Source organism: Rhinoderma darwinii, chromosome 9 (genome assembly GCF_050947455.1).
Source record: "Rhinoderma darwinii isolate aRhiDar2 chromosome 9, aRhiDar2.hap1, whole genome shotgun sequence".
NCBI classification, from domain to species: domain Eukaryota; kingdom Metazoa; phylum Chordata; class Amphibia; order Anura; family Rhinodermatidae; genus Rhinoderma; species Rhinoderma darwinii.
This window is the reverse complement of record NC_134695.1, coordinates 60,026,778-60,170,956: the sequence shown is the minus strand read 5'-3', so window position 1 is coordinate 60,170,956 and position 144,179 is coordinate 60,026,778. Positions and strand designations below refer to the sequence as shown.

The 144,179-nt window shown below is 43.9% G+C and overlaps 6 protein-coding genes across 15 annotated transcripts in view; 2 read left to right on the top strand and 4 right to left on the bottom strand.

Moving 5' to 3' along the window:
* RAPSN (receptor associated protein of the synapse) overlaps nt 1–18,926 on the bottom strand; it is a 22,890-nt gene extending 3,964 nt beyond the window's left edge. Inside the window, exons 1-5 of the mRNA XM_075837016.1 lie at nt 18,523–18,926; nt 5,589–5,927; nt 4,841–4,999; nt 3,444–3,542; nt 2,190–2,312 (exon numbers count right to left, since the gene is read on the bottom strand). Of these exons, the coding sequence (XP_075693131.1) occupies nt 2,190–2,312; nt 3,444–3,542; nt 4,841–4,999; nt 5,589–5,927; nt 18,523–18,735 (933 nt within the window). The 5' untranslated portion in view covers nt 18,736–18,926. The remainder of the gene's footprint in view (nt 1–2,189; nt 2,313–3,443; nt 3,543–4,840; nt 5,000–5,588; nt 5,928–18,522) is intronic.
* Nucleotides 18,927–27,612: 8,686 nt separating this feature from the next.
* Nucleotides 27,613–58,114, bottom strand: CELF1 (CUGBP Elav-like family member 1). Of its 8 annotated transcripts, none has more exons than XM_075837811.1 (15): nt 58,030–58,114; nt 54,264–54,337; nt 39,084–39,271; nt 38,827–38,909; nt 38,677–38,725; nt 38,094–38,228; nt 37,914–37,993; nt 36,820–36,981; nt 36,056–36,158; nt 35,723–35,851; nt 32,956–33,057; nt 32,529–32,714; nt 31,662–31,823; nt 31,242–31,408; nt 27,613–28,075 (listed from the first exon to the last, which is right to left on the bottom strand). In XM_075837811.1, exons 3-14 carry the CDS (start codon nt 39,259–39,261, stop codon nt 31,281–31,283), a joined length of 1,497 nt encoding a protein of 498 aa, XP_075693926.1. In that variant the 5' UTR covers nt 39,262–39,271; nt 54,264–54,337; nt 58,030–58,114; the 3' UTR covers nt 27,613–28,075; nt 31,242–31,280. The 8 variants fall into 8 exon arrangements, with proteins under 8 accessions (XP_075693926.1, XP_075693932.1, XP_075693931.1 ...); XM_075837817.1 differs by having other exon boundaries at nt 31,662–31,805; XM_075837816.1 differs by having other exon boundaries at nt 36,056–36,146.
* An 18,490-nt stretch (nt 58,115–76,604) lies between these two features.
* On the top strand, nt 76,605–91,459 carry PTPMT1 (protein tyrosine phosphatase mitochondrial 1). Its single transcript, XM_075837810.1, has 4 exons — nt 76,605–76,842; nt 77,889–77,969; nt 80,308–80,499; nt 91,122–91,459. The coding sequence occupies exons 1-4, from the start codon at nt 76,690–76,692 to the stop codon at nt 91,263–91,265; spliced, it is 570 nt and encodes a 189-aa protein (XP_075693925.1). The 5' UTR covers nt 76,605–76,689; the 3' UTR covers nt 91,266–91,459.
* KBTBD4 (kelch repeat and BTB domain containing 4) lies at nt 82,739–105,946 on the bottom strand. 2 transcript variants are annotated; one of them, XM_075837808.1, is made up of 7 exons: nt 105,853–105,946; nt 104,325–104,957; nt 102,415–102,521; nt 87,590–87,652; nt 87,441–87,500; nt 83,891–84,258; nt 82,739–82,942 (listed from the first exon to the last, which is right to left on the bottom strand). In XM_075837808.1, the coding sequence occupies exons 2-7, from the start codon at nt 104,926–104,928 to the stop codon at nt 82,792–82,794; spliced, it is 1,353 nt and encodes a 450-aa protein (XP_075693923.1). In that variant the 5' UTR covers nt 104,929–104,957; nt 105,853–105,946; the 3' UTR covers nt 82,739–82,791. The 2 variants fall into 2 exon arrangements, with proteins under 2 accessions (XP_075693923.1, XP_075693922.1); XM_075837807.1 differs by lacking the exons at nt 82,739–82,942; nt 83,891–84,258; nt 87,441–87,500; nt 87,590–87,652 and adding an exon at nt 97,005–100,675.
* Nucleotides 105,947–116,635, top strand: NDUFS3 (NADH:ubiquinone oxidoreductase core subunit S3). The gene is made up of 7 exons (XM_075837809.1): nt 105,947–106,076; nt 111,161–111,220; nt 111,863–111,960; nt 114,458–114,607; nt 115,258–115,383; nt 115,904–116,023; nt 116,381–116,635. Exons 1-7 carry the CDS (start codon nt 106,028–106,030, stop codon nt 116,546–116,548), a joined length of 771 nt encoding a protein of 256 aa, XP_075693924.1. The 5' UTR covers nt 105,947–106,027; the 3' UTR covers nt 116,549–116,635.
* Nucleotides 116,636–137,038: 20,403 nt separating this feature from the next.
* MTCH2 (mitochondrial carrier 2) overlaps nt 137,039–144,179 on the bottom strand; it is a 41,032-nt gene continuing 33,891 nt past the window's right edge. For both annotated transcript variants that reach the window (XM_075837802.1, XM_075837801.1), the window contains one exon: nt 137,039–140,065. In XM_075837802.1, coding sequence (XP_075693917.1) covers nt 138,954–140,060 — 1,107 coding nt within the window. In that variant the 5' untranslated portion in view covers nt 140,061–140,065 and the 3' untranslated portion in view covers nt 137,039–138,953. The remainder of the gene's footprint in view (nt 140,066–144,179) is intronic.

Below are 144,179 nucleotides of genomic sequence, written 5' to 3'. Positions count from 1 at the left end.
TTAAGCATAAGTGTGGTTGAAGCTGTACAATTTTGCTATTTTTCCATTAGCTGGATTTTCCTGAACTATTCTCCCTTCCATTGCCACTAATGAATGTGGCATCTGAGGGGATTAAACGACCAGGATCATAGTCATTTCTGATCCCGGCCGTTTCAGCTGTAAGTTATAGTTGACAGCCGCTTTTAGGGTATGTTCACACGGCGGGGGTCCGTAACGGCTGAAATTACGGGGATGTTTCAGCCTGAAAACATCCCCGTAATTTCAGCCGTACCGGCATGTGCAGGCGCTTGAACGCCGCGTCAATTACGGCCGTAATTAGCGCTGCTATTCATTGGAGTCAATGAATAGCGGCTCCAATTACGGCCAAAGAAGTGACAGGTCACTTCTTCTACGCGGGCGTCTATTTACGCGCCGTCATTTGACAGCGGCGCGTAAATATACGCCTCGTGTGAACAGACAAACGTCTGCCCATTGCTTTCAATGGGCAGATGTTTGTCAGCGCTATTGAGGCGCTATTTTCAGACGTAATTCGGGGCAAAAACGCTTGAATTATGTCCGTAAATAGGCCGTGTGAACATACCCTAAATGGCGTGGACACTTCTGAGCCTTCCCAGTGTTGTAATCGTAAGGCGTGGTGCAGCAACTACCCACTCCCCATGCCATACTATAAGGGCACATTCACACGTGGCGGAATTGCTGTGGAATTCTCCAGCAGCCATTTATTACAGATGTTTCTATACATTTTTTGGAAAGTTAGTTCAGACGTTGCGGAAAACTCCGCTGCGGACCATAGGCTGCAGTACAGTATTTTCCCTCCACAGCATGCACTGACTGTTGCGGAGAAGAAGCGGAATTTCACTGCGTATTTCAACCTTTGCAATGCAAAAACTGAAGTCTGTGGCAAGTCCGCTGTGTTTTCTGCAACGTCTGAATTACCTGTCAAATATGCAAAAGTTGGTGCAGATTCGTTGCGTAATTGCCCCAAATCTGCCCCAACATTTGCAGCGGAAAAACTCTGCCACGTCTGAACGTGCCCTTATAGCGATGTGCGAGAAGGGGTTAATAAGGGGTCAATAAGCTAATTAGATCTACAGCCCTTTTAGGGTAAATTCATATGTGGCAGATTTGTTGTATAAATTTCTGCAACTAAAAATCCATCCCGGGGGATATTTGTGAAGCATGTGTATGAATTTCTGCAAGTGCCATTAAGATAAACTGGGACAGTTGCAGAAATTTCTACGACAAATCTGCCGCTTTTGAATTTATCCTTACAAACATAAAGCACTCAAAGTACTAAACAGAAGCACATAATAAAAGATCTGTCAACAGCAGTTTGTTCATAGGTTCTAGGGAGCAACAAGAGATTCCATTTTTAGCGTACATGATAAAAAAAAACCTGAATAAATAAATTAAAAAAGGCAAACCATAAAAAAGATATATTACATACATATATATATATACGGGCCAATTATCGAGCAAATGAGCGTTCATATGATCGTTCCCGATCATTGCCTTGTGTAAACAGAGCAACGAGCAGCCAATGAACAAGCAAACCCTCGTTCATCGGCTGATCGTAAGGTTTATGCAGAATTAAATATTATCGTTGTTGGCAGCGCATCTCCCTATGTAAACAGGAAGACGCGCTGCCGACATGATGGAAATGTACGGGGATGAGCGATCGGAGTAACGACCACTCGTCCCCATCCATAACCAATCATTGCCCCTTGTGAAAGGAGCAAACAAGCTGATCGGCGCTCGTTTACCCTGCCCAGTAACAGGACTCTTATTCAAAAGTGGAACATTATTGAAGACTGGCCATTTAAGACTTTTTCTATTAGGCTAGATTCACACAAACGTGGGGAAACTCGGACGTGAAAAATGTGACTTTTTTTTCACGTCCGAGTTGCCGCCTGTGCGGGTTCTGTTTTCACGGATCCCCATAGACTTGAGCCTACGGAGGGATCCGTGAAAACGGAAGATAATAGGACAGTTTCTATTCTTCAACGGACCCTTTACACGGTCCGTCGAAACAACGGCCGTGTGAACGGCCCCAGCGAAGAAGATGTGTCCGTGTGACAGCCGTTGTTTTAACGACCATCACACGGGCGTATTCAACGTTCGTGTGAATAAGTTGGAACCTAATCCCCCCTTTTCTTCTAATTGAATCCCCTTTGCAAAACACACAGCACCTTGTCCATTTCTTTTTGGTGCAGCCAACACTTGGCAACTCCGAGCAACACTTGAGTTTGACCCAGCCGGTTTCCAATCTCCGTCATGATGCTCATGGATGAGTCGTATCGAGGAATTGCTTTCTAAGGACAAGACGCAAAACAAGAAATAAGTCAGTTCAGGAGAGGAGACCTTCTGGGATAATACAGTGGAGACAACAATATTTAAGGGGCCACAACTCATATAGTTCCTGTCTATTGACTCACAAGTTTTATGGTTTCTCTGTAAACAAGAGGAACGCTCTAAGGGCTCATTCAGACGAGCGTAAAACTCGTCCGTGTGCTGTGTGTGAAAATCACGCGCAGCACACGAACCCATTTATTTTAATGGTTACCTTTCACACATGCAGGAGTTTTCACGCAGCGAGAGTCCGTTGTGTGAAACTCACTGCATGTCCTTTATTGGTGCGTTTTTCACTCACTTACGCGTCCATTGAAGTCAATGGGTGCGTGAAAATCACGCACAGCACACGGATGCACATGTGACTCAGCAACGTCGTCACATGATCCTTTTCAGAGCTGCAGACTGTCTGAAAGCGATCAAGTGATTAACCATGTGACTCCACAGAACCGGGAAGTGTATGTTTTTTTAGCCCCCTTATTAGGCATTTTGGAGGATGAGGGTGATTAGTGGGTGTAATGGTATTGTATCCACTAGTATCTATTGGGGTATCATACTGATGTCCAATATTACAGGGGTTTTCCCATAATTGATTTTTACTTTCTATCCACAGGATAGGTGATAAATATCTAATCAGTGGGACCCCCAATGATCATGAAAACGGGCTTACCTGGCCCTCCCTGTGTGCCCCATATGAATAGAGCGGTACTGCGCATGCTTGGCCACTGCTCCATTCATTTCTATGGGGCTACCAGAGATAGCTCCGGCAGTCTCTTCAAAATGAATGGAGTGGTCACCGAGCATGGAAAAAAACCTTTCATAGGTTCATCATAGAGACAGGGGATATATAGTATTACATGGACAGCTTGAGACCGCTAGAGAGGGAGCTGCTCTTTGTTAGCGGCTCACCTTTATTGCTCATAGAACGCGGTCCTCCATATCCTCCTGTGTCATCCATATGTCCTACTGGACCATATGGACAGGGGTTGTCATGATGAGACAACCCCTCTAAACACCCTGTCCTCAATGGCTTCAGATTAATCTCAGCTCCTCAATGAACGCTTCCAGATTCCACATGTGACAATAACACTCACCTCAATGTCTCCGTGACTCCTGTGGATGTCAGCAAAGCACAGAAGACAAAGTGCTTGAAGTGGTCGGTCCCCGTGCTGCAAAGCTATCTTCATAGACTCCTAGAACCCAAAAAAATAACACCTGTTATCTGGAAAAAAAACTATTGGGGCCTAAAATTTGTTAATCAATATATGAAATAAATGCATCTCTGCGTAAGGATAAAAGGGTTGTCTGAAATTTTTTGATCTGTTTTTTTTCTTCCAGAAACAGCGCCACTCTTATCCATAGGTTGTGTTTGGCATTGCAGCTAATCTTTATTCAAGTGAATCAAGATGAGCTGCATTACCAAACACAACCCGTGAACGAGAGTGGCGCTGTTTCTGGAGAAAGTGAATGGAGAAAAAAGTTTTTCCAAGAACCAAGCAATGGTTATTTACAAAAACAAAGCCCCAATGCAAGAACAGTATATGGCCCCTCCATGTATGTCTAGCAAATTTCTAAGAGATAATCTGTTTTCTCTGGTGAATTGGAAGCTGCCAGTAAGGCCAGATTCACACAAACGAGTGCAAACTCGGACGTGAAAAAAAGCTGTTTTTCACATCCGAGTCGCACCTATGCGGGAACCAGTTTTCACAGATCCCCATAGACTTGAGTCTATCGATGGATCCGTGAAAACGGACGAAAATAGGGCATGTTCTATTTTTCAACGGACCCTTCACACGGTCCATTAAAACAACGGCCGTGTGAACAGCCCCATTAAAATACATGCGTCCGTGTGACGGCCGCCAGACAGACGTGTACTACAGTTGTCTGATTTCGGCCTAATGCTGAACCAACATATGAATTAACTCAGTCCCTTAAATGCAAGAGCGTCCATGTCATAGAAGCACTACCATGAGGCTGTTATGGGGCCCTTGGAGAGAGTGGGTCCAGACCTGGTTGGTCCCATTCCCTTTGCTATTGGGTAGCGAGACCAGTTCAGGACTCCCAGATCTAGAGGAACTGCATTGCTAGCAAAAACAAAGGTTGGAAATTGGCCCAAGGGTTACAGAAAGAGCGTGGAGGGGGAAATAAACAGCAAACCCTTCTGTCCTGGGTGGCAAAATCTTACACCATAATAGGGGGCTTACTATGGCGCCCCCGCTCTTCTATGGATGCCACTGCTTACATGTAGTCTAATAGACAGCAATATTTTCCATTTAAGGCCAGTGGGGCCCCTTACCAAGAGGTTTCACATATGATATGCCCACTCTACAGAATATACGGAAGACTACTTTTAATTGTATTGTAAACTCTACTCTACAATTGCGTATGATTGCACATCATCCAGGATCACCTAAGTTTCATCGGTCCAGTAAAAAACATCCCTACAGCTAAGGCTTCATGGTTGTCATGCACACGTTCCTCTGTCTCTTACCTCACAACACTCCATTGCATCTGTTAAGCGGCCAAGTTTACGGTATGCAACAGCCATGTGGTATTGGCTCATGGCTCGGTATTTGAGACTCCAGCCTTTCCCGTAGTCGTTGACCAGTTCAGCTGCTTTACACGGAAAGAAAAGGGCCTTCTCTAAGTCCTGCAAGAAGGACACGGGTCAACGAGTGAAATATCTTGTACCGCTACAATAATAAGCAATATAATAAGGTTATGTTTTTATAATTTGGGGACTGGGTATTTTAATGCAGCAATAAATGGGAAAAAAATCCAATCGTGGAGACTATAAGAAGTACAAAGGCCATGCCACCGATATTTTTCTGACCTGACTCAGCAGGGGTTTACAAAGCAGAGGGGGCATCAAAGCAAAATTCAAATTGCCCCTCTTTGCCCAGGGTGCTGACTTATACCACCACACCCCCAACTATTTGGAGCCATAGGACCTGATGACTTTTAGGCTACTCGAAAAAAAAAATCTACGTGAGTTGCCATTCAAAAAGACAGTTTTTTCACACCAACTATTAATGACAATAGGTTCACTATCGGGCTGTCCAAAATCACTAGAGTATGGCCATCTCTAGATCATCATCCCCAAGAGAACATATTGAATTGTATATTATTTTAGTCTGAGCCTTGACATGTCTGGCTTTACAAAAGCAAAAAGAGATAGAAAGGGGGTAAGAAGAACTCAAAAACTTTTAAAAATCAAAAAGATATCTCCATTTTCTAACCTTGAGCTGTGTGTAAAGACCTCCAAGGCTGCAGCAGACTCTGCACTCCAACATCTTGTCATCATTGTTATGGGCATATCTTAAAGCTTTCTCAAAGCATTCCAGGGCCTTCTGAAACACGCTGAGGCCGAGGTAGGCATTTCCCAGGCTTAGGGACACCTGTCCATTCAGCTGCAAGCTAACAGATGTTCCCTGCATGTTCAGACAGGTCTTGCAGTATGAAATGGTCTTCTGGAACTCACACAATTTCTCATTGCTGCGAGCCAGGTTAAGGTAGCTCTCAATCAAGAAGTCCGGGTCCTCCAGTTCTCGGGCTGTGTCAATCTGGATCACTGCAAACTAAAGAAAGACATGTATAGTATATGGTATGGTACAACATATACAGGGATACCCCTAGAGGCATATTAACCTGTAGTACTGATATCATTAGGGGTGTGAAACTTGTGCAGTCACACAGGGTGAGTCACATGTCATTACTAAAGAGGGCGCCACTGGCCCTGGTGGTTTGGGCACACAGAGCTTGCGATCCCCATCCAACACTTTGTGCCCAAAGTCATGGAAAGCTACTGGAAATTGTTATTTAGGCAACTATCTGGCACTGTTATTTAGGTGCCTTATGGAAATGTAAGTTAGGCACTGCATAATTGTGTTATTTGGGCACTATATGGTAAACCAAAAGGGGGACGTCAATAAAAAAGTATTTTTTTTATATGATGTAGAATAAGATGTATAAATGTAGCTAAGTAAGAATTTATTGTTTCATTTAAATGAGTTGTCCAGTGATATTCTGTGGGGGAAACAAACAGCAAGTTTTTTTTAGCTCTCCTACAGCGCCACCAGAGGGGAAAAAAAGCATTACACAGTTCCAGTTGAAATCAATGGGGAGTACCAAGAGTGGGCATAGTATATTTGTAACCTGTGCAGTTGCACTGTGGCCCATCGGACAAAGGGGTCGCACTGCTACCTTAAAAAAAAAACACAGCGCTCCCCACTTTTGATTAGATCACATGTAAGGGTCTCACAATTACTTGCTGACATCACTAGTGGGTTTTAGTGAGGTAAGATGCTATCACATCATAACCATGTTTTTGTCTGGCAAGTTGCTGCGACATCACAACTGGGTTTTTGTCAAGTCTGTCACTTTTTGTGAGTTAAAGTAAAGTAAACTGCTGTGACATCACAATTAATGAAGGGCTATTCTATTTCCCATCCATGTCTCACAAATACTGGTGGATTGGTATACCGGCGTGGGATTTTCTGAAGAGCCATGAATGAGCTGGTCTATGGCTAGCCCCCCGCTGTCAAATTAGCTGTTAAAAAATAAACATACATGCCGGCCCTCCTCTGTTTGGTTTCAACTGTATTTTTATTGATAGTTTTCAAAATACACACATCACATAAGGACGCATGGGCAGGCCATACAATCCATTTGACATATTAGAAAATCCAAGCAGACAAAACAAGACACCAGGAGAAAGACAAAAGTGAGGGCGGGGGGGGGGAGAAAACAAAAAAGGGCAGTCAAGGACCAATCAAAATTCTAACTCAGAGATATCGGTAGCCAATCGTATCCCACGGATCCCAGACCACTTTAAACCTGTCCAGCGTATTGTCAAGTGAGGCCGTCATATGTTCCATAGTGCGAATTTCCCTAGTTCTAGTCAGTAAGTCGATGTGAAAAGGAGGGGCAGTCTGTCTCCACTTCCAAGCAATCAGGGTTTTAGCAGCAGTGAGAAAGTGGCGAAAAAGTCGAGCTAGGGGTTTCTCCAAGGACCTAGGAGGGACATTCAGGAGGTAATGAAGAGGATCTAGAGGAATATCCTGCTGCAACACCACCACCAAATTCCTAACCTCCAGCCAAAACTGTTGCACCAGAGAGCAGCTCCAAAAAATATGGAACAGGTCGCCCCTCTGATCTCTGCATCGCCAACAATCCGAAGGAATACCCGGATTGAAGCCATGCAAGAGGGCGGGGGTATGGTAAAAAAAACATAAGAATTTTATATTGATTTTCTTTATATGTAGTACAGAGGGAAGTTTTAGCTGCTTGTGACCAGATGATCTGCCACAACGAGGAAGGGATGGATTTATTCAACAGGGTCTCCCATTTTAACATATATCTATGCCCAGGTGGAGGGGAGTCATCCGGGACAGCAATATTGTGTAAATAGCGGATATAAGCCCTTTAGTAGTGGTAGTATGACGACACAGTTTTTCAAAGCTTGTAGGTTTAGTGACCCGATTGGATCCAAAAATTTGCTGCATGTAATGTCTGACCTGAAGATAGTGGAAAAATTTAGAAGAGGGGATGTTGTGATGCTGTTGGAAATATGAAAACGGGTGAGGCTCTAGCGTATGAGGATCAACCATATCTGGCAGGTGGAATACCTCTGCCCCAGTCCACAATCGGACCACCCGGGAGGTAGTACCCCCTGGAATAGTGGGAGTATATAGTACCGAGGTCAAAGGCGGACAACCCGACGCCAAATTAAAGCGTTGTTTACAAGCTTCCCATACCTCCCGTTGAAAGCGCATGGGACCCAACAGAGACGAAGAAGGCAAGGCCAGCGGGTCGCCCCATAACAAAGTGTTTGGATGAATAGGAGCCATCCACAATTTTTCTATTTCAGTCCACCTGTTGTATGCCCGTAGGGACACCCAACAGGGAATGCGACGAAGATGGGACGCCCAGTAGTACTTCACAACGTCAGGAACAGACAACCCCCCTGCAGATCGACTAGACAATAAAACAGATTTCGGGATTCTATGTCTGCCAGAGTGCCATATGAACCTGAGGATGGAAGATTGCATTGCCCTCAGTTCCTTCATAGGTACGGTCACTGGTAGAGTCTCAAAGAAATACAATCCTGACTCTGTTTGTAGCCGCTTTCCTCTCTGATTAATAGATGGGGATTGTTAACATAGGACCCCCACCCCCTCCATTTACTAAGATTTTCCTAATGGCGTATTTGAAAATGGGTTTTCTAAACCAGGCAGCCCCTTTAAGCATAAAATGGCCCACTTTCCACCTGATACGTAGTACAACCAAACAAATGCATGGGAAGTTGGAGACATTAGAAGAGAATGTACCATACAGTATATACCAATGAATTAGGATGTGGGCAAGATGCCCACCTAAAGTCGAAGTGTGAAGTATCATTCCAGGGTATTTAATCACAAGTAACTGAGGACACTGTGATGTCGAGATATAACGTAGACCAGTGCCGTCTAAAGCATCATGATTCAAAAATCAGGAACACATTGTGACCGGAAGTGCTGGCGGCGCTTAGGAATATGCCAGCCCTTATAATGAGAGTGGGTGACAATGCTGGATCTTGGAAAAGCTTCGATATCCGGCATTGTCTCCCTCTGGTCACGTCTTCTGTGGCCTGAATAATTATTGTCTAAAAATGGTTCATTAGGGAAATATTTGAATGTGATAATAGGCATTAGCCGGCCTTGGTCACGTTTATCCCTGGTCAGAGTCCACGCAAGCACATGACACGGAGATACAACAGTTTTTTTTATTTTAGGGGAAGAGAAGTAAAACAATAAAACTGTCACTTTCTTGATTCATGGAGGAAGAGACTAAAGGCCCTATTACACCCTCCGATCATCAAGACCGCTCGTTGATCGTTACTCTGATCGCAGGTCCCCATACATTAATATCATGTCGGCAGCGCGTCTTCTTGTTTACACAGGGACATGTGCTGCCGACGACGATAATATTTAACTTTTTTAAAACGATACGATCAGCCGATAAACGAACGTTTGCAATTATCGGCAACGAGCGTTCTATGAACGATCGTTTGCCCGAGAATTGCCCAGTGTAAAACCCCCTTAAGGCAACAGCTTCTCCTCAAGAATGTAGGGATCTTCAGCCCAGCAGAAACATGAAAAATTCACACATATCGGGGCACATATGTGAATGCAATTATGTCAGTTGTTTTTGGCGACTTCTGACAATTGTAAGAATTCCAACCATATCAGCGACCATAAATCACCATGGGTCCCTAGCGTTAAATGCTACGTCCACCTTCACCACCATATTTTTTCTTTATTCATGTGTTCAATACATCTAAAATAAAAAATAAAGCAACTTTGCAATTAGTCTTGATTAAAAATTTCCTATGGTTTTATGTATACAGCTTCTATGTGTCTCCATGGTAACAGACTACAAACAAAACTTTTGTAGTCTGATCCTGCAATTATATTCCATTGCATCTGGCCTCTACTCCTTACTAATTTACCGAAAGTACGTTAGCAAGAAATATGGGATAATTGGACGGAAGTATGGCTACAGGATCAGACTACATAGAGTTTGTTTGCGGTCTGTTACTATAGAGACACATAGGTTTGCATAGGAGCTGCAGACACAAAATGATTTTTAATTAAGACTATTTCAAAAGTTTCAGCATTTTTCATTTTAGATGGATTAGAACAATAAAAAAAAATGGTTGCAAAGCTGAACATAGCCTTTAACGCTGTGATACAGCTATAACAGAGTCATCCACTGTGCCAACATCTCAATCCTGGCCTTAGCATCAATATGTGTTGTCCCTCACCTCCAGCCTACTCCTCGCATTCTTGGTCCCTGAGCTTTGATCTTTTGGACCATCGTTGTGGGGCTGATGGCATTATTTGTTTATACATACACTTCCATATAGACAGAGTCCATGCAAAGGTCCCTATGGATGAGTTTACCACTAATACCATCCCCTCAGTAGTAGACACTTGCGTGGTGATCTGTGTGGTTGGATTTGTATTTAGGCCTGCCAGATGGCGGTATCCTGAATGTTTCAAAGTCCAACTCCAGAAAATGATCCTACCTATACCGAAGCCAAAGTATTATCTGTAGGCAAAATATTGTTATCTATGCTGATATTAGGAAGATTATATTGTAGCATATTAGATGCATTGCTGCTATTCCCGTCAGAACAACAGACACAATAACGGACCCTGACGGAACTGATAGACCCAGTGTAAGTCAATAGGGTCTGTCGAGCACGGTGGTATTCTTCGTACGACGGATCCCGCACCGCGTCATGGTTTCCATTATGAACAGATCCACGATGCAAATTTAAACAAATTTTAACAGAGCCTTACATTTGTCTCATCCCCAAAATAGTCAGGGCTCAGATAATCTCCATTTTAGGATGATGGATGTGAAATGTGACATCACGGGACATTTTACACCTCTTTAATTTGGAAGCCTCGGATTAAATTTACTTGAACGGGGTTGAGCTGTAATGCCAGACGCATTCCATAGACAAGAATGACGCTGTTTCCAGAAAAAAAAGTCTAATCTCATACATCCCCTTTAAGACTTTGGCAACTCCTTAATATATTGCATAACCAGCACTATGTATTGCACCATTTGTGGTGCCCATAGGGATTATCACTTTCCTTCCCACTCACAGAAATAAAGGAGAACAGACCAGACCCTTCCAGGCCAGAGAATTTGGATACAGGCTTTACGGAAATGAAAAAACTTTAAAAAAAAAAAAATAGATTTCACCGTTTACCAGCCCTAATGCTATATCATACAGTATTGGTACAAAATTTCAGGCTGGCCGCGGATCTGATGCTGTTAGTTCGGGCCCAGATTTGCAGCCATAATATAGGAGCATAATGTGCATATTACGCTTGTATGAAACCAGCCTTGAGCCACGTTCACACGGCGGTACTTTAAGATTTAAGTATTTATAAGCCAAATACAGGAGTGGGTCTAAAATATGGAAGAGGTGCAAATCTTTCAATTATACTTTATCTAAGTTAATGTTCTTCTCCTGGTTTTTGCCTCCAAATACTGATGCAAAATACCGGACAAAATACTGCCGTGTGAAGGAGGCCAAAGTGGAAGGCCCCGCGGGAAGCGCTGTCGTCAAATAGCTTGTTATTGGCTGCGCTGCAGGGAAAACGGAATAATTGTGTGGCCATCTCCGCATGCACATTCATATAGGAAATGGCACCAGGATCGCAGCTGTGAAACAACCAGAGGCATCACCAGTTGAATACACAGTCGAGAATGGAAGCTGTATACTATATGATCACGCGGTGTGGCTGGGCAGGGAAGAGAAGAAGCTGTATGCTGATTGGACAGCGTCATACAGAAAACATTACACTGCCCAGAGTGAAAAGAACGGGTAACCTCCCATTTGGCAAGTAGAGCCACATTATCATATTTAGAAAATGCTCATAACTTAGCAAATAATAAATGTTTTTGAAAAAAAATCACCCTGTAGTTATCAGCATCACAGCGCCTATTAGATTAGTGAGGAGATAGGGAATTAATAAACTAGTGACAGAGCCTCTTTAAAGGGGTTGTCCCTAAAAATTGAATGCCTATTCTCAGGATAGGCCATAAATATTTGATCGGTTGGGGTCTGACTGCTGAGACCTTCGCCGATCAGCTATTTTCAAGGGGCCTCAGCGCTTCTCCAGCTTCATTCCTGACACAGCAGCAGCGGCAGTTCACATTATTACAGCCTTCTCTCATTGAAGTGAACGGGAGAAGGTTGTAATACTGCCACTACAAGCGTGTCGGCGATTCACAGTGTGAGCAGTAAGGGTATGTTCACACGCAGTGGCGATAAACGACTTAAAATACGGAGCTGTTTTCAAGCGAAAACAGCTCCTGATTTTCAGACGTTTTTGTAGCAACTCGCGTTTTTCACTGCGCATTTTACAGCCGTTATTGGAGCTGTTTTTCAATGGAGTCAATGAGAAACGGCTCCAAAAACGTCCCAAGAAGTGACCTGCACTTCTTTTTCGCGGGCGTCTTTTTACGCACCATATTTTGACAGCGACACATAAAATTAAGGCTCGTGGGAACAAAACACCGTAAAACCCATTGCACGCCCGAATTACGTCTGAAAACACTGCGTGTGAACATACCCTTAGGGAAATTAAGGGGAAGCAGCGCTTGTACGAGCGCTGCGGCTCCTTCAAGATAGCTGATCGGCGGGGTCCCGGCAGTCGGATCCTAACCGATCAAACATTGATGGGACTGGACAACCCCTTTAAAATGAAGCTCCACCTATAAAGCCACCAGAAAGAATATATGATGTATACATAACAATTCCCAGAATCGACAATTATCACCTATCCACAGGAGAATGGTGGGTCCCGAACCCCCTGTTTCTCCTCACTGAACTCCCCCCCCCCCGCTGTGAGGAGGAGCCTAAGTGGAGCGGTGATCAAGTATGTGCCTGTCGCTCCATTTAATGTTGATGGGACTGACACAGATGCTTCCGTTGCCGTCGGTTTCTGTTTTTTTTGCGGAAACAATAGCAAAGTCGACTACGCTATTGTTTGCGCAAAAAAAATGGAAACCAATGGCAACGGAAGTATTAACATTGAAATCAATGGTAATGCAAACGGAAGCTATGGTTTTCGTTTGGCTTTCCGTTCATCGGTTCTTCCGACGGAAACGTCAAATGGAACCGATGAAAGGAAGACCGACGCAGATGTGAACAGGCCCTAAGGCTCGCAAGTCACCGGCTTTATCAAGTTGGAAACATGAGAGTCCAGAGTGAATAGCGATAAAAGACAAAAAGTCACCGTTTAGATTTTTGACTCCAGCTGTGAGCCGGGCCGGGCCGTATATAGGCGCCTGCTGTTTTATGGACTATGGATAGATAATAAAGTGGTCACCAGCAGCTGTAAAAACACAGCTGTGCTTCCCGCCGACAGAGTCCCCATCTGTAAAAGTACGCACGCCCCCCCCCCCGCTCACCTTTCTCCTACAGCAATGTGGATAGTTCTATACATTATTTAATGCACTCTATGATAGTAAACATTACTGTATAATGCCTGATAAAGTATCTCTGTTATAGAATACATATTATAGATAGTTGCAAAAATAATAATTCCACAGATGTGCTGTGGGTTGAAACAACGCACGGCACACGGACTCATTCATTTCAATGGGGCTATTCACACATGCGTGATTTTTTAAGCAGCGAGTGTCCGTTGCGTGAAACTCACTGCATGTCCTATATTGGTGCGTTCTCACGCACCTAGTGGCCCGTTGAAGTCAATGGGTGCGTGAAAACCACGGACAGCACACAAACGCACATCTGTGTTCTACGCATCAATTACTTTGAAAAAAAAAAGTGCTTGCGAATGTGTGATAAACACATGCCACACGCAAAGCACACTAACGCAAAACGCAACGCACAAGGACAGATTTTACGTGCGTTTTTTACACGCCTACATGTCACGCTTGTGTGAATGTAGCCTAACGCTATGTTCACACAGGGCATATACGCTACGCCAAAGTACACAGCGTATCCGCCCTGGTCCTTGTAGGGAATTACGGCCAAAAAAACGCACCAAATTGTGGTGCAGTTTTTTGGGTGCAATGTCCACTGCGGAAGACAGCACTTAAAAAAAAACAAAAAACTTATACTTACCCATAGTCATGGCGACGCGTCCATCTGATGTAATCTAGCCCGGCCTCCTGGGATGATGTTTCATCCCGTGTGACTGCTGCAGCTTGTGATTGGCTGCAGCAGTCACATGGGATGAAACGTCATCCCTGAAGGCCGGGCTGGGCGCAGAGAGATCTGGGCAATTCTACGTTTTTTTTACCCCGAGTTGCAAAGAAAACGCAACATCTGCTATTTTTTGCGGGTTTTTACATTCCCATTGAATTTAATGGGGAAAACCCGCAACAGAAAACAGCGATTCCGCAGCCTTTTTTACGCAGCGTGTGGAGATTTGTTCAAATCTCATCCACTTTGCTGCTACTGTAATACGCTGCGGATTTTCCGTAATGAAATCCCTTGAGGAAAATCTGCATATTAATGCTACGTGTGAACCCGGCCATAAAGAATATTATTATCCTTTAACTGCGGCTCTCTTCTGATAACTGTAGAGGTTAATACAATTATTTGTATTATTATAATTGCTTTTACGTAATGCTCCTGTGTCCTGGAATGTCATTCAGACGTGTCATATGTGTCAAATCGCTGGGGTCTGGCAGTCACAATCCTATATCCAGTGGAATGGAAATCAATGGGAGTCAAGGAAACCTCCAAATGAGAGCAGGCATGTGCAGCCAGCTCTCCAGTGACAGCAGAGACCGAGACCCTGTCATTCTGGAGATTAGAGAGGGTCCCAGCAGCCCTACCCCCACCATACTGAAACTTATCACGTGTGAGGTGTAAAATTTGGGAGAAAAGAACTGCCAGAAAATGGAAAATATTACTAAGGGATGAAGAGTAAACTATACTTTGTTAGGGCGCAGTCGCACGTGACAAATTTGCCTTGTATTTCCGCAGCGTTAAATAAATTTTTCCCATAGGACATTATACCGTTTTCCGGAGCATATTTTCACGCTGCAAAAATACAAGGCAAATACTTCACGTGTGACTGCGCCCTTAGGCTGGGTTCTACTCCGTCATAGGAGCTGAATTATGGATCAATATTCGACATATAAATAATGTGGCGTCCATAAAAATTTCTTGCATCGCAAAACACTTTCCACACGACTTCTCTGTACAGAATTCCTTTGCGGAAATTCGGCAACTTTTACGCTGTGTGGGAACCCAGGCTAAAGTGTTTGAACCAACTTTATTGCCAGCTCACTGTCTTCATTTTTAAATCTCATTCCCACATTGCAAATGAAAATCAGATTTTTAGGTCCTGCTGAGAGTATTTGAAACTACGTCGAGCCCTGTCCATTAAATTAGGGAAATGTAGTAAAATCACAATCAATAAACTAAAACTGGGTAAGAACTCCTCTGGGATCTGCGATAGCGGCCGTTTTGGTTGCTACTCAACCTCACAGAAGATGACGACTCAAGGACTTATATTTAGGGTCAGTTCACACGCTGTGTAAATACTGCGGACTTTCCACAAAATAATTCATTGCGGGAAAATCCCCAGCAAATACAATAGCAGCAGAGTGGATGAGATAAAACAAATCTCTTCCACACGCTGCGTAAATGCTAATCGGAAAAAATACTCAGAAATTGACCTGCGGTGTGGAATTTTATTCCGCAGCATGTCAATTGTATTTGCGTAAACGCTGCTCATTTATTGAATTGAATGGTGATGTAAAACCCGCTGCAAAGAGCAGTTGTTGCGGTTTTTTTCAGCAGGTTCGCTGCATTTCCACCGCAGAAAACGCAACTCTGAAAAAAACATGACTCTTTTACTTACCCAGTAGTCTGTGTTTCTTCCTCCAGGCCGGCCTCCTGGACGTTTCATCCTATGTGACTGCTGCAGCCAATCACAGGCTGTAGCGGCAGTCACATGGGATGAAATATCATCCCAAGAGGCCGGCCTGGATGACGTCAGAGGGCTGGCCTCCTGGCTAAGTGCTGCAATCTTCCACAGCGGACTTTCCGGGCGAGAAAGTGCAACACAGTTTGGTGCGGTTTTTCGCCGAGAATTCCATGCAGCGCACAGGGCGGATACGCTGCGTGCTTTTACGCCGCATATCCACCCCGTGTGAACTCAGCCTAAATGTCCTCCTCACTGGTGCCTGACAAGGGGGGGGGGGGGTATATTAGGCAAGTGAGCAGTCAGTTCTTGGAATCGATGTGTTGGAAGTAGGAAAAAAATAGGCAAGTGTAAGAATCTAAGTGACTTTGGGGCCCAATTGTGGTGGTTAGAGGACTGGGTCAGAGAATCTCCAGAAGGGCAGGTCTTGTGGGGTGTTCCCGGTATGCAGTGGTCAGTACCTACCAAAAGTGGTCCGACAAAGGAAAACCGGTAAACCAGCATCAGGGTCGTGGGCACCCAAGGCTCATTGATGAGCGTGGAAAGTGAAGTCTAGCCCAATCCCACAGAACAACTACTGTAGAACAAATTGCTGAAAAAGTTACTACTGGCAATGATAGAAAGATGTCAGAAGACACAGAGACTGGTCAGAGTGCTCATGCTGACCCCTGACCACCACTGAAAGCTCCTACCGTGGGCAAGTGAGCTCTAGAACTGGACTATAAAGTAATGGACGAGGGCGGCCTGGTCTGATGAATCACATTTTCTTTTACATCATGTGGATGGGTGAGTGCGCGTGCGTTGCTTATCTGGGGAAAATATGACACCAAGATGCATGGAAAGAAGACAAGCCGGCGGGGGCAGTGTGATGCTCTGGGAAATGTTCTGCAGGAAATCTTGGGACCTGGAATTCATGTGGATGTGACACATACCACCTACCTAAACATTGCTGCAGACCAAGTACCCCCTTCATGGCAACGGTATTCCCTAATGGCAGTGCCCTCTTTCAGCAGGATAATGCCCCCGCCACACTGCAAACATTGTTCAGAAAAGGTTTGACGAACGTGACAATGAGATCAAGGTGATGACTTGTCTCCAAATTCCCCAGATCTCAATCCAATTGAGCATCTGTGGGATGTGCTGGAAAAACAAGTCCGATCCATGGAGGCCGCACCTCACAATTTACAGAATTTAAAGGATCTTCTGCTCACGTCTTGGTACCAGATACCACAGGAACCTTCAGAGGTCTTGTGGAGTCCATGCTACGACGAGTCAGAGCTGTTTTGGCGGCGCGAGAGGGATCTACGTATTATTAGGCAGGTGATTTTAATGTTATGGCTTGGTGTATGTTAGATCTATGGTCTCCAACCTGTGGCTCTCCAGCAGCGGTGCAACTATACCTCCCAGCATGTAGCAGTCACGGTATGCTGGGAAATGTCGTTTCGCAATAGCTGGAGAACCACAAGTTCAAGAAGATTGTGTTAGATTATTTGTCAATTTTAATTACTATAAAACAATGTATTATTCATATGCTTTGTAGGATTTAATTGTGATGATGTTATCGCTTTAAGAACTTTCTTGCATAACTTAGATTCAGACTGCATCCCAGAGATGAAATGTGTTCTTTCTCCTGCTCAGAGGGGGAAGTTATTTTGGTTACACTCTAAAAAGTAATGTACTCAACATGTTCAGGAAGTGAGTGGAACAAAAACTGCAAAGATTTCAAGATTTGCATCTGGGGCCAAAATTTTGTTCTAATTTGTAATAAAGCGAAAATTAAGAGCAATATAAAAGAAATCCAACCGTGGCTGAGCTGTAGCTACATGTAGGCAAATCATCTTTCTTTATAGTTGTCTACAACCTATTATGTACTAAAGAAGCAAGTGATCATGGAAGTATTCATTGCTCCCCTACTTGTGGCCAACTTCCAAGGATGTGCATACCATAGAGGCAGACAAGCCGGCTGCTATGGGGCCCATGGAGGAAGGGCGTCACAAATCAGGTTGCCCATACTTCCTTCTCCATGGGTAGTGTGAACCTACACTAAGTTCACTCTCTACCAGGCCCTCCAAATAGGCAAATAAGGGTCCGGGAAAGCAGCTCTAGGGCCACCAGTCTGTTTTATTGTGCAAGAGATGGGTAGGAGAACCTACAAGCCCCTGACTCTTGTTACGAGGATGGACCAGTGCCAGGAAAGGAGCCTCATTTTAGGGCACACTCTTTTCAATGGCTACTCCTGCCAACTTCTTTAAACCAGCGAAGGCTTCATTTGCCAAACTTGATATAATCGGCCACTAACACACTGATAACTTGGCTAGTTTGACCATCTTCGGTGCTTGTGTATCTATAATACAACATTGGTACTGGAAATAAGTCAAAACTTTATTACAGCTATCTAAAGTGGTATTCCAATGATAGGATCTTCTGACATGCCTGATTCTGGCCCCTCACCATTTCCCTGAATGAGTGAGTTGTGCCAAATATCTTATCATTAAAATGCACCTTCAAATTTTAGGGCAAGACAAATATTAAATCTAAGCAATTTTATTTTATTTATTTTTTTGCCACAATCAGGACATTTTTATGGGGCAAAATATATAAACACGCAAGACAAAGGCTTCTTTATCGGAATATCGTGGCCAAATCTTTGAGTCACACTAAAAAGCAAATATTGATTGATAATAGGTAAATCTGTAGTTACCTTCAACATGTCCTTATACCTTCCCATCTCAGAATGAGCCGTTATCAGGCATCCAAGGACCCGAAACCTGCCAGCGGCATCCGTGGTCTTCTCCAATACCTTAGTCCAAACCTGTAAAGCCTTTTCTGTCTGGTTGGATTGGTAGAGCTGAAGTCCTTTTTGGATCTGCTGTTTGGTTTGGTCCTGACCCATATCCACACCCAGAAGGCTCATAAAATCTTATGTACTCAAATACAATGAGCCGGAGCGTGGAATCCAGATGAAAGATCACGGCTGAGGCTACAGAAACCAGCGGTCCATAGTTTCCCAGGAATTTGAGCTTCCGGAGGTATAAAGGTGAATGGACAGGTGTTAAACTCAACCAGGAGATATAAATTTCCCGAAGGGAGCTTGTTATCCTGACTTGCAACTGAACAAGCATAAGAACTGTTATAAGATAACATAGAGGTACCCAGCTTGCCAATGGAAATGCATACGCCTTGGTTGTGCGAGACTCCCAGATTTAGCCCCAGCCCCCACTGCTGGGCACAGCTGTCCCTGCCAATCTCAGACTCGTCTCTTCAAAGGAATGCCAGTACTAGTGACTCAAGGTCAGAGAGGGAGCTTGCACCAGAAGCCCACCCCGCTACCCATTAACAGAAACATGCAGTAAGATCCAAATTTAAAAGGCCTTGTATCCAACCAAGACTGTACCGTATTTAATTTTGCCTCATGCTTCCCCTCCCAAGGAGAGGACAAGCCGTATAAAAATATCCCCAAGACAGACAAATGATCAACTGGAGAGGCAACAAGAATTTCATGGGCTAAGATGACAGAGATCATACTGCCTTCTTCCCAGGCTATTAACTATCCTCCGGAACAGCCTGCTACATATTTCTGCATACAGGACTACTGTAGAGACAATTAGATGGAGTAACGTTACCCTTGTGATGAACGTAACTAAGAGTTTTTAAATACTTTCAATAAGAGTAGCAAAAGATTCCAACATTACAGAGCAGGTCCTGCCACACACTATACCATGATGCCAACTGCATCCCTGCAGAAGTGAACACGGCATTAGGGAATGTAGAGATTCTATTTTTTTTAAATTCCCCCGAAATAAAATTTGCATGATGGAGATGAGGTCTTGATTCAGCTCGGCACTTGCTATGTTGCCATTGTATAATTTCTCATTTATTCCTTTGGGGGGAGGAAAGGAACAGCCCATACAGGTGCCAAAAATAGAATCCATGGCAGCTGTCAATATTTACCACCCAGGACCATGACTTTAGAGAAATCTGGAACTTTGACACTACAAAATTTGCACCTACTCGATGTCAAAAGCAACAACAGGGGATTATCTCATGCAAAAATTTACCTTAAAGGGGTTTTCCTATCTGCGACATTTATGGCATATCCACAGCATATGCCATAAATGTCCGACAGATGCGGGTCCCACCTCTGGGACCCGCACTGATCCCTAGAGGGTGCCTCCTCACCCTATCCTACCTTCTCTTGCTGCTCTTTGGCCACTGACCGATGAGGTGGTCGGGAGTTTAGAAATAGCTGAGCATACTGAGCTACACTGTTTCTGTAACTTATGGAACAGCGTAGCATGGCGGACTACACTGTTTTAGTAGCTTCCGAGTTCTGGAAAAAGCATAGCTCCCCGTTTAATAGTAGTGAATGGGAGTTACTTAGAGTTACGGAAACAGCTCAGTGAGCACTCAGCTGTTTCCGTAACTACCGACCACCTAACCAGGAAATGGCCGGGAGGCAGTGGGAGCCGAGTAAGAACAGGGCTTAGGGGTCCTTGTTCTAGAGATATAGAGGCTCCAGAAGTGGGACCCGCATCTATCGAAGATTTATGTCATATCCTGTGGATATGCCATAAATGTCCAAGATGGGAAAACCCCATTAAGGCCGGGAAAACACACGCACGCACGCACTTTTTTGATCCAGAGAGAGAAGCGGATCCAAATAAAGGAGAGGTATAAAGAAAAAACAGATGTATCTAATTTCTTTTGTGTCCATTTCTGAATTTGGCTAAAAAACAGAAACGGAGTCATAAACGGCATCAAAACTGTGTGTGATCCTGGCCTTAGTCAGCAGATGCTTCTAAAGAGATGGAGTGCTGAAACTCACACTTTGTGTAGGGAGGATTACAGCGACAGCACTCCAGCTTTGTAGGGGTTTAGAAAGGTTTCCAGATTGGCGAAACACATACATGTACCCTGAAGGGCAACACCTGGAGACCCCAATTATGCCTTCATGAAGTGCATGAGCCATGTTCTCCCCTTGAAACACTTCTTCTACGGCAGAATAACTCCATTATATAGCATGGGACAGAACAAGGTATAAAATCTGAGGCAGGTGGCCACAAAGTACAAACCCATAAGCAGGCTATAGGCAATGTATTATGGATCCGTAATATGGCTGTATGCATGAGTCCTAAACTCACAGACCTCCACCGCAGCACTATCTCTGCGAGATGTCAGATCACGCATTAAGGCGGATATCCCATGTAACAGCATTTCAGTACAATTTAGGGCAAACACCATTTATCTAATGTTATTAGACGATAGATGTCAAGCCTTGTTTAAAAAAACAAAAACAACCCCCACACACCATCCTTAGGCTACGTTCCATCGAAACGGAGCCCTGACTGACACAAACCGAAACCAGAGGTTTCCGTTTCCATCACCATTGATTTCAATGGTAACAGATCCGGTGCAAATGGTTTCCGTTTGTCTCCATTGTGCAAGGGTTCCGTCATTTTGACGGAATGAATAGCGCAGACTACGGACATCAAAACGACGGAACCCTTAAACGGTGACAAATGGAAACCATTTGCACCGGATCCGTCACCATTGAAATCAATGGTGACGCAAACGGAAACCTCTGGTTTCCGTTTGTGTCAGTCAGGGCTCTGTTCCGACGGGAAGCTCCCCTGACGCAGAAGTGAACCCAGCCTTATGCATGTATCCAGCCCTGACGTCCAAGGAAGTATTTCAGACCATTCACCTTTTCTTACTAGATGTTCCTGAATGAAGGCGAGACAAGGAGCCTCATACTTTTTGCAAGACGATAACATCATCCACCCGGGTGTAGAAGGGATTCCTGGACTTTGCATCTCTATTTTAACCCCTTGAGAGAGATCTTATGAAAGGAGTGTGCTATGGACACCATTTGTTGTAATGGATTCCTAGAAATATTGCACCAATATACTCGATCGAGCTGTATAGATTGCCATCACTGCTTGTACCCAATGGGTCTCACCATCTTAGACAAGATCCACTACATAGGAAGCCAATGAACCTAGAAGCATGCTTTAGAACGTGAGGAAACCCGCACATCCACATACAAACTCTATGCAGCTGTTGTCCTAGAATGAATTTAACCTAGGACTGCCAGAGCCATAATACAGCACCCACAGACTTTGTGGCTAGAGCAGGGAAATGCATAAAAAAAATCCCCCCCCAGTTTAACCTGCTCTACCATTCACTATCGCGCCGGTCTGTGCCGTGCCACACAGCCCAGAGGGATCTCCTCCACTCGCAGCTGGAACAGGGTTAGGGGAGTATGTAATTATATTTATCAGGTATTATTGGTGGCATTATACTGCGTGAAAATCAGTTATGGGGAGGGGGGGGGCATTATACTGCATGGAAATAAGTTATTGGGGCATTATACGGTGTAGAGGCAGCTATGGGGGCATTATACGGTGTAGAGGCAGCTATGGGGGCATTATACGGTGTAGAGGCAGCTATGGGGGCATTATACTGCGTGGAAATCAGTTATTAAGGCATTATATGGTGTAGAGGCAGCTATGGGGGCATTATACGGTGTAGAGGCAGCTATGGGGGCATTATACGGTGTAGAGGCAGCTATGGGGGCATTATACGGTGTAGAGGCAGCTATGGGGGCATTATACTGCGTGGAAATCAGTTATTAAGGCATTATACGGTATAGAGGCAGCTATGGGGGCATTATACTGTGTAGAGGCAGCTATGGGGGCATTATACTGCGTGGAAATCAGTTATTAAGGCATTATATGGTGTAGACAACATTTATGGGGAGCATTATACTGTGTGGGGGCAGCTATATCTTTACAACGGCTTTGCATACCACAACTATTTTTACAAGACTTGAGGCTTTCATTCTCTAGAATAGTTTAATTAATTGCAGGTTAATTTTCATTATGATCAGATAAATCACTAAAAATGCAAAAAAAAAAACAACCAGCGTGCATACACACTCTACAGCTCTGTAACAATTAGACTTCTTCCCTCTCAGTCACCCTGGATCGCTGTGAGCGGATAAGAGGGCTATAAATACACGAGAAAAAAAAAAAAGGCAGTTACCAACGGATCAACTGTCAGTTTTTGATGGCTGTTTTGCATCAACATAGCTCAAAATTTACCCATTTACCATCCGTTTTTCAGGGACGTTAATGGGTGCATTTTATTCACTAATGTTTTCTTGTCCCAGGCACCAGACAACCAGTGCCCATGTAGCTAGTGACACACCACTGCAAATAGGGCCACAGTGCCCACATAGTTCTCATGTAGATAGTGTAAGTGTCCCCTGTAGGCAGTACCCATATAATAGCAACACACCCACCCTGTAGGTGACACCAGTGTAGCTCCCTGTAGGAGCAGAATCCATCTGGCCGGGAATTCTGCTCCTAGAGAAAGCCCCTGATGTCTCTGTCCATACATGGACAGTGAGGTCAGGGGCAAACAGAGCAGAAACCCCTGCCAGCAGCGCTCTGGCGAGGGATTCCGCTTCAGGCAAATATGTGTAAAGCATAGTTTATCTGTAATATTAGCCTGTGTAACTATCCGTAGAGAAATCACTACTTCTTAGCAAGTTAAAAGGAACAATCCTTTGTCAGGCATCACCAAAAAGAAGCTAAGACCCTCGGAGCAGATTTGTGGAGGAACTTGGCAGCAAATGTTTAATCTTCCTGCAGTGCCACCACAAGGAGAACAAGGAATTACATGTTGCCTATTGAAATCAATAGGCTCTCCAAAGTATGGCCATGACGGGCCCTCCAGATAAAAGAAGCTCTTTGTAACCACTCCTGCTAATTCATGAAGTTCCCCATCATTAACTGAAAATTCCCTAATAGGGTGTTTGGCAATTGCTTTTCTTAAACCATAAGAGGCCTTTATGGCAGAGAAACATGAATGGAGGCCGCAAAACAGAGCCATAATACAATCAGAGTGCATGAGGCCTAATAGGTTCCAATTCATTCCATAAAATTAGTTATGTGAATGACCGACTGAGCATTGTGTCTCAGTAAGGCCTATCCTGTAACCACAGACTTGCATTGTACAGAAAAACAAATCCGCCAGTATCCAGTTGTTCAACAGGAGAGCGAATAGTAGTCTCCATTTGTCCATGTAAAAGAAAAACATGCCGATGGTAATTTGTAAAAAACGGAGATATAAACGACACTTATAATCTGGTGACAGAGCCTCTTTAAATGCCCTATCTCCTACATAATCTGATTGGCGCTGTAATGTAGATAACAGCAGTGGTTTTTATTTTGAAAAACTATCATTTTTGAGCAAGTTATGAGCAATTTTAGATTTATGCTAATACATTTCTTAATAAACTGGGCGTGTTTTTACTTTTGACCAAGTGGGTGTTGTGAAGAGAAGTGTATGAGGCCGACCAATCAGTGATCAATCAGCGTCATACACTTCTCATTGTTCCAGTGTGATTGTGCAGTGAAAGAAGCTGGGCTGGAACAATGAGAAGTGTATGATGCTGATTGGTCAATAATTGGTCAGCGTCATACACTCCTCTTCACAACGCCCACTTGGTCAAAAGTAAAAACACGCCCAGTTGTCTATATAGAAACTAATTAGCATAAATCTGAAACTGCTCATAACTTGCTCAAACATAGTTTTTCAAAATAAAAACCACTGCTGTTATCTACATTACAGCACCGATCAGACTATGTAAGAGATAGAGCACTTATAATCTGGTGACAGAGACTCTTTAAAGAGGTTGTCCAGGTTGGGAGCTGTTTTTTTATACTGTAAACTTATTCACAAGATAGGTCACCAATATATGATCAGTGGTGGTCCAACAACCAGACCCCACAATGATCAGCTTTGCCGGCTACCGCCAGGTGCTGGAGGTTATGCAGGGTCCGTGTCTGAAGCAGATGGCTCTGACCACTGTATAGCGGCCGTGGATAGGTCATCAGTATAAAATAAACAGCCCCCAGCCTGGACAATCATAACCGTAGACCCATTGAAAAAGGTATGGATCCGTTAAAGGAAAAAAAAAAAAAAAGGAAGCGGGAAAACAAACGGACGCTTGAACTGGATGCTGAACCGCGATGTGAAATGGACAGAATGTCCTGCAAATCATGAAATAAAAACAGGCCACACTGTCTTCTCAAACAATTTAATAGCAAACAAACAAAGGAAGGTACCACACTGTTTACAAAATGACTTCTAGTCGGTTTTGTCATTATGTTTGTGTATGTGTGTGCACAATTAAAACATTCTGTAAATACCCGGAAAGAAGAGGGGGGGGGGGGGGAGGGGAGGCAGAAAGAAAAGGTTACAAAAGGGTTAATTATTTAACACAGACACGCTGGCTTCAAACTTGGAGAACTCTTTAATCCACAAACTTAGCGATCAGCTATATAGTAGTGGTTACTTTTTTTTTTTTTCTCCTCTTAAACCATTAAAGAAAATTTATATTTTTCTACATTTTACAAACACAATATCACACAGAAAAAAACACAAAAATCGAAACAAACTAAATTTTTGCTTTGCAAATCAGAAAAACAAAAAATTATAAATTCAAGACAATTAAGAAAAAAAAAAAAAAAAAGAAGCATCTGTGAGGAAGGGAAAGTGGAGATATAATGAGTCCTGTCACGGCAGCACAGAAGGACAACTTGGTCAAATAGTGGCAAATTTTTTTCTCTTTTTGACTTCACATTGTGAAACAAATCACTTTACATTGTATTTTTTTTCCTAGTAGAAAAAGGCAAAAAAAAAACTGTACAAAATCCTAGTGTTTAACTACAATCAGTTTGTACCAATATAAAAGCCCACAGGTTCGTCTGCAAAAGTTTTTTTTTTCTTCATTTTTTTTTTTTTTAAACTTTATATAGAATTATTCACAAAAAAGCAGGCAGATATTAGGAAGGCAGAGGTAACATTATGGCAATGCATAAAATCACCACAGAACTTATATATTTTTTTTTTATTTCCCTCTCTTTGTCGTTTTAAAAAGTAGTCAGAAGAAAGACGGTTTGGCATTCGATCGCTCTCTTGGTTATTGTGTCCATATGAAGAGCTTCTCCCGGTCAAGACGTAAGTTGTGAGGAGATAGAGAAGGAGTCGTTCCCTTCTGAGCGGGCTTTATCGGCCCTGAACATAAGCGGTGTGTTCAGACTGTACTGGGAGATTCCTGCCTCGAAAAGTACAAATAAAAAATAAAATAAAAAAGAGCTTAATGCCAAGCTCTGGGGTGTGCACCTTTACGGATGGAGCGCGGGTTATACCCTGTGGACAAAAGCACCACCATAGGAATCACTAGATTATACAAAATGACCTGCTCCTGGTAAAATCGGGAAAGCTTGAGGCTTTTATTCCCAGAATGCTTTGCACAGGGCCGCTGGTTCAGCCTTTAACCATTATATGGGTATACAAATATGTATGGCCTGTCTACTGAGCGTTTACACCAACATTTAAGAAGCAAAAAAGTCACTTGTAAATTATAAGTCCTTGAAAAAATTGATTAGCATGAGAAGAAAGTGCAACAGTCCATGGGATGAGTCTGGTATTGCAACCCAGCATCATAAAAGTGAACAGGGATACGCTGTAGTACCAGTCAGCCCACGGCATGATGGAGTTTCTGGACACAAAGCACTTGATTTTTGCCAAATACATACCACTCCTTTAAGTGGTCACCTCTCCTGTCAATTTAGAGAAAAATTCTGCTCTGCTATTACTTGAGGAATCAGGGTTACCACTATGGTGAAAGGAGGGGAGATGCATCACCGCAAAACTAGCCCAATCTATAGAAAATTGGCTGCGGACCTCATTTCGGTGATGTAGCTGCAGCAATGGTAACCACATTGGTTGGCTCTCAGACCAATGGGAAAAAAAAGTTGAATAGAATAAGTAAACTCTGGAGCTGTGGACAAGATCTATTAAATGTGAATGTTTGGGAAAAGTGGAAACACGAACATGTCAGAATCTGGCAGCACAGATGTTACAACGGAGCATGAAATCGTTTTTGTAATCCTTGTATCCTAAGGATTGGAGGATCTTGAATTGGTGCATTTTAGTGCTCGCTAAACAGGCAATCCTATGGTAGCCCTCAAAAAAGAAATATTTTTTTTTTTTAGAGTTAGCACAGCCCTGTATTGATGACCAATTATGTCACGTTTACGGTGCCAACCACAAAATGCCACACTGTCTTAGACAGTGCGATTACCCTGCAAGTTAGGGGCGAGAAGCCACAGCACAGCCTGAACACACAGCAGAGATACCTTGTACTGCACATCTAATAGGCATTGAAGAAAACAAATTTAAAAAAAAAGGACACTGCTAAACAGCTTGACTTTAAAAAAAAATTGATGTTTTACACCCCCTGCTTTGCATTTTTACCTCTAAAACACAAACAAAATCACATGAGATTATTGAAATTGCTGAGCAAAGATGAACGGACAAAGGACAAGGCATAAAAAAAAAATTATATATATATATATATATATATATATATATATATAAAGTTTGGCACAATCCATTGAAGGAAAAAAAAAAGAAAAACCAGTCACATTCTGCTGAAGAGATGGCTTCTTCAAAACAAGATACAGCACCCCAACAAGTAAATTGTTACTTAGAAATTGGCTGAGCTGAACCTAAGATTGGGGGGGCTAGAGAAGCGCTACAGAATATAAACAGTTATAACAAACTGGGAAGAAAAGGGGGTTCAATACACAAAAGCCACTTGCAGATCGCAAAATGTGACAGCCTTTTAGCCTCCAATATTATTATGGTAACAAATAAATAGACAAGTAAACCCCCCCCCCCCCCCCCCGCCCCCCATATCTCCAGTAGAGAGGAGATACAGATTGAATTTGGTTGGTAGAAACAAAAAAAAAAAAAAAAAGACAAATATTAAACATAGTGTGCCAGCTAGGCCTGCTCATAAGATTAGGTACAAAGTATCATCCGAAAAATTAAGTGGTTACTTTATGAATTTCTAGAAAAATAGATTTATATAATTTTTTTTCTTTAATAATCAAATGCAAGATTTAAATATTGTGTCCCTCTTTGCAGTCTTTGTAGCAAAGCCGATTTGGCAACACGCAAGAAAACAGAGAAAAAGAATAACAAAACAAAAACAAACATGGTAAAAAAATACAACACATTAGCATCAAAAAACAAAAAAAAGTCAAAAAACACAAGTTCAGAGGTGAGAGTTCAAGCATCAAAGAAGCTGAAGAAACAAGGATTTGGACGATGTACTTGAACGCCACACCGACATGCTTTAGAGGCACAATGATGGACAAATGGCAGGAAGGGATCTAGAAAACAAAAACAAACCAGAGAAAAAAAACAGGGAGAAGCACTGAGTTACACAACGCAATACATCAAATCACAGAGAGAGACACAGCTAGACGCAAGGGCCTAGCTCAGTAGACATGCAGAGGACACCGAGGACCCCGGAAGGTCCTGGGTGTCTAGAAAAAGGAGAACAATGTCACATACGGATGTACACAGAACTGTGAGAGGGTCTGGGAGGGACACAACACCCAACAGACATAAAATTAGAGAGACTAGAATCACCATGCAAAAAAAAACAACAAAAAAAAAAAACCTAATAGAAAAAGAGTCAGCCCAGCACCCCACATGGACACGATGGGACAGGTGTGGCAGTCCGGAGACCGACAGAACCCAAACCGCTCCATGTAAACTATGGGCTTCTGTGGTCACATGGACTAGCACCTCCGAGACTATTGTGACATCTATGCTCTGAATACAAAACATTATTGAAAAGATTGAGATGACCTTAAAAAGACAAAACTAATCCACTATTACCCCTCTTTCGGAAACACACCGCTATTAAAGAGAGGCGGCATTATTATTGTGCCACTCTTATTTATCACCAGTAAATCCCAAAGCTTTCCATTGAGCCCGAGATTCATTTTTAAAACGTATTTGCGTCTTTTTGGCAACAAACGTGTATATTAAAAAAAAAAATAAACAGTTAAAGCAGTCGGCATCTAAACTCTGGTTTTCAATCTCCTCCTACAGAACATCTATGGCTGCACGGCCAGCATGGAACAAGACCCGGCATGCGCGGCAAAGCCTTTATTTGTATTTTGGGTAACTAAATAGGCTTTGTTAAAGCGGTCGTGCGACGTGATCAGAGGGGTCAAGCATTGTGGGCAGATCACGTGGTCTGACCCATGGTGCCACTTATGTGCAATCACTCCTAGAAATCCATTTCATTATTCCTGGCTGTGCAAAACTTACTTTACCATTTACTTCTATTTGTTTGAAACCGTGTCCATCAAAGTTGCAAGTCAACCAGAACTTCGGTGCCTTCCAAATAATGCGTTATGGGAGCGATTTCATGTCTGAAGCTGCTGTTCTTTTAAGAAACACTGGACAGATCTGATTTACGGGGCGGTACATAACACTGGCAATCTCTTTGGTGTTCGTTGAATCACTGCCATGCTCCGCCCCTTCAGGACCTGCAATTTGGCACTAGGAGTGTTCCTCTAAATAGGCTTTCCCACTATAACCAATAAACACAGGGCTCCAGAGGGAAGCTAAAATGGTTACAAAAAAAATTAGACGCAGGAGCCAAAGCCTGGAGCACTAATCGACTAGATATTCCATAAAGTCCTTTGGGTGGGAACGTGGTGCTTAGAGCAAAAGCGCTGCGGCCGATTTAGTTTTATTTCTGAAAAAGTACAAGACCCGGCTGAAACGTGCGTCATGAATTTATTGTGTGTGTGTGTTAAGTTGCAGGGGAAAAAGTTTTTAATGTACGTTCTGCCCGTCCTGTTTCTAGACAAAGGTTCACTTTTTTTTTTATGGTTGTAGGCTACACTAAAAGGCCTTTTAAAACAAGTCATATAAAACAGGAGCCTTGAAGACCAGAGTCAAGAGGCCGTGATGGTAAACCGTAAAACTTTTGGAGCATAACTAGGTTTTAAAAATACTGACAAAATCAGGAAGAGACCCGTGTTCACATTTATAACCCGAACGGACGCCTCGGCCGGGCAACCTTTATATGTCCCCCTCCCCACACGTCGAATGTGGTTTACTAAAATCTCTTCCCAGTGAAATAATTTAGGCAATAAATATTGCTCACTCATCCAAGCTGTATAAAACCTCTATAAAAATAGAAATGACATTCTAACAGGCTTTGTTTTCCTTCAATTGTCTTTTCGGTTTGATTTTTTTTTTATACACTTGTATAAAAGTTTCTATCAGGAGCCTGGAAGCCTCTATATGTTTCACATTATACCAAATCAAAATTTTTTTGAAAACACATTTTTTTTTTTTCTCTGAGTATACATTATTCAAGTGTTAGCAGTTCATCTTCGTCTTGTATGTCACGACACATGTATGTAGGTATGCACCCAAGTACATACACACACAGGCACATGAAATACTCATCTATTCTATTACACAACACCGGACGCCAGTCCGTGAACTTCCGAGAGGAGCTGCCCGTTTAACGCTGTCAACGCTATGCCCCGCTTGCCATGTATGGCAAGAAAACTTACCGGTAAACAAATATAGCCTGGTAAACCCCAAAAATAACCAGCCTTAAAAATAAAAAAAACTTTATTTTTTAAAGTTTATCCCATTGCATTGTGGTAATGGTTGCTAATACAAGTATTCTACAACTCTGCAATGCAGTCATTACAAACACAATGGATCGCTCCACCTAATAAATATGATAAAAATGCAAGTGTATGAGCTGCAACAGGTCTAAAAGAAGACCCGTTACCTTCAATATGCTATAAAATGTCTTTCTATGGGCTGAACCAATATACTTACAAAAAAAAAAAAGTCCTTGATGGCATGCAGTGCCCCTTTAGTTGTGTCCTAGTTGTGCATTGAGTTGTGACACTTCATATGAAGAGCAGCAATAACAAAATAAGGAGGAGGATGACGACTGCAGAGACATTGAAAAAAAATAAAAAAACGTACCCGGTCTATACGTTGTACCGCAAAAGTAAGTGCAAAGGTTACTTTTGATATAAAAACGAATGACACCCTGCAGCTTGGGTGATTTTGGGTAGTTTAGCTGCAGAGAAATGGCAAGTGGAGCAGTGAGCAGACAGATCGTTTTCTGAGGCCATTCAGTGCCAGAAAACCAGCCGCTCGTTCTCTCCTTTTCCAGGGGTTCTGGTGTTGGGACGCACGCACACACATTTGTACAAACACAGCAAAGTCCAAATAATATTAATTATAATAAAAATCACTGATATGGCACCTAAGCTCTAAAATAAACACTTGGAACAAGTAGTACAAGCTGTTCTTCCATATGAAGCAAAAAAATTCACAACAAAAAGTTGTACCCAGAGTCTTTAGGAGGGAAAGAGGCTTCTGGCTTTAAGCACACGTAGATGCTTTGGGGCTGCTGAAAGGACAGCATAGTCTGTGTTCTTACTAAGTGCTCTCCTCCAGTTACACCTCCTGGTCTTGGCCTTTCCATCCCACACTTACCAGAACATCCTTCTCGCTCACTTCCCAGGGCAGTACAGTTCAGTAGGGCTTGCTGTCATTCTTGGAGCGTTTTAGTTGTACTTTCAGACGTTTCATTCCGATCTGAAAGCCGTTCATGGACTGGATAGCAGCCTGAGCGGAAACTGGATTGTCATAGCTTACGAAACCTGCTCGAGACAAGCACAGTGGTTGGGAAGACATGAAAAAAGTGGGGCAAAGATTTACAAAAAAAAAAAAAGTTAAAACTAGGACAAAAGGCCAAAACAAGGCCTCTTAGTTTAGACCACTGGTCTCGGACCTATATCCCTTGCAAAACTACAACCCCCAGTATGCCTCGATAGCCACAGGCTAATTTGCAAACACTGGAGAGTCACAGATTGGAGACCAGTGGTTTAGACAAGGTCACGATGAGACACTTACCAAAACATTTGCTGAGGTTCGTTTGTTTATCAATAAAAACTTTGGCAGACACAACATTTCCAAATGGCATGAACATCTGCAGGATGTCTTGGTCACCGAACTCTTGGGGCAAGTGGTATATAAAGAGGTTTGCGCCCTCTGGGCCTGTGAGCCAAAGATCCACTAGTTAGATAAGAGAGCAAACGAGAGACAAAACTGATGGACAGGATCGATGCAATAGTGATGTATATACATAGTCGTTTGTAATCTGTTCCTGCAAACTTAAGACAATGGCCCACATTTACTAAAACTATCTACACCTCCATTACTTTGGTGTAAAATATGACAAAGATTTGCATTAAATTAAAAAACAAACACCTTCTAATAATTTTGGCATATCTTGACCCTCAAAACAGGCAGAGAATCAAATCTACACCTGCTGCAAGAAATTTGCACTATTTTTACTTAAATAGGAGATTTTTCATTCTGACGGGTCGCACGTTTTGCACAAAATTTGTTGCATATCCCCTTTAGAGTATAAACAGGTGGAATCCAGATTTACTAAGTGTCGAGAAATTCCTGAAGCTAGCAACCCCCCCCCCCCCCCCGTTTCTTTCAACACGCTACTGCCATAGAATGACAAAGGCCTTGCTGTAGCTCGCTATATTAGTCTTTATCTTTGAACCTTCATCTATAGATTGAACATAGAATACAAGTCTGTCAGCAAAAGTTTCTCCGATTTCAGAAAACCAGACATCTCAATCGGGACTCTTATTCTGCTACTGTAGCGGGCGGTTGAATCGCCGAGCAAAACTGAGGAGTCTTCTACCTTTACAATGAAACCTAACAGCCCCCTATATAAAAGGTCACCCCAGCAGGGACACATACCTTCCTTTTGACTGCCCGCAGCTCCCAGGCCCTGCTGTGACAATAGGCTCTGGTTGTAGAGGGAGGGCAATGCCGCGGCTGCATACTGCTGGATTCCAGAGTAAGCTTGGCTCAGGGCTTCCATTGTGCTGCCAGTGCCATTCGACAGACCACTGCTGCCCAGACCACCATTTAAAGCAGCCATACCTATTGGAAAGAAAGGGTTTCCAAAGTGAGTCCCGGAAGACCAAATCTGAAAACTAAATTCCCGGCATTCACGATAAAGGATTTTTTTTTATTTTTCAATGAAAATAAAGCTTAATTGTTGCATAATGAAACTTGCATCTTTTAAAAAGTTGGTTTGCTGAAGATTTCACCTTTGCTTTTGAAAATCTGTTACATGTAAGTGGGGTTCAGGGGGGAAGGAGAATAGTGATGAGTAACATACCTGCTAATGATCCAACATTGAGACCTGAGGCTCCAGCTAAGGTCTGCAGAGCTCCGAGAGATGCCATGGTGTTGATTGAACTATTTGAACTAGGGGATGAACCTGACAAAAAAGGATAAAACAGAAAAATGAAGGAGCATTAAATACAGTCTATCATGGGCTACACAAAGACATTAAAATGTATAATGTTTATTTCTATTCACCACACCCTAAAAATCCCCAAACACAAAACATTAACCACAGGAATAAAACCCATTAAACTAGGAGCACTAGATATGCGGTGGAAACATAAGTGAAGGATCCTGTTAACTTTGTAATTAATCCCATTTTGCCACACACTTGTTATCCACCGCTGTAGCAGTCAGGACGATAATCTGTATATTGCCGGACCAAAACATTAGGACCCAATCAATTTAAAATTATTATAAATGATTCATAGCATCTATTAGACAAAGTTTAAAGGGTTACTAACAGCTGAAACATTTGTCGTAGCTCTGGGACCCGCACCTACCTCCAGAACAGGGGTCATCTGACCTGCATCCCACCTGGTGAGGAGGCCGCCACATCCAGGTGGAGAATGAATGAATGAATGGAGAGGTGGCCGCGCTCTCCATGCAGTCCTATAGGAGTTACGGAAAAAGCAAAGCAAGCAGCCTTAATTCTCCGCCTGAATGTGCCTCCATTTTGTAGATAGAAGCGGGTCCTAGAGCCAACACCTATCAGACATTTATGGGATAAAGGTATAACTTCAGAATATCCCTTTAAATTATGCTCCCACGCTGGAGTACTGCCAATTTACTACGTATAGAATAAGGCACAACCCAGAGACTTGTACCTCGCAGACAGAAGTGCGTCCTATGGGATTTGAGTGAAGCTGCTTAAAGGTTCAAAGCCTAACTCCACTTAAAACCTATAGCATTACACACACACGCACGCGCGCGCACGCGGTCCGGATTAAAAAAAAAAAGCCAAAGAATCACCATTGACCAAGATGTTACACTTCCATATAAATCGGCAGCAGCAAATGTGTGTCTAGTGTGAGAACCCCATCAAACAGCTCCCCATACCTCAGCTTCCTGAACCCCTATATTGGGTTTACTATAGGAACATCTAATTTATCTGGTATTGAGTGGAGTTGGGCGCTAAAATTGTAGTTTTGCCACAGCTGGAGATATACGGGTTGAAGACTATAACTCCAAGCATGCCCTGAGAGCAACATGCTGTTTGAGTATGCTGTGAGTTGTAGTATCCCAACAGCAGGAGAGCCACAGGCTGGAGACCACCGATCTAAACCAAACAATGAACACTTCTACATTACATACAGACCTACAACACTTCAAGAAAAAACAAAAACATTACAGGCCAGGTTTTAAGTTTGTTGCATCCATCCACCCCTGTGTAATGCTGAGGAACAGACTAATGCTGTATACAATTTTAGGTCGAGATGCTTGTTTTTAAAAGATGGAAATGCCCATTCGTTCTACCTTAAAAACTCACCTGCAAAATGGTTTAAAAGTATACAAAAGAGTAATATTAATAAAAATTTAAAACAAAAAACAAAGTACAAAATGAAATGATACCCAAAAATTTGGTTGATTCATTTACCATTTTGTACGCGGTTTCATTTGACATCCTAAAACGACCATCCAGTCTCCTATTTTTTTTTTTTACAATACATTACGTACAAACAACTTACCTACTGCGGTGCCGTGAATGATTTAGCCTTTGTTCTTGTGTTCCGGTCCCCAAGATGGCTGCAGCAGTCGCAGACTTTACTGTGGAGATCTTCTTTGAGACACTACCCCACCCCCCCTCACCCTCCAATGGATGAGTGCTGATGAGGTTGGCCTGTGTGGGGGCCGTGTCTAGAGCCATCATCAGTGCTCCTCCACAGGACAGCGGGGGGGGGGGGGGGGGGGGGGGGGGGGTTTGGGTGTCAGACTGCCAAAGAAGATCTCCACAATGTCGGAGACTGCGGAGGCCATCTTGGAGAGTGGAAAACGGGCAAGTGGAATGCAAGACTGGAGGCCAAGTCATTCAGGAGCAGGGCAGCAGGTAAGTATATTCCCAATGTATAGTCAAAATATTTTTTTGGGACTGGATGGTCACTTTAAAAGGGCTTGTCCAAGTTAGGGGCTGTTTTCTATACGGATTACCTATCCACAGGATAGCTCATCAGTATATGATCAGTGGGGGTAGGACACCCAGACCCTGCACCTATCAAATGTTCTGGGCACCGGAAGCAGAAGGCTCAGACTACTGTATAGGGGGGCTATGCTGCAGCTCTGCCCCTATTCAAGTGAATAGGAGCAAAGCTTTAGTACTGCAGCACGGCCACTATACAGAAGTCAGCCTTCTGCTTCCGACACCTGCATAGCTTCTGGCGCCCGAAGGCAGCTGGAACAGCTAATCAGTGGGGGTCCGGGTGTCGGATCGTCCCCGATTATATACTGATGACCTATTGTGTAGATAGATCATGAATATAAAAAACAGCCCCCCACCCAGGACAACCTCTTTAAGCCACTGCACATATTCATGCGCCCTCCCCTCTACTAGGGTGATAGAACCCTGCATTACGGAATATCGACACTTCAGGTATCATTTTCTATTTAATTTACACTGAAGAGCCCATTTCAATCTCTAAAGAGCAGGTCCGGACTGTAATGGTTTCTGCCCCGGACAAACGGTACCTTCCCCGGTAATTGAAACTTCAGAAGCTCGTCCTGTAATGGACACAGACAGTTCGCAGAAAACATGTGCAGCTCACCAGAACCGGTCAGGACGCTGAGGGGACTGCTGGATGTAGTGAGTGCCGAGCCTGCACTTGTTGGGTTCTGTGTAACGCTGGCAGCTGCTGCTAAAGCTGCCAAGTTCTGTATCTGCATGGCACTGAGTCCTGTAACACGCAACACAGGCATGAGAACGCCACATGCGCATCAGCCAATATGCTTACGGTTTTGTTTTTTTTCTTAATTTAAGAAAAGGAGACGGCACATGTTGATTGTGACTGGTAATGAAATGCCGAAATTCTTAAACAACTTTTTTTAAAGCAATATAAAATATAGAAGTTAGAGAGAAAAAAAAAAATAACAGCACTCACCTGATGTTCTCCCCATGCTGTACTCCCCTCCCATGGGATGGAGGCCACTTAGGGAGTTGAGATTGCTGGAGGAGGCTGTCTGCTGGAGGAGCTGCAAATAAAGCTAGACATTACACCAAAACAAAACAAGAAGGAGAGTGAGGGCTTGTTCCGGTCTGGGGAGAAAACGTATCACACCACAGATATCCACAGGGTGTACAACGGGAGATTGAGTGAGCGGGAAGGGCCAGGTGAGTTAGAACACCATCACAAAAAAAAATTATTTCCACTGCAAAAGGGTTAGGTGATGCCAAGCCACCACACACAAGGACTGGCAATTCCTGACCAAGACTGAGCTGAACAAAGAACTGCAATGTGATAAAAATATTAAAATAAATAAATGAGACTGCCCATTGAAAACAAAAATGGGGGAATTTTAAGACTCGCCTGTCATATGCCAGCCTTAATATAAAGTTAAAGACAAATCTGCCTAAACTGGACATCCTTGCGCGAAAGCGAATTCTATGCCAGCCATGAGTTGGCGTGAACGCCATAACTGATGCCAGTTTCTAGAGTAAATCTTGTTACGAGACATACACAAAAAAAATTGTATGGAAGAGTGGACTGAAGTGCAGCCATTTATGAGGAGTTTAGTTTTAGATGTTCAGCTCAAGTCAAGGCGGAAGAATCTGTGCAGTCCTCACTTGACGAAAAGAAGGTGATTGTGTTTGCCACTGTGGTTTCACAAAACCAGAGTGGAGAAGATCAAACCTGGCGATACTTACTGCTAAGTATTGTGGTGCCAGACTGTTAAGTCCCGCGAGGTTCCCCCACACAGAGGCTGCATTAATTTGCTGCATCTGTTGCTGGAGTTGTTGTGTCATTCGTTTCTGTTCTTTGTCTTTCTGGGTGTCTGCAAACTTGACGACGATTGGAGAGGAACAACCCTGCAAAATAAGGAGGTTCAACTTGAAACATGGAAGCCTGCCAGTGCATAAACCAGGCCAGAACAAAGGTTAGCCAGGTCTATGAGCTTGCATCGATACACTGAGGCCAGGTCTACATTGCTACCAGGGATGTGTAAGCCAGGCTTTACATGTCATTTGAGGTTTTGCCCCTCCAGTAGTCAAAATAGTGCTACCCCCTTAAAAGGGGTTGTCCAGGTCGGGGGCTGTGTTTTTTTTTTACACTGATGACCTACACAAAGGATAAGTCATCAGTATATAAAATCAGTGAGGGTCTGACACCCGGACCCCGCATCCATCAGCTGTTCCAACTGCCTCCAGGAGCTGAAAACAATGCAGGCGCTGTGCCGGAAGCAGAAGTCTTTTACCACTGTATAGTGCAGAGCTGAAGTAACCCAGCACGGACGCTATACAGTGGCCGAAGCCTTCTGCTGCCTGCACGGTTCCCACACCCGGAACAGCTGATCGGTGGGGGCCCAGCAGCTATCATATACTAATGACCTATCCTGTGTATAGGTCATCAGTATTAAAACAAAAAAAACATCCCCCTCAACCTGGAAAACCCCTTTAAATACATGCATTTTTGCTGAGGTAATACCATAATTGCAGGGAGAAAAAAAGTAATGCCCGTGGTCCGTAACGCAGATTCCCCAGTAGTCCTAGTACCCTCTGTGGCAGGAAGCTACATACAAGCGGCCTATCTCGAGCGGCTGTATGTAACCTGCATCAGCCTCTGCCAACCAGAGAGCGATCCTGGAGGAGCAGCGGCTGTGTGATTACTCTGCCCTGCAGGAGAGGCTTTATTGCTTAATGCAGGTAACGACAGAGCTGGATGCTGCATTCGGCACCAGATTTGTCCAACCACAAATTCCACAGAGCTCTTTGCACCCAAAACAGAAGAGGTCAGGACTCACCTCCATGGTTTGTGCTTGGTGCATGGCTTTGATTGCAGTCTGTGCCATAGATCTAGTTGTAAATGTGATGAATGCACAACCTGCAAAGACCAAAAGGAAGAAAAACCAAAAAATACACAAACTGTCCACAGGTAGTTACAAAATGTGCTTGGTAGGTGGTACAGGCCGTTACTCAGATACCTCGGCTCAATCCATCAGGTCCCCGCAGAATTCTGCATTCCTCTATCTGCCCAAACTGAGAGAACATGACCCGGATATCGTTTTCATTACACTTCTTGGATACCATGCCAATAAACAACTTTCTGTCTTCAATAGCTAGAAAGAGAAAATGAACAGCGTTTCAGTTGAGAAAAAAAGTCAATTCTAGAATATGACCTTTTGATCTGGAAGCAGACCACCACTTATACGTATGTCTTCCCGATTTACTATTCAATCTACTCACCGGGCAGTGCAACTAACCACATTAAGAAGGTATGTGTATTCTACAGTCTGCTCCATATTTTACCAGCTGTTGTAAAAGAGTTGATCTAAGAGTGTGTGAGTGAGTGAGTGTTTATATTTAAATCGACTCATTTAGAAGAAAAGATTGCTATCTCCAACTTAATGCCACACTGAAAGGGCTTAAATGACAGGACAGTACAAACAATTGCAACACCGTCTGCTTCACACAGGAAAGAAAAGCGTCCAAAGTGCGACAGACACGTTAATGGCGCTGAAAGTGTGAAAAGCCCAGGCACCACTTCCTCACAACTAGATGACATACCATTATTCTTCTCACTGTCAGCTGGTTTCATCTGTATCGGATGATGCATCTGGACAGAAGAATCGAGAGGACATTAGACCAATTAGATGCCACAATAGAATTGTGATGATTGCAAATGACCTCTGCCAGTAAAACTCCTGGTTGACTCACCCCGGGAAGAATCTTCATGTTGTGCAAAGCATTCTGTGCTTCTAATGCAGCCTTACGCGTAAAGAACGTAATAAAACAGCATCCTTGAGGAAACAAAAAGGAGTCAATAAGACGAATCTTTAAACACGACTTACATAGGTCTTGATAATTTCGCTGCTTGAGAGAAAGCTCATTGAAAGCGCGCCTGTCAACTCGGAAGCTACAATTACACCTGTACTCTAGCATTGACGGATTAAACCATCTAGAGAATGATTCACCTTTACTCTGGGGAGGATTCTGGCTTCTGTCTCGCAGTACATTAATTTCATACACTGCACCGTACTGTTCAAACAGCTCCTTCAACTCTCGCTCCGACCAGCTGCGAGGAACCTGTCCTACGAACATCTTGATGGTATCTGGATCCGGATGGTCTGGATGATCCATGGTGCCATTCATCTTCTTTGATCTAAAATGAGCATGGATAGTTGCAGACATTAATGCAACGTAGCCTCAGAAAAGGGGGGGGGGGGGGGAGAAAACTATGACCAGAGGTTAACAGTACACAAAGAGTTAAAACAAGCTCTAAAATCAGGAGTTAATCCACAGAACACAGGAATAGGAGTATCTGCAGGATTCAAAAAAAGAGAAAAAAATTGAAATAATGTGTGGCTTCTCGGGATTCTCACAACCATGAACCCAGGGCACTGGTGGAGATGATCTTTAGAGGTGACATCACACAATCATTGACAAAAATAGTCAAAAGGAGCACAAAAAGCAGCGATCCCAACTCTACACAACGAGACGGCTCAAAAACACTTACACAGGACTGGAATTCAGAGAGCAATGATCCACCATCATTTCAGGCAGGAAGTCAAGTTTAAATGAAGCCATGGTCTGTCTAATAAGCCCCCCTGGAATAAACACAAGAGGACAACTCCACCCGGACAAGCTCAGAGAACAGATGAAGACACTACAAAGGGCAGGACAGGAGGAACATAGCACAGTATATCCCAGAGAACAGACACTACGAGGGAGAGACGACGAGCCGAGTCCTCGGTGAACCCAGCATTGGACAAGACAGAATGGACTGGGGGAGGCACAGGGGGTGCAATAAAAAGTTTGTGTTCAATTTGAAAGGGGATGTTACCATGTGAAGAGAGGCTCAGCTTGGGGCACAATGAAAATGCTGATGCACGAAGCTTGTTTTGTGTTTTTTTTCCCTGGCGAAGCATTACTGAGTGCAGCATCAGATAAACAGAATGTCAGATCAATAAAGATAGGGGCGAGTGACAGATCGGAATGAAATATAACACCCGCTCAGTTCAGCCAGGGTGTTGGAAGCATCACCCAACTACACACACAATCCAGCCAACTGTTTCACCAAGGCCAGTGAGCCCCATTTCAGGATATCCTGCTGTACTACAAACTAGCGGTGACAGAGGAGTCCGTGTATCACACAAAACACGTGTCCAGGAACCATTTCTATATTGGGTGGAGGACTGGATTATTGACCAACGCAAGGATCCCATAGGTATCTCAGATACACACAACTATAGCCTTAGCAGCTCACATAGATCAATGTCGTATAATCAGATTTATAATATATGTACATATACACCGTTCATCCATAACATTAAAAAAAACAGCCTGCCGCAAACCGACAAAACAGCTCTGACCCTTTGAGGCATGGACTCTACAAAATCCAAAAGGTTCCTGTGGTATTGGTGCACCAAGACGTTACCAGCAGATCCTTTAAGTTGTGAGGTGCGGCCTCCATGGATTGGACTGTTTTTTTCAGCACATCCCACAGGCGCTTGATCGGAGTGAGATCTGGGGAATTTGGAGGCTAAGTCATCTCCGTAAACACCATCATGTTCCTCAAACCATTCCAGAATAATGTTTGTAGAGTGGCGGGGGCATTATACTGCTGAACGAGGGCACTGCCATTCGGGAATAATGTTGCAATGAAGAGGTGTAGGCCTGCAAAATATTTAGTTAGTTGGTACGTGTCAAAGTAAAATCCACATGAATGACAGGACCCAAGTTTCTCAGCAGAACATTGCCCAGAGCACCACACTGCCTCCACCAGCTTGTCGTCTTCCCATAGTGAATCCTGTGCCATCTCTTCTCCAGGTAAGTGACGCACCCGGCCGTGCACATGTTAAAGAAAAAGTGATTAGACCAGGCCGCCTTCTTTCATGCTCCATGAACCAATTCTATTGCTAATGTGCCCATTGCAGACGCTTTCAGTGGTGGTCAGGCATCAGCATGGGCACTGACCGTCTGCGGCTACGCAGCAAGCTGTAAAGCTCTGCGTGTTCTGACACCTTTCTATCATAACCAACATTCACCAGACCGGCTAGTCTCTGCTTCCTACGCCAGTTCACTGGTTTTCCCTTTCTTAGACCACTTTTGGTAGGTACAAACCACTGCAAACTGGGAACACCCCACAGAACCTGCTATTTTGGAGATGCTCTGACCCAGAAGTCTAGACATCAGTTTGGCCCTTGTCAAAGTCAAAAGGCCACACGTAGAAGTTGTCCAAACACTGCACCAACATGCGGTTTTACCATAAGTCAGCGAGGTATCGAGTAAAACGGCTATTTATCTTTTAACCCGGAAGGGCCATTAACAATAAAATTACAGACCTCGCCGATTTCCAGTACAACTGCATTGTGGCAAGGTTTTCGGCCTCCTGACGGCTGCTACATATTGCCTTGACCTTAATACTATGGCTGAACGGTGTACATCTGTGAAGTGGTCGCTCTCAAGACATACAACACTAGCTATGAAGATTGCATGTGAGTGATTTACAACCCAGGTTCCTTGGAAATACTGTTTTGTCTAGAGACCGGGCTTCTTGCGGTTATAAAGCACCCTGCTGACGGGTTGACATCGTCACAAGGACTATCACTATAGTAGCGGCTCTTTGCCACCAGCTTTATTTTCATGCGAGGAGACTGGCATTTGAAAAAAAAAGTGGCCGCTTTATTTCAATATGGGTCCCATAGCGCAGCTTTTTTTTTTTTAAATCAGACAAGTTTTTATTGAGAATACAACAGGTATTATACATCTTTTGCATTTCTGATAAAGTACAAAGGAAGCACTCAACAGGATAAAAACAAAGCAACAGCATAACATCGTGTGTTTAGTACAAAGTTCCTGCAATTACATTACACTTTGCATTTCATCATTTTTTAGTTGTACCTTCATATACCTCCCCCTCCCTAACCCTAACAACCAAACTCCCCCCCTCCTCGCAGTACCTCCTCTGTTCCCTGATTTGCCCTCCCCCTCCCCCCCACCATCCTTCCTGTATTCCAAACTGCGATCCCGCCATACTTTGAACATATAAATGTGTCAGCCCACCTTCAAATCTCATCTAATGTGTCACATTACTATAGGTGTTCACCCATTTACTCCATTGCTTCTCATACTTATGGATTGCCCCTCTTTTCAGATATATTCGGTGTTCCAGTGATACCGTGTGATTAACATATCCAACCAGCTCAGACACCTCCGGGGGATCCGCCTGCAGCCAATATTTTGCAATTTCCTAGCGTGATACATAACCTTTTTGATAGCCAGTAATTCCACTCCATCCCCTCCTTCCTCCCCCATACAACCCAATAAAAAGATCTTAGGTTCCAGTGGGAAATCTCTACCATATACTCTAGATACCATTCCTTGAACTGCTTTCCAATATACATTTAGCACCGGACAGCTCCAAAACATGTTTTATGTCCGCCCCATCAAACATACATCTGGGACACTCTTTTGTTGTTCTAATTCGCATTTGCCATAACACCTTAGGCGTCCTATAACCCTATGCAGCAGAAAGAGTTGTGACCTTCTGTGCGCTACACTAATAGAGTTTATTTTGGGCGATCCAAGTATTTCCTCCCATTCTTCATCCGCTATAGTCCCTACGTCCTCTTCCCATTTACGTCTAATCTCCACCAGCGGATCTCCCAGGAATTTGGCGAGTAGCATACTATATAGCACCGAAATCCCCTTAGTGTCCTGTGCCCCCAGCACCCTTTCCATCCCTCCCATAGTGGAGCAACTCAAGTCCACCAGCCTCTCTTGTGCCTGCGTCGCATGCCTTAGCTGAAGATATTGGTAAAACCGCCAATGTGAGAGTCCATACTCTTCCTGTAATTGTGCAAAAAGCTTGAAAGTACCTCGTATAACTGGTGCACATATCTGATCCCTGCTTGTTCCCACCATAGCACAGCTTTTAACAATAAGTAACACATGTATCAACCACATTGTTAACGGATGTGCTGTTCTGCAGGTAAAATTGCGGGTCATCTAAAAGCATGCGGCCATTATCAATGTAAAAACTGCATGCCGATGCATTTTCGGCCGTGCTGTTGCGGTTAGATCTGAACCCAGCCAAAAAGTGGTTAGTTCATAAATGTAATTGCTGAGGATTTTTGATGTAGTTCTTAGTCGCGCAGCAAGTACAGAAAAGCAATGCGCCTGCCACAATAACAAAAACTGGCAATTTTGCGCCAAACCACATGCGGTTAATGCTGCGCAGTTCTGGCTGCATGGCACAAACTGCCATGTGTATGGGCACCCTTATGCTTTGGGATACACCCTTTCCGCACAAATTTCTTGACGCACAAGATACTGACTGGGCAAGCGGAGGACTAGGGTGGTGATGGACCACCACTCCTTTCTACCAACATTCCCTAGTAGAATATACTTCTCTGCAGCAATATAGCCTACCCAATCCCATAGGTCTTCAGAGAGGGCTGGAGAAATTCCAACATCTATTTGGGCATGGGGGTGGAGGGGGGTTCTATAAAAGTGTCTTTGTAGAATGGGGCATTTCAACTTTTCAGATCTCTTACAAGCAAGGTACTGACAACTGCGCTGAGTAAAGGAGATACAGGTCTTAGTATAATAAGAAAAGTGTTTAATTTCCTCCCAGAAACAGCGCCACACTTGTCCATAGGCTCTGTCTGGTATTGCAGGTATTTACTTTAACTGGGCAGAGGTGAAATACCAGTCACAGGACATGGGCAGACACCATCTTCTCCAATTCTGGAAAATATCCATCTGAGAACTCATCATAAGGCAATGATCGGGGGTCAGAGCTCAGATAGTGCTCGTCCAATATAGCGCTGTTCTCGTGCCGAATCTATATGTCAGATGCATTTATCTTAAAGGAACTGCACAGTGCAGGAAAAAAAAACACTGAAGTAAATGCAAATGCTATTCAGATAGATTGGAGATATGAAAAACTATGAGCTAAAAGCTGCATGGGCACCGTTCCATGGCGTAGTCTTTTCTTATTCTTTAATAACCTGAAATGACCCTTTTATCGAGTCAAACGTTTCAGCATAGTAGTGCACGTGAAAGTATCTCCTTCCATTAACAAACATGTTCTGAAGTGTTATGAACCTGCCCTCCGCATACAACTCTCCAGATAACAATGACCATAATAATAAGAGGCACTCCAAGTAGGACAACACCTAATAAAAGTAATAGAAAGCATAAGATCACTCTTCACATGCAGAGACCTGTAAGGCGAGGTGTTAAATCTCGCAGCTTGGAAAGCATTATTTCCACAGATCAATTGATCGCCACTAATTTTCTTCCAACCAGTTGTACTGGGTTCCCTGGGTGACAAAGTTGTGTCCTCGAGGCTAGAAGATAGTCTTTGGCACGCTGCCACCTCTGAAATCATTACAACACCCGCAACATTCACAAGTGAAATTAGGAAATGAGCAGTAATACACAGAAGCAAAAGTGCTGCCAGCTGTCAACCTGACAGTGCAATAACCGAGTGAGTTTTGGAAACATTAGGCTATGACCACGCTAGTGTTGTGCCCGTCATTTGTGCCTCTATTTTTACAGTGGAACTCCACTTCTGCCCAAATTGTGGAGCACATTTACACACCTACAGATCTTATACAGACAAACATCCTAACAGGTCTTTGTGCCATTAATACCTTTCTAACGACAGACAGAAAGCGGACAATACCGTAGTTCTGGCAAGCCAAAAGTCCGTCGGCTTGGGAAATGCACAGAACATGGTGGTGCTGGGGTCTGTAGTACACATCTATAGCACATTTCAATCTGACCATTGTAGTATATCACCATGTAGTTTAATCCTGATGAAAATTCTGCACACAGCTCCTAAGCGGAGTACAATATAAGATTGTGACAAAAAAAGGATAGATCTCTTTACAGAACGCTCGTTCCCGATCAATGCCCAGTGTAATGAGCTCGTTCATCCACTGATCATATCTGCATCCAACGTGTATCATATCTGCAGCATCTGACATGCTGCCAACATAGTAGAAATGCATGGGGACGAGAACACGTAGTAACGAGCACTCGTCCCCATACATAGATTCTTGTGAAAGGAGCAAACCAGCGCCGATCAACAAGTTATCTCATTGATCGGCGCTCGCTGCTATGGCCAAAATGGCTTGGTGTAAAAGGACCCTTAGAAAATCAATTTTTTCACTTTAACTCATTTTCTTGAAGAAATTCAGTACAACAGAGTATTGCTACAAACATTTCTGCACGTGACAATCATAGCATACAGTGTAAGGCCCCATGCAGACGAACGTGCTTTTGCGGCCGCAATTCCCCCAAAAATCCACGGGAAAATTGCGGCCCCATTCATTCCTATGGGTCCGTGGTTTCCAGGGTCACTTACAGTGTGATCTCGAGAGATCACGCTTGCTTGTGCTGTAAGCCCCACACAAACGTTACCGATGTGTCGGGATTGAGAATAGACATCACGTCCTGGCTGGACACGATGTCTATTAACTCTCAAGACACTTCAGTAACGTTAGTGTGTGTATGTGGCTGCACATAGTGATCTAGCAAGATCACTATATGCAGAGTAAATGAATGGAGAGAAGTGCATGTTTCCGATTGGTCAATAATTGGTCAGCGTCATACACTTGTCTCCACAACGCCCGCTTAGTCAAAAACTAAAAACACGCCCAGTTTCCTATTAAGAAAGTCATTAGCATAAATCTAAAATAGGTCATAACTCCGTCAAAATTGATTGTTTTTCGAAGTAAAAAAACACTGTTGTAATCTACATTACAGCACCGATCACATTATGTAGAAGATAGGCCACTTATAATGTGGTGACAGAGCCTCTTTAAAAAAAAAACTAAAAAAACTAAACACACAAGCCACAATGATAGGATGGGTGAAGCTCATGGTACACTTTGCTGTGATCACCCCCTTTTCCAATCTTTCAAAGAACAATGGGCCAGTGATGACCATAGATGCAACTATCATAAGATCGGAGATAAAAAACGGGAACCATCGCTTTCCTTTGCATTAACATTGATTTCAAATGGTAATGCTTCCTTTGCAACTGGCTTCCGCTTTTTTTTCTTTTCTTGCGGAAACAATAGCGTAGTCGACTACGCTATAGTTTCCATGAATAAAACAAACCTTACCAACTGGAAACCAAGTGCAACGGAAGAATTACCATTGAAATCAATGGTAATGCAAACGGAAGCGATGGTTTCCATTTGGATTTCCATTCAACGGTTCATCCGACGGAAAGGTCTAACAGAACCCATGAACGGAACTCGACGCAGATGTGAACAGGCCCTAACATGTTGTGAACCATTTAAAAGTCATCAGATGAGCAGCTCTAGTGTAAAAATCTATTTTTTTGCCACTCTGCAAATTGTGTCACATGAAAAATATTTTTTTTTATTAACTCTTCAGATTTATGTGTTTACAGGTCCCAAACACATCGGACGTACTGCCCATTGAAGTCTATGGGCCAAACACACAGCATCTCCGCACAGAACCTGCAGCATGGAAATTTACGTGAATTGAAAGTCGCACCACAAAGCACTTTCCGCATGACTTGTCTGCGTTTTTTTTGCAGCGTGTCTGAGATTTGCTAAATCTCACTCACTTTACAGCTACTGTAAATGCTGTGAAATTTCCACACAGAATTCTGTTTCGCTACGTGGTAACCCAGCCTAAATACACAAGCCCCCCCAGAGCATCATCATGGGCAGCTCATGACACTTCACTGGAAATTATTTTTCTTGTATCAATCGTTGACATGGCCATCGATTGCAGAAGACATTTGCCAATACAACATCCGAAATGGAACATCTACTTTTAAAGGGAACTCAGCTGTACCTGTACTATTTCCCAATAAACAAGCGACCCTCTAATCAAATGAGGGCCCAGCAAAAGCAAGGACTATTCAAGCGAGAACTGTAGGATTGCATGACAAGTGAACGTCCCAGGCTCTTCCAGGCACATTGAAGGGGGAAACTCCTACAACAAGCTCATTTGCAAACCTGCAATCCCCACTTTAGTGTGGTGACATCTGGAATGTGACCGGGCCTGTTCAGGTGACCGGTTCACTTACAAAAAAAATTGCTGCAACCCGGCTTTCTATTAGACAGAGTGGAGAGCTAATACAAAGTGTTAAATGTGACACTGACTTCAATGGGTGCTGCATGCTTCATACTCAATGCATGGTTGCCGGAGGGGGGTAATAAATCGTAAGTAGCGGATGTCTCCTGGCCCTGTAGGTACCAGCACAATGACCCCCCACAATCGGCTAAGCACAAGACTGTCCAGCAGCTGTTTGCTCTTGAAGATAAGTGGACAACGCCTTTAACTTAAACTATGTGCAAGACTAAATTAAATCATCAAACCTGAACCAAACTGGTGCAAATATCCAAAAACATCAGTTTTGCACATTGTGTTTTTTGCCATTTGCACATAAACTTAGATTAGAAAATCATAATCTCGTGCCAAGTCTAATAGGAGGACACGTCTTGTTTACCAGGCAATTGGTTGCAGTCTCCAAGGAGATGGGCGTTCCTCAGAAGTGGACAATAAACAGATCCTACATCCGCTGCCGCCAGTGACATTGCTGCCAACAGGGGAAATGTAAACACAGAATTTGCCTGTAGATAAGAATCCATGCACTTACTACTTCCATCTAACAAGCTTAAAGGCCCAGACCATATTGTTTATCATAAATGTCAGAAGTGATATAGCCACCCGACCTGCAGGAGCAAAGCTGCAGAGAATCAAAAGAACAGTTAGCTTAAAAAAAAAAAAAAAAAAAAAAAAAAAAGGTTGTAGGATATTAGAAAAAGGGGTTTTGTTCCCCCATAAACAGTTCCAGGACCGTAAATGGGCTGTGTTATGTACTTAAATTCAAGTAAATAAGACTGAGCTGCAATACCACACACGACCAATTGACAAGAATGGCGCCGTTTCTGGGCCAATTTATTTTTTCTAATATTACACAGCATTTTTTAAAGAGGAATTCCCATCTGGAGCATTAATATCCACATGACGCCATAGATGCCCTAATAAGTGATGGTTGCGATGCAGAATTTTTTAAATTAAGAGTAGGCTACTTTTGCGGTCAGGTCATAAATGCTTTCGATATTTTCTGACATGACCAAATCAAGAGCATTAGGAATTAAAGCTCTGCACGCAGCCATTCTAAAACAATCTGAAAGATAATCTGAGTCTTAATAGTTTAAAAAAAATAAAAAATAAATTAGGATTGTTTAACTTGATCATTTAAGGAGAGTTTGACAGCCTGACACTATGTGGCGGTATCAGTGTCACAACCAATCCCTGTCTAATCTGAAAGGACCTGCGCTTGGAAAAAAAAACAAAAAAACACTAATTTTACACATTCTCCAGTGGCCACTCACATTCTGATACTGATTAAAGTAGCAGATGTAATCTTTGTGGAATTTCTATAGAATTTTATACCTTTGCAGAACTCAGCTTTATCCATATTATAAGCCGCACTGTTCCGCCACCATCATCTGTGTGCTTTTCTAATCATAGGTCTATCGCAGACTTTGAATACAGGACAAATCGCACTCCCAGTCCATTTAACCTTGCAACGCTTGAGGCCAAGTTTCCTTATTCACCCAATTCAAGTGACAACATTTCCCCCAAAAGACAGAACTTAACACTTCCACAACCAGACGGCTTTTACGACTAGGATATATCTAAGCCGGTGGAATTCTGTAGTCTAAAACGTATTTATATATTAGGGGAAAAAAAAAAAAAAAGTCTGGGCATATGAATGTCATAAAAGGGACCTATTCTTGGGACTCCCCTATATATGCTGAAAGCACGGTATTGCTCGAGTAGACCCAGCTTGTCCATGTTTTAAATGGTTGGCATGTAAAACTACCATATGGCTGCAGCTTACCCCGGTGATCACAACTGATCGCTGGGGTCAGGGTCAAGTGATCACGCGGATGTTCTAGCATCAATAGAAAATCAGTTATCAGCTCTCCGTTGCCCTCTCATCTCCCCCTTAGACGAAACTATCTTTATGCTGTGGCTCCAAGGCCCTTAACCCATTAATGACCAAGCTATTTTTTAACGTTTTGCCATCGTCGCTTTCAAAGAGATATAACTTATTTTTGCGTTGACATAGCTGTATAAGGTCTTGTTTTTGCGGGACAAGTTGTATTTTTTTTTTTAATAGCACCATTTTGGGGTACATATAATTTGATAAACTTTTATTAGCTTTGAAAAAAAACAAAATTTTTTTTTTATTACCTCTTAAATTTACGCAGTTTACTGTGTGGTATAAATAACAATAACTTTATTCAGCGGGTTGTTACGATTGAAACTATACCAAATTTATATAATTTTTGTATGTTTTTCCACTTTTCCTCAGTAAAAACACCAAAATTATTTGGTTTTGCGTCTCCAAATTTGAAGAGCCATAACTTATTTTTCTGCCGATGCAGCTGTATATTTTTGCAGGACTTGTAGTTTTTATTGGTACCATTTTGGAGTACATGCGACTTTTTGATCACTTTTTTTCAAAGGCAGGATTCACAGAAAACAGCAATTCTTGCATTGTTTTGTATTTTATTTTTTTACGGCGTTCGCCGAGCGGGTTAAATACTGTAATAACTTCATAGTTGGGGTCGTTATGGACGCGGCAATACCAGATGTGCAACTTTACTTTTTTTTTTTTAATAATACATTTTGTAAGGGGAAAAAGTGGGGTTTTCATTTTTTTCCACTTATTTACTTTTTTTTTTACTAGTCCCACTAGGGGACTTCACTATGCGGGAGACTAGCGAAAGCAGCCAAGAGCAGGGAGATTTAATGGCTCCCTGCTCTGTTTATTCTGATGCAGCACAATAAAAGGGCTTTATTCTGATGCAGTAGCCCGTTAGTGGCCGCCGTAAAAACACCTATGGGCGGTCACTAACAAGTAAAATGTCTGAATCTGCTGCACATGCTCAGTGGTGAAGCTCCTCCTTTGAAGACCAGGAGGAAGTTCACTTCTGGGCATACTATTAACCAGTTTGTAGGCCCCCCCCCCTCCTAAACAAACTGGAGAGCTGATGGTTAATATAGTCTTTGTCCTCCGTGATCGTGCTGTGAGTACCAGGGCTGTAGCATCCTGTACTTATCACGTCGTCTTGCTGACAATGACCCAACAATATCACTAGTGACTACACGGTTTTCTAATTTCTCAACCTGGGGTACACACCATCTCTTTAGGGGGTACTTGCACTGACTTCACGTTGCACTTTTAATATGCAGCACCGTGTATGATCATAGCCTTAGGAGTACTTTAAAGTAAAGTATTTGAGAGGGGGGACATAGTTTAAAAAAAGAATGTATTATGTGGTACATCATTGACCGTGAATTGGGAATGTTGGACAATTAAAGGGGTTATCCGGGTAATTAAAATGAATAGGCCATCAATACTAGATTAGTGGGGGTCCGACTGTCCGCACCCCCACGATCAGCAGTTTGAAGGAGCCACGGCGCTCATACCAGCCCTGCAGCCTCTTCATTTTTTTACATGGTTCTGCTTTCTGTTCGTATTTGCACGTGCCATTACATTTGTAGTGGCCGTGCAAGGTATTGCACCAATATCCCATTTACCACTGCCCCTTCAACAGGTGATCGACAGGGGTGCCGACAGTGGATCTAATATTGATGGCTCTTCTAATTACAGGCCATCAATTTTAATAACCCTTTAAAGGGGTTCTCCAGGTGATCAAGGATTTAGAATTTTTTTTATGAAGCCCTCTAATTCATGAAGAACTAGGGGGCTTTCCAGAAATCCTCCCTACAGCACCCGCTGACCTGAGATCCGCTGCATCTAAATATTGAAGAGGGTGCTCCGGTAGGGCTTGGCGATTATGACCTAAATCAAAATTACGATTAATTGAACAGGTAACCTTGATTACGATTAATGAATGATTTAGGCCACACACCTTTTTGCATGCTACGCCATTGAATATTTATCCTGAGCCTGCTATATACTACTCTATATAATATGCCCCGACACTGAACCCAGCACAGTATATGGGCCCCATAGTGCTCCCCACACAGTATAACGCCCCACAACTTCACTCCACACAGTATAAAAAAGTGAAATAAAAAGGTTATCAAAAAGTCTCATGCAGGCCAAAATTGTACCAATTGAAACCACAGCTCGTCCTGCAAAAAATAAAAAGTTCTGGCTCTCATGTGGCCACAAATTTTATTTTTAACAATCAGTTGCTTCAATGTAAAAAAAAAACAAAAACAAATTTGGTATCGCTGTAATCGTATTGACTGGTAGAATAAAGATAACATGCCATTTTTAGCAGTAAAAACAAACCCCTTAAACGATTGAGGAATGGCTGTTTTTGTCCTATTCCACCCCACAAAGCATCTTTTCCAGTTTCCCAATTCATCATATGTTACAATAAATGGTGTAGTGAAAAACTACAACTCGTCCCGCAAAAAACAAGCCCTCATATATCTGAATGCACATAAAAATATTTTTAAAAAAAATAATGATATGGCTTTTGGAAGATAGGGAGGAAATAATGAAAACGAAAGTTACAAAAATGGCTGCGCCCTGAAAGGGCTTTCTGTGCAATGCAGAGAGATAGGCACTCTTCACTCCGAACAGATAATGGAGCACCCTGCACCTTTATTAAGCTTTCATTTCCCCAATAGGGCCGCTAAAAGTTGGTTTTATAAACCAGACATACCTTTAAGCTCTCTATACACATTAAACACAGTAGTGGGCTGAACATGCTGCTTGCACCCGGATTGGTCAACAGACTAAAGGGCCTTTTAGACGAGTCGATTCTCGTTCAAATAATCGCTCAATTGAGCAAAATTGATCAATCAGCCCAGGTGTAAACAATGCAAGCGATCGAACGATTAACAATATATCCTCTGTACTTTGACGATCGCACCGTTTTGAATGAGAGATGTTCTTGTCCGTCCTCACTAAATGTGCAAGTTTAAGCCGGTATCGTTGAGGTGCAAACGCACAAAAGAGGCCAAACAAGCGACCTAAACACCAATCGCAATAACGACCATCAACGATAATAGGCGTCATTAAATAACGATTGTTCGATCGTTGCAATCTCTTGGTTTGTCTAAAAGGCCCTTAAAGCATATGGGGCAGAACGACTGTTGAAAAAGGATCGGATAAGTTGAAATCCCACACAACCTATCCTTTATTTCCAAGGAAGATAAGCCACTGCCAGACACCTAATCCCTACTCTCCCTTTTGAAATATACATGCATGCTTGGCCAATACAAACGTGTATACTTTTGGGGATCCACATGAGATAGCTGTCCCGACTGTCGTCTTATGAGTTTGGCCAGCATTATTCTTACACAATGCTTAATAGCAACGGGTCTGCCAATTTACAGACGCTGAGCAACATTAAAAAATAATGCACACATTAAACATTAAAGATTTTAAAAGCAAATTTGAGTTGTGACCTTCATGCCAAAGGAAGGATCTCCCGCATCACTGATCTCAGTATAAAAGCTTGGATTACATACAGCGTCCTAATCACACCAACTACAAAAGGACCGAAATAAAGAATTGCAATATTAGGCCGGATCCTGGTCACCCACTAAATGTACTGGCATAAATATAGATGATTTTTAGACGTCAGGAATAGAACATGGAGATTTAGGGCACTTTTGTGAGTTATGTGAAAACATTCTGTACAGCGGCCCAACTATTCTCTAGTCAGTGACCTGTGAGCGTAATAGGAGAGCGAGACACCCAGCACCACACACCATAGGAATCTATGGGCGTTAAATCTATCACTTCCTCAATGTCTCCGTCGTAATTGGATCCCAATGAGTAAAACCACTGGTCATGTACATTAGCAGAAGCCATATCTTTCAAATGTTTCAGCTATACAGCCACACGATAACCACTGGCTAAATACTTTTTTTTTTTTTTATATATATACTTAAGGGTAACTAAACTTTTAACATGTCAGAAGTTTCGATCGGTGGAGGGCCAAGCACTGAGACGCCCCACCGATCGCTAAAACAAGGCGACAGAAGCTCTCCGGTAAACGCTGTGCTTAATTTCTCATTTGCTTTTCTTGGAAAGCCGAGTGAGCGGTGTACAGGCTCATAGACTTTCTATTGAGCCTGGACACCGCTTCGAGGAAAGCCGATCAGAAACGTAGCGACACAGCTCTCACCTGTGGGCTTCCACCGCTTCGTTTTATCTATCAGTTGGGGTCTCAATGCTCGGATCCCCACCGATCAAAATGTCCGACATGTCACTGACATGTTCAAAGTATCTCAAAAGTTTAGTTACCCTTTAACATTGAAGGATTCATACCAATAATAAAATATTTAAAATTATTTCAAAGCGGAGGTCAGATGGAGACAGATACCTGCCTAAAAACAATATCCAAAGTCTTGCACCTATAGGGATGCCTCTAGTTGTACTCAACTGAAAAGGGCCAAGACCCCCATCCATGTATCCTAATAGGGCATACGGACATCAAAGAGGTAGGTAAACCTCCCCCCCATGAGCCAAAGTGGCTCTGGCAGGCTTAGTGTAGCCATGTATTACATGGTCGGCCAACCTCTTTAATGGGCGCCATGTCACACCACATTTCATCTGCAGCCGCTGTGTAATATATGTTCAGACTAAAAGCTGAAGTTGACAAACTTTGGTGACAATCTCACTCCAAATGAAGTGAATAGTAATATTTTATTGTTTTCCATTCACTTCTTTTGGAGTAGGAAAATGTTGCGCAGCTCAAGCGTTGGGATGCAGGTTTGCCGTCCATTGCGGAGGCAGAAGAGGATGGTTTTTTTTTTTGCTCTCCATCAGCCACTCGCCCCTCCTCTCTCCATACACGTTTAATTCAGTCAAGACGCAAGTCAATATCTAATGTCCACAACCAGTTTAGTACACAGAAGACTTAGATTAGGAATTAACCCTGGACTGCATTGTACATCTGATGTAATGTTGTCATATAGAAGATTCACTGGAAAGGAAAATCACAAAACTCTTCTCCAGCTTTGTAGCATGCTGGAAAACAATGGGCAACAGTGCCGATGAGAGTTTCAAAAAGGGAAGGGTGGTGAAAATTTTTTTTAAAAAAAACTGAGATGGTAGTCTAACGAAAAAAAAACTAAAAACTTACATTAACGTTCTCTGTCTTGTGAAAGGACAACCAGCCGCCTGGAGTTTGGGAGCTCCTGATATTCAAAATGGTGCCTACGAACGTTTAATAAAATAAAACAAAAGTAGTTTATGACATTGCAAAGCAATAAAATTCATCGCTTTTAATATCAACCACATAAGTAACGTTTCAGAAAAGATCTCACACTACAATTTAGCCTCCCACCAGGCTGATAACAGGGAAAAACAGACTGTACACAGCAAATGTTGGCTTGTTATTTCATTTTTTTCATACATGTAGAACTTCGTGCGAATCCCAGACATTTAAACAACTACATATGTTGTTCTACAACTCCAGCAATACAACATCTGGCAAATATTCAGCTCGACTTTCCACAGTTGCAGGGAAGTCATGTGTTTCCTCGTTACTTCTGCCTTTCTGCAGCGTTCCCAGCTTATCAGTACGACAGGACGGGAACACAGCACCGACACGGCCATTATAGGAGCAAAGAAACACAGGGAGATGCAGGAGGGGTGTGATGCACAAAAACAGCTGTCTGCAGGGAGGAGGGGGTCAGTACTTTTTAGGATCTGCCATGCAAAATGGGGAAATGGTCACAAAAATCTCCGATAAGCTGCAAGGAATCCTTATGCTTTTTGCTAGAAGCGGAGATTCTGAAGCAGAAAGGGCGAAAATGGAGAAGAAATGTAAAAGGGTTTTGCCTGAAGTAGCTGATGACATAACCAAAATGAGGAAGTCTGTACAATGTCATAATCCACCATCGCTGATCGGAATATGCAAAAATGGCTTCAGGGGGAGGCAGATAATCAGCCCTGCACCGGGAGCAGTCACTAGACCGATTTTAACTCCTCTTAGGCCATAATACGGGTGTATTTTAGTGATGGCATTATGGGCGATATCCTCAGACCTCCCGAGGTTCTGCTGAACAAAACTTAAATCCCCTATAGCACTGCACATACATGGAGAGAAACTACTGAAGGGGCCTCTGTTTTTAGGATCAGTGGGAGCCCCAAAGGTCAAACCCTCACCGAACATGAAGTGATGTTTTATATAACTTTTTAAAACGGGAATAAGCCTTTAGGGCTCTCACACACATCAGTTGAGGGCCTGTTGACGGCTACGTTAGGGGCCTCTGTCGCAGATCCGGCAGAAATGACCAGAAACATTAACACAGCATGCTGCACTATTGTTTCTGGTAGAACCACAAGAAAACCTGTCCCTATACAATGCTTCCATATGACAGATCCACTTTATACACATCCACTCCATCGCCCATCTGTTTATTCAGCTGATGATATTTCTAGAGAGATAAGCAGCTGCCAAACATCTGGTGCCACTTATCTCCGATCAATAAACTAGAACCTAGTATAAACATATGTCTCACAGGGAAAATTATTATACGGGCTAGGTCACCAGCGAGTGCGGATTTAGACCTCCCCAATGTCAGAATAGAAACTCCAAAACACATTAGGAAAAACAGAGACTAAGGAGTCATGTACTATTAGGGTATGTGCACATACACTAATTACGTCCCTAATTGACGGACGTATTTCGGCCGCAAGTCCCGGACCGAACACAGTGCAGGGAGCCGGGCTCCTAGCATCATACTTATGTACGACTCTAGGAGTGCCTGCCTACCCGTGGAACTACTGTCCCGTACTGAAAACATGATTACAGTACGGGACAGTTGTCCTGCAGCGAGGCAGGGACTCCTAGCATCGTACACAAGTATGATGCTAGGAGCCTGGCTCCCTGCACTGTGTTCGGTCCGGTACTTGCGGCCGAAATACGTCCGTCAATTACGGACGTAATTAGTGTGTGTGCACATACCCTTAGAATATAATTTGCCAAGGGCATAGAAAAATAAATGTTATTAGACAATACAGATTACATATAGATTAAAAGGTAGACTACAAATCGGACAACTGTATACCTCCAATAGCGTAGGAGGACAATAGGAAACCACTAGTGTATAGCACAAAGAGGAAGAAAAAACTTCCAGCAGAAGAGGCTGTGTGAACTGTTCTAAGGCCGAAGTCAGATAGTAATGTATAACGCAAAGTAAGGTATCGGAGTAGATCGTACCACAGGTACAATCAATCTCATAATAGTGTTAATATGAAACAGAGTAAGAGATGAGTACTGTCAGTTACATAAGCCATATTTGCATATATACAGGGCGTCAATCATTGGGTACAAAATATCTAAGCCTCAGTGAAGCGCACAGATCGTCCCAGAATGTAGGTATAAAAAACGAGTGAGTTCTATAGGGCACAACAAGTAGCGTTACTTACCCATGTGGTTCCTATGATCCAGTAACTTTCCAGGTATAGAGAGACCCCAACGCGAGTTTCGCGTGGAAAAAGCCATCCAAGCGAAACGCGCGTTGGGGTCTCTCTATACCTGGAAAGTTACTGGATCATAGGAACCACATGGGTTAGTAACGCTACTTGTTGTGCACTATAGAACTCACTCGTTTTTTATACCTACATTCTGGGACGATCTGTGCGCTTCACTGAGGCTTAGATATTTTGTACCCAATGATTGACGCCCTGTATATATGCAAATATGGCTTATGTAACTGACAGTACTCATCTCTTACTCTGTTTCATATTAACACTATTATGAGATTGATTGTACCTGTGGTACGATCTACTCCGATACCTTACTTTGCGTTATACATTACTATCTGACTTCTGCCTTAGAACAGTTCACACAGCCTCTTCTGCTGGAAGTTTTTTCTTCCTCTTTGTGCTATACACTAGTGGTTTCCTATTGTCCTCCTACGCTATTGGAGGTATACAGTTGTCCGATTTGTAGTCTACCTTTTAATCTATATGTAATCTGTATTGTCTAATAACATTTATTTTTCTATGCCCTTGGCAAATTATATTCTAATAGTACATGACTCCTTAGTCTGTGTTTTTCCTAATAAACTAGAACCTGTGGGATCCTCCTTCCCTCCAGTCTCCTGGTCACTATGACCAGCTGATCGCGCCACACGATGCCAGGAGGTTCGAGCACGGAAATCACCGGCCTGTGATACAACAATCTCATTGGTTTCTACGGAGAGATCGCGCAATAAAACTGGATCATCCGGGAAGTAACCGATAATATGGTGACTAAATGATCAACTATCAGACATTAGAGCTAAATAACTAGCCGAAATCTGGCGATATTTCTCTCACGCATAAGTTCTGCCAGACGCAACGGGAATATTAGCGTCATTTTCAGATTGGCGCAATGAAATCGTGACCAATTTCTACAATAAAATTGCATTGGTGGTTCTATGAATTAGGGCCTTCAGGTGGCCCGAAGAGGGCAGAGTGGCCCCTGGGGTGTACAGGTCTATATGACCCCCATCTACATATGGGAAGGGGGCCAGCACCTGATGTATAGAAACAGATTGGCACCTGGACTTAATATCTCAACGTCCCCAGTGCCTCAAACCTGCCCGGAGGCTGCAGCGGGAAAGTGATCACCGTGTAGCGGGAAGAGGGAGGAGACCACAGCGCCGTTATGTGGCCGACCAAGGAACAGGACGGAGAATCGAATACCACAAAAATATAAGGCCTGAGGGCCCAATTATGGCGCTACGACACCGAGCCCGGGAGAGCAGGGGTGGGGCGGCCGCTAGGGTCCCGTTACCCGAGCTAAAGGTTTTATGTAAACATCCCGGTAGACGTTACACGAACATAAACAATCCACCGTAAATCGGACGAGAGGCTCCCCGACAGCCATCCGGCCGTTATACACCGTCACTTACCACACGCAGCCTCCGGGTCACACGCTCCTCTCGCCTTCTCTCTACGCGCAGAAGATCCAAAATGGCGGTACTTCCGGGCGGATCCACAGGCGGTCTCGAGGGGGGGGGGGGGAGAGCAGGGGGCAGCATGAGGCGACCAGAAATGGGCTGGACCACTAGGTCGGTGAGAGGGGGGGGGGTCACAGCAGGGGCGATAATAATGCGCTCGCCTGTCTCATTGCAGATGGTTGAGTGCTCGATTATAACATCACGGAGAGAGAGCTGACAATAATGCGTGTACCGGGCGTCAATATACTGGCGGGATCGATATTAATAGGGTGTTCGGGTTTACGGTCAGGTCCTCAGGGCGCAGTGAATCATGATTGTGCAACTGTATAGGCAGGCTGTGGCTGTGCAGCTCTTCTCCAACGCTGCTGGGACTTGTAGTTCTACTGTGGTTCAATACAAATAAAGTTTTCTTTGTTTCTTCGTTTTTTTCAAGCTATGGCGCTGCCTTACATGTTTGGCGCAACGTAGCAGACGCCCTCCCCTTTACACCTCTGCCGCTTGTATCTTGTGCCAAGAGAATGTTCTAGTCCATAATAAATGTGGCGCCGAGTTGTTTATTTCACGCCCTTTTATCCATCTTTTTCCCAAAATATCAGACATGTCGCACGTCAGATCATTTGATAAATAACCCCAGAGTCTATCAGGTGGATCTTGACCTTGATAACCGGCCATAGTTGTAATGGGACTTTCGTATGACGGCGACTTTCACATCATTATGGCTTGTCTGGGCCTTAGTAGAAACCGCTGTCTACTGTTGGCTTTGCTCCGCTTTTTGCGGAGGCTGCATGGCATGATTAACCCATTATAGACGGCCCAACGCGCAATCCCTGAATTCCCTCCAACTGGAGACAAAGTCGCACGGTGCTTTTCACTTGCTGCTGCGACTTCGTTTCGGTGATCGTTGCCTTTGACGATCGTCGGCCCTTATACAAGGCCTGTGTGAAAGAGCCTTTAGTCATTGATGGCATATCGATAGGATGTGACCCCCCCAACGATCACTGAAACAAAGTCACAGCAATAGGAAAGCACCGTGCGACTTTGTAACCAGTTGGCTCCGCTTGGCTTTTTTTTCTTCGTGTAACGGGATGTGGTGCCGACGGATGAACACTATGGGGACAAACGCTCTCCCATACAGTACAATGATATCTCCGTGATTGCTTTTAAAGGGTTATTCCCATCTTGGCGCTTTTTTTTGGGGGGGGGGCTAGCTCAACTGCATAATAAAAACGGAATCTCCTGGCGTTGTCAATTCAATTTTCTTACCGCGATTTCTGTTATTATAGCGTTTCTTGGCCGCTCTACGTTCCCGCGATCAGGACCATTTGTGGGCGGTACGATTCCCCTGTCACTCACTCTCCACCATGCGCGCTCCCGATGCTTCTGTACGCTTTGGGAAACGCTGCCTACTTGTGACAACCAGCGTGGTTGCCACGATCCCTATCGTTTCTCCCAATTACCTTCAACAGTGGCTTCCTTCATCTGGGCTCGGTAGCTATGAGCCCTATACGGCACTATAGAATGGCTCCCGGGCTACTGCGCATGCTCGGGAGCCGTCTTATAGATTTGAATAGAGTTGCAGTGAGGTGGCCGGGCAGGAACCTGCTGCGCATGATCCAGCCTGCGCACACCCGAGTTCCCGGCCATGTAAAAAGATGCTAGAACAGCGCCGGTGCAGCCACCGCTGCTAGACTGCCGCGGGGGTCGTAACCATAGACAATGGCTGCCAAACAATAAAAAGGAGCCTGGGTGGAGTGGAACCTTCATCTGGAAAACAGTACATTTTTGAAAAATAAATGTATTTCATAAAGTAAATATATTTACATTATCTATCAGATTAAAAAGGATTGCCGAGATGGGAATACTTCTTTAACCCCTTATTGACATTTGACGTAACTGTACATCATAGTCGGTGGAAGGGGAGCATGGAGTGGGTTCATGGGCTGAGCCCCTTCAATACTCAGCGAGTGTCGGCTCTATGTTACTGCTGACATTTCACTGTAACCACCAGGATCGGAGATAACTCTGATCCCAGACATTTAACCCCTTAGATGGTCAATAGCGACTGCGGCATCCAAAGCGTTAGAAAGCCGTGGGAGCCCCCTTTGTTACTCCATTGGCCCCCAATCCCTGCAAAACAATTGCAGGGTGCCGATGATTACCATGGCAACCTGGGGGCTTAATGAAGGCACCCAGGTATGCCATTTTTCTGCTTCTATTAAAAGGGGTTTTCCAATACTTTTTTTTTATTAACTGCAACGCTTCTATATTTATATAATAATATCCCCTGAATATCGTTATCTAATTATTTCTTTTTTCATTTACGATTACGCTCCAATGTTTACATATTGAGGTTTTTTTCCCTTTGTTTCTTCGTTCCGTTGCTCTTCCGGTCATTGTGTTCCCTGAATGCACCTCTTGTGTCCCATCATGTAATGCGCCGGCAGCAGGGACTATGATTTTACTGCGCATGCGTGATTGTAATAAAAATATGTTGGAACGCGCAGGCGCTAGTTCATAAAAACGTCGTTCGGAAGAGCCCACGACAGGGACGTCACAGATGACGCACCGTTCAAGCAGAGGACCGGAAGAGGAGCTCGTGCGGAAGTACAGAATGAAGAAGACCGGACAGCGGAAGAGAAAATGTCCAAAACTCGCAGAGTCACGTAACACTACTTGGTAGTAGAAAATATCTACAGCTTTGAAACGGTAAGTATATTACAAAGATACTTTATTATATAGGTATAATGTATTGCATAATTGTTTATCAAAGGTGGACAACCCCTTTAAGCCCTGTTCAAACAATCGCTTGTTCAAGTCCTGTAGTGGCACTAAAAAAAAACAAAAGTATAAAACAAGTTCATTTAAGTTTTAAGTACTGTACATTAAAATAAAAAATATTGGACGTTCAAAAAAATAACTTTTCTTAAAGTAATGTTAATAAGAAAAAAACAAACATAATTGGTATCCGTAAAAGTCTGAACTATTATAATATAACATTATTTAACCCGCAAGATAAATACCGTAAAAAATAAATAAAAAAGGCCAGCATTTCTGTTTTTTGGTCACCTTAGCTCCCCTAAAAAAACAGTGAGCAAAAAGTCATACGTACCAAAAAATTATACCAATAAAACTACAGCACACCCTGCAAAAAAAAACAAAAAACATCACACCGTTCCATCGACGGTAAACTAAAAAAGTTATGGCTCTCAGAATATGGCGACCGAAAACAATTAGTTTTTCAAATAAATGTTTTTTGCTTTGTAAAACGACAAAATTTGTTATCGCCGTTTTTTTTCCATTGCACCCCAGAATAATTTTTTCCAGTTCCCCAGTACATTATATGGGACATTAAATGGTTTCATTAAAAACTAAAACTTGTCCCGCAAAAAAACAAGCCCTCATATGGTTATGTAGACGGAAAAATAAAAAAGTTATGGCTCTTGGAAGGCGAGGAAGAAAAACGAAAATGACAGATCTTTATATGTGGCTGCTAATGTTATGGGGGCACTGTGGTTCACTCCCTCTTCTTGATGTTCAAAACCTGGGTGGCATATCGACTTGCTGGAAAGGTGACAGTGTCAGGGTGAAAATCACTGACCCCTGCAATACGATCCATTCTACTGGAATTGAATGGTTGTATGGTTTTGTTATGCACCTCCAATATTTAATAGGGGTGTCCACATACTTTTCGCCAGATCTATATATCACTTCAAAACACTTTAGGCTCTGTTTACACCTGCATCTTAGGCTCTGCTTTGGGCCTCCATTACAGATTCTGTAAATTTTCACTGACAAAATAGTGCAGCATGCTGTGCTATTCTGTCCGGCAAAACAATGGACAAAGCTACGGAAGCCAAACGGACCCCATTAAAGTTCCACTGGGCGCTGTTGGTTTTTGTCATGAATCTGGTCAGGGACGGCCTTTTGGATAGATGGCGCCCCGTGCGAAATTATATTTAGGCGCCCCACGCCATCATAAAAAAAATGTCCCATAAAAAAACTTTAATGCCCCCCACAGTATAATGCCCTACATAGTGCCCCCACACAGTATAATGCCCTACATAGTGCCCCCACACAGTATAATGCCGATTTAGCGCCCCCCATACAGTATAATAAATAATATTTAATAATATATTATATTATAACTCCTTTAAGAACATAGTATTTTGCCCTCTCTGTGTCCAAACAATATTATGCCCGCTTTGTGGCCCCCTCCCCTGGCTGCCACACACACACTCCACTTTTAGATAGTGACCCCCTGTAGATTGTGCCATACAGCCTCCCTGTAGACAGTGCCATAATCCCCCACCTCCTCCTTGTAGACAATTCCATAATCCCCACCTCCTCCTTGTAGGCATTGCCATAATCCCCCACCTCCTCCTTGTAGATCGTACCATACAGCCCCCCCCCCATGTAGACAGTTCCCCCCAAAAAAACTTTTACTCACCTAGGCCCCGTTCCCACGACGAACTGAGCTGCTCCACGACGGGATCCTTGCGTAGGCCGGCGTGATCCTTTAGCCTAGTTCACTCAAGGCACCACTGGAAAAATAAAATTTCCTCAGTGCACACCTACCAAAAATTGTTTTGAGAAAGACAGGAACCGGCTAAAAACAAGAACTACACAGCGTTTTTTGTAAGGCAAAAAAAATCTGCCTCAAAATTCAGAATTTTGGAGCAGATTTTGAATTGAAGCCGTTAAAGCGAATGCAAAAAAGCACCAAACAAGCACCGCAGGTATTTTCTGCCTCCTATTGATTTCAATTGGAGCTCAGAGGTGGAAACCACTTGAAGACCATCAGCCCCCCACTCACAGTAAAATGACCATCAGCTCCGCACTCACAGTAAAATGACCATCAGCCCCCCACTCTCACTAAAATGACCATCAGCCCGCCACTCACAGATTCCCCCTGTAGATAGTGCCACACAGCCCCCTTGTAGGTAGTGCCACATAGCCCCCTGTAGATAGTGCCACGCAGCCTCCTTGTAGGTAGTGCCACACAGCCCCCTTGTAGGTAGTGCCACACAGCCCCATTAGGTAGTGCCACACAGCCCCCTTGTAGGTAGTGACACACAGCCCCTTTGAAGGTAGTGCCACACAGCCCCCTTGTAGGTAGTGACACACAGCCCCCTTATAGTTAGTGCCACACATCCCCCTTGTAGATAGCACCCCCCCCCTATTCCAGTAGATAGCGCCACTGTAGCTCCCTGAAGGAGCGGAGGCCAGGTATTTCTCTCCTGGAGCGCTCCGCTTGATGTCTCTGTCCATATATGGACAGTGACATCAGGGGCAACTCTTGTAGCGGAATCCCCGTCCACGGCGTTGCCGACGCTGTGACCGGTGATTCCACTCCTGGAGAAGCCCGTCGTCTGAATTCCCGGTCACAGAGTCGGCAACACTGTGGACGGGGATTCCGCTTCAGGAAATGCCCTTGATGTCACTCTCCATATATGGACAGAGACATCAAGCGCTCCGTCTTGGAGTGGAATCCCCGGCCACATGGGGATTCCGCTCCTTCAGGGAGCTACAGTGGCGTTAGCAGATAGCAGAGCAGGGAGGTACCTCCCTCCTCTGCTATAGTGGCATCGCTACCGCTGTAGCAGCGGCTGCTAGCGGTGCCGCCGGCCATGGGAAGGCCTGTCCCGACGGGTGGCATGGGCGCCCTCATGCCCGCTGTCGCCGCTAGCAGCCGCTTTGGCTGCTACAGTGGTAGTGATGCCACTGAGTGAAGAGGCACCCGGGTAGAATGGCGGCTGCTGAGTCGCCGGGCCCGGTCACTTCTGAAACAAGCGGGGGAAGGGAGCCAGCGCAGCACCCCCTTCCACCTGCTGGAGTGATGCGCCCTGTGCAATGGCACAGGTCACACACCCCTAAGGCCGGCCCTGAATCTGGTGGCTCCTATGACGAAGCAGAACAAAGACAATCCCAAACTTAGATGTGAACAGATAGGCCCCATGCACATGGCCATGCCAGTAATCGTGAGCCACTCGCATTTTCGGTCCATGCTCCCGTACAAAATATGGGAGCACAGCCCGTAAAAGCAAAAGAACGGACATGTTCCATAATTAGCGGTACACTTCTACTGCCTGGACACCTTCCTGCAAATATACAGGAAGGTGTCCGTGGTCATTAGAAGTGAAGGGGTCCGTAATTGCAGACCGTAATTGTGGTGCAGTTTTTTGGCCGGAATGTTCGCTGCGGAAAACTGCACGTATAAAAAAAAAAAAACACATACTTACCCTCTCACGTCCTGCAGACCGACGTCCTGGGATGACGTTTCATCCCATGGGACCGCCGCTACAGCCTGTGATTGGCTGAAGCGGTCACATGGGATGAAACGTCATCCCAGGAGTCCAGTCTGGATGAAGAAAACACAGAATTCTGGGTAAGTATAAGATTTTTTTTTTATGAGTTCCGTTTATTTGCGGCAGAATCGCAGCTTTTCCGCCACAAAAAAAATGCAACCTCTGCTACTTGTTGCTGGTTTTACCTCCCCATTGAGTTCAATGGGGAAAATCTGCAACACAAAAACAGCGATTGCGCAAATACAGTTGACATTCTGATTTAAAAAAAACCGCAGGTCAATTTGTGAGAGTTTTTTCCGCTCATTATTTACGTGGTGAGCTGACAGTCCCCAGCAATGGAGCAGGAAGTATTAGGTATTACCATGGCTAGAAAATCAGCCTTAGCGACCAGATTTTTCTTCCATCACTTCATGCATTAAAGGGGTTTTCCGGCACATAAACATTGTTAGGCCCTGTTCACAGCACGTTTTTTTTTTGTTTACATTTAACGTGTACGGGAAAGCTCCCAATGTACATGCTAAATGTGTCCATAGGGATCTCAAACGGAAACCAAAAGAGTATGCTGTAAAAAAAAAGTATGGAATAGCGTAGTAGACTACGGTATTCCATCCCGCAGAGTCCAGTAAACCAACGTATATGTAAAATGTATAGTTTTTTTTTACCATGGTAGCTTATGGGAGACGGATGCATCAATTAAACATTCAGATCATGTGTTTTTCATAAGCTGTGCCATTATAGCCTGTGGGTGGCGGATGCCACAGCCTTCATTTAATATATACGTCAGGAGCTTTTTCCAGCATGTATGTCAAGCGTAGGCCAAAAAAATTGATGTGAACAAAGCAGACCCCGCCGATCAGCACTATGATGTTGCTGCAGTGCTCCTGTCAGCGCCACGTTCCCTTCATTGTTTACGGCTGTGTCTGGTACTGCAGCTACGTCCCATTTAGTGGCAGCATCAAATTCCATCTCTCCGGTCACTCCAGACAGGCATAAAATCAAGCTGCTTATAATGACAGTGCTGGAGCTACATACAGTACCTGGCAATAGGCTGCTCATATGTAGCTTTATACCAGCAGAGGGCGCTATGCAAGACTGTGTGGGAGGTGAGTACATGGAGAGAGCGGAGGTTTTGCTGTGGCAACTGGAAAAATAAAGGTTTGGTAGAGGCCTCTGCCTGCTGCAGAGGTGATCCTGCTGTTACTAATGGGGAATTGAGGGTCGTTGCTGTGACTACTAGGGAAGTTAAAGGGGGGGGCTGATGAAATCACTGGGGAGGTGGGAGACCTCATGTAATTAGTGGGTGGTACCTGCTGTGACTACTGGGGAAGTAGGGGTGCTGCAGTGACTACTGGGAAAGTGTGGGCTGCCGTGATTACTGGGGATGTGGAAAACCTCATGTGACTAGTCGGTGTTGACTGTTGTGACTACTGGGGATGTGCGGGTGGTGCTGCAATGACTACTAGGGAAGTATGGGGCTGCTGTATTTACTGGGGAGGTGGGAGACCTCATGTAACTAATGGGTGGTTACTACAGGGGAGGTATGGGGCTGCTGTGATTACTGGGAAGATGGGAGACCTCATGTGATTAGTGGGTGGTGCTTGATGTGACTACTAGAGAAGTGGGAAGTGCTGAAGTGACTATTGGGGAGGTGTGGGGCTGCTGTTATTACTGGGGAGGTGGGAGACCTCATGTGACTAGTAGGTGGTGCCTGCTGAGACTACTGGTGAAGTGTGGATGCTGAAGTGACTACTGGGGAGATGTGGGGCTGCTGTGATTACTGGGGAGGTAGGAGACATCATGTGACTAGTGCGGGGTGCCTTCTGTGACTACTGGAGAAGTGGGGGTGCTGCAGTGACTACTGGAGAAGTGGGAGACCTTATATGACTAGTATGTGGTACCTGCTGTGATTACTAGGGAAGTGGGGGGTGCTGTAGAGACTACTGGAGAGTTGTGGGACTGCTGTGATTACTGGGGAGGTGGGAGACCTCATTTGACCAGTAGGTGGTGCCTGCTGAGACTACTGGGGAAGTGGGGGTGCTGCAATCACTACTGGGGAGGTGTGGGGCTGCTGGTATTACTGGGGAGGTGGGAGATCTCATGTTACTAGTTAGTGGTGCCTGCTGTGACTACTGGAGAAGTGGGAGACTTTATGTGACTAATATCTGATGCCTGCTGTGATTACTGGAGACGTAGGGGGTGCTGCAGTGACTACTGAGAAGGTGTAGGGCTGCTGTGATTACTGGGAAGGTGGGAGACCTCATGTGACTAGCGGGTGGTGCCTGCTTTGTGGAAGTGGGGAGGGGTGTTGCAGTGACTACTGGGGAGGTGTAGTGCTGCTGTGACTACTGGGAAGGTGGGAGACCTGATGTGGCTAGTGGGAAGAGGGCATTGTGGGAAAGAAGGTGTGGTAGAATGGCCATAAATATTACATATAAGGTGTCGCATACTAACATGGAATATTTCTTTAAATGCAGGCAGCACTATATTTGCATCCAGAATTATAGCATGTGTAGGATGTGATCTTCCTACCTCCCACTAGAGTTATTTTTATGCTGTTTACGGTACACATGTGATATAATAATTTGTTATCAAACCGATAATGATGCTGCTTTTTCTTACATTACACCTCAGACCCTTATGTCTTTTCTTCTGAACTTGCTGCATTTTGGAGGTAAATCATATTGCTGTCTCTGGCTGTGCACATAATAATCTGGCAGGGAATGGAGCTTTGTCATTGTATCTTGGTATTGAACCCGTGAATAGAGCTTCAGATGTACAAATTTGCTTGTTGCCATGGAAACCGGAGAGCGGAACACTAAAATGGCTACTTAATATAGAGAAGCAATTTAGCTTTCAAGCTACTTTAGTAGAAAACCACACACATCGCTATGGCTCTTCTTCCTACTAGATGTGCTCAGAAGTATCCTCTCTCGGCGACCTTAAGTGCCTCTTAGGTTTTATTGATCGGAGTTGTTTTCTTTTTTCGCTATTACTTCTAGTGCTAGCGCTATCCAGTTGAGTTGAATGACACCGAGAAATTCATGTATCAATATCATATATCAGAGAATGGCGCAATTGCGTAGAAAAACATGATGTATGAACCGTGCACCTTATTTGACATCACCACATTTTGTCTGGCGAGTACTTACAACTCAGAGGGCTCATGGGCAGGAAGATGAAAAATTGGGATATATTTCTGACGGTCAAAAGTTACTTGTTAATTGCAACTCCTGTTTTTATTTATAGCAAAAGCCACATATTTTTTAGGAATATTCCTCTTTCAGTTCCTAAAAATTCAGTTCCTGAAAGTTCAGTTCCAGCCATGTTTCCCTGCTTTTATTGTTCAGTTCTTTTTGTGAATGAATGGATGAATGAGAGGGGCTGCAGCATGACCATCACACAGGTGGAGACAGAGCGGCAGTACTATCTCTGTCTATATCACTTACATATAGAGACAGGGAGGCAGTGCTATCTGTGGCGACATCACTAACAGAAAGAGACAATAAGGCAGTACTATCTGTGCCTATATCATTTAAAAGGAGAAAGAGGGAGGCAGCACTATCAGTGCCTAAATCATCTACAGGCAGAAATAGGTAGGCAGTACTTTATGTGCCCACATCATAGACAGGGAGGCAGTACTATCTGTGCCTACATAATTTACAGGGAGAAACGAGGAAGCAGTATTATCTGTGTTATGGCAGGAAGGAGGTGAAGGGAACAAGTGAGCCCTAATCTACCCACCGCCCTGTCCCTGCCTACTTGCAACGACCCGCCCTAGACGACGGGGTACAACTTGGCAGCGGTCCCTACGCTGACTAAGTGCAAAGGGATACAAACAGGGAACAAGCAAGGGAAGGGGCAGTAGGCCACAGAACACCGTGAGGAAACGGGGTGGTGAACGAGCCAGTCAGGATCAGGATGTAATGGAGTATACAAACGCAGAGCACGGAGCAGGAAGCAAGCCGGGGGCAGAGCGAAGCAGGATAAGCGGGAACTGAAGCAAGGCAGAAGCACGGCAGAAGCAGGCTGGAGCAAGGCAGCAGTGGGGCCAGAAAACCAGGAAGAATCACAAGCAATGAGGAAGAGAAAACGGCAGGTATAAATGGACAGGGGGCGGAGCTACCTCCGACTGACCAGGCCGCGATAGGCTCTCCCACTCCTGAGCCTGCCACCCTGATTGGTGGGAGCCGGTGTCAGTCTAAGAGGTCTGGCCTCAGGTGTCGACTGATTAATCCTGGGAGTATCCACAGACGTAGTGCCTGGCAGATCCTTTACAATCTGTACCTATGTCATTAGTACTGGAGACTTATTTGTGGCTGTAAAATTTACAGGAAGAGACAAGATGGCAATAGTTGCGGATCCCCATAGGTCCGTAATGGGCTGCCACCCGGGACCACATCGCAGTTTTGTCTAATTTTTTCCGCGAATCGCTGCAAAAACCGCAACAAAACTGAAGGCCCTGGACTCAATTGTATCAGCATCCTTTGAACGCGGGTACAATTGACATCACTAGCAAGTCAAGAGAACCATCAGTTGTCTTCCCCACCATTCAGCAATTTTTTGTGATGGAGGCGGCGCGATGAAGTCACTGAACTGCTTGCGTCGCTCCACTGGATGCAGCCTGGTCGGAAGAGACCAGGCCTGCATCATTGGAGAAGGGGACGGCGCTGGAACGGGGACAGGTAAGTGTGGGGCTATCTACAGTAGGGTGGCTCTTTCTTCAGGGGTCTGTGTTTCACTATCAAAAGGGGGGCTGTGTGGCACTATCTACAGGGAGGGGCTGTGTGGCACTATATACAGGGGGGCTGTGTGGCACTATCTACAGGGGGGCTGCGTGGCGCTATCTATAGGGGAGGTGTGGCACTATTTACAGGGGATTATGTGTGGCGCTGTCTACAGGGGGGCTGTGTGGCACTATCTACAGGGGGCTGTGTGGCGCTATCTATAGGGGGGTGTGGCACTATTTACAGGGGGTTCTGTGTGGCGCTATCTACAGGGGATTCTGTGTGGCACTATTTACAGGGGGTCTGTGTGGCGCTGTCTACAGGGGGTCTGTGTGGCACTATCTACAGGCGGTCTGTGTGGCAGTATCTACAAGGGGGCTGTGTGGCGCTATCTATAGGGGGGGCTGTGTGGCACTATGTACAGGGCGGTGTGTGAGGCTATCTACAGGGGGCAGTGTGTGGAGCTATCAATGGGGGGGGTGATGCTATTTAAAGGGGGGTGGCGCCAGGAGCGAAACTAGGAAAGACTGGGCCACATAGCAAACTTTTGACTGGGGCCCCCGTCTCCTGGGTACCACACAACCCCCTTTGTAGATAGCGCCTCCCTGTAGATTCCGCCACACAGCGCCCCCTGTAGATAGCACCATACAGCCCCCCTGTAGATATCGCCATACACAGCCCCCTGTATATAGCACCATACAGCCCCTTGTATATAGCGCCATACAGCCCCCTGTAGATAGCGCCATACAGCCCCATCCCTGTATATAGCTCCATACAGCCCCCCTGTAGATAGAGCCATACAGCTCCCCTGTATATAGTGCCACACAGCCCCCCTGTATATAGCACCATACAGCCCCCCTGTATATAGCACCATACAGCCCCCCCTGTATATAGCACCATACAGCCCCCTTGTATATAGCACCATACAGCCCCCCCTGTAGATAACGTCATACAGCCCCAAACCCCTCCCAAAAAAACTAGCGGCCTGTAGCCTATGATTTGTCCCACAAAAAGACATGTATGTACGTGTGATCGATGGGACCCCCAGCGATAAGGAAAACGGAGGACGTAAAGTCCCCCGAAGTTCTCCATCAGAAACCTCGGACTACCGGGGTCTGCGTCCGGCAGCTCAATAAAAAATGAAAAGAAGAAATGGTCACGCATGCGCACAAGCGCGAACGGTGCTCCATTCATTTCTACGGAGCTGCCGATACAGACCACGGAAGTCCGAGTTTTCTCATGGAGAACTTCGGGGGACTTTCGTTCCTGTGGATAGGGGATAAATGCGTTTTGTAGGAACAACCCCTTTAATGGCAGAGCGGGGAGATACCTCCCTGCTCTGCCGTATTTTTCAGTGGCGTCGTGCTGTAGCAGCCGTAGCGGCTGCTAGCGGAGTCTCCGGCCATGGGTCGGGGCCCCCTCATGCCGCGGGCCCTGTAGCAGCCGCTATGGCTGCTAAAGCGGTAGTTATGCCATTGGGTGGCGCTATCTACAGGGGGCACTGTGTATGTGGTGCTTTACTGTACACTGTTTGGCACAATTATATTCAGGGGCACAGTGTTTTGTACTATTTTATTCAGGTACGCTGTGTATGGTTATTATTTTATTTAGGGGCACAGTGTGTGGCACCATGAGAATTTTATCTTTGTTTACAGGGGTGGAAATGTTGGAAAAATGAGGAGCCGAAGACACCTGAGTGGTAAATTCTGCAGAAATGGGGCGTGGCCTGGAGAAGTTGTTATGAGGTCTGGACCGGATGGATTAGAAAATAGGAAAAAAATTACTAGAATCTGAGAAGACGTCACCTGTGAGTCACTGGATTTATAGAGTATCTGTCACCTCTCCTGATATGTTTATTATAGAAAATCCTTGCATTTCACAAAAAGTCTTTGTGCAGTCCAGGACTGATAGACAAATGGGCGTTACCATTATCCTTGTCAGGAGGATATGTTCCTGCACAGTGTGATACTGTCAGCGATGGCAGGAGACTGTTAGTATGTAGGGACACAGCCCTTTGAGAAGGGGAATCGTAACACCTATTTGTTAATGCTTGCACAAAAAGGTAGTGTCAAAATAGTTACGGTGCAGCAGGGTGGCAGTGGAGAAGTGGGAGCCTAGGTTTGGGTAGCAGCCCAGGACCTATAGCCTACTTAAGCTGCCACTGGGTGGCAGTACTATCTGTGCTTACAGCATTTACATGGGGAGACAGGGTGGCAGTACTACATGTGTCTACATCATTTATAGTGAGGCAGAACAATCTATGCCTACATAATTTACATATAGCAAAAGGGAGGCAGTTCTGTCTGTGCCTACATTATTTAGGCATTGATCTTACAGCGAAGGCCACGAGTCACGATTGGCATCAATGTTTCTCTGTAAAATAAAAAGTCACACGCAACTTGCGACGATTTCTGCGATTGTTGGGTAACTTTTTCCCCATAAGAAACCATTGCGGTTGCGTGCCAGTTGCAGTAATGTCGCAGTTCTACTGTGACTAGTGGGCAACTAGAAGTCACAGTGGAGCTTTAGCTGTAAAAGGGAGAAACAAAGAGACAGTGCTATCTGTGACTATACCATTTAAATGGGAGAGACCGTGAGGCTGGGTTCACACGACCATGTTACGTCCGTAATGTACGGAACGTATTTCGGCCGGAAGACCCGGACCGAACACAGTGCAGGGAGCCGGGCTCCTAGCATCATAGGGATGTACGATGCTAGGAGTCCCTGCCTCGCTGCAGGACAACTGTCCCGTACTGTAATCATGATTACAGTACGGGACAGTAGTTCCACGCAGAGGCAGGGACTCCTAGCGTCGTACATCACTATGATGCTAGGAGCCCGGCTCCCTGCACTGTGTTCGGTCCGGGTCTTCCGGCCGAAATACGTTACGTACATTACGGACGTAACATGGTCGTGTGAACCCAGCCTGAGGGAGAACAGAGAGGCAGTACTATCAGTGCCTATGTCATTTACAGAAAGGCAGTACTATCTGTGCCTATGTAATTTACAGAGAAGCAGTACTATTAGTGCCTATGTCATTTACAGAGAGGCAGTACTATTAGTGCCTATGTTATTCACAGAGAGGCAGTACTATTAGTGCCTATGTCATTTACAGAGAGGTAGTATTATTAGTGCCTATGTCATTTACAGAGAGGTAGTACTATCTGTGCCTATGTCATTTACAGAGAGGTAGTATTATTAGTGCCTATGTCATTTACAGAAAGGTAGTATTATTAGTGCCTATGTCATTTACAGAGAGATAGTACTATCTGTGCCTATGTAATTTACAGAGGGGTAGTACTACGGTATCTGTGCCTATGTCATTTACAGAGGGACAGTACTATTAGAGCCTATGTCCTTTACAGAGAGGCAGTATTATCTGTGCCTATGTCATTTACAGAGAGGCAGTACTATCTGTGCCTATGTCATTTACAGAGAGGTAGTACTATCTGTGCCTATGTCATTTACAGAGAGGTAGTACTATCTGTGCCTATGTCATTTACAGAGAGGAAATACTATCTGTGCCTATGTCATTTACAGAGGGACAGTACTATTAGAGCCTATGTCCTTTACAGAGAGGCAGTACTATCTGTGCCCATGTCATTTACAAAGTGGCAGTACTATCTGTGCCTATGTCATTTACAGAGAGGTAGTACTTTAAAGAGGCTCTGTCACCAGATTATAAAATCCCTATCTCCTATTGAATGTGATCGGCGCTGCAATGTAGATAACAGTAAAGTGTTGTTTTTTTTTAAAACGATCATTTTTGCCCATGTTATGAGCAATTTTAGATTTATGCAAATGAGCATTTCAATAGACAACTGTGCGTGTTTTCTCGTTTTACAAACTGGGCGTGTATTATGTTTTTACCAACTGAGCGTTGTGAATAGAAGTGTATGACGCTGACCAATCAGTGTCATACACTTCTCATCGTTCTCACCCAGCTTCTTTCACTGCACAGACACACAGCGTGTTCTCGCGAGATCACACTGTGACGTCACTTCCTCCCACAGGTCCTTCACCTTTGCGTCGGACAAGAGAAGACACATCGGCTCCAGGCGTCCGAGAGGGTACAGTTGAATCTGCAGCAGCATCACCGTGTGCAGGTAAGCATAGTGAACTCCCTAGAGAAGAGCATATTACCCTCTCGGACGCCTGGAGCCGATGTATCTTCTATCGTCCGACGCGAAGGTGAAGGACATGTGGGTGACGTCACGCTGTGTCTGCAGTGAAAGAAGCTGGGTGGGAACGATGAGAAGTGTATGATGCTGATTTGTCAGCGTCATACACATCTATTCACAATGCCCAGTTGGTAAAACGAGAAAACACGCCCAGTTGTCCATTAGAAAGGCTCATTTGCATGAATCTAAAATTGCTCAGAACTTGGACAAAAATGATCGTTTTAAAAAAAAACTAAAAAACTTTACTGTTATCTACATTGCAGCGCCGATCACATTCAATAGGCGATAGGGATTTGATAATCTGGTGACAGAGCCTCTTTAAGAGATTCGTAAACAAAAGAATTTTCAATAGTATCTCAGTTATAGGATCTCTAAACCCTTAATAATTAAACCCCCTACAACCAAAAACAAATTGGGGTAACGTTGGATCAGTTTAAAGGGGAATTCCAGGAAAAAGTGGTTTCCTATTGGAATTATTTATTTTACACTTCTCAAATAATATTTTTGCTCATCTCTGATTGGTCAGTGTCAGACGTTGTGATCCCCTAGCAAAGGACTGAACTTATACTGAAGACTATATTAGGGTACTGCTTAAATAACAATTCACTAATTAAGTATTATTAATTGAGCCGGTCCTATTAGCTGACCGACAATAATCTGCTAGGGGATTGAGTCTGTATTCTACTAACCGATTTTCAGGGCATCTTTGAGGAATTTGATATTTCCCACAGCCCAGGAACTTATTATCAGAACACACTTGAGGCTCTATTTGGTTTTGGATATCAAATGATACAACCCTTTTGAAATGTAATAACAGCATGGCAAGTCTGATTACTGCCCGGCGTAAAGTACAAGTTATGTCAGGGAATCATATAAAATGTAATCTGCAGTGACACCTGGTGGCCATAACTGGTACTGCACTATCTATAAAGGACTCCATGTAAAAATCACATCAAATTTGTAAGGGTATATTCACACACTGCAGTTTTGGTGCAGTTTTGAAAGCCACAACCAGGAGTGGATTAAAAAAAGAGAAAAATTAGAAGATTTTATGATCCACTCTTGGTTAAGGCTTCAAAAACTGCAACAAAATTGCACTGTGTAAACAAGGTCTAAGTAAAATAGAGGGAGATGCCGCATCAGCACATGACTGCTTTATACCAGTAGTTGCAGACTACTGAAGCATTATGAGGATATGTGCACACAGGGTGGATAAGCTGCGGATTTTCTGCAATGGATTTCCATTGCGGAAAAAATAAGCAGAAAAAAGTGCAGAAATGTACTTGCGATGCGGATTCTCAATCTGCAGCATGTCGATTTCTCTCGCGAAAAACACAGAAAATCCACTTGGAAATCCTGCAGTGTTTACGCTGTGTGTGGACGTACCCTTGAAGGGGGATTAAAAGAAAGATGTGCGAACATCTGCGTTAGGGCTCCGTTCCGACTTAGCTTTCCGTCGGAACGGAGCCCTGACTGACACAAACGGAAACCATATTGATTTCAATAGCGACGGATCCAGTGCCAATGGTTTCCGTTTGTCTCCGTTGTGCAAGGGTTCCATCATTTTGACGGAATCAATAAACGACGAAACCCTTGCACAACAGAGACAAACGGAAACCATTGGCACCGGATCCGTCACCATTGAAATCAATATGGTTTCTGTTTGTGTCAGTCAGGGCTCCGTTACTAAATATTTCATGTTTATAATACTTGTAACATTTCCCAAAGACCATCAGAAAAGATTAGAAAACTTATTACAGAAACAGACTTAGGCTCTGTTTACATCACGTTTTTGCCATACGTTTATCATGTACGTTGGTGTTCTGATCTCTGCCTGGTCGGTATAGGTTAGTTTGATGTTTTCATTTTATTGAGTTGGTCAAGACTTTGTAAACCTGTGAAGGCATTTTATTTGCTTTATAAATCTATATTGTATTTTAATCAAGTTTGCAATTGAGTATTATTTAAAAAAAAAAAGTTTACTTTTGAGATAAAACTTCTATACATCCTGAAAACATAGAAGTTGTATCTTGGGGTCACAGCCGAATCCGCAAGATCTATAATATCTGGTCCTGATGCAGGATGAAGTTCATGGACTTGGAAGTGATTGATAATTGCTGAATCCTGTGTGCCTGATACACGCAGGGCCAGTGCTCACCAAAGCCATCAGTCCCGCTGTCCTGACGGATTCGTCTGTTATCGGTCAGTGCCGCGCATCTTTCATTTAATTGCATATTTCAGGAGGACTCAGCTATTGTGTAGAGAATCACTGACACGAATCCCAGGTGTCCAAAATCAGAAACCTTTAAAGCGGTATGTAAGCAGTGTCGATCTCGTGCTGTTCTGTGATTATTAAAGTGGGACTCGCACCTGTTTAATATTGGGCGGACAGACAGAAAACATTTAAAGGGGTCGCACAGGAAGAAAAAAAAAGGTTCTGTTTATTCTTAGCCCAGAAACCAGCGCCCCTCTTATCTATGGGTTATGTCTGGTATTGCACAACATCCTCATTCAAGTGAATGAAGCAGAGCTGCAGTACCAGACACAACCCATTTACAGGAGTGGCGCTGTTTCTGGAAATGAAGCAGCTATTTTTTCTAACCTTAGACAACCCATTGTATAATAAATCATTCTGCCACTTTCTAATTTACTTTGTTTCAAATTCTCACCATTTTAATATACCTGCTTGATGTCAGCAAATGGAACAATACATTTCTTACATCCAGATACCGCGAGCCGGTCATCGTCACGTCTGTTACAGCTGCATGGCTCGTTACAAGAACAGAACTCAGGACTGGTGAGATCAGCACTTAACCGGGTCTGTTGCTAGATTTACATTAAACTGTTTACATTCAATGCAAGCAAGCAGAGCTCTTTAAATCGGCAAGTAATTAAAACAACATTCATTAGAAAGTTGCAGATTCATCATAAATTGATATTTTACAACTTTTCATTATGGAATTATATTTTTATAGGTTCCAGGTTTTTTTTAAACTATAATTATTCACACAAGTTTTGGCAAGATCCATCAACAGCAGCTTGTTGGGCGTTTCCAGAAGGAAACTGAAGAGTAGAAACAAACTGAAACATTACAATTTTTATTTCAATTACAAAAAAATACTGAATAAAGATGCCAGATTTTCATTTGCTTTGTATAGAACCATGGAGATGAAAGATAAAGTTTCACTTTACTCTTACGAACCGGGACAATGTTGTTAAATAACCTCCAAGTAAGTAGATTCCCGCATCAGACATGGCCGACTTAACACTGCCCTTACACAACATGGCGGCACCCTACTTCCGGTCACACTCACTAGCAAATCCTGCGTTGAGGCGGAAGTGCCAATGAAAAAGATGGCGGTTGCAGTTTTCCGGGGTAGCGACTAATGTTTTGCCAGAACCATGACTTTACAGTCGGCGGCGACGCGTGTTGTATTTTACCCGACTTTACTGTATAACGTTATCATGGAGAAAATATCCAGCCGGAAGTGGTATGACAGGATCGATGAAACTATTGTCCTTGGAGCGTTGCCCTTCCGGGGAATGAGTGACAGGGTAAATGCGCATGCGCAGTTGTCTTCTTCCTTCGCTCATTTAATTCCAGTACAGTTATTCCATTGGCCATTGTATGAGATAAATTGGGAAATTGCATAAATAACAATTCATTAGCACAAGTTATTATCAGAATCAGTCCAACAATAGTAATCTGCTGAACTGCAGAGAACTTCAGGATGTCAGGAGAATATAGTCACCTTTTACATTGGAGGAGATAAATAAAAACTAATGCAAAGGAAAAGTGCCAATGGTAACCAATCAGATTTCACCTCTCATTTTCCAAAGGCATTTTGTTATATGAAATCAGCAACCTGATTGGTTGCCATGGGCAACTACTCCGCTTGTCCTTTGCTCTAGTTTTGTTATATCTCCCCCATTGTGTCCTCTTAAAATGACTTAAAACTATACCTGTCTACATTGGAGAATAGGGACAGTGCCGGAGCAACAAGTGCATCCCCCATAAGTGCCGGAGCCACGGGTGTGTCCATTTTATGTGCTGGAGTCACAAGTGTGTCCCCCATAAGTGCCGGAGCTCACTGTACCCCCCACAGTGAGGTGGAGCGTGAATTAAGCGTTGGTCGAGCAAGTGCCCACCGCTCCATTCATTGTCTTTGAGACTGACGAAAACAGCCGAGTGCTGTACTGCGCTGTTTCCATCCACGTTCAGTTTCCTCATCACTGCAGTCGAGCAGCGAGGAGAAACAGGGTTTGGGACCCTTGTTCTCATGATCGGTGGGGCCCCCAACGATCAGACAATTATCACCTATCCGGTGGATAGGTGATACTGGGAATACCCCTATAATGATAGGTGATTCTGGGAATACCCCTATACGATCCAACCATAAACAGCAAAAGATAATAAATAAGTCTATGGTGCTGAAATGATCAATTCTGTAGGAAAGAAACTAGTCCTACTGTCTGTCACTAGTGTCGGACTTGCACAATGAACAATCATTCCCATCATTTCATTTATATTAGGCTGAGGATCTTTTGTTATGTGTTGGGAGTGTTACATAAATTTTGGCTAATGAGATTGTTTTTTTCAGTTAGTTAAAGAAGAGAACGTACGGGGGGTCATCACTATGAATGAGGAATATGAAACAAGACTACTATGCCACTCATCTCAGGTGAAACTTCGTTCTCCGGTTCCAATGAATTCTACTATAGAAAACCTTATCTGCCGGGCAGCATGTAAGACTTTCTGTAATATCGGATGCCAGAGTAAAGGAATTTCACAGGATATTTAAAGCAAATCTGTCAGATTAAGGCTTCGTTCACATCTGCGTCAGGGCTCCGTTCATGGGTTACGTCTGAGATTTCCATAGGTTTCCATTTGCATCATCATTGGATTCAATGGGCACAGATCCGGTGCAAATAGTTTCCGTTTCTCACCGTTGTTTAAGGGTTCCGTCATTTTGACCGTAGTCGACTGCGCTATTCATTCCCGTCAAAACGACGGAACCCTCAAACAACAGTGACAAACGGAAACCATTTGCACCGGATTTGTCACCATTGAAATTAATGATGATGCAAACAAAAACCTATGGTTTTTGTTCGTTTCAGTCAGGGTTCAGTTCATGGCTTCCCCTGACATTAAGTTTCCAACGGAACCCATGAACGGAGCCAAGACGCAGATGTGAACAAAGCCTAAAGGGGTTATCCCACTACAACAACTTATCACCTATCCATAGGATAGGTGATAAGTATTTTATTGCTCGGCCGCCCACCAATCAAGAGAACTGGGGTTCCGAGACCCCTTAATGAACGGAGCGGCGGTCACGCATACGCGCTGCCGCTCCATTCCTTCTCTATGCAGTATAGTGCTGGGCCATCTCCGGCAGTCTAATAGAGAATAAATGGAGCCACAGCAAGCATGCGTGACTGCCGCTCCATACATTCGGGACCCCAGTTCTCTTAATCGTGGGGATGCCAGTAGTGGGACCCCTGACAATCAAACACCTATCACCTATCATGTCTACGGTGACTGACAGCCCGCTGTGTATATAAGCAGGGGGGAAAGTTTATGTTGCGTGAATATGCCGGACTTATAACTATGAGTCCAGTGTGTTCCTTCAGTGCTTCTATTAGCCACACAGCACAACATTTTTTGTGCCTTTTTGACTAAAATAAGTACGGACCTGCTGTACTATTCTGTCTTTACATAGGGCTGCATATTCGGCTGACAGATCTGCTTTAAACGGTACGCTTAACATCTGATGTGCACTCATTTCCTAGTATACTTTATGTTAAAATTCAGTCTCTGAACGCCGGGGCCTGCACTTATAGAGAATTTGTTGACATGACTAGTCGTCAATATAAAAGCAATACGTACATAAAGATCAATGTGTGTATTGTAAGACGTCTTCATGGAAATGATGCAGAGGTGCATGTCTTAGGCTTCGTTCACATCTGCACTAGGGCTTCGTTCTGTTTGTCTCCGTTGTGCAAGGGTTTTGACGGAATCAATATCGTAGTCGACTACAGTATTGATTCTGTCAAAACCTCGTAAGCCTTGCACAACGGAGACAAACGGAAACCATTGGCACCGGATCCGTCACCATTGAAAACAATGGTGCTGGAAATGGAAACCTATGGTTTCCGTTTGTGTCTGTCAGGTCTCTGTTACGACGGAAAGCTCCGTCGGAACGGAACCCTAGCGCAAATGAGAATGAATCATAAGCCTGACTTTGGGTGAAATTAAATGGATTGTCGCAATAGGATAGATCATCAATGTTTGATCAGTGTGGTTTCGACACCCGGGACCACCTGCCAATCAGCAGAATAAAGGGGCAGTCAATGGAGTTGTTCTGCAGTACCAGGCAAGCCACACGTATAGATAAGCAGCTGTGCCTGTGTAAACAATGACAGGGCCCCTGCATTCTGCTCATCAGTGGTGGTCCCTGGGGTAGGTCTCCAACAGATCATACACTGATGATCTATTCTACGATAGACCATCAATATTTAACGCAAAAAAACCTTTTAAGGCTATGTTCACACAGAGTTTTTTGACGCGGAAACCGCGCCGCAAAACTCGTCAAAAACGGCTCGAAAATGGTTCCCATTGATTTTAATGGGAGGGGGAGGCGTCTTTTTCCTGCGAGCGGTAAAACCGTCTCGCGAGAGAAAGAAGGGACATGCCCTATCTTCGGGCGTTTACGCCTCTGACCTGCCATTGACATCAATGGGAGGCAGAGAAAGCGTATTTCGCTGCGTTTTATGCCCGCGGCGCTCAATGGCCGCGGGTGAAAAACGCTGCGTAAATGGAATTTTGAGGCAGAAATTCCGCCTGCAAAAAACTCTGTGTGAACATAGCCTAAGGTTGTCTTATGTCGACAATCCCTTTCTATATGCCCTATGACGGCATATGGACGTCATAGAGAAAGGGGGACTTTGTATTACATAGTCACCCATTTATTTGTACTCCATACATTATTTGGTCGCCCTTTCCATCTTTTCTCTTTACAGGAGTGGAAAGGTTTGGGTGTGGAACAGTTAAGACTCAGCACTGTGGACTTCACTGGCGTTCCTACCCTCGAGCACTTACAGAAGGGGGTAGAGTTTGTTCACAGGCATAGAAAGATGGGCAACAGCGTCTACATCCACTGTAAGGCTGGTCGCTCCCGAAGTGCTACCATGGTAGCTGCCTATTTAATAGAGGTAAGAGCTAACAAGAATCATTAGGGTATGTTCACACTGAGTTTTTTTGCAGGCAGAAAAATCTACCTCAAAATTCCTTCAGGATTTTTGAGGCAGATTTTGCCCTGCCTGCACTTACTTTGCCGCGTTTTGCGCGGCGTTTTTCGGCCGCGGGCAAAAACCTCTTTCTCTGCCTTCCATTCATTTCAATTGGAGGTCAAAGACGGAACTATGGGAAGAAAGAGTATGACGCTTTTTTTTCCCGCGTGTTTTTTCTGCAGGCAGGAAAAAACCGCCTCCAGCTCCCATTGAAACCGATGGGAGGCGATTTTGGACGTTTTTTGGTGCGGTTTTCGCATGAAAAACGGCGTAAAAAAAAAACTCTGAACTAGCCCTTACATGCCTGATTTGACCCATTAGGGCCCATTCTGATTATATATTCGCTTCAGAAAAGATGTTGCTTTTAGTTATCGACCTACAAACTAAGCAGAATCTCCATGCTTCACCCACACATACCGCCCACTATAGATGAGACTGGGTCTGAAGAGGTAGAAACATTTTCACGTGACTGGAGTTGTTGTTTGATTTATTACTATAGCTGCCAATTATGCCCCAACCATACATAGTTATTTAACCACTTCCCGCCTGCGACGTACTATTATGTACGCACATAATACACGCCCAGTTGTACGCACATAATACACGCCCACTTGGACTTTTACTTTAAACACGCCCAGTTGTACTTTTGCAAGCCTCATTTCCATAAATACAAAAATGGTCATAACTTGGCCAAAAATGCTTGTTTTTTAAAAATAAAAACGTTACTGTAATCTACATTGCAGCGCCGATCTGCTGCAATAGCAGATAGGGGTTGCAAAATCTGGTGACAGAGCCTCTTTAAGGTGTTGACTTGGCCTCCAAATTGCCCAAATCTCAATCCGATCGATCATCTGTGGGAGGGGCTGGAACAACAAGTCCGATCCATAGTGGCCGCACCTCACAACTTACAGGACATAAAGGATCCGTTGCTGCTGTCTTGGTGCCAGATACCACAGGAACCTTCAGAGGTCTTGTGGAGTCCATGCCTCATGGGTCAGAGCTATTTTGGTGGCACGAGGGGATGTACACAATATTAGGCAGCCCATTTTATGTTTTTACATTGTTTTTTTTTCTTCACGTCTTCCAAAAGTCATAACCTTTTTTATTTTTTGTTGACAGCCGTACGGGGGATTGTTTTTTGCAGGAGGGGGTTGAAGTTTTTAATGGCACCATTTATTGTACCACATAATGTACTGAAAAACAGAAAGAAATTCTTTGTGGAGTGGAATAGAAAAAAACAAAGTGCGATTCCTCCATTGTTTTTTGGGCTTTGTTTTCACGGCCATGCGGTAAAAACATAATGTTAACTTTTTTCTGCTTGTCGATACGATGACGGCAATATCAAAATTATGAAATTTTTTGATGATTTACTACTTTTAAAAAAAACATCAATTTGTTAAAAACCAAATTTATTTTGTGTCGTCCCATTCTGAGAGCCATAACGTTTTATTTTTCTATCAAAGGATCAGTGTGAAGGTTTATTATTTCTATTTGTTTTTATTGGTACCATTTTTTAGGTACATTCGACTTTTTGATCACTTTTAAGTCTATATTTTTTTTTTTGGAGAGCAAAAAACAGCAATTCTGGCGTTTCATTTTTTTTTTACTCCGTTCACCCTGCAGTGTAAAATGTTATAATGTGATCAATCAGACTTTTATGGATGGTTCAACATCCAGGATGTAAGAGATCTCCTACCTCGCACTAAGGGACGGGATATCAGCTGTAATATACCACTGACGGCGGTGGCGTAAGGATCAGGCTCAGCCCGTGGGCCAGCTCTATACCCTCCCCCTACCGACTATGACTTACAGTTACGTCAAATGTCGATAAGGGATTCACTTTATTTTTCCAACTTTTTTTTATTTGATATTTAACTGTTATTTTTTATTTTAAAAACGTTATGCGTGTTCTTGATCAAACCATATAGACTAAGTCATTAATGCAGAAATTCAATTATAATGCTCACGTATGACAAAAAAATACAAAACAACATTCATAATAGAACTTTATTCAAAAATACAACATAGTAAATACATAAAAAATATTTCAACTGCTCGAAATTTAATGCAACATATTTTCATCAAAATGTAAATAATATTCAGGTATTTTGAATATATTTTTGGTTCCTTTTAACATGGATCCTACAGGTAAAAAAATGCAAAAATAAATAAGTTTCAGAAATTTAAAAAACTGGGCAGTATTGCTTTGGTTTACTATTTAAATCCAGTGTATCTTCGTTCAGGATCAGGAAAGGTGTCTCTAATTTTATTTATGACACATGAAGGTATGGGAAATTTATGTCTTTTTCCTAGAAATCCATAAATCGTATTTGAAAAAGAACGGTAGGCCGCCATACGCAGATGTCTAAAAAGAAAAAACAAAAATTTACAAATGGAAGATTAATCAATTTTATTTTTGATCGACATGCATTGCATTTTTATAAAAAAATCTAAAATAATATGTTGGGAAAAAAAATAAATTATATACACATATACATACATACATACATACATACATACAATTAGCAATGTTTCTGTTGTGGATTAGGGATAGTTCACACTGCGGTTTTTGGTGCATATTCGGAATTAGTGCCAAGAAACGCCCCAAATCGCCCCCATTGATTTCAATGGGAGGCAGAGGCTTTGTTTTCCCGGGTGGATCTTGGCCACTTGTGGGGTAAAAAAAGGGCCTCCTCTTTTTTTGAGCGGTTTCCGCCTCTGACCTCCCGTTGAAGTCAATGGGAAGCAGAAAAAACTCATTTTGAGCGTCTTTTGCGGCGGTTTTTGCCTGCGGTCTTTGCATTAGATTCAACCGCTAAAAAACGCGGGCGAAAAGGGCTACAAAAATCGTGAAAAAATGCTGGCAATTCAAAATCTGCAGATTTTAGTTTAGTTCACAGGTAGTTTTTTGGCGCTGACCTTGATGCGGAAACCGTGTCAGAATCAGCACCAAAAAAAAAGCCCACGCCATATCGCGCCCCCCCCCCCCCCATTGATTTCAATGGGAGGTAGAGGCTCTTTTGTGCCCAGCGGCATGCGCTTTCTTCGCGCAATTTCCACCCTCTGACCTCGTATTAAAATCAATGGAAGGCAGAATAAACCTGCTGTGTGTTTTTTGTGACGGCTTTTGCCTTCGCTTCAGCGGCTAAAAAAAACGTGGGCAAATAAGTCACAATAAACAAAGCAGCAAACAACACTGGCAATTCAAAATGAAAGGAATTTTGAGGCAGATTTTTCTGCTGGTCAAAAACCTCTGTGTGAACGAGGCCTAACAGAAATTTTAAAAAAAGTAAATTGTTTGACAAAAACCAACCTATGAGGATTATGATCAAATTTTCTCTGGGTAAAATCTGTCGAAAACATAAGTAGACAGACCAAATTCTCGCGGGATAAGACCTTGTGATTAAATTGTGCCTGTTCCGTAACACAACTTCTTTCTTCGGGAAACCTTTCCATTGCAGGGTATTCCTTGCAGCATGTGCTCTCCTCGACCGTTGACATTTCCTTGCAACTGCAGCATTGACACCACTTATTATTTTTTAATCTGCCTTCGGTGTCCGGTGTTGGAGAGGGACGAACCTCATTTGGTCCCCATTTTGGATCATTTTGGAAACACCAAGGATTCACACAATTTTCAGCGTCAATTGCCTCTCTGAGTCTGGAGAGCAAGAATGAGGGGGCCTAAAGAAACAATATATAAAAACTGACTAAACAAAACAACATTATTGATGGTGATAAATATCTGATCGGTGGGGGTCTGACCGATGGGACCCCCACTGATCACGAGATCGGGCTTAACATGCCGTTTCTTGGAGCCCCATAGGAATGGAGCGGTAGTGTGCATGCTCGCTACACCATCTTCGGCAGCCCTATAGGAACGAATGGAGCGGTGGCCGAGCATGCACACTACCGCTCCATTCCTATGGGTCTCCTGGAAACGGCAAGGTAAGCCCATTCTCTTGATCAGTGGGGGTCCCAGCGGTCGGACCCCCACCGATCAGACATTTATCACCTATCCATTTAGTTGCTTCTTTTGTCACACAAAATGATCCAGTGTCTTGCATATCATAAACATAATTTTTTTTATAAATGTCCTGCAAAATGGATCTACAGTAACGGGGGGAAAAAACAAAACGCTTGACATAAAATGCAATGGGGGGAATTTAACAAGGTTTGAATTCCAGTTTTCTGGCGTCCTTTTGGCCTCCGTCTGGCTGGAATACTATAATATACCGCAAAAAATAAGTATGAATAGAGTAGTAGACTAGGCTATTGCATCCCGCAGAGTCCAGTAAAAAAACGTACATACGTTTTTTTGTATGACATCTGTTAAACAGATACATCATGAGCTTCTCAATAGCTTTTTATGACGTTTCCGTTAAGCAGATACTATTATAGCCCATGGTTGACGGATTGCACTCTTAGGCGTTTGTCAGCCTACGTTTAACGTATAGATCTGGAGCTTTTCCCGATGTATGTGTCAAACGTAGGCCAAAAACGTGACGTGAACATAGTCTTAGAATGCTTTCAGGGTAAGGAACACCCTTCCTTTATTTGGTAGAAACCTTTCTTCCTATTGTTAATCTTGATGGCCACTTGTTCTACTTACAGTAACGGGGAAAAATAGAGATAGGTGTATTGACCTTATATATATTTTGACATTATTTTATTCAAGGTGTATAAATAAAAATAATTGCGTGCGGAACATGGATAGGTAACTTACAATATTATTTTCCAAAAATAAAAAGTACAAGTGAGGTTTATAAAAAAAAAAAAAAAAAAGACTTGGCTTATGCCTCGGTTATCGTTCTATATACATACAACAAAGAAAGCTATAGGCCCCCATAATGCATACAATGGGCAAAAAAGTCTCCTGTTGGCCTAAATTTGGATGGTAGACGCAGGCATACCCTTTTGTTGTGTCTAGTCAAGCCCAACTGACCGCACTTTCCTATAGGTTTGCCAAGATAAAATAAAAGCAACGGCATTACGTTCTTCTGGGGTGGGCGGTTCACTCATAGACCCGCTGGGTCCATTAAACCCTGTTACGGACAACCCAGCATTTCCTGCAGGTCAGGCTCGACACTCCTTCTTAGGCAGGACATCCTCTAATCCCATGTACTTTACTCCAGTCCTTTCCAACTCCTCTCTACTCCCGTTAACCACAATCTTTCCAACTGATGCGCCCTCAACTCGCCACATGTTTGAATATGCCCAACTACAACATTTTTATAGTGTAACCAATCGTCATGTACACCTCCATCGCACACTAACTGAATATGAACGCCTATGTGTTTCTACCCTGCCCCCTACACACACAATCTCTGCATTATACAAACTACTGCTCTCCAAAAGATATCAACACCCTTCTGCAAGGCTTAGGAAAAAGACTTGGACAAAAACATTCACTGACGTACAATGGAATTGGTGTTTTCTCCTTTCCCAAAAAGCCTCTATAGCCACACGGGCTCAGGAAAATAGTTATAAAATAGTGTCAAGGTGGTATCAGGTCCCAACTGCCCTTCATAACTGGTACCCGTCTGTGCCAGATAATTGTTGGCGCTGCGGGTGGTTCCATGTCTCACATTTGGTGGAGTTGCCCCTCCTTGCGGAGCTTTTGGGATACGGTACTTAGTATCATATTAGAAGTCACCGGGGTCTTGGCCCCCAATTCTCCTAAGGCGGCTCTACTATTCATGCTCCCTATGCCACTACCCGTTTATAAACTATCCCTAACTAGACACCTACTTCAGGCTGCAAAATCGGTTATCCTACGCAGGTGGAAAACGGTGGTCCCCCCCCAATGCTGGATGAGTGGTTCCAGGAGGTTGCCCTGATACAGAGAATGGAACAGCTGCTGGCACATTCTCCACGATACACGTCTACATGGTCTCATTGGATTACATTCCTCTCTTCTCCCACATATTTGAACGTTGCGACCTGGGCCGTAACTCCCCCTCCCCTTCCTATGTGCTTTCACCGGAGGTGGTAGCACTTGAGGTTCTGTGTGGTTTTTGCGCTCTCCAACCATGTCTCGACCAGGTGCTCTCGCTGCTTCTTTCTCCTAATAGTCCGGAGATTGAGTCCAGGCTGGCCATGACTTGAGCCTTACCATATCCCTCCTTTGCCCTGTTTGTCTCCCTTCTATTTCTCCCTTGTCTTGTCTAAGTGTGTGGGGTGCCTCGCTCCCTGTGATAGCGCTTATAGGATGCAGTTATACTTTATGTTATGTAGGAGACCGAACGGTTCGGTCTCCTATTTATGCAATGCTCCTGTTCACTATGTTTACACTTGCTGCTGATGTATACCGCCGTTAGTCATGGGATGTGATGCCCACCCTCTTGTCTGGGCTTTGCCCGCCCTTGTTATTTTATTTTCATCGCCTTTCCTCCAAATGTGTTTTATACTTGTTTGTTTCAAAACCAATAAAAACTTTGAATATGAAAAAAAAAATAATAAAAGCAACGAGAACTATAATATTTATTTTTGTGACCAATGTCTAACATAAAAAGAAAAAACTCTGCCTCCACCATGGCACACGTCAGAGAGAAAAAAAAAAGTGTTGACATTTTTCCAGGGAAAACAGTTCCTGATTTTCAGCCGTTTTTTTTAGCAACTCTCGCTTTTCGCAGCGTTTTTTTTTTACGGCCGTTTTTGGAGCTGTTTTTCTATAGAGTCAATGAAAAACGACTCAAGAAGTGACATGCGCTTCTTTTTCACAGGCGTTTTTTTTACGCGGCCGTTTGAAATCAACGGGCAGATGTTTGAAGGCGTTCTGCTTCCGATTTTTCAGCCGTTTTTCGTGACGTTTAATTATTACCACATTCCAAAAACATTGTTTTAAAAGATTGTTATTTTCTTACCGGGAAGTTTTTCCCTGGGGGTGTTACATTGTCTTCATCCTCGTCTTCCTCACTAGTTGTCTGTAAGAGATGGTATTATTTAATATTGTAACATTATTATTTCTGTTTTTAATTATGAAAAGATGCCACTTTTTATACTTTATACTTACATTAAAAAAAGCCTCTTCTTCAGATATTTCTATCTCCGCTTCTTCTATATCTTCTTCAAAGTACTGTAAAACATAATTGTAATTTATTAAGAATTAGTCAAAAATGCATGCAAATACACAGGTTTTCATTGTCCGTAAGTTGACGTGCAGACAATATACCGTGACAATGATTTGGTCCAAATTGACCTACACAAATGTAAAACATTTTGGTCGAGTAGAAGCGTATAGGAATAACAACAGCGCTGCCATAAAGCGATAGACCACACTCTCGTATACTTCATACGTAATGCACTGGCGTATGCCACTGTACATTCACGTAGAAGCATAGGTCTTACATTCTCCAAAAATGTTTTTTTGTATGTCAGAGACATCTGGAGTTCTTCACTTCGTACGAGGGTCCCATTACCTAAACGAGTGCCGATCAGCGAGACAGCTCGTTGATCAGCGCTCGTTTGCTCTTTTCACAAGGAGCTATGTCAAGGGACGAGCACTCGTGACTACGATCGCTCGTCCCCATACATTTCTATCATGTGGGCAGCGCCTCTCCCTGTTTAGACACCAAGATGTGCTGCCAACAACAATCATTTTCGGCTGCATAAACGATACATTTAGTTGATGAACGAGTGTTTGCTCGTTCATCGCGGGATCATTGCCCTGTTTACGCAGGGCAATGATCGGGAACGAGCGTTCTTGTTGGCCCGTATAAAAGGGCCTTAAGGCTGTGTTCACATACTATTTTTGGCTATGTTGCAGGTATATGTCGGCAGTATTCCCCAATGTATACCTCCAACGTGTTCGTAGGCCCCCAGCGTGGGACAAGAGAGTGTCCTTTTGGCATACGCTGAGCCAGAATGCGTTGGCATTGTCAAAGTACAATGTTTGTCACTGTATGCCAATACAGAGGAATACGTCGGAGGTCTTCCATCGGAGGTAGGTTTGGTTCACACCACGTTTTTCGAGGCAGTTAAGGCGTATGTTTTTTTTTTTACTGCAAAAACGCATATATGGCTACAACTGGATGCTGGGATCTTGTTGCCATTCACTTCGATTGGAAAAAAATTGTACACAATTGGTACATTTTTTTTTTGGGCAGTACAGAAAAAAGTACCAGGTTGCACTTTTCTGCCCGGTCTAAAAACAGTATCTAGACGTATACTGTTTTTTAAATCATGGAAGTAAATGGCAGTAGGATCCAACGGCATAGGCATTCAGTTGTAGCAGAATAGGTTTTCGTTTGGCAGTATGACTTGTGCCTGGACTTATGGCAAAAAACGTGGTGTGAACATGGCCTTAAACATAGGCCCCCTACAGATTGTCCTTTGTATGTTAGCGGGTCTGGATTTCGGCACGGAATATGCTGCAAAGTCCTCTACAAATCCAGAATACATTTAGGCCTTATTCATACGAATGTGTATTACGTCCGTGATACGCGCGTGAAAATCCAGCGCGTTGCACGGACCTATGTTAGTGAATGGGGCCGTTCAGACAGTCCGTGATTTTCACGCAGCGTATGTGCGTTGCATAAAACTCACGACATGTCCTATACGTGCCCGTTTTTTCGCGCATCACGCAGCCATTGAAGTCAATGGGTGCGTGAAAATCGCGCACGGAAGCACTTCCGCTTGCCGCGCGTGATTCGCGCTACAGTAGTAAAATAAATGAATGAAAAAAGACAAGCATCTCCTGCTTTTATGTTTGTAAACATAAAAACAGTGTCATAATGATGCCATATGCGCGGAAATCGCGCAGGCACTCACCAAAATACTCATGCCACACTTTGCGCGCGCAAAACGGACACGTTCGTGTAAATAAGGCCTTACTTGCATTGGAGACATATTAGGAGTGGATGTAATGACAATATTTCGCATGCACCCCGAATGCCTCATGAAATATGGAACGTCAAATATATACACCGTTTTGATTTTTAGAAAACGATATAATTTTTGTATATTTTTTATTCTTTTTTTATATATATTTATATATGATAGGGGGCAGATAAACTTGGGACACTATTAGTACATAAAAACTTAAGAGGATTTTTCGAACTTTTTATAAAGAACATGGAGAGATGAACGTTTTTTTTTTTATTACTGCAGCTATCTCCTCCGTTGTGTGCAGTTTCTGCTTTCGGATGCGGAACTGCTATACTACAGAGGTGGGGTGGGTGGGAAAGAGGTGGATGTCGGGAGTTGTAGTGCTGCCACAGCACAAGGACGTAAACCAGCAGCTCGGGCGTCATATCGGGAATGGGTATGTAATGAAATATTCAACTTTTTCTCTAAAATTATACTTGGAAATATGGTTGAGGGCTCATTTACACGAGCGTGTTATACGAACCTATATTAGTCTATGGGGCCGTGCAGACAGGTGCGTGAGTTTTACGCAGCGTGAGTCCGCTGAAAAAAACTCACGACAGGTCCTATATTTGTGCGCTGTTCACGTATCACGCACCCTTTGAAGTCAATGGGTGCGTGAAAATCACGCGCACCACACGGAAGCACTTCCGTGGGACGAGCGTGATTCGCGCAACAGCACTGAAAAGGATGAATGAAAACAAACATCCAAACGGAGTGTCATCATGATGGTGGCTGCGCGAAAAGCACGCAGCTGCGCATTATATGGTGATGACACATGGAGCTGCTAAGTGCTTTTAGCGCACGCAAAACGCCGCAATTTTTGCGTGCGCAAAACGCACACGCTCGTGTAAATAAGCCCGAATGGTGTTTACACGTGTTTTGAACTTCTGTTTTTTTTACCAGCCGTTAGATAACCCCTTTAAGGTGTTAATGGACTTAAGTCCATTAAAGAGTTTGTCGGACAACGATAAACCCTGTTCATATGTCCTATTAGGACGGACGTCATATAGATATCATAGAGGGGGTATGAGCCACAACGGAGAGCCTTTTTGGCGGACCCTGCGTGTTCCATGCATTACGTATGCATGGATGGCCATTAATTTGAATGGCTGCCGTGTAAAGCTACATTTCTCCCCCCCCCCCCAGCTAATTGCCAGAGTTAGGGGTGCCAGACCCGGCTTCTTTTAAAAAAGGGGTTGTTTTAGTGACATAAAAACTTTAAATTCCACTATAGTTGATCCAAAGGAAAGAAAATTTACCTCTGAATGATATGGACCGATGTGCTATAGAATGAAAAAAATCCTTCGTGACCCCCTCAGGCAATTGAACACATCCCTGGATCAGCATTGTCAATAGCAGTAACCCTGTAGATTGTATTTCTTAACGAAAACGTCTAATGTCCTTTCAAAGACAATAAATCTTGTCAGCTTTACATACAGCTGCTTGGCATTGAGTGCTATAATTTAGGTTACATTTAAATCTTACTCGATTATTGCCACAAACTATTATGTCACTTGTCTGAGATCTTTACTAGTTTTCTGTAATTGAAGAACCAGATCTGAATACAAGAATCATGTTATACTTCTGTTACATTTAATAAAAATGGGGATATATAATAACACGTCCTAGAACAGAATCACAAACAAACACAATTGTAATTGTTTTCCTTCTTGCAGAGACATAAGTGGAAACCCGATGTTGCCAGTGCTTTCATAGCAGAAATCCGTCCACACATCCTGATCCACAACAGACAGCACCAAATGCTGGAGAAGTTCTGTCTCTTCGTGACTAACGCAGACGCTCCGGGAAACGGAGGCTGATATAAAGCAGAATTCGATGCGTATTTTACCTCCAAGGCGGACTAGCTCAGGCCTCCCGATGGTCTGCTGCTGATTTATCTCCACCTGCGTGATGAGCATCGCTGCCGGTTCTGCCTGCTGTGCTGTTTTCTCTTTGTTCAAAGCTTTTTTTCTAAATAAAACGGACTCTGGGTCCACGTAACCCTTTCTATTAATTATAGATGTTTTATATGTGTATTATATACTATTATTCAAATCTATATGATATGTGCTGCTGTATTTCTCACTTTTCTGCATCGTTCGGCTCCTGTGTTCATCCACGACCCACAGCACGCTTCATATACCGCTAGAACAGTCCTCGGTGACGAACATGGACCGGTCTTTATTTCAGCCATATTGGAGGGCTTTCCAGCATGATCTGCCTGTTTATGGTCCTGCCACAGCCACGTCAATGGGCTTCAAGTCAGGACCACTCCAACATATATATTATACTTGACATTGTGCAAATTTTTTCTATACATGACCCCCACAATCATTAGCGCTATAACCTTTTAATGACCTTTTTGTATTCAGCGGCACAGCTATAGGGAATGCCATCACTCCGAGGCTTTGGTACTTGAGTGAGTTGTGTGGTGTTATATAATATTAGGATAACTGCACATTAAAGGGGTATTCCCAGAATCAATAATTATACTAACCAATCACTAGGATAGGGGTCCTGACCCCCCCCCCTCTCGCTGCACCCCTTGTAGGGAGATGGAGCTTGAATGTAGCGGAGGATGAGCATGCGCCCTGCCGCTCTATTCAATGATTATGGGGCTGACCGAAACAGTGGACTGCTGTACTTGGCTGTTTCCGTCAGCCTCATAGACTGTGAAGGGAGCGGCACTGCTCTGATGTTCACACTGTGCGGATAAGCTGAAGTATGCAGAGCAACCGACCTAGAACCCGCAGGGAATTCGCGGCCGGAAAAAAACCCAATTTGTGTACAGATTTTCGGCCCAAATCACTGCTGCTGGAAAAAAAAAGGTCAATACTTCTCTTCACTGGCGTTGCCATCTTGACGCATCCCTCTGTTCTCTGAGCAGCCCGGCCTCCAGTGACAGCGCAGCAGCCCATGCGGCAACTACAGTTTGTGATTGGCTGCAGCAATCACATGGGATGAAACATCATCACAGTAGGCTGGATTTAGCCTTTTTAAATTAATTTGCTATTTTTGCGGCGGTATCACAGCTTTTCTGCCGCAAAAAACGCAACATTTGCCATCTGCCGCGGCTATCACCTCCCCATTGAATTCAATAGGAAAAAAGTCAACAAAAGTGCAACGATTCTGCAGGATTTGTTCAAATCTCATTCACTTTAGTGCTACTGTAATACACTGCGGATTTTCCACTGCGGAAAATCTGGCGTGTATCTGCCCAGTGTGAACATACCCTTAAAGTTCTCACTGCGGTCCAGTAAATCGGTGAGGGCCCCAGTGGTCAGACACTTATTACCTATCCTGTGGATGTGACAAATGTTGATTTTGGGAGTATCCCTTTAATGTAATAACACTGGATACAAATGAAGACGTGACTTTTCTAATGTTTATAGATCCTACGTTGTGTGACCTGTTTTGCGCATAACTTACAAGGTGTGGATTCAGTACAGATTTTTGCACTGGGGCCCTGCAATGCATCTGTTGGTATTATTGCAATATTCTGACTTCTTGTGTATTGGTAATATTCTCGTTATAGAAGTCTTGTAACTAAATTGTTATTCATCAAGAATTAGGGTCCTATTACACAGCCCTATACGGACTGTAAAAACTAACAAGATTGACGTGACAGCTCGTTGATCGGCGCTCATTTGCACCTTTCACAAGCATTTATGGGTTATGTATGGGGACGAGCGATTGTAAGGCTGGATTCACACGAGCATGTTCGGTACGTAAAGGACGGAACGTATTTCGGCCGCAAGTCCCGGACCGAACACACTGCAGGGAGCCGGGCTCCTAGCATCATAGTTCTAGTTACAGTGTATATTAACACGCTGCCGATTTCTTGCACATACAAATCTACGACTGAAGATCCGTTCCATACATCTGAATGGGGTTGTTTTTGCAGCACGTGCATAGATTTCGGCAGAAATATATGGGACAGTTGCAGAAACTTTTGAAGCAAATCTTCCGCTTGCAAACATACGCCGAGGCTTCACGGCAACAAAAAATTGGTTCCTTGCCACGTGTGAGTCGCCGTAAAATCACAAGATGACTGCGACAAGCGACTTCGTGAACGACCTTGAGGCCATTGCTAAAAAAAAATCCAGCACTTCCAAATGTTCTGTAGCCCCAGCCTTAGTGGGGCTATAGAGAGTAATTAAAAAATATATTGGGTATTATTATGTAGTACAATGTGAAATGTCTGATCAGAGGGTATTATAGATGAGGCTTGAGCTTCATGGTGACGTACATGGAAGGCATGCTATAACTGAAGTGCAAGGAACCAATATTTTTTTTAGATTTCTGTTAGGGTATGTTCACACGGCAACGCCAAATAGGTGAAAACAGCTCCTGAATTTTAGACGTTTTGACAAGTGCATTCGTTTTTCGCGGCGTCCATTAAGGACGTAATTGTAGCTGTTTTTCAATGGAGTCAATGAAAAACGGCTCCAATTACGTCCCAAGAAGTTTCCTGCACTTCTTTGAGGCGGGCGTCATTACGCGCCGTTGTCAAAAGTCTGCACAGAACACCGTAAGACCCATTGAATTCAATGGGCAGATGTTTGCAGATGGTTTTGAGCCGTTTTTTTAAGGCGTAATTCGAGGCGTAAAACGCCTGAATTACGTCTGTAAATAGGGCTTGTGAACATACCCTAACAATCGGCAGATCATAGAGACATAGAGGAACTGTCTAAATAATTCATAGATAATGGATGTGGAAGTGTGTTGTGAATTTAAAGGGATATTCTCACTTTATTCAATTATGGCTTATCCACAGGACATGCCATAAATGTTTGAAAGGTGAGGGCCCCGCCACTGGAACCCCCACATTTTGAGAAAACAGGGGCCTCCTGCCCCCATTTAGCAAGCCTATGGATAGGGATAGATAGATAGATAGATAGATAGATAGATAGATAGATAGATAGATAGATAGATAGATAAGCTACGCCACATGTTCCAGCAGAACCAGATCGGTATCACATGTGCGTATTTATTCTTTTTTTTTTTTTACATAATTCTGCTATTGCTATAATGGAAATCAGTCTCTATGTATGGACCACCTGATGAGATTGTCCTGGACAGCCAATCAGAAGAAGCAGAGCTCAAGTAGGGATTGAGAGAGCAGCAGCCTGAACCAATGATGAGAGGAGGTGTGTCTCAGACCACCTCAGACTCCCTGTAGGCACTGTAGCTAAACTATAGACACAGCTCTGCTCTAATGGAGCGGAGCTAAAAAGCAACTAAATAGCAGACAAGCAGCACCTATAGGTACTGATTTACATATTGTTCTTGATCTCACAACTGGACAGAGACTTTAAGGATCTTCCCTCGAAATTAAGGGCAAAATTTATCCCAAATAGTAGTTTAAAGGGGTCATTAGCTGGCCCATGTCACCGAGTACCAGCTGAACAGATTTTCTTCCATCCTGATAACAGGTAAACCACTTGACCCATTCAAGAAGATACAATTATGGTACAGGCAGCTTATGCTTTGCTGCTGACCAGAGTCTCACCCAAATACAGTGTCTCTCTCCCTCTGTATCAAGGATTATTTGTAATTTTAAAGGGTAACTTAACTTTCAAAAAACGTTTAATGTCATAGTGACATGACAAAAGTTTTGATCGGTGGGGGTCTGAGGGGTCTTATTGAATTTGGTTATTGGTTTACATTTGTGATCTAACTACCTGTTAATAAAGAAGAGCTTGGCCTATTATTTTACTCCCAGCAGGAGTGTCGCCTTTCTTTTATCATTTCAAGTTGTTAATAAATAACCTCCATTCGTTTCATCAGGAAAATCGGGGTTGGAGTCCGTAATGGGTCCGGTTTATGGTTTCCATAGTCAGGTCTTAAAGGGATTGTCACACAAAGGCAACCCCTCTCCATATGCCCTATTAAGGCATATGGAAATCATATAGGGAGGTTCATGTCACTGAACCCCCCTCTATTATCCAGAGAGAAGAACCCCCTAATAAAGAACGGTTCTCAGGCCCTGCCCCTTTATGTATCACATGGCCGGCCATTGATTTCAATGGCCGACGTGTAAGGGTATGTGCACACACACTAATTACGTCCGTAATTGACGGACGTATTTCGGCCGCAAGTACCGGACCGAACACAGTGCAGGGAGCCGGGCTCCTAGCATCATACTTATGTACGATGCTAGGAGTCCCTGCCTCGCTGCAGGACAACTGTCCCGTACTGTAATCATGTTTTCAGTACGGGACAGTAGTTCCATGGAGAGGCAGGGACTCCTAGCATCGTACATAAGTATGATGCTAGGAGCCCGGCTCCCTGCACTGTGTTCGGTCCGGTACTTGCGGCCGAAATACGTCCGTCAATTACGGACGTAATTAGTGTGTGTGCACATACCCTAATACTCCATGTATGAACTGATTTTGCCATGGGTTTGATCACTGGACCGGCATCATGTGGAATTGGGGTTTTGTTGAGGAGACAAAATAGTTGGGATATATTCTCCAATAATTTGGCGTGGGGACTGTCTGACCCAACGCCTTGACAGTCTGCACTATAGAACTCCTAAAGGAGTATAAATGTATGGTATTATTAGGCCTTATTCACACGAGCGTTTAATACGTCCGTGTGATGGCCGTTAAAACAAAGGCCGTCACACGGACGCATGTTTTTCAATGGGGCCATTCACACGGCCGTTGTTTCAACAGATCGTGTGAAGGGTCCGTTGAAAAATAGGACATGTCCTATTATATTCCGTTTTCACAGATCCCTCCATAGACTCAAGTCAATGGGGATCTGTGAAATCGGGACCCACACGGGGGCAGCTCGGACGTGAAACATGTCACGTCTTTCACGTCTGAGTTTCCCCACGTTCGTGTGAATAAGGGCTTAAGGGTAGAATTTTGGTATTCTTTAGTTCTGTATAGTTGATGGATATTTTGTGTTTTCCCTCCCACACTTATATTACGGTTGTGCAGGTTCTCCTTTCTTACTCAGCTTTCTTCTTCCACTTGTCTTCTGCTCCTGGAACTACAGCACTCAGCAGATCACCAGGCTGACTTTAAGGAATTATCCATTTTTGTACTGAACAAAAAAAACACGTTCAGTCAATGTGGGGGAGACACTTTTGTAAAGATCTACCTCCGTGACCAATACGAGGCCACTTTTAGTGCCACGCAATGTACCAAACATTATTAACTGTGGGTGGATTTCAACATGCCCAATCCATTGTTTCCCCAAGAGATAAGCAGCGGCAGATGTATCTGGCAGCCATTTATCCCCTCTTCCGCTCAAGTCAGCCAATCATGCATGTTTATGGGGGAGTCGAGGGAAATGGTTTATGTGTATGTGATAAATCTTCCACCTGAGGAAACAAGGGTTGGGCACGTTGGAATTTTTTTTTACCCGTCCTTTGACAGGTTTGTATGAAAAAACACTGAACTTTGGAGAGGAGGACGTCACAAAACATATGGATTCTTGACCAATGAGAAATTGTAATTTTTACCTGGGATACCTATTAGAAAGGGGCAACATTCAACAGAAATGAGCAAGAAAACGTCAGAGTCACCGCCCTGCCATTATAACACTTTTTAATCAAAATTTTTCCGGTGAGGTTTTATTTGTCAAATCTGAACGATACATCAGAAAAAAAGCACACGTAGACATAAACAACCTGCTCTAACCTTGTGACAAATGGCTTTGCAATAGTTTCCTTATAAAATTGAATGCATAGTTCCGATAATATCCGTCATGGCGCCGTCTACTATTTTGTTTTCTAAGAGAAGTTAATGTTGCGTTTGAAAAGTTCTATTTCGGCATCTGTATCCTATGGCTCTCCGGCTGTAATAACTACAACTCCTGTAGCTGTCAGAGCATGCTGGGAGTTGTGGTGACATAAAGAGCTGGAGAGGCACAGGTTGCTGGACACCGCTCTATATAGATATCATAAAGAAAAATAATACACCAATATAGTTCAACGTATACATCAATGGTCTCTATCGAGTAGACACATTTGCAGGGCAAACACCTAACTCGGTGGTAAAAAGTATAGGACCCATTGTTTCCTGCGCACAAACAGTAAGAAATACATTCGAAGCCAGCCCTAAAAGCATCGGAGTTCTTGTAATAGTATTTTAACAGAATAACAGACCAAATGTGCAGCAACCTGAGCGGGCAAAGCCCAATAACCCGGCAGCTGATGGGGCACATAAGCCCAATAACCCGGCAGCTGAGGGGGCACATAAGCCCAATAACCCGGCAGCTGAGGGGGCACATAAGCCCAATAACCCGGCAGCTGAGGGGGCACATAAGCCCAATAACCTGGCAGCTGAGGGGGCACATAAGCCCAATAACCCAGCAGCTGAGGGGGCACATAAGCCCAATAACCTGGCAGCTGAGGGGGCACATAAGCCGGCCTTATACTGCACACTGATGGGGTCTACTGACAAACCTCAGCTTAAACTTTTCAGTGGGTCCGCAGCATCACTAGTCTCCGTTCACCCAGCAACCCATTCTTATCAATCAGAAGAGAGTGGATATGACGCTGGTCGTACATGGTCCGATTTTTCAGCCAATATGACAATAAGCTGGGGTTAATATCGAGCACTTCATATAGTCAGAATCACACGTAAATTGTCATCCATTATGGTAACAGTCAATCTTTCTTATTTGGTCTTAGGACAGGCAGACGTCTTATTAACCATTAAATATCTACCTGAGCACGGTCGCATCACTAAAAGCAAAGAACTGATTGGCTGCTGTGGAAAATGTTCAAATGAACCATCCTACAATCTTAAAAGGGGATCTATTTACAAGCCTTAGCCATGTTGGCATTTCATATTACCACCTTATAATGTTAACATAACAGGCCACGTTCACAACCGCGTTGGCGTTTCTGCACCTTCAACGAAAAACTGGTAATGCCAGTTCCGTTGAATTTAATGGGTTGTCAGGTTCCAGTCAGTGCAGCATGCTGCGCTATTGTTTACTGTATATTTGGCTGGATCTGTGACGGAGGCCGCTTATGCAGATGTGAACAAGGCCTTACCTGTATATGATCCATCTAGGAGCATACATTTATTGTCCACCGAGGGAGTGTGGGAGACAAGGAAGTTTTAACAACCATTAAAGGGGTGCAGTGGGGTTCTCAATATACAAGAAGCTCCCTGCTATAGGGCCATGGACGCAGGCCATGACACTGTTATGGGTCCCATGGATGAGGGCCCTGGTAACAAACCATCCTGCTCCTAAGCAAGAATTGGCATGGGTTGACACCTGTCCCAGGACTGGAAGTGGTATGGGCCTGTGGAACCAGATTTTGTTGCTCGGAGACCCATACATCAGCCAGCACTGGAAATGGCGGCGCTATTTCGACTTGACTATAGGTTATGCTTCCTATGTTTAATATCCGTGCTGGTGAGCAACCTACAGGTCAGTAGTTTGTCAGGAGCACAAGTTGTCACACTGCCATTCCCGTGCCTTAGACCCAGACATGTAAATAATGCGCAACAATGAGCAGCCGACCATATGTTATCTTTCTTACACCATACCCAGTCACTGGGAAATAAAAAAAATGATCCCAAGAGGTTGTCTGACCACATACATTGATGGCGTGTCACTAGAACATGCCATTAATGTCCAATCAATGAGTCCGACCTGTGTGATCCCCGCTAATCGCTAGAACAAAGTAGCAGCAGTGCTAGAAAACTGCCGCGCCACTTGTCCGCTCTGCTTGGCTTTTTCCTGGAGACCACATAGTCGGCCCATACTAGTCAATGGCGGACAATGCAGCCTCCATAGCAGTCGGACCCCTTAGCGAAATGTATGTGCGGAGACAACCCCTCTAAAGGGAGTTACGGGATCCTTCTTAGATGGTTTTGCACAAATTGGTTCCGCTACATAGGCAAAATGTTTGCTGCTCATGCCTACGAAGCATTGTAAAAGGTTGATAAAGCCTGGTTAACAGAGGTATAATGTCATATAATAACGCTACTTCTATCTTTTTTTACAATTTAGGAGTGCGTTGTAGTGACGCGTTTTTTCCCTAATGTTACTCAACTCCCAGGTCTACAAAAAACAATCGATACTGAGTAAAGGTGCACAATCTAGACAGGGCTGGTTTATCCTATGGCCCCAGGTCCACATTTTCTTTCCTGGGCTTCCACCCCCAAACACAACCAGCTAGTAAGAATAGATTTAGCTGCGACAAGAAATGTGATAACACGGGATAGGACACTTGGCTGGTTCAATATGCTTTACCAATACCACCACATTAAGTAGGTGGTCCCATCATTTTTGTTTCTTTATGACCAGATCTTTTGCAGCCTTTAGGGCCCAGATCCAAGATGTGCAAAAGCAACAGTTTCCACGTCCATTGGTCCTTAAATCAGCCTAGGCATCATGCCAACAAAAACTGCAGATTGGTAAGCAAAAACCGGACGCCGCTGGTAACGGTCACCACAGAGGTGGCCGGGTTTAACTTGAAAGTATTGGCGTCCCCTTTCTTGTAATGATCCCGGAACACGTAAATGCAGCCGTTGCAGCTGGCGATCTTCCAGAGAGATGGCCGTGAGCTCCAGACCTCGGGAAGGCAAAGCCTGGTGAAGCTGTCCAGAAGTGGGTTATAACAAACCAGCGAATCTCCCTCGGCGATGATGAACACCAGGTCCTTGTGAACAGCCGCGTGCATGCGCCCTGCAAACGGCAGCAGGTAGGGTTTGACGTGACATTTCTCAGTGTTCGTGTCAAAACATTGAATAATACGAGAGGGTTTTGTGAAGAAGTCCAGGTCGTTCTCCTCCCCTCCCATCAGATAGATAAGCCCATTAAGGTTTACCCCTGCCGCGCCGGAGATGGCGACCTCCAGCTGACTCGTTTCGGTCCAGACGTTGTCCTGTACTCGATAGTAAATCACCACATTAGAGAGGGAGTCTTGTAGGGTCTTACCACCCAGGGAGTATATGGCATCCTTGCTGTATACAGACACCAGAGTATGCTGTAGACGGTCTCGAGGAAGCGGTGCACATCGCTCCCAGTCCATGGTCTCCATATTACATTTCCACATACGACGAGGTATGGATCCGCCTACGACATATAGATCGGCGCCATGCTTGCAAGCGGCGGTGATCTGGTGGCACAAACTGTTCTGTCCACTTACACTTATAGAATCATCCTGTGCACAATGTAGAGAGACTGCAATAGAGTGGGTGCGAGATTCCTCCTTCCCGATCAGATAAATGTGCACGTTTTCCCCGATTTCCTTAAAAGACATTATGGAAATTGAAACACTTACACATTTTTTTGGGTTATAAAGTTAATCAAATGCGAATAAAAAAAAACAAAAAAAAAACAACATAATGATTGGAGTATTACAGCGCTGTGGGACGCGATGTCACGCATGCCCCATAGTTGTGAGTCTATGTAGGGATGAGTGATGCGCAAAAAGATCGGACTTGTCCTATTTTCGCACGGACCCTTCACACGGTCCGTTGAAACAACGGCTGTGTGAACGGCCACATTGAATTACATAGGTCCGTGGGACGGCCGCTGTTTCAATGGCCGTCCCACGGACGTTTAACACGTTCGTGTAAATAGGGCCTAAGGGTATGTTCACACGCTTACTAAAAAACGTCTGAAAATACCGAGCTGTCTCCAAGGGAAAACAGCTCCTGATTTTCAGCCTTTTTTTTTTTCGCAACTCGCGTTTTTCACAGCCGTTTTTGGAGCTGTTTTTCTATAGTCAATGAACAACGGCTCCAAAAACGGCTCAAGAATGCAGTCCTTTTTCGCAGGCGGTTTTTTACACGGCCCTTTTTCTTAAACGGCGACGTAAAAAAACGGCCCATCGGAACAGAATGCCGTTTTTCCCATTGAAATCAATGGGCAGATATTTAGAGGCGTTCTGCTTCGATTTTTTGGCCCGAAAAACGGCCGAAAATAAGCAGTGTGAACATACCCTAATTCTTGCCATCAAAATTAGAGGAACCCCGAAGGAAACATGGCAGAGCCAATAATAAGTCAATAGGGTCCATCAGGACTTGTCAGGATCGGTTTGCAAAATAATCCGGCATATCTATCATAGCTCTATAATAAATGGAAGTCATGATGCGAATGTGAACAGAGCCTTATTAAAGGGCTTTTTAGGAGATTAAAGTGTAACTTAAAAAACTTTTGACATGCCAGAAGTCTTGATCGGTGGGGGTGCGTACACTGAGAGTCCCACCGAATGCGAAAACTAAGCGGCAGAAGCGCTGTGCCAAGCGAGCGGTGTAGGGACTTTCTATTAAGCCCGAGAAAAGCTGATCAGAAACAAAGCGGCACAGCTTTAACCCAAGCCCTTCTGAGGCTTTGTTTTAGGAATCGGATGGAGTCCAAGTGCTCGGACCCCCACCGATCAGAACTTCTGATATGTCACTATTATATTTCAAAAGCTTTTTAAAAGTTAAATACACTTTAAAAAAAAATCCTGCCTAAAATATTACAATTTCATAATAGTCCATGTGCTGTAGAGGTTACATGAAGTGCAATTTACATGCAATTCTATGTAACTTTTATCGCATATATATATATTTTTTTGTAGTGTCACAGGATCAGACCACTGGATTAGACTACTATGTCTTTAGCCACGTTTTGTGTGACTTTATTAGATCCTATGGGGGTATCTGTAGCAACGTTTTGAGACAATCGCCAAGTGACTGTCAATCACAGTTGCGTTACATATATTATGTCCGATTACATAATGCAACATAGAATCATTAGTCCTAGCCGAAGAGCCGAACAGCATCTCGTGAGTCCTTATGATCTAATGCATACCGGAGTTTGTCGATTTTCCAGGCACATTCCAAAACAGGATGCTCGGGCTGATACAGCAATGAATATTCATGAGCATTTCGGTAGAAAACCTCATATTCGTTACAGTAAAAGTATAAAAAAAAGAAAAAGAAAAAAAAAAAAAAAAAAATGTGCTACATTATTACTGCCAATTGGCGAAATACGTACCTTCAGGCTAGAAAAGAGCATTTCAGAAAATCCATCCCGCTCTTCCTTATTGAAATTGATCCATTTCCTTATCGCTATGGTTGGATTCTGTGAACAGGGAACGCCGTCTGACGGAAGAACAACAACAATTAGGAAGTAACACCAAAGAGGAGGCGGCAAAATCGGACAAGTTGGGAGGATTAATGTCATACAGAGCCGCGTCGGAGTGGTTGGGTTCATATTGTAGGATCGTAAACAGCAATTTCACATCATGTACAAAATCTATGATTGTTGTCAGTGAATGAATGCAAACTTATTTCCATTTAGAGGCCCATTATGTCGAAATTTTGGATTATGTTGAAATAATACAGCTGCAGGTTACAAGACAGAGACCTGATACACTTAGAGGGTTAGTCCCATCTCAGACATGTCCACAGGATTTGTGATAAACGTCTCATAGACGTGGGGCCCATCTGCTGTGGGAGCCGATCAGTGGGCTTGTTTACGTAATTCCCGGCCACCTCTCCAGTGTTTCTCTGCCTGGATGCAGTGACCAGCGGCCGTCACACCAGGTGGGACATGGTCGGCAGACCCCCCCCCCCCCTTCTCGAGATAGGTGCGGATTCCAGAGGTGGGACCAGCATCTATCAGATATGTGGATATGCCATAAATGCCTAAGATGGGAATACCCCTTTAGGCCCCACGTACACGACCATAAAAATCGTCCGTAATTACGGACCCATTTCCTTCTATTGTCCACGGACACCTTCCCGTTTATTTACGGGAAGGTGTCTGGGCCGTAGAAGTGTCCTATCTTTTGCGTCTTACGGCCCGTGCTACTTTGTATGGGAGCACGGGCCAAGAATGTGGGAATCTGTCCGCAGCCGGCCATGCCCGCAATCATAGCCCGTGATTAAGGGCACGGCCGTGTGCATGGGTCCTTAAAGTGTAGCTCCAAAACCAGCTCCCCGATCTGAAGTTTAGAATTTTCCCCTGTAATTGGAGCGGATACCCCCGTCAAGTGTTTTGTTTTTTTTACAATCAGAGCTAGCAAGAACCACCAGATCAGTTACATGACCATTGATCCCGTCACTTGGTCATTGAGACCAATAGAGGCAGCACTGTGGGAAAGTAGGGAATCGGTCTGGTGGGTTTATGGAGAAGTTTTAAGTCCACTGCCACCAACGTATTAAACCCAGAACCCCCATTTTATTCCAGACTTATAAATAAATGGCTGCTGGAATCCATTAAAAGGATATTTCCATCTCGGACGTTTATGGCATACCTACAGACGAGGTGGCTGGGTTTTCTGGAAACAGTCGAACGTGTTGCTATGCCGTTTCTGGAACTCCCATAGAAGTGACTAAGACTTCCGGAACCAGCGTAGTTTTCTGTGCTACGCGGTTTAAGAATCTGCCTTTCAACTCTATGGGAGTTCCAGAAACAGCGTAGCGAAACGCGCTGTTTACGGAAAACCTCGTCAGACAGTGGCCGGAGCCCAGCGACCTAAGATAAGACGGGGGTCAGGGGCCTTGTTCTAGAGACAGCTGTGGGACCTCTTTCTAATGGACATTTATGGCATATCCTGTGCATACGTCATAAATGTCAGAGATTGGAATAACGCTTTAATAAATATGTATGGGGAAGAATTGCTTTTAAGTAGTAGCAGAATTAGGGTGTTGAGAGACTGCAGTACACCGGGTGTCCAGATGAGGGCCTCAGATTTTGGAGGTTTTACTCCTTAGTTATAGAACAGTAGTGACCAACCTGTGTCTCCCCAGCTGCTGCAAAACAACTACCCCTAGCATGCTTCCGAATGAGGGCATGTTGGGAGTTGGAGTTTTGCAACAACTGGACAGTCACAGGTGGGGGCTACTGTTATAGAATATTATCCTGACTAGAAGTCCCAATATCCACTTTTTCGAACTCACCTGCAATAATGTCAGTGAGCATTCGCAGAGGCAGATTCAGGAACTCTTCTGTGTCGCACAGCTGTGACAGGTGGGTTTTGGCACAGTGTTTAGCCGCAGTATACAGGGAGGTGTCGCTGTGCTGATCGGACAGCCACATAATCTGCAGACAGTTTTTCACCTGCACCGTCCTCACCAGGAAGCGAGAGCACTCTTGAAACAAAGAGATGAGCTGGTACATGTCCGCCACCTCATAGGTCTCCTGCAACTCCTCCAGCCGCAGCTTCACTGTGCCATGATAGATGTAATCCACCAGTAACTGGAACACGCTGGCGCTGACGTCCTGCAGCTGGATCACACGGTTACGACCCTCCTTTAGGTTCGAAGCGAACATGGAGCGAAAGAAGCAACTCTGGGCAGAGAGAACCAGCCGGTGCAGCTGAAACTCTTTACCGTCCACCAGGATAGTGACGTCAGCAAACAGCTGCTCCTCCATACAAAGCTTCATGATGCTCTGAGCCACGCGACTGCTGTGAGAGCCGTCCGTGAACGTGTACGTCACAAAATAGTTCTCCTCGGTGGAGCTGGCCAGGTTCTGAGCTGCGGCCTCTTCCGGACGGTCCATGCTTTACGATACGCCTGAGATTCAAATGCCTGGAAGAAATACACACAAAAAATAAAAATAAGACTGTGGACACTTAGGCCCTGTTCACACTGAGTTTTTTTTTGATGCTTTGATCCTTTAGTGTACATGAAAAAGGTGACAACTGTGTTTTTTTTATATCTGTTACTTAATGTTCACTTGACGTTACAGGCCAAAGCCTGAGGCTGCACTACTGATGGATTAAAAGAAAAAAGTAATAAATCTACCCTAATGTTTCTGGGGGCGAATAACTCCATAATACGTTACACGATGGTGGCTAAAAAAAATTGGAAAGTTTTTATACGTTTTCTTTGGGGGCCAGCTTGTCATCGTTTCTTGTAATATTTGTGGCTACCTTAGAGCTGGGGTATATTCACATGCAGCAGATTTGTCGCAGATATTTCAGCAACTGAAAATGGACGGATCAGATTTTCAGTACCAGAAATTTCTGCAGCAAATCTGTCGTATGTGAACATACCCTTAGGCGAGGGCTACACGGCGACTTTGGCCAAAACACAGGTCACACGGCCGAAGATGCGCTGGGAACCGCAGGTTGTCGTGACAATGACAGTCGCCAAGAAATCCACCATCTTTAAACCAGGTAATAGCCACTGGAAAAATAAGTTGAGTGAAAATTTGAACACTACTGGCACCATGCGAAGAAGAGTCAGGGGGGTGAGTGACGTAGTTTGTAGCCTGGTGACGTCATATGACTTAATATCGGATGATATGATACAGAGTATGACATAAACACATGGCCGGGGCGTGATGGTGGATAAAGCCCAGCATTATAGCAGGAAGTTAATGGCGGTCTCCTGAGCAGCCTTACGCTAGATAGGAATACTGCGAAGTGATCTAAGTACGGGGATTGATAGGATTCCCTCCCAACAGCGATGAATTACCGACCCCGGTGCTGTCCGCTCCTCCTCTTGCCCTCTATTGCCGGAACTTTCTTCACCCGGAACCTTGCACTCTAGTAGTCACTCACCGGAAGTTATCAGGAACGCTTTCGGGGCCGGATCTGTCAAGTTGTAGTGACTTCCGGCCTGTCCTGCTTGCCCTTGTCTGTCCGTCCGGGGGAATGATGCTGGCAGGAGTGCGGGCAGCGCAGCGGGCTCTGCTCCGGAGAGGTGAGGTCGGGTGCGGGGGAGCAGGACTACAATGTCATATCATAAAGCAAACGGGTGGCAAGAACTACAAGTCCCAGCATGCACTTATCGCAGAGTAGATCAATGCTGGCTCTCCAGCGATAGGTAGTGGAACTACAAATCCCACCTTTTGTACACATTACATATAGAGTCAACATAAATGAGCTAAGTTGTTGCTGGGCGTCTGCGGACAAGCTTGCTGACTGTTTCCAGCAGAGACCAGCAGAATTGTGAATTCAGCTCTGGAGTATGATACTGGCTGTAATATTAAGTCTACACGTGGCAGATTTTTCCAGCCGCTGATTTCACCACAATTCACTGCGGTTTTCACCCTGTACATTGAAGCCCCTCGCACACGGGACGGAAATGCTGTGGATTTGACAAATCTGCAGTGGATTATCGAACCAGTCATGTGGATGAGATCTAATAAATCTCATCCGCTTTCTGCTGAACATTTATTACACTGAAATCCGCACGTTGCAACCTGTTGCGGATGTTTGCAGTGGATTTCACCTGTTTTTCATGTACAAGGGGTGAAATCCGCTGGGAAAAATTCAGGAAAATCTGCACATAACACATGCAGGTTTTGCTGTGGAAACCAGGCGATTTCGGTGCAAAAAATTTAGGAGTCCGTACACCATTACGTTGGCTTTCTGAGAAAAGACGATCAGAAACGAAGCGGTACAGCGCTCTCTTGAGCGCTTCTGCCGCTTTATTATAGCGATCATGGGGGTCTCAGTGCTCGGACCCCCACCGATCAAAACTTATGACATGTCAAAAGTTTTTGGAAAGTTTAGTTACCCTTTAAACGAATGGCCAACCATGTAATGCATGGACAAGACGGGTCCGGCAGGGGGTAGCCGCTCTTACTGAGAGGTTCTCCTCTCCGGCTGGTAGAGCTGATCCTGAGTGGGGGTCTCCACTCTATGGCATCCTAATAGACCTTATGAAGAGTGGTAGTCTTTGTGACCCCTATAGTAATAAATTAATAAAACCAATTATGATATATAGAGAAGTGCACGTTTTGGTTGGTAATATTGTGTATGCATTTGGTGGTCATGTTCCTTACAGCTTTACAGCACCAGCCTGGCATCGGAATGGTGCAGCATTTATACAATGTATCTTACAGTTTAATTATTGCTTTACTGTTGATTGTATAAAATTGCAACATATTCCACAAGGCTACACGGTTTATAATTGCTCACATATTTTCCTAGTGGATCCACTACAGTCATTTAAAGGAGTTTTCCAGTCTTAAAGGGACACAATCATGACGAATGAGGCGCATCCTCCACCAAAATTTGCACGTGACGGCAGGAAACGGGTCGATAGACCGGGCAGTCTGGTTTTCAAGGAAACCATTCGATTCCTGAAGCTGCTCATGGAGTTCTTTTCAGGAGCGGTTTCATGCATCGTACGATGGCCGAGGTTCTTCATGAGACCGGCCACTTTAACCGAATCTTAAAATTAATATAATATAATTTTTGTTTCAATTCCTCACCCTTTTTAACATCTCTGCCTGCTTTCAGTGTATAGAAACATTTTTGTTTACATTTGATGGGGGGGAAAACTCATCCTGGCCTCACCCGGGTTTGTTACAATGTTTCAGTCTAAGGCATCATTTACACGAGCGTAATATACGCGAGTGCTTTTCACGCGTGTCGTACGCACCTCTATTGGTCTATGGGGCAGTGCAGACAGTCCGTGAGTTTTGCTCAGCGTGAGTCCGCTGCGTAAAACTCACGACATGTTCTATATTTCCCCGTTTGTCGCGCATCACGCACCCATTGAAGTCAATGGGTGCGTGAAAACCACGCAGGTCGCACGGAAGCACTTCCGTGCGAACAGCGTGATTCGCGCAACAGCTGTCAAACTCTGAATGTAAACAGAAAAGCACCACGTGCATTTCTGTTTACAAACATTCAAACGGAGTGTCATAATGATGGCGGCTGCGCGAAAATCACGCAGCCGCGCATCATACACTGATGACACACGGAGCTGTTAAGTGCATTTTGCGCACGCAAAACGCCGCGTTTTTTGCGTGCGCAAAACGCACACGCTCGTGTAAATCCGGCCTTAGGCTCTATACACGTGCATTGGTCATTCCCGTTGTTGTGCTTCGTCAAAGGAGCAGAACAACAAAAATGATGGCAGTGATGGGTTTGTTACGTGGCGGACACCAACGGTGCCCGACAATCCATGGGAAGAAAGTTTTTTTTAACTTTTCTACATAGTAAAGTCCCAAACGGCTCAAAAGTTGCAGTTTGCTGGGATAATTGCGACTTTTGGGCCATTTGCGCTGCTCATGGCACTTTTATAAAAGTGGGCGGAGCTTACTTGAAGGGGGCAGGCCAGCCGCAGCCCAACAAATTTACGCCAGAAACTGCAGCGAGCTGCATCAGATGCAGCAGACAATTATCTGACGCGTTTTTGAGGACACATGCACCGCAGATGTGAACACACCTTAAGGCCCCATGCACACGACTGTATTTTTCATCCGTAATTACGAACCCATTCATTTCTATGGGCTACGGAGACAACTTTCCGTATTTTTACAGAGCGATGTCTGTGCCGTAGAACTTGTCCTTTTTTTGTCCGTAATTACGGCACGGACTCCCCATAGAAGTCTATGGGCGCTTCCGTAATTACGCACGGCTACAGATGTGCATCCATAGCGGTCCGTAATTACGGAAGCGTTGCTATGTGACACCAGGAGATTACCCAAGATTCCTCCGGTTTTTTTTGTGTTTTTTTTTTGCTGATCCGTAAATGCGGATGCATTAGATTTACGGATGACTATAAATGACTACGGATCCGTATTTACAGATGGATAAAAAATACGGTCGTGTGCATTGGGCCTAAGAAAGTGGTCTCCAACCTGTGGCTCTCTAGCTGTTGTCCAGCTACGTCACGGCTGTAGAACCCATGTTGGAGACCACTGGTCTAAGCAAGTCTCTGTCCTGAACTTCAGGCTTAGATCTCTTACAAAGATGCATTGTAACAAACTGCATCTGTGTGAGCAGGACTAGGTCAAGGCTAGTATTCCAGAAATTTTTCACCGCTGACATCAAGCAGAGATTGTAAAAATGGTGAGAAATGGAAACACAATGTATATTAAGGAGTGTAGATCATTAGACATTTGTAGGTTTGAAGTGTTTTCCTTGTCTTGTGCGCTCTTGATATCTACCGTGCTGGGACTAGGGCTGGGCAATTAATGGAAAAATAACCGAAACGGAAATTCAGCGCAGATAACCGTCGTCATCTTCGCATTTGATTTTTTCGGTTGGGTTATTAGGGTATGTTCACACGCCCTATTTACGGACGTAATTCAGGCGTTTTACGCCTGGAATTACGCCCGAAAAAACGGCTCCAAACCGTCTGCAAACATTTGCCCATTGAATTCAATGGGTCTTACGGTGTTCTGTGCAGATGGGCTTTTTTTTTACGTAAAAAGACGGCCGCCTCAAAGAAGTGCATGTCACTTCTTGGGACGTAATTGGAGCTGTTTTTCATTGACTCCATTGAAAAACAGCTCCAATTACGTCCGTAATGGACGCCGCGAAAAACGTGTGCACATGCAAAAACGTCTGAAATTCAGGAGCTGTTTTCGCCTGTAAACAGCTCCGTATTTTCAGACGTAATTTGTTAAGACGTGTGAACATACCCTTATATGCAGCCCAGCATCTGCCGTCAGTAACTGTATTCTACCCAATTAGAATCGCTGATATGTGAGAAAACATATCAGCGATTCTAATTGGATAACATACAGTTACTGACGTTTGGGATAGCCAATGGCAGAGCAGGCTTAATGTGACGGCATCGACGCTATTCCTCCAGAACGCAGACGGTACGGCTGCCTGGAGTGCAGGGATTATCATATGAGCTCAGTCAGTTACAGCAGCTGCAGGCAGATATACGGGCACAAGCAGACACACCAAATCACCCAGTGGGCCCTGCCTGAGCTAAAAGTGGTCCCCCCTACCCCCAACACGAGCAGCAGATGGCAGTGCTGTCGCTGCACTATTTACAGTTAGTCCACTAACTCTTTGTTTCGGTCAGACGTCGCCGCTCACCCTCCACCAGACGGTCCCCATGCTCTCTGTTGCCGTCGCCGCTCCCCCCCCCCCTCGGACGGTCCCCATGCTTTCAGCTTTGTTAAAGAAGGCAGAAAGCATGGGGACCATCCAGAGGAAGGGGGGGTGAGCGACGACGGCAGCAGAGAGCATGGGGACCGTGCGGGGGAGGGGGGAGCTGACGTGCACTGAGATGCCCCAGCCAAGTGTTAGCGGAATGCAATACTTCTGTATATAATATACCCCCTGAGCCTGCCTGCTGTATACTAATATATAAGACGTCATCAAGCAATTTATAATATGATTTCAATTGTTCTAAATATTAAATACATAACCGTAAATAATTCATCTGTGGTGTTTCCTTCAAATATTTTAAAATCGCAAAGATATGCGCTCTCATTAGAAAAAAATTCTCAGCTTTAAAGTGTAACTAAACATTTAACAAACGTCTGACATGTCATAGTGACGTGTCAGAAGTTTTGATTGGTGGGGGTCCGAGCACTGAGACCCCCACCAATCGCTAAAATGAAGTAGCTGAAGCGCTCGTGTGAACGCTCAGCCGCTTCGTGTCTGTTCAGCTTTTTCAGAAAATAAATGTATCATAGGCTTTGCTTCAGCTGCTTAGTTTTAGCGATTGGTGGGGGTCTCAGTGCTCGGACCCCCACCAATCCAAACTTCCGACATGTCACAAGTTTGTTAAACGTTTAGTTGCGCTTTAATCGTTGAGCATCTGCACACCCATCACCCGACCATGTTGTCAGTGAATAATGAGGTAGGGCTGGTCAATTAATCAAGAAATAACCCAAATTCAATCGCCTGGTATGCAAAATAGGGGGTGTGGCATGTAAAAATGGGGCGTGTCTTGTAAAAGGGGGCACGACCTAAATAATCGTTCATTAATCGTAATCGAGGTTCCATGTGCAATTAATCGTGATTTTGATTTAGAGCGTAATTGCCCGGCCCTAGTTGTGACGGTCTCTTTTTCCCCTGCAGCCTCCAGTCTCCGTTTGCTGCCACAAGTCCGATGTGAAGGCTCCACCACAGAGACCAAACGTATGTCATTTTTTTCTCCTCAGTTTTCAAAAATAAAAGGGTTGTACATGATTAGTAAAACATGGCTGCTTTCTTCCAAAAACAGTGCCACACCTTGGACAGGAAGAAAGCTTCCATGTTTTTCTAATCCTGTACAACCCCTTTAAATGACCCTCATCCAAAATCAACCGATTATTTGGCGTTCCCTTTGCTTTGGAGCCCGCACCTTGCAGTAGCTTCATCTCACGTCACACCGACCATACATGAACGGTCAGGTTGTGCGGTGCAGAGATCAAGATTTTTCCAGTAGTCGGAAAAGTTTGATATCACACAATGAGATTTCCTAACATCTTGTAAGTGATGACTACCGCCCATGCCGTATGGCAAATGGTTTGTTCTTTTCGATGATTGGCTGAAACGGATCACATGATCAGCTCACAGAAACCCTTCTTGTAACCCAGTCGGTCAAGCTGTCCAGTCATCACCCTCCGTATTAAAGAGAAATCTAGATGTGTCCTAGGAGGACAGCCGCTAGCCCCCCTTCGTTCCCACTGCTTTTCACAAGCCTGTGTAAGGCAACTGGCTGCAGCAGGAGCCCTCCCCATCAGATGCAGATGTGTCCTTGTTTTTACAGTTTGTGAGTTTATTTCATTTTTGTTGCAGCAACGGTTCGTCCGGTGGATTCAGTGTTGAAAAACCAGCTCTCTGCATTTGGCGAGTATGTGGCAGAAATTCTGCCCAAGTATGTACAGCAAGTCCAGGTGAGTAATACATCTGTCTGCATCTGCTGCTTCCATATACATGAATGGGGTTTAGAACTGCTAGAGAGGTATTATTATTATTCATAATAATAATCCTATATTAGGCTTCGTTCACATCTGCATCGGGGCTCCGTTCATGGGTTCTGTCAGGGGAACCCGTGAACGGAATCCAAGTAGGTGTCAGTTTGCATCACCATTGATTTCAATGGTGACAGATCCGGTGCAAATGGTTTCCATTTGTCACCGTTGTTTCAGGGTCCTGTAGTTTTGATGGAATCAATACCGTAGTCGACTTCGCTATTCATTCCATCAAAACGACAAAACCCTTAATCCACTGGGACAAACGGAAACCATTTGCACCGGATCTGTCACTATTGAAATAAATGGTGATGCAAACGGAAACCTACGGTTTCCGTTTGGATTCTGTTCATGCGTTCCCCTGACGGAAAGCTCAGACGGAACCCATGAACGGAGCCAAGACGCAGATGTGATCGAAGCCTTAAAGGGTTGTTGATGCAATCGTGGGGTGCCAATAGGTTGCCACGCAGGAGAGTCTATTAGGCCCTGCCTGTCAGTGTTGAGGCTGGTTCACATACGGCCGATTTTGTTGCAGAAATTTCTGCGACTGAAAATCAATTCCTTTCGTCAGAATGACATTTGCAGACTTCCTTGTGCTTGCTGCAGAAACAACCGCATTCAGATGAATAGAACAGATTTTCAGTCTGCAAAAATCTGCGGCATGTGAATTCTCCCCTAACACTGACAGGCATAATACATTGTAATACAGAAGTATTTCAATGTATTAAAGAAGTGATTAAGAGATCGGATGTTCAAGTCCCATAATGGGAGTATAAATAAAAATTAAAAAAAAAGGAAACAAATAATAGAAAAATAAAAAATCCCAAGAAAAAATAAAATAAAAAATAATATATTTTTGCTTTTTAAATAATTTTTTTGGGGTTGCCACAACTGTGTCTTTTGTGTTTTGTGGTTTTTTTATATCGTCGACTGAACTTTGAGGGCTTGTATGTTTCGGGATGAGTTGTAGTTTCAATTGGTACCACTTTGGGGTACAAGGGACTTTTTGATCACTTGTTGCTGCTTTTTTTGGCAGGCGACAGGAATAAAATTACATGGCGTTAATACCGCACGGTGAACGCCGTAAAAACAAAATACAATAAACTATGGTGAAATTACAGGTGTTTTTTTTTTTTGTTCGTTGGGGTGCTCAAAAAAAATAAGCGGTTCAATACTATATATGAACCTCAAAATAGTGGCATTACTAAAATACAACTCATACCACAACAAATAAGCCCTTATACTTTGGAAAAGCAGAGATGCAAAAACGAAAAAGAAAATCGCCCAAAATAGGCCGCATCCTTTAAGCGTACCTAACTTTTTCAGGTGACTTTTCAGAATAAGCTGCCATATGTGTGCACATGAGGAATAACCCTACATCTGCCCATGATATAACTTGTATTCCGCATGTTTTAGCAGTTTTCCCCTCTGCAGGCTCCATCTAATTCTCAGTTGTCTCTAAGCTAGTGGTCGGCTCCTGACTGCTATCATGTCTGCTATATACGGCATACATGGAGAAGAGGAGAATCCTGCTCCCCTATCTCTAATTAATATATATGAGCAGTGTAGCTGAGCATCCATCACTGGTGTGACATATAACACTTACTAGAAGCTGCTGCAGTGTCTGTGTCTATGCCCCTTTCACTCTGCTCCTGCTCCACTCTCCATAGACATCTATGGGCAGTTGGAACCTGATCTGTAAGTGAGCTGATAGCAATAAATTCAGAGTGAGTGAACAGTATATTATATTTGCTTGTACTATTGATTTATGTAAAGTGACCATTTAAGGGGTTAAATGAAATGGCAGTATGTCTTTTTCTTTCATGTTATGATCATGCTTTACCACTAGAGGGCCTCATGTCACTGCATCTATAGTACAGTTATCTGCCTAATCTGTTAATATCCTTTACAATAAAGAAAGATTTCTATTTTTACATTTTTAATTTTCTGCCATTTAGTTTTGACATTTATAGGGGGTTTCCAGCTCTGTACAGTTATTTCTAATCTGCTGAATATGTTAAAAAATTAAAATAGGAGTTGTACTCTCTTTTCCAATCTCCTGCGATAAAGTTTCCCTGGCCCCCCGCCTCTTTTACCCAGCTACAGCAATAACTTGTTGCTTCGACACACACCCGCTACATTTAGTCACAGGTCACAGTGGTGACGTCAGTAAGGTAGTGATGTAACGACTTTGACTGTCATTTCTGGAGCCTGGCGGGGATTAGACAAACATCGGCACAGGCGCTACTGGGGATTGGAAAGGTGAGTACAACTCCTTGACGAAAATGACTATGGACTTCACCTCACCATTGTAGTCACTTGTCAATACGCAGCTTAAATGAGATTTTTCCAAAAGGTCTTTGTTCTTTTCTTGCTCTTTACGCCTTGTTTTCGTCTTACGAGCGATGTTCTTTCTTAGGTCACATGCTTCGATGAGTTGGAGATTATGATCCATCCAGAAGGAGTAATCCCAGTCCTGACGTTTCTCCGAGATCACACGAATGCTCAGTTTAAATCAATGGCTGACCTGACCGCTGTGGATATCCCGACAAGACATAACCGCTTTGAGGTACCTACTGGCTTGGGTCAAGATTCTTCTAAACCTTAAAGTGTATCTAAACTTTTGACATGTCAGAAGTTTTGATCAGTGGGGGTCCTGACGCTGAGACCCCCAGCGATTGCTAAAATTAAGCGGCAGGTACGCTCGGGTGAGCACTGTGCGGCTTAGTTTCTGATCAGCTTTCCTTGGAGCAGTATGTGGACTCATAGACTTTCTGTTGAGCCCGTACTCTGCTCCGAGGAAAGCCGATCAGAAACGAAGCGGCAAAACGGTCACGCGAGTGCTCCTGCAGCGATCGGTGAGGGTTTCAGTGCTCGGACCCCCACAGATCAAAACTTATGATATGTCATGCATTTTAAATGTAAATGAATAAAAATCGGGTCATTGGAGAATGACTTTTACCTCTTGTGAGTGATACCATTTGTGACTGTGATGACTCTACCGCCATTATTATACATCGTGGACCAGCTATCGGTTATACTGACATGTTTGGGATATTGAGATATAGATTTGCTTCTTCTATTACATGGGTAGGGATTTCTTTAGACTTCATGTCAGTCATTCTATAGTCAGCCTCTACCCAGCGTGAAATGGCTGATAACAGGGTGTAATAGATCGTATAGCGGTCTGACCATTTTATCTTTTTGTTTCTTTTTCAGATTGTCTACAACTTGCTGTCCTTGCAGTTTAACTCCAGGATCCGTGTGAAGACTTATGCAGATGAACTCACTCCTATAGACTCCATTGTTTCTGTCCATAACGCTGCAAACTGGTATGAGAGGGAGGTGAGCGTCTACTTATCGTCTAAATTCAGTGCAGTGCAAAAAAACAAGTCAGTTAAAAAAAACGGTGAAATATTACAGAAACTACCCAATAAGTTAAATGGGCGGCACATAATACATGATCATGCTAAATCCCGCACAGTCGCTCTGGAAAATAGTCTGAGGTCCTTAGTCTGTGATCCCTCATGAGGCATATGGACAACCCCTTTAAGGCCTGATTCACACAGGGACTTGAGCATGGTTAAAAACAGGGGAAAACAGCAGGTTTCATGGCCGCAACCAATGGAGCCCCCACTAATCCATAGCAAAGCATTCCTATCGGAGAGGTTTGTGCTGTCGCTCTTCTTTCCAGTAACTGTTTTCAGTGAGAAAATTCTGTTAACGCTTTATTTTTTTCTCTCTTCTCTATGTCCATCTGATAATCCGGAATGTTTAATTTTCCAGCATCCACATATAACACATTGTTCTAATGCAAGATTAACAGAAATGTGCTCATTTGGTGGTCCTCTCTGATGTCTGTTAGGTTTGGGACATGTATGGGGTGTTTTTCGCCAATCATCCTGATCTGAGAAGAATCCTTACAGATTATGGTTTTGAGGGACACCCATTCCGTAAGGACTTTCCTCTCTCCGGATATGTGGAGGTAAGTCATGTTCATATAGGGAAGATTTATACTGTTGACTTATTCTGCCTAGATGTAACTAAGCATCTGTGAAGTGGATATAACTGACTAACGAAATTTGATAGGTTTGTAATTCATGGTTTTATGGCCACAGGGGGCACTGTTTTATTTGTGCTTGATAATTTATTTTACTTTAGGCAGTGGTAATACTTACTTTAAAGGGGATTTCCACTAAAATCTGACCAGATAAAATGGGGATGAGGGGGGGGGGGGGGTCAGAGAGCACCTGAACCCCTTTGCTACTGTTCAGAGTTGACATCCGTGGTGTGTATTGAGCGCAGTGTGGTGTAACATAATTGGATGTAATGTCTTTCCCAGGTCCGTTATGATGACGAGGTGAAGCGTGTGGTAGCCGAGCCGGTGCAATTGTCCCAGGAGTTCAGAAAATTTGACTTGAGCAGCCCATGGGAGGCCTTTCCGACTCACAGGGAGGCGCAAGAGAGCCCGAAACTGGAGGCAGGAGAAACAAAGGGAGAAGCAAAATAAAGGCAGCGCTTAACTGTGGATTTCTGTGTCTTGGATCCTGTAAAATCTATTTATGTACATAAAATAAACATCTGAAGTATTGGAAAATGTCTTGTTTTTGTAGGAAGTGAAGGTTTAATATGTCATTGAGACATGTCATGTGTGGCGGCCCATGATTGTTAAAATAAAGGGGCCGATGTGCCCCTTTGGTTCGATGTCGACAAATTTCAGAACGTGCCAATAGGTTTTTCCCATTGAAATGAATGGGGCTGCCATGTACATATAGAACAATGTAAAATTCGACATGCGCCAGAATCTGAAGATGTCTTTGCGATAAGCATGGACCTTCCCTTTAACCCCTTCCCTCTTTTTGGCCACTTTTGACCTTCCTGACGGAGCCTCATTTTTCAAATCTGACATGTTTCACTTTATGTGGTAATAACTCTGGAATGCCTTTATGTATCCAAGTGATTCTGAGATTGTTTTCTCGTGACACATTGGACTTTAAGTTACTGGCAAAATTTGCTCGATATGTTCAGTATTTAATTGTGAAAAACACAAAAATTTTGCGGAAAATTGCAAAAATTTGCATTTTTCTCAACTTAAATGTATCTGCTTGTAAGACAGGCAGTTATAATACACACAATTGTTGCTAATTAACATCCCCCATATGTCTACTTTAGATCGGCATAGTTTTTTGAACATCCTTTTATTTTTCTAGGACGTTACAAGGCTTAGAACTTTAGCAGCAATTTCTCACATTTTAAAGAAAATTTAAAAATGCTATTTTTACAGGGACCAGTTCAGTTGTGAAGTGGTTTTGAGGGCCTTATATATTAGAAACCCCAAAAAAGTCACCCCATTTTAAAAACTTCACCCCCTCAAGGTATTCAAAACAGCATTTAGAAAATGTCTTAACCCTTTAAACTTTTCACAAGAATTAAAGCAAAGTAGATGTGAAATGTACAAATTTCATATTTTTTTGCGGAAATTTATTTTTAATCCAATTTTCTTTATAACACAACGTTTTACCAGAGAAATGCAACTCAATATTTATTGCCCAGGTTCTGCAGTTTTAGGAAATATCCCACATGTGGCCCTAGTGTGCTACGGGACTGAAGCACCGGCCTCAGAAGCAAAGGAGCACCTAGAGGATTTTGGGGCCTTATTTTTATTCAAATATATTTTAGGCACCATGTCAGGTTTGAAGGGCTCTTGCGGTGCCAAAACAGTGGAAACCCCCCAAAGGTGATTCCATTTGGGACACTACACACCTCAAGGAAATTATCTAGGGGTATAGTGAGCATTTTGACTGCACAGGTTTTTTACAGAAATTATTTGAATTAGGCCGTGAAAATTAAAATTAAATTTTTTCAAAGAAAATGTAGGTTTAGCTAACTTTTTCTCATTTCCACAAGGACTAAAGGAGAAAAAGCACCATAAAATTTGTAAAGCAATTTCTCCCGAGTAAAAAAGTACCCCACATGTAGTAATAAACGGCTGTTTGGACACACGGCAGGGCTTATAATGCATGGAGCACCATTTGGCTTTTAGAGTCCACATTTAGCAGGAATGGTTTGCGGAGGCCATGTCACATTTACAAAGCCCCTGAGGGGACAAAACAGTGGAAACCCCCCACAAGTGACCCTATTTTGGAAACTACACCCATTGAGGAAATTATCTAGGGGTATAGTGAGCGTTTTGACCCCAGGTTTTTTGCAGAAATTATTGGAAGTAGGCCCTGAAAATAAAAATCTACATTTTTTTCAAAGAAAATGTAGGTTTAGCTCATTTTTACTCATTTCCACGAGGACTGAAGGAGAAAATTTGTAAGGCAATTTCACCCGAGTAAAACAATACCTCACATGTGGTAATAAACGACTGTTTGGACACACGGCAGGGCTTAGAATGGAAAGAGCGCTATTTGGCTTTTTTTTAGATCACATTTAGCAGGAATGGTTTGCGGAGGCCATGTCGCATTTGCAAAGCCCCTGAGGGGACAGAACAATGAAAACACCCAAAAAGTGACTCCGTTTAGGAAACTACACCCCTTGAGGAATTCATCTAGGGGTGTAGTAAGAATGTTGACCCCATAGATGTTTCATAGAATTTATTAGAATTGGGCAGTGAAAATAAACCTTTTTCTTCAATAAGACGTAGCTTTAGCGCAAAATTTTTTGTTTTCTCAACAAATAAAGGAAAAAAAAAACAACATTTGTAAAGCAATTTCTCCCGAGTACGGCAATACCCCATAGGTTGTCATAAACTGCTGTTTGGGCACATGGCAGGGCTCAGAAGGGAAGGAGCGCCACTTGGAGTGCAGATTTTGCTGGATTGGTTTCTGGGCACCTGTGGGACCAAAACAGTGGAAACCCCCTAGAAGTGACCCCATTTTGGAAACTACAGCCCTCAATGCATTTACCAAGGGGTGTAGTAAGCATGTTAACCCTGCAGGTGTTTTGTAGAAATTAGTGTGCACTCGATGTTGCAGAGTGAAAATGGGATTTTTTCCATAGATATGCCAATATGTGGTGCCCAGCTTGTGCCACCATAACAAGACAGCTCTCTATTATGCTGTGTTTCCTGGTTTTAGAAAAACCCTACATGTGGCCCTAATCTGTTGCCAGGACATTCGACCAGGCTCAGGAGTGAAAGCGTACCATGTAAAATTGAGGCGATTTACAAAGTATTGGTTCACAATTGCAGAGGCTCAGATGTGAAATAATAAAAAGAAACCCCTGAGAAGTGACCCCATTTGGAAACTGCACCCCTCAAGGCATTTATTAAGGGGTGTAGTGAGCATTTTCACCCCACAGGTCTTTTCCATAAATAAATGCGCTGCGGATGGTGCAAATTAAAAATTTATATTTTTCCCTAGATATGCCATTTCAGTGGCAAATATGTCATGCCCAGCTTATGCCACTGGAGACACACACCCCAAAAATTGTTAAAAGGGTTCTCCCGGGTATGACGATGCCATATATGTGGAAGGAAACTGCTGTTTGGGCACATTGTAGGGTTCAGATGGGAGAGAGCGCCATTTGGCTTTTGGAGAGCGGATTTTGCATGGTAGTAGATTTGTTTGATTATTGCTGGTGTTTCCGTTTATAATGTGGGGGCACATGTAAGCGGGGCAGAGTATATAAGGGGCATAGTCGGGTGGTATAATAATGGGGTAAAAAAACAATAAAATAATCCATAAATGTGTGTTACGATGTGAAGCAATCCTTTCTGCACAGGCCGGTGGCGCACTGATATATGGCGTCCTTTCTTATTTTGCTTTTGGTCCACACTCCGCACCTTTGCAGTTTAGGGAATTTTGCTGGGAAAGAGTTGTCCTGGTATAATACGGGCACCGTCGCTTCCAGCAGATATGTTTGTGCCCTCCCTTTCTTGGTTCCCTAATTTTACGTCCTCGATAAATCGCCTCTTGAAACAGAAGAAATGTTCCCCTTGGGCACAACTGCATATTTTTTATTTCCTGACTTATTGGAGCCATAACTAATTTTTTTCATAGGTGAAGTTGTATGAGGGCTTTTTTTTGCGGGACGAGCTGTAGCGATTATTGGTACCATTCTGGGGTACATGCGACTTTTTGATCACTTTTTATTCCAATATTTATAGGGCAAAGTGACCAAAAAACAGACACTCTGGTGTAGTTCTTTGCGTTTTTTTTTTTTTTACGCTGTTCACCGCGTGCAATAAACAATATAATATTTTGATACCTCAGGTCGTTACGGTCGCGGCGATACCAAATACGTATGGTTTATTTTTGTCACTTTTTTTTACACTTTTTTTATACTTTTTTTTTTACACTTTTTTTTCAAGTCCCACTAGGGGACTTGAAGTTCCAACTGTCTGATGTTTTTTTTTCTAATACATTGCACTACCTACATAGTGCAATGTATTAGATCTGTCAGTTATTCACTGACAGCAAGCCGATTAGGCTTCCCCTCCCGGTGGGGCCTAATCGGCTTCCGTAATGGCAGAGCAGGAGGCCATTGTGTCTCCTGTTGCCATAGCAGCAGTCGCCAGTCCTGATTGCCTGTCAGGGCTTGCGATCTGCTAGTAACCGCTACGATGCAGCAATCGCTTTCGATTGCTGCATCGAAGGGGTTAATGGCAGGGATTGGAGCTAGCTCCGGTACCTGCCGTTACAGGTGGAGGTCAGCTGTAACATACAGCTGACTTCCACCGCTGATGACGTCGGATCAGCTCCTGAGCCGGCTCGATCTTGCCGGTGGCTACGGAAGCCGATCAGGCTCCGTCGCCGGGCGGATCTTGACCGGCTTCCATGCTAGGCAGACGGGGAGGCCAGTATTAGGCCTCCGGTTGCCATTTCAGCCACCGGAACCCCGGCAATTTCATTGCTGGGGTTCCGATGAGCTGCAAACACCTTAAGTGCAGCACTCACGTTTGAGCGCTGCACTTAAGAGGTTAATGGTGGGGATCGAAGCTAATTTCGGTCCCCGCCATTAGGGTATGTTCACACGGCTTATTTACGGACGTAATTCGGGCGTTTTACGCCTCGAATTACGTCCGAAAATGCGCCTCGATATCGTTCACAAACATCTGCCCATTGAAAGCAATGGGCTGACGTTTGTCTGTTCACACGAGGCGTATATTTACGCGTCGCTGTCAAAAGACGGCGCGTAAATAGACGCCCGCGCCAAAGAATTGTCATGTCACTTCTTCAGACGTAAATGGAGCCGTTTTTCATGGAAAACCAGCTCCAGTTACGTCCGTAATGGACGCAGCGTTCAAGCGCCTGCACATGCCGATACGGCTGAAATGACGGGGCTGTTTTCGCCTGGAAACAGCCCCGTAATTTCGGCCGTTACGGACGCTGTCGTGTGAACATGCCCTTACAGCCGGATGTCAGCTGTAAGATACAGCTGAGATCTGCCGATGATGGCACCGGCTCAGCTTCTGAGCCGGTGCCAAACATTTGGCGTATGGATATGGCAATTTGCGGGAAACCATAGCTTTCCATGACGTACCCATACGGCAAATGTCGGGAAGGGGTTAAGACTTTTGATATGTGATGGACCCAGAATCACAAACATAATGAATCAACCCAAAAATGCTAAATAAAGACACAAAACATTTTAATTGGGTGTTAAATGGTCAAATCTTTTATTATATTATATGACCAAACCCAAAATGGCAAACCTCCGACTCACGAAGAGTCACCCTCCAGCACGCAGGAAAGGAAAAACCCCCTGTGGGGGAAACCTCTAGGGAAACCATGGCTGGAGGATTGCCCTTCCTCTGGGCTTAGAAGGTGCCAAAATAGAATTTGTAACAGAATATGTACATTTTATAAGATTTAGGCTGGATTCACACGAGCATGTTCGGTCCGTAAAGGACGGAACGTATTTCGGCCGTAAGTCCAGGACCGAACACACTGCAGGGAGCCGGGCTCCTAGCATCATGGTTATATACGACGCTAGGAGTCCCTGCCTCGCTGCGGGACAACTATCCCGTACTGTAATCATGTTTTCAGTACTGGACAGTAGTTCCACGGAGAGGCAGGGACTCCTAGCATTGTACATAACTATGATGCTAGGAGCCCGGCTCCCTGCAGTGTGTTCGGTCCTGGACTTGCGACCGAAATACGTTCCGTCCTTTACGGACCGAACATGCTCGTGTGAATCCAGCCTTACATTGAAAGACAATACAAGGAACGAACAACATAAAACACAATTCGGCTGATCTGGTTGGCTAGGCGGATGTCTTCTTTCTCCCTTGGCACCCATTAAAATGAATGGGCGATGCACGGATGAGACGGGTCCTCCAGATGCCGCCTTGTGGCATCTGTCTCCGCTCTGGCAAATAGAGGGGGATCTCCTGCTGTAATGAACAGAATTTGTACATATTACCAGATTTACAATGAACGACATTACAATGAACGAACAACATAAAACACATAATTCGGCTGATCTGGTTGGCTAGACAGATTTCTTTCTTCATCCTTGAAATGAATGGGCGATCCACGTAATGCACGGATGAGACGCGTCCTCCAGATGCCGCCTTGTGGCACCTGTCTCCGCTCTGGCTAATAGAGGGGGATCTCCTGCTGGAAACCCCCCTCTATTACAGACAACCCGTATGAAGAGGATGGCATCACTGTGATGAAGAAGTGGTCTTGGGTGAAGGGTCTTTCCTGCTAGAACCTCCAAATTACATCAGGTCGGCATTGGTGGGGAAGTCAAGCTCAAGGTCCTCAGTTGCATCCAATATGGCGCTGAACGTGGCAGTAAAACCTTCTAATATGGAATCTTCTTTATGTCATAAACATTTGTATTTATGACATCATCACATTCATCATCATTACTGCAGGAGTTTCTTACCACTGCCGCCTCATTCATTATGATGTCACCCACAGTGGTCTGAAGTGTTAACCCCTTGACGCACCATGTATTTGGCAGGGCTTAATAGGAGGTACAATTTACAATATACTGAAATACATTAGTACTACAGTATATTGTACCTTTGATCTAACGATTGATGGTTCAAGTCCTCTATGGGGACTAATAAAAAAATGTAAATAAAGTTTTTAGTAATGTACAAAAAAATAAAACAATAATAAAAGTTAAAAAAAATAAAAACAATTGGAATCGCTGCGTGCGAAAAAGTCTGAACTATTATAAGATAACATTATTAAACCCGCAGAGTGAACACTGTAAAAAATAAATAAATAAGTGAAATACAGTGACTCACAGGTGATGTATTCTCAGATTGGAGTCGTTTACTTTCTAATTTCTTCTTCATCCAGCCCAGAACGCCATGACGACTTCTACCAGCAACGAATCGACTCTGTAGAATTTGCAACACAAACTTCTTTGGCTCCTTGCTAATCCAGCACCCAGAAGGCGTAATTCCAGTCCTGACGTTTCTTCGAGATCACACGAATGCTCAGTTTAAATCGTTGGCTGACCTGACCGTGATTGATATCCCCACAAGACATAACCGCTTTGAGGTACCTACTGGCTTGAGACTCTTCTCATCCTTAAGGGTACGGCACACAGGGCGGATACTCTGCATAAAAGTACACCGTGTATCCGTCCTGGAAGCTTCTGGAAACTCTGCCTGAAGAAATGCACCAAATTGTGGTGCAGTTTCTCTGGCGAAATCTTTGGTGCGGAAACACTGCTAGAAAAAAAAAGTTTCAATTTATCCCGTTCTCCATTGTCTTAGCGACGCGTTCCTCTACTCTGAGTACAGCCCGGCCTCTTAGGATGACGCTGTAGTCCATGTGACTGCTGCAACTTTTGATTGGCTGTAGCAGTCACATGGGATGAAACGCCATTACAGAACAGAGGAACGCGTCGCTATGTTAATGCTCGGGAGTATTTATGAACCTTTTACATTTTTTTTCTTATTTGCGATTTTTGCTGCGGAATCGCAGCTTTTCAGCCACAAAAATTACAACATTTACCTATTTGCAGCGGGTTATACCTGCCTATTGAATTCTTATTTCGCTTTTGGTCCACACTCTGCACCTTTGCAGTTTGGGGAATTTTGCTGGGAAGTGTTGTCCTGGTATAATACGGGTACCGTCGCTTCCAGCAGATATGTTTGGGCCCTCCCTTTCTTGGTTCCCTAATTTTATGTCCTCGATAAATCGCCTCTTGAAACAGAAGAAATGTTCCCCTCGGGCACAACTGCATATTTTTTATTTCCTGACTTATTGGAGCCATAACTAATTTTTTTCATAGATGTAGTTGTATGTGGGCTTTTTTTTGCGGGACGAGCTGTAGCGATTATTGGTACCATTCTGGGGTACATGCGACTTTTTGATCACCTTTTATCCTATTTTTTGGGAGGCCAGGTAAACAAAAAACCGCAATTCTGGCACAGCTTTTTTAGTTTTTTTATACAGCGTTCACCATGCGTTATAAATTACATGTTAACTTTATTCTGTGGGTCAGTACGATTCCGGCGATACCTAATTTATAGCACTTTTTTATGTTTTACAACTTTTTGCACAATAAAATTACTTTTGGAAAAAGAATGTATTTTTTCTGTCGCCAAGTTGTGAGAACCATAACTTATAAATTTTTTTGTCGACGAAGCTACATGAGGGCTTGTTTTTTGCGAGACGAGCTATAGTTTTTATAGGTACCATTTTTGGATACGTGCGACTTTTTGATCACTTTTTATACCAATATTTATAGGGCAAAGTGACAAAAAACAGAAACTCTGGTGTAGTTCTTTGCGGGTTTTTTTACGCTGTTCACCGCGTGCAATAAACAATATAATATTTTGATACCTCAGGTCGTTACGGTCGCGGCGATACCAAATACGTATGGTTTATTTTTTTCACTTTTTTTAACACTTTTTTTATACTTTTTTTTTACACTTTTTTTTCCAAGTCCCACTAGGGGACTTGAAGTTCCAACTGTCTGATGTTTTTTTTTTCTAATACATTGCGCTACCTACATAGTGCAATGTATTAGATCTGTCAGTTATTCACTGACAGCAAGCCGATTAGGCTTCCCCTCCCGGTGGGGCCTAATCGGCTTCCGTAATGGCAGAGCAGGAGGCCATTGTGTCTCCTGTTGCCATAGCAGCAGTCGCCAGTCCTGATTGCCTGTCAGGGCTTGCTCAGGGCTTGCGATCTGCTAGTAACCGCTACGATGCAGCAATCGCTTTCGATTGCTGCATCGAAGGGGTTAATGGCAGGGATCGGAGCTAGCTCCGGTACCTGCCGTTACAGGTGGAGGTCAGCTGTAACATACAGCTGACTTCCACCGCTGATGACGCCGGATCAGCTCCTGAGCCGGCTCGATCTTGCCCGTGGGTACGGAAGCCGATCAGGCTCCGCCGCCGGGCGGATCTTGACCGGCTTCCGTGCTAGGCAGACGGGGAGGCCAGTATTAGGCCTCCGGTTGCCATTTCAGCCACCGGAACCCCGGCAATTTCATTGCTGGGGTTCCGATGAGCTGCAAACACCTTAAGTGCAGCACTCACGTTTGAGCGCTGCACTTAAGAGGTTAATGGTGGGGATCGAAGCTAATTTCGGTCCCCGCCATTAGGGTATGTTCACACGGCTTATTTACGGACGTAATTCGGGCGTTTTACGCCTCGAATTACGTCCGAAAATGCGCCTCGATATCGTTGACAAACATCTGCCCATTGAAAGCAATGGGCTGACGTTTGTCTGTTCACATGAGGCGTATATTTACGCGTCGCTGTCAAAAGACGGCGCGTAAATAGACGCCCGCGCCAAAGAATTGTCATGTCACTTCTTCAGACGTAAATGGAGCCGTTTTCCATGGAAAACCAGCTCCAGTTACGTCCGTAATGGACGCGGCGGCGTTCAAGCGCCTGCACATGCCGATACGGCTGAAATGACGGGGCTGTTTTCTCCTGGAAACAGCCCCGTAATTTCAGCCGTTACGGACGCTGCCGTGTGAACATGCCCTTACAGCCGGATGTCAGCTGTAAGATACAGCTGAGATCTGGCGATGATGGCACCGGCTCAGCTTCTGAGCCGGTGCCAAACATTTGGCGTATGGATATGGCAATTTGCGGGAAATCATAGCTTTCCATGACGTACCCATACGGCAAATGTCGGGAAGGGGTTAAGACTTGTGATATGTGATGGACCCAGAATCACAAACATAATGAATCAACCCAAAAATGCTAAATAAAGACACAAAACATTTTAATTGGGTGTTAAATGGTCAAATCTTTTATTATATTATATGACCAAACCCAAAATGGCAAACCTCCGACTCACGAAGAGTCACCCTCCAGCACGCAGGAAAGGAAAAACCCCCTGTGGGGGAAACCTCTAGGGAAACCATGGCTGGAGGATTGCCCTTCCTCTGGGCTTAGAAGGTGCCAAAATAGAATTTGTAACAGAATATGTACATTTTGTAAGATTTAGGCTGGATTCACACGAGCATGTTCGGTCCGTAAAGGACGGAACGTATTTCGGCCGCAAGTCCAGGACCGAACACACTGCAGGGAGCCGGGCTCCTAGCATCATAGTTATGTACGACGCTAGGAGTCCCTGCCTCGCTGCAGGACAACTGTCCCGTACTGTAATCATGTTTTCAGTACGGGACAGTAGTTCCACGGAGAGGCAGGGACTCCTAGCATTGTACATAACTATAATGCTAGGAGCCCGGCTCCCTGCAGTGTGTTCGGTCCTGGACTTGCGGCCGAAATACGTTCCGTCCTTTACGGACCGAACATGCTCGTGTGAATCCAGCCTTACATTGAAAGACAATACAAGGAACGAACAACATAAAACACAATTCGGCTGATCTGGTTGGCTAGGCGGATGTCTTCTTTCTCCCTTGGCACCCATTAAAATGAATGGGCGATGCACGGATGAGACGGGTCCTCCAGAGGGGTCCTCCAGATGCCGCCTTGTGGCATCTGTCTCCGCTCTGGAAAATAGAGGGGGATCTCCTGCTGTAATGAACAGAATTTGTACATATTACCAGATTTACAATGAACGACATTACAATGAACGAACAACATAAAACACATAATTCGGCTGATCTGGTTGGCTAGACAGATTTCTTTCTTCATCCTTGAAATGAATGAGCGATCCACGTAATGCACGGATGAGATGGGTCCTCCAGATGCCTCCTTGTAGCACCTGTCTCCGCTCTGGCTAATAGAGGGGGATCTCCTGCTGGAAACCCCCCTCTATTACAGACAACCCGTATGAAGAGGATGGCATCACTGTGATGAAGAAGTGGTCTTGGGTGAAGGGTTTTCCTGCTAGAACCTCCAAATGATATCAGGTCGGTATTGGTGGGGAAGTCAAGCTCAAGGTCCTCAGTTGCATCCAATATGGCGCTGAATGTGGCAGTAAAACCTTCTAATATGGAATCTTCTTTATGTCATAAACATTTGTATTTATGACATCATCACATTCATCATCATTACTGCAGGAGTTTCTTACCACTGCCTCCTCATTCATTGTGATGTCACCCACAGTGGTCTGAAGTGTTAACCCCTTGACGCACCATGTATTTGGCAGGGCTTAATAGGAGGTACAATTTACAATATACTGAAATACATTAGTACTACAGTATATTGTACCTTTGATCTAACGATTGATGGTTCAAGTCCTCTATGGGGACTAATAAAAAATGTAAATAAAGTTTTTAGTAATGTACAAAAAAATAAAACAATAATAAAAGTTTAAAAAAATAAAAACAATTGGTATCGCTGCGTGCGAAAAAGTCTGAACTATTATAAGATAACATTATTAAACCCGCAGAGTGAACACTGTAAAAAATAAATAAGTGAAATACAGTGACTCACAGGTGATGTATTCTCAGATTGGAGTCGTTTACTTTCTAATTTCTTCTTCATCCAGCCCAGAACGCCATGACGACTTCTACCAGCCACGAATCGCCTCTGTAGAATTTGCAACACAAACTTCTTTGGCTCCTTGCTAATCCAGCACCCAGAAGGCGTAATTCCAGTCCTGACGTTTCTCCGAGATCACACGAATGCTCAGTTTAAATCGTTGGCTGACCTGACCGCCATTGATATCCCCACAAGACATAACCGCTTTGAGGTACCTACTGGCTTGAGACTCTTCTCATCCTTAAGGGTACGGCACACAGGGCGGATACGCTGCATAAAAGTACACCGTGTATCCGTCCTGGAAGCTTCTGGAAACTGTGCCTGAAGAAATGCACCAAATTGTGGTGCAGTTTCTCTGGCGAAATCTTTGGTGCGGAAACACTGCTAGAAAAAAAAAGTTTACATTTATCCCGTTCTCCATTGTCTTAGCGACGCGTTCCTCTACTCTGAGTACAGCCCGGCCTCTTAGGATGACGCTGTAGTCCATGTGACTGCTGCAACTTTTGATTGGCTGTAGCAGTCACATGGGATGAAACGCCATTACAGAACAGAGGAATGCGTCGCTACGTTAATGCTCGGGAGTATTTATGAACCTTTTACATTTTTTTTCTTATTTGCGATTTTTGCTGCGGAATTGCAGCTTTTCAGCCACAAAAATTACAACATTTACCTATTTGCAGCGGGTTATACCTCCCTATTGAATTCTTATTTTGCTTTTGGTCCACACTCCGCACCTTTGCAGTTTGGGGAATTTTGCTGGGAAAGTGTTGTCCTGGTATAATACGGGCACCGTTACTTCCAGCGGATATGATTGGGCCCTCCCTTTCTTGGTTCCCTAATTTTATGTCCTCGATAAATCGCCTCTTGAAACAGAAGAAATGTTCCCCTCGGGCACAACTGCATATTTTTTATTTCCTGACTTATTGGAGCCATAACTAATTTTTTTCATAGATGTAGTTGTATGAGGGCTTTTTTTTGCGGGACGAGCTGTAGCGATTATTGGTACCATTCTGGGGTACATGCGACTTTTTGATCACCTTTTATCCTATTTTTTGGGAGGCCAGGTAAACAAAAAACCGCAATTCTGGCACAGCTTTTTTAGTTTTTTTTATACAGCGTTCACCATGCGATATAAATTACATGTTAACTTTATTCTGCGGGTCAGTACGATTCCTGCGATACCTAATTTATAGAACTTTTTTATGTTTTACAACTTTTTGCACAATAAAATTACTTTTGGAAAAAGAATGTATTTTTTCTGTCGCCAAGTTGTGAGAACCATAACTTTTAAATTTTTTTGTCGACGAAGCTACATGAGGGCTTGTTTTTTGCGAGACGAGCTATAGTTTTTATAGGTACCATTTTTGGATACGTGCGACTTTTTGATCACTTTTTATTCCAATATTTATAGGGCAAAGTGACCAAAAAACAGAAACTCTGGTGTAGTTCTTTGCATTTTTTTTTTACGCTGTTCACCGCGTGCAATAAACAATATAATATTTTGATACCTCAGGTCGTTACGGTCGCGGCGATACCAAATACGTATGGTTTATTTTTTTCACTTTTTTTTACACTTTTTTTACACTTTTTTTTTTACACTTTTTTTTCCAAGTCCCACTAGGGGACTTGAAGTTCCAACTGTCTGATGTTTTTTTTTCTAATACATTGCGCTACCTACATAGTGCAATGTATTAGATCTATCAGTTATTCACTGACAGCAAGCCGATTAGGCTTCGCCTCCCGGTGGGGCCTAATCGGCTTCCGTAATGGCAGAGCAGGAGGCCATTGTGTCTCCTGTTGCCATAGCAGCAGTCGCCAGTCCTGATTGCCTGTCAGGGCTGGCGATCTGCTAGTAACCGCTACGATGCAGCAATCGCTTTCGATTGCTGCATCGAAGGGGTTAATGGCAGGGATCAGAGCTAGCTCCGGTACCTGCCATTACAGGTGGAGGTCAGCTGTAACATACAGCTGACTTCCACTGCTGATGACGCCGGATCAGCTCCTGAGCCGGCTCGATCTTGCCGGTTGGTACGGAAGCCGATCAGGCTCCGCCGCCGGGCGGATCTTGACCGGCTTCCGTGCTAGGCAGACGGGGAGGCCAGTATTAGGCCTCCGGTTGCCATTTCAGCCACCGGAACCCCGGCAATTTCATTGCTGGGGTTCCGATGAGCTGCAAACACCTTAAGTGCAGCACTCACGTTTGAGCGCTGCACTTAAGAGGTTAATTGTGGGGATCGAAGCTAATTTCGGTCCCCGCCATTAGGGTATGTTCACACGGCTTATTTACGGACGTAATTCGGGCGTTTTACGCCTCGAATTACGTCCGAAAATGCGCCTCGATATCGTTGACAAACATCTGCCCATTGAAAGCAATAGGCTGACGTTTGTCTGTTCACACGAGGCGTATATTTACGCGTCGCTGTCAAAAGACGGCGCGTAAATAGACGCCCGCGCCAAAGAATTGTCATGTCACTTCTTCAGACGTAAATGGAGCCGTTTTCCATGGAAAACCAGCTCCAGTTACGTCCGTAATGGACGCGGCGGCGTTCAAGCGCCTGCACATGCCGATACGGCTGAAATGACGGGGCTGTTTTCTCCTGGAAACAGCCCCGTAATTTCAGCCGTTATGGACGCTGCCGTGTGAACATGCCCTTACAGCCGGATGTCAGCTGTAAGATACAGCTGAGATCTGGCGATGATGGCACCGGCTCAGCTTCTGAGCCGGTGCCAAACATTTGGCGTATGGATATGGCAATTTGCGGGAAATCATAGCTTTCCATGACGTACCCATACGGCAAATGTCGGGAAGGGGTTAAGACTTGTGATATGTGATGGACCCAGAATCACAAACATAATGAATCAACCCAAAAATGCTAAATAAAGACACAAAACATTTTAATTGGGTGTTAAATGGTCAAATCTTTTATTATATTATATGACCAAACCCAAAATGGCAAACCTCCGACTCACGAAGAGTCACCCTCCAGCACGCAGGAAAGGAAAAACCCCCTGTGGGGGAAACCTCTAGGGAAACCATGGCTGGAGGATTGCCCTTCCTCTGGGCTTAGAAGGTGCCAAAATAGAATTTGTAACAGAATATGTACATTTTATAAGATTTAGGCTGGATTCACACGAGCATGTTCGGTCCGTAAAGGACGGAACGTATTTCGGCCGCAAGTCCAGGACCGAACACACTGCAGGGAGCCGGACTCCTAGCATCATAGTTATGTACGACTCGGAGTCCCTGCCTCGCTGTGGGACAACTGTCCCGTACTGTAATCATATTTTCAGTACGGGACAGTAGTTCCACGGAGAGGCAGGGACTCCTAGCATTGTACATAACTATAATGCTAGGAGCCCGGCTCCCTGCAGTGTGTTCGGTCCTGGACTTGCGGCCGAAATACGTTCCGTCCTTTACGGACCGAACATGCTCGTGTGAATCCAGCCTTACATTGAAAGACAATACAAGGAACGAACAACATAAAACACAATTCGGCTGATCTGGTTGGCTAGGCGGATGTCTTCTTTCTCCCTTGGCACCCATTAAAATGAATGGGCGATGCACGGATGAGACGGGTCCTCCAGATGCCGCCTTGTGGCATCTGTCTCCGCTCTGGCTAATAGAGGGGGATCTCCTGCTGGAATCCCCCCTCTATTACAGACAACCTGTATGAAGAGGATGGCATCACTGTGATGAAGAAGTGGTCTTGGGTGAAGGGTCTTTCCTGCTAGAACCTCCAAATGATATCAGGTCGACATTGGTGGGGAAGTCAAGCTCAGGGTCCTCAGTTGCATCCAATATGGCGCTGAATGTGGCAGTAAAACCTTCTAATATGGAATCTTCTTTATGTCATAAACATTTGTATTTATGACATCATCACATTCATCATCATTACTGCAGGAGTTTCTTACCACTGCCGCCTCATTCATTGTGATGTCACCCACAGTGGTCTGAAGTGTTAACCCAGGGGTGGGCAAACTTTTTGACTCGCGGGCCACAATGGGTTCTAAAATTTGACAGAGGGGCCGGGCCAGGAGCATTTGGAGGGAGTGTTTGGGCCGGATATACTAAAGCATTAAATGTAGTGTGTGCAAACCTCATAGCACAGTAAGAACACTACAACCAAATTTATTAACTGTCTTTCAAATGTGAAAAATAGCCCTTATTCAGTTAATAAATTTGTCTCAAGGAATATGCAAGATATGGCATTTACATACTATTTCGCAGATACTGGGAGGAGGAAATGTAAATAGATTAAAATAACATACGCACTGTGATTTATCAAGAAAAAAGTTCTGTTGACTCTGTAAATTAGCTGCCAACCTCTGAGCAGTAGCCGCCCGTTCTTGTGTTGACTGCTTGCTAGCATAGTTTGCATGCTTCGTGGCAAAGTGACGGCTGATATTGTACTCTTTGAAAACCGAAGGGCTTAATGGTGACGTGAAACGAAGTGAAAATTAAAGTGAAATAAAGAGAAATACGCGCCACATTAACCCCTTAATGACCGGGCCATTTTGCACGTTAATGACCAAGGATTATTTTTTGTTTTTCCACGGTCGCATTCCAAGAGTCGTAACTCTTTTTTTATTCCGTCGACATAGCCGTATAAGGGCTTGTTTTTTGCGGGACGAGTTGTATTTTGTAATTGTACCATTTTTAGATGCTTATAACATATTGATTAACTTTTATTAACTTTATTTTAGGAGAGAATTGAAAATAAGCAGCTATTCCAGCATTAATTTTCACGTTATAAATTTACGCCGTTTACTATGCAGCGTAAATAACATGTTAACTTTATTCTATGGGTCGGCACGATTACAGGGATACCAAATGTGTAAAGGTTTTATATGTTTTTTCTACGTTTGCACAATAAAAACCCTTTTAGAAAAAAATTACTTGTTTTTGCATCGCCGCGTTCCAAGAGGCGTAATTTTTTTATTTTTCCGTCGATGTGGCCGTACGTGGGATTGATTTTTGCGGGACAATGTGTAGTTTTCATTAGTACTATATTGGGGTACATAGGACTTATAGATTAACTTTTATTTTATTTTTTATGGGGGGAATGGGAGAAAAGAGAGAATTTTGCCGTTGTTTTTTGCGTTTTCTTTGGACGCCGTTCATCCGGCGGTTTAATTAATGTGTTCATTTTATTGGTCAAGTTGTTACGATCGCGGGGATACCATATATGTGTATGTGTGATTTGTTTTGACCGTTTTACTAAATAAAACCACTTTTTGGGCCAAATAAGTAGTTTTATTTGACTTTGACTGTAATTATTTTTTATTTTTTTTTCACAAACTTTATTTAACGGATTTACATTTTTTTTTTTAGTCCCACCAGGGGACTTCACTATGCGATGTGCCGATCGCATATATAATGCTTTGGTATACTTCGTATACCAAAGCATTATTGCCTGTCAGTGTAAAACTGACAGGCAACCTGTTAGGTCATGCCTCTGGCATCGCCTAACAGGCAGATGCTGAAGACAGACCTGGGGGTCTTTGTTAGACCCCCGGCTGTCATGGAAACCCGACGGCGACCCGCGATTTGTTTGCGGGGGCGCCGATCGGGAGACAGAGGGAGCTCCCCCCTCTGTCAAACACATTAAATGCCGCTGTCACTGTTGACAGCGGCATTTAATGGGTTAAACTGCCGGAATCGGCGCGTGCTTCGATTCCGGCAGTTGCAGCAGGAGCCAGGCTGTGTATAACAGCCGTGCTCCTGCCGCTGATCGCGTGGGTAAACTGTCAGTACCCGCGCGATCACAGGACGGATATATCCGTCCTCCTGCGCGAACTAGCAGCTGCTGAGGACGGATATATCTTGGACAAGTTCGGCGGGCCGGATTAAAAAGCCTAACGGGCCGTATGTGGCCCGCGGGCCGTAGTTTGCCCATGTCTGTGTTAACCCCTTAACGCACCATGTATTTGGCAGGGCTTAATAGGAGGTACAATTTACAATATACTGAAATACATTAGTACTACAGTATATTGTACCTTTGATCTAACGATCGATGGTTCAAGTCCTCTATGGGGACTAATAAAAAAATGTAAATAAAGTTTTTAGTAATGTACAAAAAAATAAAACAATAATAAAAGTTAAAAAAAATAAAAACAATTGGTATCGCTGCGTGCGAAAAAGTCTGAACTATTATAAGATAACATTATTAAACCCGCAGAGTGAACACTGTAAAAAATAAATAAATAAGTGAAATACAGTGACTCACAGGTGATGTATTCTCAGATTGGAGTCGTTTACTTTTTAATTTCTTCTTCATCCAGCCCAGAATGCCATGACGACTTCTACCAGCCACGAATCGCCTCTGTAGAATTTGCAACACAAACTTCTTTGGCTCCTTGCTAATCCAGCACCCAGAAGGCGTAATTCCAGTCCTGACGTTTCTCCGAGATCACACGAATGCTCAGTTTAAATCGTTGGCTGACCTGACCGCCATTGATATCCCCACAAGACATAACCGCTTTGAGGTACCTACTGGCTTGAGACTCTTCTCATCCTTAAGGGTACGGCGCACAGGGCGGATACGCTGCATAAAAGTACACCGTGTATCCGTCCTGGATGCTTCTGGAAACTCTGCCTGAAGAAATGCACCAAATTGTGGTGCAGTTTCTCTGGCGAAATCTTTGGTGCGGAAACACTGCTAGAATTTTTTTTTTTAAATTTATCCCGTTCTCCATTGTCTTAGCGACGCGTTCCTCTACTCCGAGTACAGCCCAGCCTCTTAGGATGACGCTGCAGTCCATGTGACTGCTGCAACTTTTGATTGGCTGTAGCAGTCACATGGGATGAAACGCCATTACAGAACAGAGGAACGCGTTGCTATGTTAATGCTCGGGAGTATTTATGAACCTTTTACATTTTTTTTCTTAAGGCTGAGTTCACACGTGGCGGAATTGCTCTTGAATTCCGCAGCGGACACTCCGCAGCGTTAATCCGCAGCGGAGCCGTTTCTCCATTGACTTCCACTTTTATTTAGCAGTGTTCGTTTAGACGATGCGTAAAATAACGCTGCGGAGCATAGGCTGCGGAGCGGAATTTGGTGTCCGCAGCATGCTAGGGCTGTTGCGGAGTTGTGGCGGACTGGTTGCGGACTCATGGCGGAATTTCTCCATTGACTTCAATGGAAATTCTAAATTCCGCAATGAAGTCCGCAGCTGTCATGCACATGTTATGTGTGCTGCGGATGCGTCTTGCTTTTTTGACATGACATTTCTTCATTCTGGCTGGACCTATGTATTTCTAGGTCTACAGCCAGACTGAGGAAGTCAATGGGGCTCCCGTAATTACGGGAGCGTTGCTAGGAGACGTCAGTAAATAGTCACTGTCCAGGGTGCTGAAAGAGTTAAGCGATCGGCAGTAACTGTTTCTGCACCCGGGACAGTGACTACCGATCCCAATATACAGCAACCTGTAAAAAAAATAGAAGTTCATACTTACCGAGAACTCCCTGCTTCTGTCTCCAGTCCGGCTTCCCAGGATGACGTTTCAGTCTAAGTGACGGCTGCAGCCAATCACAGGCTGCAGCGGTCACATGGACTGCCGCGTCATCCAGGGAGGTCGGGCTGGATGCCGAAAGAGGGACGCGTCACCAAGACAACGGCCGGTAAGTATGAAATTATTTTACTTTCACTAGGGAAAGTGCTGTCCCTTCTCTCTATCCTGCACTGATAGAGAGAAGGGAAGCACTTTTACCGCAGTCCGCAGCAGCTAGTCCGCATCAATTTACTGCACATTTTGGGCAGATCCGCCGCAGAATCTGCAACGCAGATTCTGTGCGGCATTGATGCGGACAGTTGCGGAGGAAATCCGCCACGTGGGGGCATGCCCTTATTGCGATTTTTACTGCGGAATCGCAGCTTTTCAGCCACAAAAATCACAACATTTACCTATTTGCAGCGGGTTATACCTCCCTATTGAATTCAAGGGGAAAAACCCGCAGCATAAGAGCAGCGATTCCGCAGCATAAACGGACATGCTGCGGATTAAAAAATCGCACCGCAGGTCAATTCATGTACGGTTTCTCTGCAGATTTTTTCCGCAGAGTGTGGATGACATATGTTCAAAGCTTCTGAAATTCATTGCAGAAAATCTGCAGTATTCTTAAACGCCAGGGTCTGTGTGGAGTAGAGATGCAATGTTTTTCCTCAGAATAGGCCATCAATGTTTTATTAGTGGATGTCAAACCCCCCCCCCCCCCGAGACTCTGACGATCAGCAGAAAGAAGGGGCCGTGATGTTCTAGTACTATTGTTACAGACACAGCGCTGTATCGTACATGAGGCCACGCCGGGTAGTGCTGCTCAGCCCCATTGAAATGAAAAAGGGAGGGATCTAATATTAAGGGGGGGGGGACGACGACTTCACAAATATCATGCTGTAAGTCCACACAATGGTTTCCTTACCACTATAAATTAGCATTAATTAAAGGGCCCTCATGACAAAACTGATATTGCTATGCCGAGTACTTTGCCAGAGGGGGCGCTGCATGTTACAGAAAATTAAAGAGAATCTGTGTGTCATGCATCGCCCTTTCAGGCCAGCGCTAAGCATAACTTATATAACACGGTGTATTAGTTTTCTTGGAGTGTACCTTTAAGATTTTAACCCATGCAGGATCTAATTGATAAATGGAAAACTGAATTACTGTAATTTTACTGAAACTTTATAGCATTTTAATAAAGGGGGTTAATGAAATTAGAAAAACATATCTGCTTTCTTTAAGAAAGCACCAGAAGTGGTATTGCAGCTTAGAACTATTCAATTAAATGTGACTGAGCTGCAATACCAGAGACAGCCCTTAGACAAGAGTGGCGCTGTTTCTGAAATAGAAACACAATTTTTTCCTAATCTACGACAGCCCCTTTAAATGTACATATGCAGTGAGAATAAAGGCGAGACATCTGCCTCAGTGTTTTTAGTCTGTTCCAGAAAACCCCCAATTATCACAGCACCTGCAAAACTTCTGTGAATTGGTGTCAGTGACTCAGATTCGGCTACACTGTCTATTCTGCGCTGCTTGCTGATCAAATAGAAGTCTCATTAGCAGCTTTAATTAACTGCCGGCATCAGAAATGATCCCTCCCGGAGGATGCATCTCGATGAAGTCACTCTTAAACATACACTTAATGACATTTAAAATCGGCAAACACATGGGAAATAGAAAACGATTTTATTTTTTCCTCTAGAGTTACGTAACAAGTATAGAACGTTGTGCATTGCTTCAGTGTATCTTACACCTGCCATATTTCAGGAGGACCTTCCTTTTATTGCATTCCTTATATAAATAACATGGACATTAGTTCGGTTCACCACTCCACTCATGCAGTACACAGTTTTATAACATGCTCACCGACACATAATTGAACAACGCAAATGGCGATCTCTCGTGAACGGAGACGGAAACTATCAGATCAACCAATATCTAACTACAGATTCTACCTACACATAATCCCTAGAAGAGTGGATTTAAAGAGTAACTACTAAAGAAAATATAAAAATGTTGGTGCAACGGCAGATAAAAGGGTATTCCTATCTTATGTTATGGCATGTCGCTAGGATATATTGTGATCAATGGAGGTTCAATTTATGGGACCCTCGCCGATCCAGAAAATGAAGGGAAAGAGGTCCCGTCGACATTTCTCCTGTATAGCAGCACTCCCGGCCTCATGCTTCCAGGAAACTGCATGGGGCCGTTTTGTCGTTCCTTCTAAGGCAGGGTCGCTGTGCAGGAAGTGCATAAAAGGGTATTCCCAAAATAATACATATCCCCTATACACATGATAGGTGATAATTTTCTCATCGCTGGGGGCCCAAATACTGGGACCCCCACTGATTGTGAGGACGGGGGTCCTGAGCCTCCAGATTCTCCTCACTGCTTGACCAGAGTGAGGAGGACATTGAATGGAGCGGCCGTTGAACATGTGGGCTGCCGCTCTGTTCAAATCTATCTACAGGAATGACGGAAACAGCAGAGTACAACACTCGGCTGTTTCCGTCACTCTCATAGACAGTGAATGCTCGACTCCATTCAAGCTACTCCTCACTGCGGGGAGTGCAGTGAGGCGGATCTGGGTGTTTGGGACTCCCATCTCACGATCGGTGGGGGTCCAGCAATCAGAAAATTATCACCTGTACTGTGGGCAGTTGATAACTAATGATTTTGGGAATACCCCTTTAACCAGCTCTGCAGCCCTTTCATTTGGTGGGGGTCCCAGCAATCAGGTTTTGCAATATGACATTATTTCCTATAATGGGAAAACCCTTTTAACGCCAACATCCCTCTCCCCCCATGTAACGCTACGTAGGAAGCTGAGGTATGAGAAGTTGTTTAAAGGAGTTCTCCACTATGACATGGAGGGAACAGTGGTCACCAAAGATTTTAATCGGATCTGCTACTTTGTTAGTTTGGAAAAGAAGTTACTAGCGACCGTAGTGTTCCTTCTATGTTATTGACAGGCATAGTGACCACTGAAGCAGCTACGCAGCATACTGAACCCACCACACAGTTTAGCATATCTAAGCTTCCTGGACACTTGGAAGTGTGACTCATAAAGGGTCACTATCATTATTTCAACTGTCTCCCACCCAATGCTTAAAGTGATGGGGAGACAATGACGTTCACGTTGGTAGGTATGGTTGATGAGGCAATCGTATAACCCCCTACTTGGTTTGAATGTGTCACTAACTCATGTTTGGCCAATCTCAATATAATCAATAAGTAATGTGGAGTAATCTGGAGGCCCAGGTTAACTAATCGCCTTCTCATTCATTCACTAAACCGAAGGAAGTACCTGCTTGTATTTTTCACCCGGGTAAGGTATCTCTTGCAGGGGATTCTTTAAATCTGTATGCAATTCAATGTTCAAGAAATATGAGGCAACATGTTTCAGAATGTACTACCTATGACACAATTGCAATGCTACAAACACAATTATGAGTGAAATTTGCGGATGTGGATTCTGTCTCTATGGCACCATTGAATATGTGACTATATGACCTATTATTCAATTCATTTTTGTATACTGGTCATACTCTGGCACTGTCACCGTACCCATGACGGTACCCTTCAAATCTGTGTAAGAATTTCTGGTTTGGAGTTTGTTACTGTTATTTGTTGCTTGGAAGGTATCTCAGGATAAATCAGGAAGCCAGTGAAGGTAATGTATTTTCCATGATTACTGTATGCCCCATAGCCTTCATGTCCATGGCTATATAGCCAAACTGTGTCTCCAGGTTGTAGTGACAGCATCACACTTTGGCTTTGCATCTCACGTTTTTTAGAGTGGCTGTCATCATAAATCATTGCTTGAACTTCATTCTGGTTCTTCATCAACTTGACAGACATGGTTTTATAAGGCATTTTCCCTATGGTAAAAGAAAAGTAATATGCTCCAGCCAAACGGCAGTGAAATTCTCCAGATGACAGGTTAAAGTCTTTCCCAATGTTCACAAACTCTGAGTCAAAAGTGATTGCTGGATGCTGTATCTTCTTTTCCTCCGATCCAACAAGACTTTCAGTTCTTGCAACTGAGAAAGCTGACCGAGGGTCTGTGTTTATTGGTTGGTCCTCACCCACCGTGTACTTTTTGTAGACTTCATTCTGTTCTGAGGACCTTTCTGTAGACGTAATTGTGTTTTGTGGGTTTTGTAGTTTGTAGGAATTGCTGCCGCTCTGGAAATAATAGGATGTATCAGGGTAGATCAAATAACCATTGAAGGTTGTATAAGGTCCAACATTACTGTAGAGTGCGTATTTTGGGTCACCATGAAGCCGAAGCCAAACCGTGTCTCCATAGTCAAGCTGTAACATTGCACTCTGACTGGCAACTTTTCTCTCTTTGTGGTGATGCTCATCATAGACGATGACCTGAACTTCATTCTTGTTCTTCATCAACATAACTGAAAGGTTTTTCTTTGGGAACTTTCCAATAGTAAAAGAAAAATAATATGCTCCAGGAATACGACACCTGAAGATACCTGCTTTGGGGTCAAAATCCCCTCCAATATTTACATAGACTTTGTCAAAAGTAATGACCATTTCAGGTCCTCCTTCCATACTGGTAGTACGGGCAACAGAAAAGGCAGAGCGAAAATCTGTACCAAGGGCCACCGGAGAAAGAAGAAGGAGATGAGCCAATATTCCAAGAAAAGCTGGAATACTTGAAGCAAACATTCTGGCTAGAGAAAAAACAAAAAATAATAGAAATGTTATTCTCCAACAGAAAACAGATTAAGAATACACAACTAATAATATTAGGAGATATAACAATATCAACAGTTCTAAAATAATCTAAAAACTGAACCTCCTAATGCACATGGCAGATCATGCACATCACGTACTTCGGAGCAGTTAGTACCCAATGTGCTGCCATATTGCGCCCATCTACAGCAATGATTTTCTACTTTTAGAATATCCCCGTAATAAAAAATGACATTATTTATTTCTCTTGGATTCCATTAGATCCAACAAAATACGGGCGTATAGACTTCCATGGGAGCCAGTTTTGGCTCCGTCAGTTCTGAGTTCATGAGGTCTAAGTGATATATTGGGTCTTCATTGCTAAAACTGCATCTGAAAACCCATCAACAAGGAATGTTCACTGCTTTTTCTTCATGTACTATTAGATCGAGCCCACAGAGGTCTAAAAAATATAGATTGCGGTGTCGAGTGTAGGCTTGATGCCCATGTGCTTTGGTACAAAGGTTTACCTGGGCTTGCCACCTATGAATGCATGTATATATTATATAAATGACATATAGTCTGTAACATATGTATACACTTGAAATGGAAGAATTATTAGAATGAGCGTGATAGTGTCCCAACATCTCTGCCCCATGTTTATATGGCACCGTTGGTCTTATTTGGTGGAGTCTTTCCTATTATGGGAGATATGATTTATACATTGGCCATACCTCTAAGGCAATATACTATAGAAATGTACAAGTGGTATATATGGGATGATGTGACACTTATTACTGTAACTAATGTAATATCCCACATATTCGCAGAATTGAGTCAATAATTATAACCTATGTCTTTCAAAAATCACTTTAAAGGGAACCTGTCACCAGCATTTCACCTATTGAACTCTACTCGCCCCTCGCTGGCCGTTGCTGTCAAAAGTTAATTGCCGTTATCCCCTCTCCTAAACTCCTCCTCCGACCGTAAATAACGGTCTGCAAACATTTTGCGCCTTTTATGGTAATAATCCGGAAGTCTCGTTCATTCCTCTTCTTATGCCCGCCCACCGCTGAAAACTGGTCCGCGTTGAATGCCAAAATCTCATCTGAGATAACGTGCGTGTGCCCGTCATGTATGGTCTGACACCCTTCCCTGCTTAGTCCGGGCCTCAAATCTAGTTACTGCGCCGGCGCGAGACTTCGTGTGTGTGCTGGGGGGAGGCGAGGAGCTGTCAATCAAAAGTATGGAGGCGGGGTTAGCTCGGAAAGGCTTGAGGAATGAAGATATGACTCTTTTCTGCTCATTGGCATACAGTGCGGCAACACTAAAAATCGGAATACTAATGGTAGAGCCGACGTAGAAGATAATTATAGGTTACATAACAATTTCACCCACTACCACCAGGTATTGCTGGTTTAATAGGTGAAATGCTGGTGACAGGTTCCCTTTAAATGCATTCACCACAGTCTTGAAATCACCCGAAATGCTGATGGCTTCAAAGCGTTAAGGCCTTATTGGACGAAGCGATTATCGTACAAATTTTCACATAATTGTTGTCAAATGTAAGAGATAATTGTCATGTGTAATAGCGTGCAACGATCGAACGACAAACGATAAATCGTTGGGATTCTGTTTATCGTCCACATCTACCCGGGCGATAGATTATTGTTTGTCGCTGCCACTTCCCTTTGTCTAGTCAGAAATCTTCCCGTCATTAGCAGATCCGTCCTGTGCACTCCACCTACAAGCTCGATAATCTTTGTGTGTCATGCGATCGTAGTAACAACTGAACAGAGAAAATCTTTAGCAATCATTGTCACGTGTAATAGACCGTCTTTTAAACGAAAACAACTCGCTAAATCATCACTCGTTGCTAGTTTATGGAAGCATATCTGCCCGTCTAATAGGCACTTTTAGGGTATGTGCACACGATAACGACAATTACGGCTGAAATTACAGAGCTGTTTTCAGGAGAAAACAGCTCGTGCATTTCAGACGTAATTGCTCGTACTCACATTTTCGATGCGTCAATTACGGCCGTAATTTGGAGCTGTTCTTCATTGAAGTCAATGAAAAACGGATCAAATTACGTCCCAAGAAGTGTCCTCGTTTACGCCTGAAAATAGGTCGTGTGAACCCAGCCTTACAGTGGCCAATTATTGGGCAAAAGAGCGTTCCCAGAGTATTGCTCTGTGTAAACAGGACAACGATCAGCCGATGAGCGAGCAAACGTTTTAAATGCAGAAACTATTATCGTTGTCGGCTGCACGTCTCCCTGTGTAAACAGGGGACGAGCGATCGGTGTATCGAGTGATCGGAGTATTTTTCACGGACCCGATTCACCCGTCAAAGTGAATGAATCCGTGAAGATTATCGGGTGCCACTCGGATGCCATCAAAACCGGACCGAGTGGCACAACGGTCGTGTGCAAGAGACTTTAGTAACGTATTGATGTAAATGTCTCCATACTTTTCTTCCCCCAGATTTTATGCACAATACCTTTCCTAACTCGTTCGTGTTGAGACTATGTAAGTGCTGACGGTATTTGAAGAACTATGATCAAAGGCATTACATCCCATGTGAGTTGCCGGCAGCGGAGGACATTTAAGTGAGTCTGGAGGGAGGTGTAGAATGTCTCCAAGGCAACAAGAAGTCTGGAGGGGGTCTCTCTGGTACGGGTAAGGGAGAGGAGCCAGGAAAATATGTTGAGGATTGTACGGAGAACAACCTCCGCAGTCATTGCGGAGCCGGGATCTTCTTACCAATCCTTTCTCCTGACATTCAAGGAGAATATAGTCTCTGTGTCTCTCATTGAGGGATTAGCTCATACATCTGAATGGTGTTCCACTTGGCAGTATCATGACTTGGACAGTGAAAGTTGAAGTTTATTAGATGAGAAGTATGGAAACAAATAGTACCGAACTTTCTGTGTCGTATGATACATGCCGGAGAGCAGAGACGTAACCTGAAGCCCCTGGGCCCGGTGGTAAAGTCTTTATAAGAGCCCACGACCTCAAGAGCCCCCGACCTCATAGGTTAAAAGGGGTTGTCCAGGATTAGAAAACATGGTTACTTTCTTCCATAGACAGAGCCACACCTGTCCATGAGTTGTGTCCGGTATTGCAGCTCAGCTCCATTGAAGTAAATAAGACTGAACTGCAATACCATACACCACCTATGGCCGAGTGTGGCACTGTTTTTGGAATAAAACAACCATGTTTTTCTAATTCTGGACAACCCCTTTAAGGCTACGTTCACACGGGGCATAATTTCTGTGGATTTTCCGTCCAGATATGAGTACACAAAATCCGCAGCGTACTACAGTAGCAGTAAAGTGGATGAGATTTGAACAAAACTTGAATATCCAGCAGCACCACCAGCAATTGAGACGGAACAACAGTATCCCAACTTAATGGGGAGTGCACGCAGGTTCATCAAAACATGGACATGCAACGTTTCAAGCCTATCAGGGTCTTTCTCAAGCAGACCCTGATAGGGTTGAAACGTTGCATGTCCATGTTTTGATGAATTAAAGAAAACAACTTTTTTTTCGCTTGGAGTGCCGCGGTCTCTTCTCTCTGTATGAGATTTGAACAAATGGCATCCGCACGCTCCGGAATAAATCCTAAATTCATAAAGTTCAAAAAATGCATAAATTGACCTGCGGTGCAGCTTTTTAATCCACAGCATATTAATTTATGCTGCGGAAACAATGCGCTTTTCTTGTGGATTTTCCCCATTGAGTTCAATGGGGAGGTAAAAATTGGCAACAAAAAGAAAATGATGACATTTTTGCAGGATAAAAGCTGCAACTCCGAAGCCTAAATCGCAAATCTAAAAAAAAAACTTTTTCCTATTTAAATCTGATTAAAAAAAAAGATTATAATGACCTCATTTGCATTACCATAGCGACGACTCCTTATTCCCCCGGCTCCGTGCTGCTGGCCTTTTGGGAAGAAGTTTCATCCCATGTGACTGCTGCAGCGGTCCATAATCTGCAGCGTCATCACAGGAGTCTGGGCTGCTCGGAGACCAGTAGTGGGGAGCAGGGACCCATCGCTATGGCAACGCCAGGCAGGTGAGTATTGATTATTTTTCTCATCTCTGCTT

Bases quoted from the DNA above. Each gene is read 5' to 3' on its own strand.
- CELF1 (XM_075837811.1), bottom strand. From the start codon at position 39,261: ATGAATGGCACCATGGATCATCCAGACCATCCGGATCCAGATACCATC. The intron at 31,824-32,528 runs GTATGTGTCCCT...TTATCTAACTAG, and splicing joins TGCGGGCAGTCAAAAGGAAG to TGGATCTTTGGCTCACAGGC. The intron at 31,409-31,661 runs GTAAGTGTCTCA...TGTCTCGAGCAG, and splicing joins GAACCTCAGCAAATGTTTTG to GTTTCGTAAGCTATGACAAT.
- PTPMT1 (XM_075837810.1), top strand. From the start codon at position 76,690: ATGACTTTACAGTCGGCGGCGACGCGTGTTGTATTTTACCCGACTTTA. The intron at 77,970-80,307 runs GTGAAACTTCGT...TTCTCTTTACAG, and splicing joins TACTATGCCACTCATCTCAG to GAGTGGAAAGGTTTGGGTGT. The intron at 80,500-91,121 runs GTAAGAGCTAAC...TCCTTCTTGCAG, and splicing joins TAGCTGCCTATTTAATAGAG to AGACATAAGTGGAAACCCGA.
- KBTBD4 (XM_075837807.1), bottom strand. From the start codon at position 104,928: ATGGACCGTCCGGAAGAGGCCGCAGCTCAGAACCTGGCCAGCTCCACC. The intron at 102,522-104,324 runs GTGAGTTCGAAA...TTCTTCCGTCAG, and splicing joins GCTCACTGACATTATTGCAG to ACGGCGTTCCCTGTTCACAG. The intron at 100,676-102,414 runs GTACGTATTTCG...ATGTCTTTTAAG, and splicing joins TGCTCTTTTCTAGCCTGAAG to GAAATCGGGGAAAACGTGCA.
- NDUFS3 (XM_075837809.1), top strand. From the start codon at position 106,028: ATGATGCTGGCAGGAGTGCGGGCAGCGCAGCGGGCTCTGCTCCGGAGA. The intron at 111,961-114,457 runs GTGAGTAATACA...GTTCTTTCTTAG, and splicing joins AGTATGTACAGCAAGTCCAG to GTCACATGCTTCGATGAGTT. The intron at 116,024-116,380 runs GTAAGTCATGTT...TGTCTTTCCCAG, and splicing joins CTCTCTCCGGATATGTGGAG to GTCCGTTATGATGACGAGGT.